The sequence below is a fragment of the Equus asinus genome, chromosome 23 (genome assembly GCF_041296235.1).
Source record: "Equus asinus isolate D_3611 breed Donkey chromosome 23, EquAss-T2T_v2, whole genome shotgun sequence".
In the NCBI taxonomy this organism is placed as follows: Eukaryota; Metazoa; Chordata; class Mammalia; order Perissodactyla; family Equidae; genus Equus; species Equus asinus.
Window position 1 is genome coordinate 31690685 of NC_091812.1, and position 144179 is coordinate 31834863.

General features: G+C 37.3%; 2 protein-coding genes across 5 annotated transcripts; one reads left to right on the forward strand and one right to left on the reverse strand.

Annotated features, from left to right (window-relative positions):
• Positions 1-20591: 20591 nt before the first annotated feature.
• On the reverse strand, positions 20592-74227 carry C23H9orf85 (chromosome 23 C9orf85 homolog). The gene is made up of 4 exons (XM_014848826.3): positions 73893-74227; positions 43546-43652; positions 24820-24933; positions 20592-24310 (listed from the first exon to the last, which is right to left on the reverse strand). The coding sequence occupies exons 1-4, from the start codon at positions 73992-73994 to the stop codon at positions 24160-24162; spliced, it is 474 nt and encodes a 157-aa protein (XP_014704312.1). The 5' UTR covers positions 73995-74227; the 3' UTR covers positions 20592-24159.
• Positions 74228-74418: 191 nt separating this feature from the next.
• Positions 74419-118866, forward strand: ABHD17B (abhydrolase domain containing 17B, depalmitoylase). Of its 4 annotated transcripts, none has more exons than XM_044756473.2 (5): positions 74928-75068; positions 76046-76123; positions 110379-110848; positions 114600-114779; positions 117332-118866. In XM_044756473.2, exons 3-5 carry the CDS (start codon positions 110382-110384, stop codon positions 117549-117551), a joined length of 867 nt encoding a protein of 288 aa, XP_044612408.1. In that variant the 5' UTR covers positions 74928-75068; positions 76046-76123; positions 110379-110381; the 3' UTR covers positions 117552-118866. The 4 variants fall into 4 exon arrangements, with proteins under 4 accessions (XP_044612409.1, XP_044612412.1, XP_044612408.1 ...); XM_044756476.2 differs by having other exon boundaries at positions 74950-75062; XM_044756474.2 differs by lacking the exon at positions 76046-76123 and having other exon boundaries at positions 74419-75068.
• The last annotated feature ends 25313 nt before the right edge of the window (positions 118867-144179 follow it).

A 144179-nucleotide genomic window follows, 5' to 3' on the forward strand; every position in this document is an offset into this window, starting at 1 on the left:
CTTCCAGGATTTGGCTCTCCTAGGGCATTGTTTCTTACCCCAAGATGGAACCATCCAATAAATCATTACATTATTTACAATATGGATTAGTAGTGAGTCTTATTGGCACATCAACTTCTAGAAAAGTCAAACAAAAAAATGGATACAACTTTCAGGGTTTGGTTCTAAAAACTGCTTCTAAGTTCTTCATGGTTAAGAGGGCAGCTATAGAACCCTTGGCTGAATCATGCCCTTGGCTTAATGAGATTTACCATAAAATTTTTTCAAAAAATGGAGATACTTTACAAAAAGAAAGTCCCAAAAGGACTTCAAAAGAAAAATATCCATCATCAGGTAGGCAGATCCTAATTTTGAGTAAATAGCATGCGATTGAGAAACCATCACTGGCTGGTTCAAATTATGACCTCTGAAACTAACTTTGTAGCCAAAAGCAAGAGAGTAGAACAAACTCCACTGAGGAAGGGGGATAGGAGGTGAGAGTAAAAATATTTAACCACAGGTAGCACATGGTCGCAGATCAGTCAGCACGGAGGCCAGCTGTCAGCCCCTGCTGCATGTACGGGGGTGTGAGCAGGAAGGAGGTGAATGTCAGACCAGCTTCCTCTATTCCCACTCTCATACCCACCGCGGAGAGTCAGGGACAAACCAAGAGGTCACCCCAAAATGACAGGAGCTCCTCTGAGGCAGATAGGGCCACTGCCACACCCCTAAACCCAATTATCACTTTCTGTCCATTCTAAGTCTACAAATCCTAGAGCTGCGACGTGGCCGATGATGATATCTGATGCTGGCCACAGCGCAGGAGAGTTCTGGGAGCAAGTGTGGCTCTCTATGCATTTTTCATGTACCACTTCTGGTCAAAACAAAACAAAAAATCACAAGCTGGTTTAGATTAGCCAGGCATAAATTCTCTGTAAGGTTAAGTGATGAGGTTGCAGGTCCAGAAGAAGTGCCAGTCTTAATCCAGGAGGTCTGAACTCAAGGACCACCTGAGAAAAACTGGACTGAAACTCACCCCCACTGATGATCAGAGAGGAGTCCAAGGGCCCCCAAGTGTGGAGGAGGCAGGGCAGGCCACTTTTGTGCTGGCAAATATCAGGCTTGGAAAGATCTCATTTTTCAAGGAACAGTCAACAGAAGACACCCCCCACAATATTCTGGAATATTCTGCCACAAAAGAGAGAGGAACATTTGTGTCGAACTGCAAAAGACTGGTTTACTTGTTGAGAAAAATTTACCTCATGATACTGAAAAATAAATAAATGAAAGGATTTTCCTGATGTACAAAAGCAATAAAATATAAGGAGACAGCCACTTTGCAGTGAGGTTCATAGTAGGAACGTCTTTGTCATCAGATCTTTGTGTATTCCTCATCCTCTAGGAAGAGGAGCTTGTCCTACTCCAACCTGAGCAAGGAGGTGGGGGGAGGGCTTTGAGAGAACAACTTGAAGAACCAGAATTCTCCCTGAATTTTGGGGGAGCCAGGGACAGGTGTGTGAATCCTGATGGGAAAATTTTGGAAGTGAGAGTCTTGCTGGAGAGGGCAAGTAGAAAGGGCTACAGTGGAGCAACCAGACTTCCACTGATGGTGGCTCACACATGGGAGCTTTTTCAGGCACCAATTGGACCCTTGGAAGAAAGTCAGTCATCTTTTTAATACACTTTCATTGATGTATAACATAGAGAAGTGCACACATCACAAGTGTATAGTCTTATGGATGATCACAAAATAAACAAGCATGCAACAACCAACAAGATCAAGAACATAAGCCTTATCCCAGAAGCAACTGCCATGCCCCTCCTCATTGCCCAAAGGTAACCACTATCTTCACTTTTGATAATATAGTAGTTTTGCCTGTTTCTGAACATTTTATAATCATTCAGTATACAAGCTTTGTGTGGCTTCTTTCACTCAACATTTTACTTTGAGATTCATCCATGTTTTTAAATAACAGTAGTGTATTAATTTCATTGCTACATAATATTCTACTATGAGTATATCACACTTCTTATTTGTTTGTTACTCTTGGTGGATATTTGGATTGCTTCCAGTTTAAGAATATTATGATTAGTGCTGATACGTACATTCTTGCACATCTCTTTTGGTGTATATCTCTGCTCAGTACATACTCAGGAGACAAATTCTGAGCCATAGATATATGATGTTCAGCTTCAGAAGACACTGTCACGCATATTTGCAAAATGGATGAAAACTGCTACCCAGCAACAGATGAGAATTCTACTTGCTCTACATCTGTACCAGCAGTCTGTATTGAAGGCTTTTTCATTTTAGTTATACTGGTGGGTTGTCATTGTGGTTTTAATGTGAATTTCCCTGAAGGCTAATGAGCATATGTTGACATATTTATTGCCATTTGACATCCTCTTTTGTGAATTGACTGTTCAAGTCTTTTTCCCATTTTTATATTGGTGGGCTATCTTTATTAATGCTTTATATGTGTTCCTTTTATATTCAGGTATAGGCATGGCAAATATGTTTTCTTATCCTGTGACTTGCCTCTTACTCTCTTAGCAGTGTCTTAAGATGAACAGAATTTTAGTTTATCAATCTTTTCCTTTATGTTTAATGACATTTTTCCTATTTAATAAATCTTTGTTTAGCCCAAATACACATCTCAATGACTTTCAGGAAAAGCAGACAAAAAAATCAATAAGAATAAAGTCTATTTGAGCAACACTGTTAAAAACTTGATCTAATTGATATCTTTAATATGAAAAGTTGTATCTATCTCAGCCAAAAAACACTATCGTGCCTCATGAGGAAATATTAGAAGCATTCCCACCATAGTCAGGAAGAGATAAGTATGCTAATTTTCACCACTTTTATTAAACATTGTGCCATTTGTATTATCCAATACATCTGGAGAAGAAAAACATATAAAAGTTAGAAGGAAAAGGCATAACATTCACAAGTTGCAAATGATCTGGTTCTATACTGGAAAATCCAAAGTAATCAAATGAAAAATACTACAAATAAAAATAGAATTCTTCAAGGTAGTATAGTATGAAATAATATACAAAATAATAAATACGTAGTTTTCACTTAACCAACAATCAGATAGATATGATGGAATAAAAATATCCAGTTATAATAGGAAAAAATCTAGAAATAAGCCTAACAAGAAATGTGTGAGTGAACAATATTCTAAAACGTAATTGAATGGGCATAAAGGAAGACTTGAGCAAGTCAAAGATATACAATGTTCATGAATAAGAACATCAAAAGGTGTTAATTTTCTCTCATGTGAATTTATAAATTTAATATGATCTCTGTAGAAACCAAGATGGCTTTTTGTTTGTCTTTTGTTTTGTTTAGAACCAGACAAACAAATCTAAATTCTGTATTTAAAAATGATAGAAAAACTTTAAAGAGGAAGAACAATAAGCAGGGACTAACCCTATGAGATATTAAAACATACCAAAAAACTCCCATAACTGGGGCTGGCCCCGTGGCCGAGTGGTTAAGTTCGCGCGCTCCGCTGCAGGCGGCCCAGTGTTTCGTTGGTTCGAATCCTGGGCGCGGACATGGCACTGCTCATCAGACCACGCTGAGGCAGCGTCCCACATGCCACAACTAGAAGAACCCACAATGAAGAATATACAACTATGTACCGGGGGGCTTTGGGGAGAAAAAGGAAATAATAAAAAAATCTTAAAAAAAAAAAAATGGTTGTACCATAGTATATATTATTAAAAAAAAAAAAAAAAACTCCCATAACTAAAACAGTATGATGGACAGACCAATGGAACAGATTAGAAAGCTCATAAATAGATCTAAATACATGCAGATTTTTACTGTAGCAAGTGATGCATCTCAAATCTGTGGAGGGAAATTATTCAGCAAATAGTGTTAGAATTTAACATCTGGGAAAAAATTAAGTTGGAACCATATCTTACGCCTTACTCCAAGAAAATTCCAAGTGGATCAAAGATTTAAATGTAAAATATGAAGGCATACAAGTTCTAAAAAGAAAACTTTTATAAGTTTGAAGTGGTAAAGACCTTACTAGCTATGTTTAATAGCCATTAAAAAATCAGCCAACTGCTAAATTCCACTATATAAAAAAGCAAAAAAAGCTTCTGCATGTGGGTGGAAAAATTAGAAGTAAACAATAAATGACACCTTGGAAAAATCTTTACAATTAATATCACATAAAAAGAGCTAATGTTCCTAATATTTAAAGAGTTTCTAGAAATCAAAAAGAGAAACACCAACAAACTAGTAGAAAAAAGGGCAAAGAATATGAACAGGCTGATGACGGGAAAGGAAGTACAAATGACTAAATTTATGAAGTGGCTTAACATTAGTCATAATGAAAGAAGAGCAAATTAAAACTCTCTTGGGATATCATTTTCCCCTCTATCAGACTGGCAAAAATGCAAAAAAGTAGCAACATTCTGCTGGCAAGGCTGTGGGAAGATGGACACTTTACATACATTGCTGAGAGGAATTTAAATGGACACAACCCCAGTGGAGAGCCACTTGTCACTCAGAATTACTAATGCAGATTCCTTTAATCCAGCAATTCCATTTCTGGGAATTTATCCTGTAACCATAAGTGCCTGCCTTTAAAATGACATATGTCTACAAGATTGTTCATTGTATTACTGTGACAACAAAAGATTGGACCCAAACATCAATAATAGGGGACTGGGTTGATAAGTTATGATACATATAACTGCATATAATGAAATACTACGCTGTTGCAAAAATGAAGGGGAATTACTCCTGAAGCAATTTGAAAATAACTCTAAGATACAGTGAGTGTGTGAAAAAAGGCATATTGCAGAACAGTGTGTATGATCTGCTACCTTAAGTATATCAAAAGGAAAAGAATAAGAATCGACTACTTACGCGAGCAAAGAAAAAAGCTCTGGAAGAATACTGTGCTGATATTCTTGACGTTCTCCTCCAGCTCCAATCTTCAACCTTTCCCTGCCACTCTTCCCCAGCAGGCTGAATGTTCTGCTTTATGGATGCCCTCTCTCTTTGAGCTGGATTTGGCACATGCGAGGTAAAGCAGGAGATCAGAGAGCAGCACTGTGATGGGTGGTATTTATTTTCCACTTTCTCCTTCCTTGGCCAGCTGCAAGTTGGCAGTGGCTGTTTCTCTACTTAGAGCCACAGCTACTGATGGGCCACACTCTCCTAAAACTCTTCCTCGTTCCATTAAGTATTCCTCCTCTTATACCTTGAGCCCTAGCAACCACACCTTTCCCCCACAACTCTGCTTTCGCTAGCCTTGGCATGCTTGATCATCCTTGGCTGGTTTTCCTTAACCATGCACAAAGCTTTGTAAATAGTCCCTCCATTAAAGTTTCCTCACTACCCCACTTGAGCTTCCTTGGCTGGTTTTCCTTAACCATGCACAAAACTTTGTAAATAGTCCCTCCATTAAAGTTTCCTCACTGCCCCACTTGAGCTTGCCCTCGATTTCATGCTGGGTCCTTAACTGATACAGATATTGAGTTGATGGATTTTAGGGATAAAATAGAGATTTTTCATTGTACACTGCTTTATACTGTTTGATTTGTGAACCATGTGAATCTATTGCAGATTTTTAAGTTTTAACGTATACTTTTTCAAACTTTTATTTTAAACCAATTATAGATTCACAGGAAGTAGCAAAAATAATACAGACAAGTCTCCTGTAGCCTTCATCCAGTCTTCCCCCATGGTTTCATCTTATGTAAGTATGTACAATATAAAAATTAGAATATTGAAATTGATATAATGTGTATGTAGAGTTCTATGCCATTTGATCACCTGTGTAGATTCATTAACCTCACCACAATCAGAATGCAACATGTGTAGCAATATCTCATTGTGGTTGTCATTTGCATTTCCTTAATGGCTAATGACTTTAAACGTCTTTTAATGTGTTTACTTGCCATCCACATATCCTCTTTAGTGAAATGTCTCTTCACGTCCTTTGCCCATTTTCTGATTGGATCGTTTGAACATACATTTGTAAAAAGTTTACAGATTTATAAATGCAAGTTTATTTTGTAAGCCTGAAGGAAATGAAACAAGGTTGTTTGATGATATTATGAATATTTAAATATAGATGCAGGAGACAGAATGATGATGATGCTAAGACAAATTTTGGGAGATAGTGTCAAGATATGAACATAAAAAGGAGGAAGAAAGAGGGAAAAGGGGGAGGGGAGTGAGGGGAAGTGGATAGAGGAAGAAAGGGAAAGAGAAGAGAAGAAATAGTGCCAGGGCAAAGAGGAGGAGATAGGGATAGATAGAACAGAAAGAATAAAGAAAGGAGAGAAGCAAGAAATATGATGGCTCCAAGGAGAAAGATGAAATATGTCAAGGCTACGTACACCCTAGGAACAAGGGCTTTCATCAGGGGCAAAAGGTATCTCCAAGACGAATGGGTACGGGAGATGGAGGCTGTCCATAAAGAGCTTTTCGGTATTTTAAAATCGAATTGAAACCTGCAAAGTGGTAAAGACTTTGACTTCCTTTAAACTACACCTAAGCTCACTGTTAAGTGGTTGAGTTGAAAGAGAATCAGAGTCAAGAGACATGATCTTTAATCCCAGTTCTACAAAAGACTAAGACCTCTGACAAACTCTTTCATCTGTAGACTGGGAAATTAAATCGTCTGCCTCTCCTATCTCTCGTGGGTGTTACATTCTATAAGACACTTAATAGAAACACTTTACACCTGTAAGATATTCTACAAATAAAAACTGTGATTGCTGATATTATGATGATTTTGTCCTCGTCACATTATAGTTAAGGCCAGATACTCTGTAAATGACACCGTAATCTCCCTAAGTACATGGAACCATAAAGAACGAGGTGGGGTGAGGGAGACGTGAGAGGGGCTACGGTAAATGGTATGGGAAGTGTGACCCAGTACCTCCCTGAGAGCCACCTCTCAACCTCTTTCTTCCTGTGGTGGCAACAACGGGAAGCCTGGGACTGTCCAGCAGGTGGCGAGACAGGAAATTCCTGAGGTAGTTTCCCATATTCCACTCTCGCTTCCCAATCCAATTAGGCACCAGTTCAAAGACACTCTCCCCTTCCCAAAGCTGCCACCCAGATCAAAATCCTTGTCACTTTATACCAGAATTTCTGCATCAGCCTCCAACTCAGCAGATAATCAGTAGTTCCCCTAAACTAGTCAATGACACATTTAACCTTTTTGGTTAATCTTTTCACTTTCCAAGCTTTGAAGTCATTCCTGAATCCTCCTACCCCTACCCAAGGCCACATTATGACTTTCATGGTCCCTAGGCACTTTTGCCCCCATGGACCCCTTCCTCCATTAAAAAAAAACAACAAAAAAAAAATATATATATATATATATATATATATATATATACACACACACATATAAAATTAAATATATATTTTTAATGGAAGAAAGGGTCCATATATAATTATATCATATATGTATATAAATTATATCTCATATATAGTACATAAATATAGTTATATCTTACAACTCCATGGTTATAAAGATGGATATAATCCAGACTGGATTAATTTTATATATTCATTATTTTTTCTTATTCTGAGATAAATTAAAATTAAGACATTTTTGTGGGCTCCTGAAAGTGTCATGGTTCCTAGGCACTGTGCCTACTGCCTAATGGGTAAGTCAGTCCTACTATTCACTAAGATCCACAATCTACGGAACAAAATCTTAACTTTCTACCCTAGAGTTCTGGCCTTCAAAACTCTGACTGCTGTTCACTCTTTTAAGTCTTTTTGACTCTGCTTTCCCGAAAGGATGCTTTTCCTCTGTCGAGCTAGCCTGCCCACTGTTTCTTGAACACAATTGTTCCTGCTGTCATTAGAGTTGCTTTTCTCCTTTCGGGTAGTTTGGGTCACACAGATAAATGGTGGTCCATGGTAAGGCTCTCAGACTCTACCAGGGCCCAGGAGCAAGCCAGAGCTGTTTTCAAATGGTAATGGTCTCTGACTGGTCATGCAGGTCATGAGTCTCTTCCTGGAGATAGCCAGAGTTTCCATAAGACATTCTGTCAGTCCCAGATATGGGGGTATCATTAGGTCTGCTGGGTTGTAAGGCTCAAGTGGCAGGGCAATTTGCACCACATTCTACAACTGCTTCAGAACCCTTTTTTGCTCTGAAAGACTGAAATCCCACTCAAAACAGTCAGCTTCACAGCTTACTAGGTGAATGGTTTGGAACAGCATGCTCAAATGTGGCGTATATTGCCTCCAAAACCCAAAGAGACCCAAGATACATTGTGCCTCTTTGCAGTGGTCAGTGCAAGGTTCAGCAACTCACCTCTGACTTTAGAGAGAGAAAGACATGCCTCCCACTGCTGCACCCCTCAGAATGCCACATGGGTGGCAGGCCCTTGAAATTTCATGGACTTTTTATCTCCCACCTTCTGGCATGAATGAACTTACTAAGGCATCTAGGGTACTTGCTACTTCCTATTCCCCAGTTCCAGTTAGCATTTTGTCATCATGGCAGTGGGTTAGACTAATGCTATGTAGACTATCAAAATGATCAAAGTCCCTTTGGACTGTTTTATAAGAGAGAGCAGAGGAATTGACATGGCCTAGAGGCAAATCAGTAAAGGTATATTTTTGCTCTCCCTTGAAAAGGCAAACTGATTCAAAATGATTCTGATTGTTATTAATGAAGGGAATGGGAAAAAAAGTATTTGCCAGATCAACAACTGTAAATGGATCCACAGGGCTGTATTGACTTGCTCCAGTAAAGATACTGCAGCCAGGCCATGGTATGATCGGCATTACCATCTGTTTAAGTTTGCAGTAATATACAATCGTCTCCACAATCCATCTGACTCTTATACTGGCCAAACAAGCAAGTCAAATGGGGATGCGGGAGTATCACACCATTGCATCTTTCAAGTGTTTGATGGTGGCACCAACTCTGCAATCCCCCTGGGGGTGGGGAATTGCTCTTGGCTTCCTATCTTGAAGGGGGGAGTAGTGTAGTTCCAGAGTTTTTGCTTGACCCTTTCTATAATGGTAACCACAGTGTCATCTACTCTATAACTACAGGAGATGCTTTCATCCCTCAAAAGCTGCCACCCAGGCTTTCTGATTATCCACTTACAGTTAGAAATTCAGTTTCATCTCTCCTTTATCCTGGGTACAGTCTCTAGGACTGTCAAAAGCAGCCAGGTGTGGCTCCATGATTTATCTCATCATTATTATCACCATAATGACTGAATGCCACAGCTACTTGATTTCCCAATGCCTTGCCCTCTTCCTGCACCTCATCTCATGCCCACCTGGTGATAATATGAACAATCAAGATGCTGCCATATACCAGGGATTATGTGTCCTATTTTCCATTGGCAAATAAGTTATCTCTATGCTCTTCAAATAGATGGGCAACCCAAACCCAGAATCCCATTCCGAGTGTCTGTTTCCTGAGGCCACTTGTGGTAGCAATCTTTATGCCAGTCAAGATCCCAGAAAGAAACAGTTGACACACTAAAACTAGAGACTTTAAAGAGAGTTTTAAAATGGGACTATTTACAAAGACATGAGTGAGTAAGGTATGGGGAATCCACAAAGCCTGGTACAGTACCTGAGGCCAGAAACAGCATGGTTGCATCACCCCTAGACCTGAAGGAGGCAGAGAATGTCCTTCCAGAACTGGGAGACAGAAAGCTCTGTATGTAGAAAAGCATCAGGTCTCCTCTACTTTTACCCAGGCTGCCCATGGTGACCCCACAGGAAGGGAGCCATGGGAATAATCTGGACTCCTCTTACAGGGATCCTTACTGAGTGAATCCAATTGGAAGCCAAAGGGAAAAGACATCCATAGATGTAACCCATAAGGTCAACCTCCCAGGTCACAGAGCAGGATGCAGCAGGATGGAGAGGGAATCTAGAGGGACAAATGGAAGATACCCTGTGGTTTTTAAAAATTAACTTTTGTGTATTTATGTTCGGTCCCCCCAAGTAGATTATAAGCCCCTGGGGGCAGAGATTGTCTTCCCCTTCCATGGGTCCTCCCACAGCACCTGGGACAGTGTGGCATGGGTGAATCAATGAATGTTCAGAGCTATGCCATAACATGCCCATAGACCAAGTTATAAAGCACAATTAAAAAAAATTATCTGAAGAAAAAATCTGCCCTATGTATTTTACCCGATTCCAAGAGAAGGACATCAAAGTAATTGGAACATAATGGGACAGAGCACAGCATTTCAAAATGACTCAATCAGGTAAAACTCTGACAGCATTTAATATAGTCCCAGCTGAGTAAAAATTTCAACTCTCCTTAACTGATTCATAGGTAGGCGTCAGCCAGTCCAGCTCCTGCTTTTGATTAGCGGGGCTTAAGATGAAATCAGATCACCCAGCGAGAAGCTTTAAAGTGATAGCTGAGTAATGGATGGTAATTTCCCATCTATTATGACAAACCTCCCTTTCCATTGGGTTTTTGTACTTTCTGCTAAGTGACTCTGGTTTTCGTTTCCCCAGCACATTTTCTTCCCTGAATGCCCTTCGAATATGCCTTGTTTTGACAGTCAATGGCTTAGTACAACCTGCAAGGATTTGTTTCTCTCTGCTACAGATTGATTCTTCTTATCTCACCTTGATTTGCTAGGATGCATTTGACCTTCTGTCACTGACAAGAGAGGTGCTAAAGTCTGTTTCTGCAGATAATAAAGAATAGGCAGCTTTATTTCTTAGATTCTGTTACAAGATTTGAAGAGTAAGGAAGAGATGGCAGTGCTTTGCTGTAAGAGAATCAAGCACCCAAGTGTATTGCTGCAAAATATGTGCCCTGGACACATACAAATATTCAAAATAAACAAGGGCTTTAAATATATAGAGATCATGCCATTGCCTTCTCAACTTGGGGCCATACAGATTGATGTATACATTTTAACTTCATATCAACATGAAATCAAAGTGCTATGTTCATCTCTGGGGACCACAGATGGCACAAATAAAATAATAGGCTACTGAGTGATGGTGTGCTGGTGTGTCAATCCCCCCATCAGGATTACATTTCTGTTTTTGTCTTTATTATTGAGGAATAACATTTAAGTGCACAAACCTTAAGAGTATAGCTCAATATGCATATGTATAGTGCATATATGTACATAACTATCACCAGATCAAGAAGTAGAACATTTCTAGCACTCTAGAAGTTTCCCTTGTTCTCACTTTCAGTCATTACCACACTACTCCCAAGGGTAACCACTATTCTGACCTCTATCAACATAGATTAATTTTGCCTGTTTTTTGATTTTCATTTAAATGGAATCATACAGTATTTCTATTTTGTGCCCACCTTTGGTTTTTTTTTTGCTCATCATTAAATTGTGAGAGTCAGCAGTGTTATTGTGTGCATCACTAGTTTATTTGTTTTTCTTGCTGGGTATCCTATTGTATGTATATACCACAGTTTGTTTATTCATTCTATCATTGAGGGACATTTAATTCCTTTGAATAAAATTGAACAAGTTGTAAATGAATATTTAACAAATTGTTCTCAGATATAAATCACAGAATAAACCTCTTATCAGATGTTAGGAAATACATCTCCTTTGTACATATCCAGTGGCAGGGTTTTGAAAATGCCTTTCCTTCTCTATTACAGGAATGTCTAGTGGCCTAGGGAGGCTGCAGGGCTGGATGCCTGCATGTACATGGGGCAACAGTGACTTTTCGTTGTATGAGACCTCAGATAGTATCTACATGTCCATCAGAACCACATAACAATGCCCGGCCCCACCAGAAATCATTTAAATCAGAATCTTTGGCGAGTAGAGCCTAGGATTGGCAGGTTAGAAAAGCTGCCTAGGTGATTTTAAGTACTTGCAGCCAAGGCTGAGAAGTACTCATCTAGACAAGTGGTTCTCAAATTTTTGCTGAACATCAGAATCTCCTGGAGGGCTTGTTCAAACACGGATTGCTGGGCCCCACCCGGGAGTGTGTTTCAGCAGGTCTGGGGTGGGGCTCAAGAATTTACACTTCTAGCAAGTTCCCAGGTGGTGCTGATGTTGCTAGTCTGGGGACCACATGATGAGAATCACTGATCTAGACCAACTCTGTTATTTTATACAAGGAGAAACTGCAGGCCAGGCAGTTGAAGTGGCAAAGTTATAATTAGAATGGAGCCTCACAATCACTTTCCCTCTCATCTGATAGAAACAAAATTGGGTATCTGTGAATGTTACATCATCTGAAGCTGTGTTAAAAGAGAGACCACTTCCCCCACCAAAAAACAAACAAAATAAGATGTTTAAGGTGTGGGTAAGGGTAACTCTTCTCCATAAACCTATTTGCAAAAACCTAAGCATCTTGAAGAAGGGAGCAGATCACATACACTAGAACCGGAACTTGAGAAGGAAGACAGGAGGGACGGGGAAGGGAGGCTACAGGGTTCCTTTCAGCAGCTTGAACTCTGACCCCTGCTCAAAAAAGAGGGCATCTGCCCTCCAGCACCCCTCTCAGTCCTCTTCTCCTTCAGATACCACCCAAAGGCTGAGCTGCCACAACCTAATTGGGCCACTTGGTCACAAGTCACCCAGTCAGGAGTCAGGAGACCTCTCGGCCAATAGTTTGTTTCTGCCACATCTCTCTCGTGGCACAACATTTAGTCTGTCTTGCTATATTTCCCTATGGCTCCGAAATCTCAGCCACATTTGCCCCTTACCATAGAATTTTCCAAATATGGCCAGCTTGTCCCTGCCAGTTATGGCCCACACTTGAGGTTTAGACAGCTCTGTGCCTAAGCACCTGTAGTGCCTGTGAGCCCATCCTCCTGACTGTGCTAAGCATAATGACGCAATGCATCGACAGCTTGGACCTTAGCCTGCTGAGCCATTTCAGCGTGCCTTAGTGGCTCCCTGCATTACCTGTATCAACATGGCAGGAAAGCTTTGCTGTGGGGCCAGAAGACCTGTACTTTAAATACACACCACAGGTGATTCTAATGTAACCCCACTCTGGGGACCACTGCTTAGTATCATACTGAGTATTTATTGAGTAATCATTAACCTCAGTTGCTGGTTTTTTTTTAAAGAGGGAAACTTTAATGGCATTATACAGTGATCTTCATAGTGTCCACACTTTTGGGCAGTGGAGAAAATATTTTGGGCAGATCAGGATTCAAGCAGGAACTGTTTCATTTTCCCAAATGGCAAGAGAAGAGAGAAGGGAGAAGGGAAAAGAAATTGCATAGACCAGAGACTGCAAGGTATTTGCATATAAGGTATTAGAAAATGTTTTCTATAGAAAACAACCAATGCAAATTCATTTTTGAATAAGGACGTAAGCAAAGATTTTAGAACTCTCTGATGTGGAGCAAAAAGCAGCCAGTCCAGTGGTGAACAAAAGCAACTTGCCAAGAAAAAGAGGATCTAGAATTCTTGCAGCTACAATGGTTATATCACTATTTTCTTAGGCAGAACCAGAGGCTGATATGAGAATGTCAAATGTGTTTTGGGTTTTATCATTTGCTGTATTTACAGTTTTCATTATTGAAGGTAGGTCCAGTTATTCTTTCGTTTCCTTCATGAAGTGCCCGGTTGAACCACCCCCTCCAATCATGTTTGTTTATTTACACACACACAGAGACACACACATAGACACATGCACTCAATTACTGGGATCCCACTTTGAATTAAGGGTAACAAAAGCCATTTCTTCATATTCTCAGGGGATGCCGCTCTCCTCCCTTCCCCTGGAGCCATAGTGGACATGTCCACAGTATACCCGCCACAGAAGAAAACAAAAATTCCTAACATAAAATTTCATACTAACTTACCTCTTGAGGCAATGTGCTGGACTACATGCTTTCTACATGTCTTCCAATTCTAATAATCTACTCAAACAAAAGTGCACACTCAACGGATGCTCTAAAATTTTCATAAATGATGCAGCATGTAGCTGGTAGGGGCAGTGCACAGTTTGTCAGGATTCAGGACTCCAAACCTCCACGGCTACCACAGGGATTCTTACGTGTCCACACTGTTAATTTCTTTATGTGAAGGATATGCTTTTTAAATTGAGATATATTTATCATAAAATATTATGTATATAAATCAAACAAGCCATGGACTGGCAGAACAATATTCCCAAGTTATATCTGATAAAGGATTTGTATATAGAATAAACAACTGTTACAACTCAATAATAAGAAAACAACCCAATTTTAAAAATAGGTGAAATATCTGAATAGACACTTCACCAAAGAAGATATACCATTGACTGATAAGCACCTGAAAGACGCTGAGTCAACATCATTAGTTAGGAGGAATATACAAACTAAAACCACAATGAGACTTCACACCCACTAGAATGGCAATAATCAAAATAGATTGACTATTAAAAGTGTCGATGAGGATGTGGAACCTCCTCAACATGGAACCCTCACACACTGATGGTAGGATTGTAAAATGATGCAGCCACTTTGGAAAAGTTTGGTAGCTTCCTAAAAATTGAACATAAATTTACCAGATGACCCACAATCTCACCCTTAAGTATACATACCCAAGAAAAATGAAAACATTTCCACATAGTCACATGCAAATATTCACAACAGCATTATTTATAATAGCCATAAAGTGGAAACAATCAAAATTTGAGTGGGTAAACAAAATGATTATGTCCATACAATGAAATACTGCTCAGAAAAGAAAAAAGAAAGAAAAGAGAATGATGAACTGTTGATACATGTTACAATATGGATGTATCTCAAAAATGTTATGAAAGAAGCCAGACTTAATGACTGCATATTTTATGATTTCATTTATATGAAAGGTTCATAAAAAACAATTTTATGGACACAGAAGGAGAGAAGTTGCCTGGGGCTGGGGGTGGGAATGGCGAGTGACTAAAACTGGGCATGACGGATCTTTTTGAGGTGATGGGAACGTACTGAAACTGGATTGTGGTCATAATTGCACAACTCCACAAATTTACAAAATCATAAAATTAGACACTTAAAGTGGGTGAATTTTATGGTATGTAAATTATACCTCAATAAGGCATTTAAAAAGTATAGAGATGGAATTATCATTACACTGTGGAAAAAGCTTTTAGAGAATTTTACCGAACTTACAGCACAATGAAGGCTGATGCCTCTCTCAGTGCTTCCCAACCTCTCCCAGGCCGAGAATCCCCTTTCAACAGCAAAAACAGTGACAGGCCTGCATATTTGAATTGAACCTTTAGCATAAATTGAGGAAATACGTAATTTCAAGAATACTGTGAACTCAGTAATAATTTTAATTGAATTTGCATTTAACTAATCACATCTACTACATATGCAAGACATAGTTATTCAGTCTGCCGACAAAGCTGAGTGCACATGTGAATTCATGGGCTTCCTGCATCCTGGTGGGGGGAGCAGTCACTGAGCTGACACTCCCTCAAAGTCTTTTCACCTCCTAATTCAGCACTGAACAAAACACCAAAATTACGACTTTAAGTTCAATTCTCTCGTGTTTTTAGTCATCTCTGCAGTCAGTTTATAGCTGGCAAGAACATGATTGACTTTTAGGCACATCCCACGTGTCGGCAAAATGTACTTGACAAGTGGATCATAGAAAAAGAGGAAGTTCTATGACTGGAAAAATACAGAAAGGACGACTGGCTGGATGTTTGTCCAAACATATAATGTCGTGGACTCCTGTTTTGTCTCCACGCTATCCCCCACGACCCATTTCTGTTGTAACCGGTTGTGTCACCAGTTCCACAGTGCAAACATTATACTAAATGGTCATGACCATACAGAGACGGCTTGCTCCCACGTGGCTTCCTTCCTCTGGGATTTTCGTTTTCTGTAGGATATCCTCTCAACTTTACAGACAGTGGCATAGCATCATTAAGTTATTTCCAGAACTACCAGTTGAGGTCTTCCCACATATAAATCAATCACTTAAAAGGATCTGAACTGTACTATTTCCACTGCCAAGAAATGGATTCCAAAATTGTTTCCAAATTATTTATAAGAAACATTTGTTTCAGTAAGTCTTGTTTTTGTCACTGTCCACTGGCAGCCACTCATGCTGCACCTGCCTTGTTCAGCTGGCAGTCACAAGTGTGGCAAAGGCAGGAAACATAGGAGAGACCTATTTTCCAAGTGTGTAACTGTTTGGTTGCACTTCCAAATAGTATGTTCAGTATGCTTTTGGGTGAAGTATGATAAATACACTATTCTTCCTCTGTTTCCAGATGTCCTGGACACTCTGTAGTGTATTAATTATATATTTTTCCAGAATAACAATTGGACCTACTGCTTTAAATTTAAAGTACTTCATTGGAAAACACATTGAGTATACTATTTGAAAGCATAAATAACATAGTTTAAAAGTCAGTTTATCTTGTGTCTCCTGATGTTATGGACATGCTACAAAGATCTTTTGCCAAGGGACGTCAGTTTTGTCCTGTAGGAAACCATCTTTCCTAACCTCAGCTGGTCCTGGCAATTTCCCCGGGTCCAATTCATTTCCTAAATCGGTCATTTAGTTTGTCGTTCCCCATGTGACCAGGACTTTCCTTCATAATGATAAAAGAAAAAACTCTTTCCAGATTAAAGAAAATATATTCTACAAATAAATTTGTGACTAGTTTAAATAATTAAGTAAAAATAAAAAGTTGACTAGATAAGGTCATACTCAATTACACAAAAAATTTTATTTGTAATTTATGCAAATTTATAATTTAAATAAAAGTTCAGTGTAACAGAATACACTTTTCTAATTAACTTGATATTTTTAATTCACTGTGTAATTTTAAAATATAAATTTTGGGGGTGGGCCAGCCCAGTGGCATAGTGGTTAAGTTCACGCACTGCGGTTCACAGGCTCAGATCCCGAGCGCAGACCTACACACCACTCATCAAGCCATGCTGTGGCAGTGACCCACATACAAAATACAGGAAGATTGGCACAGATGTTTCTCAGTGACAATCTTCCTTACCAAAAAAAAAAAAATAAATTTTTTGATCATTTATTAGTTTCTCAGAAACTTTCTGTGTGTGATATTAATTACAGTTAATAATACAGAATCAATTAGTTTTAAAAAAGAAATGAACGGCAGTTTGTAAAGTTGTCACTGTCAGAAATATTTCTTCTAAAGCTTGCTATTGCACTCAGACGCTTGTGGATGCTGTTATTGAAGGGCCTACCCCTCACAAGTACTAAAAATAGCCAGTAGCAAGTCTGCCATTTCTTGTATAAATGCTTTCACTGGAGGGCTTTGCTTCTTCTCTTTCAGTGTAATAGGAATTCTCTATCAAGGTTTCCCCCACCCAAGGGTTTCCAGTTTACCTACTTTCCACCCCAGGAAAACCATAGGATAATTTGACAGAAAATGTCTAAACCAAAACTTATGAAGCAATATATATAAACATGATGAATGGAGCACCTACTATGTGCCAGGAGCTGTATAGATGTTATATTTAATACTCACAGCTCTCTTACACTGTAGAAATCCCTGCCCCTGTTTTACAAATAGGTAAGGTCCACACAAGGTAACTTCCCAAAGGTAAGGAAATTGGCCCAGGGTCATACAACGAGTAAGAGGCAGGGTTAGGATTCAAACAGATCTTTCTGCCTCCAAGTCCCTCTCCCTTCTCCTCCTCCTGGAGTAGAGATTTATGTTGCTTTATTTCAAGGCATGGATTTGACAACAGTATACTATTAATTTTTAAAAAATTGTTACAATTTCTTTTGAATTCAGGCAAAATTTAATAAAGTGAATAAATCTTAAGTATTGAATTTTATATTTCTATACACTTATGTAACCATCACCTAGATTAAGAAACAGGCGATTCCAGCACTCCAGAAGGTTCCCTCATGCCCCTTCCTTGTCAATACCATAGCCCTAAAGGTAACCAGTATTCTGATGCTTGTCACCGTAAATTAGTTTTAATTAGCTTTGAACTTCATATAAATGGAATCTTAAAGTATATAATCTCTTGTGTTCAGATTCTTTTGCTCAGCACATCTGTGAGGTTCACCCATGGACAAGGCATAATTTTTAAAATGTATTATAATTTAATGTTAATGTTGAAGTCAAAGGCATTGGATTTGTTTTAAAAATGGAAAAAAGTTAACTTTAAATATTAAATAATGTAGATTTAAGTATTTAATATTAAAATTTAATTTATATAATTCAAATTAATGTTTCTGGAGGTTACAGAAACTTCTAAACCAAATTTTGATGAATCTTTTTGTATCAGTGAACTTCTGAACACTTAGGTACTATTTATATTTTTATATCCAAAATATATGTTAAAACCTTTCCTATTAGTACCAAGTACCAACTATACATTTTATGATGTGCAAATTATTTCCTTTGAAAGGAAACACATTTTAAAAATTACAAAAAACTTTTAATTTTTTTTTTTTTACTGAGGGAGATTCGCCCTGAGCTAACATCTGTGCCAATCTTCCTCTATTTTGTGTGTGGGCTGCCACCACAGGATGGCAGCTGACAAGTGATACAGGTCTGGACCTGGGAACTGGACCTGGGCTGCTGAAGGAGAGTGTGCCGAACTTAACCACTGGGCCACAGGGCTGGCCTCACAACATTTTTAATTTTTAAAATTACATAGAAATAAACGATGCAACCTCATGTGTAATTTTATGTAGTGATAACCTTTTGAAAGCCTGGTGCTTTTAATTCTTTTAAAAGTCTTATACATGAGATTTGGGGATGCATAATTTTTTCCCTATGTATTAATTATTGATGAAGTTGTGAGACTCATTAGCATAGAGCTACGTAAGTAATCTCAGCATACTTCCCTGATTGCATAAGGATTGCCAATAAAAATTGTGGAAAATGGTCTTGCAACATTCAGTATTACTGACAAATTTGAACGTAATGAGTGACAAATATTCCATGGCACAAGTTATATAGAGGCTATCTATAATCTTTTTTTCTTTTAAATGTGGCTTTTGAACAGGGCAATCATTGAGTAATATTGACTAATGTTACTAATGTTACAATGTTCCCTAGAAAGAGGAAGCTAAGGAAGGGATAGAGGTGTGTTCATGTTAATGCTGTTACAAATAACACAAGAAAAAAAGTGCTTAGGAACCTGGACCATTTGTAATTTTGCATAAATGTAGTTGCAATAAGATAGGCTTTGGAGCCATATAGACTTGGTTTGAATCTCAGATGTATTACTGTCTTTTCGGACTTTGGCAAGTGACTCAACCTTTGAGCCTCAGCTGACTCACCTGAAAGATGGAGAATACTGACTCAGAGCAGCGCTCTTTATGCTACCTGAGTAACAAATGTATGTTAAGCACCAAGTAACACCTTTCTTTTTCTTCTTCTAATATTATTACTGTATTAGGAGTTAATCACTACAACTTACCTTCCCAGTACAGCTCCTAGATATATCCAGAATTGCTGGCAAACACTTATATGCCGTCTATTATGCAAGTTCTCACAATAAAGTGACATCATCTAATTAGAAAGATTACGGTATTATGATTCATATGTGGAAATAAAGAGTCACAGGGTGAGTAAGAAAAAGTCATTCAATTCAGGTGCATAAGCAGTGGCTAAAAGCCTAAGCACTCTCCAGTGATGCTGGAACCCAAAAGTTCTTCAGAAAAAAAACGGAACAAGCTCTAAATTGTCTGAAATAAGGGAATATGAAAGCATGGCAGAGGGACTGACTGTGAGTATGGAATATAGTGGCGTTATCAGTCAGCGACTCACATATTATTCTTATGCATACTAACTCTAACGTGCAGAAGAGGTTCTGGGATCAGATGCTTGTATAGGTTCAAAACCTGGGCCTGACACTTTTTGGCTGTATGCCAAATTACTTCATCTCGCTTTCTCATCTGTAAACATGGATCATGATAGTTGTCACTACACAGGGCCAGAATGAACATTCAAATGTGCTTATCGCAAAAGACCTTAGTTTAGAGCTGGGCCAGGATACAGTGAGCACTCAATACATGCGCCCCTTGCCTTACAGGACACCCTTTCTTGGTTCTCCTCCTACTTCTCTGTCACTCCTTAGTCTCCTAAGCTGCACACACAGGGCACAACCCCAGGAGTCCTAGCAGAGAACAGCAGCCGAGTGGCTGGGAGCTAGTCAGACCTCAGAAGTCACACAGTGCAGGAGGATGGGCTCACCCAGAGTGGAGATACCTGGGTGAACACTCTTGGCAACAAGTTAAGACCCCAGAAAATACACATCTAGGAATAAAGACAATACTTGAAGACTAAGAGACAGGAATAGGGAATTCTAGAAATAAATGTGAAACTGAAATAGATCACCCCAACAAAGCCTAAAACTAAGATTTGACAGAATCAAGGTGACCTGCACAAATTTAGTTTTTAGAGGAAGCCTCTATAATGTGTCATCCACAATTTCTAGCATACAATAAAAATTAGATGAGCAAAGCAGGGGAAAATGACCCATAATCAGGAAATAATCAATAAAAGCAAACAAAAGTGAACAAGGACTTCAAAATAACTGTGATTAAAATGTCTAAGAAAATAGAGAAAAAGACACATAAGATAGGTAACATGGAATATTTCAACAGAACTATAATCTATTAAAAAAGAATCAAATGGACATTTTAGAACTGCAAAATTTAGTATGAGAAATTAAGAATTTATTAGATGGGTTTAAAAGCAGACTGAACACATTAATCCTATTTATTCAGAAGACAGAATTAACAAATGCCAAGAAAGGCCAATAGAAAACACACAAAATGAAGCACAGAAAGGAAAAAATGAATGGAAAAAAGACAGCAGAGCAGGAGAAAGACACGGGACACAGTCAAAAGGGTCTAACGTGTAACTGGAGAGCTGGAAGGAGAGGAGAGAATAGGAAAAGCACTATTTGAAGAAACAATGCTGAACATTTTTCCAAATCTGTTTAAGGACATGGACCAACAGATTGGAGGAACTGAGAAAATCTTAAATAGCATAAATAAGATATTCACACCTTAGAAATCATAGTCAAGTGGCTGAAAACCAAAGATAAAGTAAAAACATCTTAAAAGCAGGTTTCACATGAGCTGGCCTTCCATTACTTCCCTGATCTTCTCTCTTGGGACTCTCCAACTTAACTGCTGCTTTCCTTGCTGTTCTTGAACACACCTGGCACAATCTTGCTTCAGAGGCCTTGCTGTGCCTTTTTGCCTCTGCCTGGAACATTCTTCCCCAACATGTCCCCCTGGACACCTTATTAAAAAATCATAGCCCACTTCCTCCCCACGTGTACACGCTCATCCCCACCCCATCCATGCCCTCAGACTCCCAACTATCCTACAATGCCTTATTTTTTCCCATAGCACTTTTTACTTTCTAACACATAATTTAGTTACTGTGTTTATTGTTTATGGGCTGTCTCTACCCACTAAAAGGTAATCTCTGAAAGGATATGGATCTCTGCTTTCTTCATTGTTGTACCCCAAGTATCTTGAACAGTGCCTTGCCCACATAGGTGCTCAATGATTATTCGTTGAACAAATGAAATAAGAATGTTAGCTATTACTATATTATTTCCATTATTATTCCAAGCCTTTTTAGTCACCAATAACTTGTTCATGCCATGTCCCCCATCTAATAAAGTTTTTTCTCTATTTACCTATAGAAATGCTTTTGACATATGACAGAGTGGCAGCACTATTGTGCAGTAGTTAAAAATCAGACTCTGGAACCAGATAGCATGAGCAAGTAACAGGATTCTATATATATTCCATATATATATGGAATCCATATATAACTCTTCTTTTTCAGAATGTAGGCAAACAAATTCATGTCTTCATTACTAATTAATAATGACTAATTAATTTATATATATATAATCACATAGGAGCAATAATAATATCAGTTCTGTGGTGCTCTCATAAGTTCTAAGCATTTTACGTATTAATGCATTTAATCCTTCTATCAATCTCATGAAAACCAAAGCACAGAAAGTTAAATTGTACCAAGTCATACAGCTAGTAAGTGACAGAGCCAGGATTTAGATCCATGCTGAGCTCCAATAAAAAAGTAATTTTTAGATTAGAAAGGATAATTCATAAAGAAATATAAATGAACTAAACATAACAATTAAATTTAAGTCTTCTTAAAAAACAAAACAAAACAACTTGTCTTAGCACTAAAGGACGAAATGCAGATATTAGTATATGTCACTAGGTGATGCTCTTTGTTAAATCTCTCTTCTGGTAAGGTTATCTGAGGACTTATAACTCATTCAAATGGCAAAGAATTTATGGTAGGTCTAATAATAATTTAGTTGGCTCTTCAACTGCAAAAGTTATAGTCTAGAAAATAAACTTATATGCAAAAAAGAAAGCCACATAAATTTATGGGAGAGAAACTTTCTGTAAGCTTAGAATATTGAGACTTCCACATCACGAACACAGTATCTCTCCCCATTTATTTTTATCTTTCTCTATTTATGTCTCCACTTTGGATCTTGATAAGATTCTATATTTTTGTGTATAAAGTTCTTGAGTATTTTTTAAATTTACTCCTAGGTAACTTATTTTTGGTGCCACTAAAATGCTATCTGTGTCTTTACTTTTTTATGCTGAAATATCTTAAATTGCTATTACACTCAAATATTTCAGTATGCATTTCTTAAGTAACATTATTAAACTTCACCAAAACAATTCATTAATATCTTCTATTATCCAAAAACCACATGGTCAATAAACATTAAAAGGGGCTTAAGCCTATTAGTAATTAGGGAAATACAAATTAATAAGACAAAGATATATGTAGCATACATATAAAATTGACAGAAATTAAAAAGTCTGATATGAAGTGTTGGAAAGGATGCAGAGCACTGGAATTCTCATATATATATATTGCTGTGGGGAAGGGAGAGAACAATCTTTCTGGAAAGATAGTTGGGCATTATAGAGTAATACTGCAGATGCATATACCTGATGTCCTCTACCACTGCTGGACATACATCTAACAGAAATGTGTACCAAGAAATAAGATATGTGTACCAAGAAACAGATATACTAATGTGCATAGCACTATTGGTTGTAACAAGAAAATTTGAGATAACTCAATCGTCCCTTAACATTAGAGAGGATAAGTCAACTTATCCTCTCTAATGTATGTAATTAGTATGTAAATACAACGGAATAAAACACAGTAATGTAAAATGAACAAATTAGAGCTCTTGCAACAACATGGATCAATTTCACAAATTTCATAATAATGAAATAAAGAAGAGAGAAAATAACATGCATAGTATAGGTCTGTTCATATAAAATTCAAAACCAATGCCAGCTACTTATTTTCAAATGGTTCAGTAAATAAAATATATATCTAGACCCATCTACTGTGATATAAAGAAAACGTGGAAAAATGTTAACAATCATCAACCTAGGTGAAGAGTATACAAAGATTCATTGTACTATTTGGTACTTTTCTTTAGGTTTGAGATTAAAAGAAAAAGAGAAAAGAGTTCAAAAATAAGACAAAGCTAATTTACAGCGTTTAGGAATAGTTTCTTCATCTAGGTGATAGATGTATGACTTTTTAAATAATTATTTATTAAATATACATATATATTTTATGCATTTTTTCTGTATGTATATTTCACAAGACAAAAAAGGTAAAAAATGTCATAAGATATAAAAAAATACTTCCAATGAAAAATTGCTATACAGTTGTTAAATATTATAATAAACTTTTCGCTTTATAACAAGCAAACATAAGTAGGCAGGCTTTTCTTATGTGGGCCATTTACTCGAGATCAATTTATCAAAAGGTAGTTACTGAGGACCAGTTTTTGAGGCTAGCAATATAATAATGTCATCTGATTTTTCCATGAGATAGTTCTTACACAATCATCAATTCTGAATCTTACTTAGTTTGATATAGGTAGTATATGTAAATTCTAAATAATTTCCACGAACTGCAAAATGCTAAACCCATACTAATTTTGGCAGATATTCTAGCATACGCTACTTTAAAATTTATTATAGGAAAACTCTGGGTAAAAGCTTTATAATTATTCAAATATCATACATAATTTATATTGTCCCTGTATAAGTTTTGCCTATTTTCTACAGGTTTTTATGATTTCCTCATTAGGATTTCACAGTACTTTTTTGTAAAACCCTCAAAGTCCAAAGTTGTTTAGAATTTCATGTTTTCAAACTGACTTTAGTATAGTTATGTTAATCCGCTTGATTGCCATCTTCTGCGTCATCTAAATCAATATCGAAATCTAAATCATCATCACTTTCTTCATTTCTTCTGCAGCTTCTTTGATGGTTAGAACATAGATTATTTTCAAAATTTTCTGTTTTTTCTGTTTCTTTGTTAAACCTACAGATGGAAGAAAAAACTTCTATTTATTTCTTAGGCTTTTGTTATTTAACTGTGTAGATTGAAAAGACCTTTACACTACTTTTCTTGGTTAACAAGAGTCTAATGAAATAAGTATAGAGAAAAAGCTCCTTGAAGACTAACTTAACGCAAGATCCAACCAATTATAATACTGCTGTCAATAAATTAGGTTCAAAAGCATTAATACATGATGTCCATTAAAGAAAAGTAGTTATATAACGAGCAATTCTTTTGTAATGAGTAGTGAATGTGAACCTTATGGATAAACATTTTAATTTCCTAAAACTATAAAATTTCACTTTTATTGTAATGATAGAAAAATTTTATAAACAATTAAGACATTTTTCCTGTTAGGTAGGAAAAAAGTCTACATTAGTGTGATATACTTTAATTCTGAGATTCTCTGAGCTACTGAATGTTTCCTTAAAAGAAAATTCACATATCAATTACTAAAAGAATAAAACTCAAATGTAAAAAGAAATACTCACGGAATAACAATGTCTTCTTTCTTTCCACATTTTGCGCAAACATCAAGTTCACAGGCACATGGTCTACACATTATATGATAAGAATCCTTCACTGTCTTTTGTAAACATTTAACACTAAAAGTGGAAAAGAAAATCAAATATTAATTTCTACTAATTACCTAAGATTTACTTGATGAAATAAAGGGGTGTAGCCAAATGTATAGGTGAAAAGCCCCCAAATCAAAACTGCTAGATTTCAATTTCAATTAGATATTTATGTCATTATAGATTGATTACGGCATTTCTAGATGTTTTCACTGGAAAATAACAGTACTTGAGATCTTTCTCTCTCTTTTTTTTTAAGATTTTATTTTTCCTTTTTCTCCCCAAAGCCCCCCAGTACATAGTTGTATATTTTTAGTTGTGGGTCCTTCTAGCTGTGGCATGCAGGATGCCGCCTCAGCATGGCTTGATGAACAGTGCCACGTCTGTGCCCAGGATCTGAACTGGTGAAACAGTGGGCCACCAAAGCAGAGAGTGCAAACTCAACCACTCGGCCACAGGACCAGCCTCCTACTTTCTTAAAGCTTTTAAAAAATATTCTTTTCAAATAGTGATAGTTTTACTCTTTCTTTCCAATTTGCATACCTTTTATTTCTTTTCCTTGTCTAATTACTCTGGCTAGGACAGCCAATACTATGTTGAATACAAGTGGCAAGAGTGGGCCTCCCTGTGTTTTTCCTAATCTTAGTGGAAAAGCTTTCAGCTTTTTACCATTGAGAATGATGTTAGCTGTGGGTTTGTATATATGGCCTTTATTATGTTGAGGTACATTCCCTCTATACTTACTTTGTTGAGAGTTTTTATCAAAAATGGATGCTGAATTTGACAAGTGCTTTTCCTGCATCTATTGAAATGATCATATGATTTTTATTCTTCATTTTGTTAATGTGGTATATCACACTGATACATTGATTGATTTGTGGATGTTGAACTATCCTTGCATCCCTGGAATAAATCCCACTTAATCATGGTGTATGATCCTTTTAATGTTTTGTTGAATTAGATTTGCTAATATTTTGTTGAGCATTTTGAATGTATGTAGGGATATTGGCCTGTAATTTTATTTTCTTGTGGCGTCCTTATCTGGTTTTGGAATCAGGGTAATGCTGGCCTTGTAAAATTAATTTGGAAGCATTCCCTCCTATTCTTTTTGGAAGAGTTTGAGAAAGATTGGTATCGATTCTTTTTTGAATGTTTGGTAGAATTCACCAGTGAAGCTGTCTGGTCCTGGACGTTTTTTTTGTTGGGAGGTTTTTGATTATTAATTCAATCTTCTTATTAGTACTTAGTCTGTTCAGATTTTCTATTTCTTCATGATTCAGTCTTGGTAGGTTGTATGTTTCTAGAAATTTATTCATTTCTTCTAGGCTGTTGAATTTGTTGGCATACAATTGTTCACAGTAGTCTCTTATGATCTTTTGTATTTTTGTGGTATGAGTTGTACTGTCTCCTCTTTCCTTTCTGATTTTATTTGAGTCCTCTCTCTGTTTTCCTTGGTTAATCTAGCTATAGGTTTGTCAATTTTGTTTATCTTTTCAAATAACCAGCTCTTAGTTTCAATGATCTTTTCTATCATCTTTTTAGTCTCTAATTCACTTATTTCCACTCTGATCTTTGTAATTTCTTTCCTCTTAGTAACTTTGGGCTTCTTTTGTTCTTCTTTTTCTAGTTCCTTGAGGTGTGAAGTTAGGTTTTTTAAGATTTTTCTTGTTTCTTGATGTATGCATTTATTACTATGAACTTTTCTCTTAGAACTGCTTTTGCTGTATCCCATAACTTTTGATATGTTGTATTTCCATTTTCATTTATTTCAAGCTATTTTTTAAATTTCTCTTTTGATTTCTTCTTTGACCCACTGGCTGTTCAGTAGCACGTTATTTATTCTCCACAAATTACTGAATTTTCCAGTTTTCTTCCTGTAATTGATTTCTACTTTCATACTATTGTGATGGGACAAGATGCTTGATATGATTTCACTTTTTCTAAATTTTTAAGACTTGTTTTGTGGCCTAACATATAATCTATCCTAGCAAATGTTCCATGTGCACTCAAGAAGAATGTGTATTCTGTTGCTTTTGGATGGAATGTTCTCTATATATCTGCATAATATTGTTAAAATGCCCACACTACCCACAGCAATCTACAGATTCAATGCAATCCCTATCAAAATTCCAATGGCATTTTTGACAGAAATAGAACAAACAATCCTAAAATTTGTATGGGACCCCCAAAGACCCCAAATAGCCACAGCAATCTTGAGAAAGAACAACAAAGCTGGAGGCATTATGCTCCCTAATTTCAATCTGTATTACAAAGCTATAGTAATCAAAAGAGTATGGTATTGGTATAAAAACAGATACACAGATCAATGGAACAGAATAGAGAGCCCAGAGATAAACCCACATATATATGGTCAATTAATTTAGGACAAAGGAGTCAAGAAAATACAATAGAGAAAGAACAGTCTCTTCAATAAGTGGTGGGAAAATTGGACAGCCACATGCAAAAGAATGAGAATGGACCGCTGTCTTATACTATACATAAAAATTAACTCAAAATAGATTAAAGACTTGAATGTAAGACCTGAAACCATAAAAACTCTATAAGAAAACAGGCAATAAGCTCCTTGACATCAGTCTGGGCAATGACTTTTTTGAGTTGACAGCAAAAGAAAAAGCAACAAAATAAAAAATAAACAAGTGGGAGGGACTACATCAAACTAAAAAGCTTCTGCACAGCAAAGGAAACCATCAACAAAATGAAAAGGCAACCTGCTAAATGGAAGAAAATATCTGCAAATCATATATCTGCTAAGTGGTTAATATCTAAAATATATAAAGAACTTATACAACTCAGTAGCAAAAAAACAAACAATCTGATTTAAAAAATGGGCAGAGGATCTGAACAGACATTTTTCCAAAGAAGACATACAGATGGCCAAGAGGTATATGAAAAGATGCTCAACATCACTAGCCATCAGGGAAATGCAAATCAAAACCACAAAGAGATACCACCTCACACCCACTAGGATGACTATTACCAAAAAGGAGGGCAAAAAACAAGTTTTGTAAGGATGTAGAGAAATTGGCACCCTCATATTGCTGGTGGGGAGTAAAAATGTATGGTTACTTTTGAAAACAATTTGGCAGTTCCTCAAAAGGTTAAGGATATAGGTCAAAGGTTAAAGAGTTTCATGTAACCCAGGAATTCCACTTCTAGATAGACAGTCAAGAGACCTGAAAACATATATGCACACAAAAACTTGTACATGAATGTTCATAGCAGCATTATTCATAATAGCCAAAAAAGTGGAAATAATCCAACTGTCTATCAATTGATGGATAAATAAAATGCATAGCTATACAACGGAATGTTACTTAGTTATAAAAAAGAATTAAGTAATGATAAACATTTCAACATGCTTGAAAAAATTATGCTAAGTGGAAGAAGCCAGTCACAAATGACTAGATATTATATGATTCTGTTTATATGGAATGTCCAAAATAGGCAAATCTATAGAGACAGGAAGCAAGGGAGGGTGATGTTTGGGGGGAAATAGAGATTGACTGCTAATGGGTATGGGGTTTCTTTCTGAGACGATTAAAATGTTCAAAAGTTGATTGTTGTGTTGGTTGCTCAACTCTGTGATATACTAAAAGCCACTGAATTGTATAGCTCAAATGAATGAATTGTATAGTATGTGAGACAGATCTTAATAAAGCCATTTTTAAAGGGTCAAGTGGAAATCTCAGAGATAAGAAAAACATGGAGTGAAAGATACAAGACACAAAAAAATCCACTTTAAACATAAACATATTGATAGTCAAAAGTAGAAGACCAGAAAAAAAACCAAACAAACCATGCAAACACTAATCAAAAGAAAGCTGGAGCGGCTACATTATTATCAAAATAGCGTTCAAAGCAAAGAAAATTGCCAGGTCTAAAAAAGGATATTACAGGACAATAAAGGTATCAATTTTCTAAAAACACACAATAATCCTAAATGTTTATGCACTTAACAACAGGGTGTTAAAATAAATGAGGCAAAACTATTGAACTAAAAAGAGAAATAGACAAATCCACAATTACAATTGAGGACTTCAATACTTCTCTCTCTGTAATTGATAGAACAAGTAGACAAAAAAGTCAGTAAACATATAGAACACCTGGTTGATAGAAGATTATCAGCCAAACTGACATTTATAGAACACTCCACTCAACCAGAGCAATATGTTCTCTTCGAGTACATATGGAACATTCTCCAAGACAGACAATATCCTGAGCCATAAAACCAACCTCAACAAATTAAAAAAAAAAAACCCAATTGAAGTTTATATAAAATATGTTCTCTTATCACAATGAAATTAACTAGAAATCAACAACAGAAAAACATCTGGAAAATGCCCAAATGTGTAGAAATTAAACAAAACACCTCTAAATAACCTGTAGGTCAAAGAGTAAGTCACAAGGGAAATTAGAAAATATTTTGATTGAATAACAGTGAAAACACAGCACCAAAATTTGTGAAACGGAGCTAAAGAAGTTCTTGGGAAATTTATATAATTATGTAATCAAACGTTTATATTCTCTATGGAATTCCCTTTGTACTGTGTTGAAAACCAATTGATTATATATGTATGTTTATATTAAATAAGGAGAACTATCTAAACTTCCACCTTAAGAAAGCAGAAAAAGACAAGCGGCCTCATAGACCCCCATTACAATCAGCTTTTTTGGCTAGTATAACTTCCTGTTCCCACCCCCTTCTGCCTATAACAGTCTTTCATTTTGTACAGCTCCTCAGAGCTCCTTTCCATCTGCTAGACTGGATGTTGCCCAATTCATGAATCACTGAATAAAGTCAATAAGATCTTTAAAATTTACTCAGTTGAATTTTGTTTTTTAACACTATATACTACAAAGGGTGAATTTTACTGTATGTAAATTATACCCTCAAGAGATTTGACTGGGAAAAATAAGTTAGAATTAAAAAAAAAAAACTGATATACAACCTAAGTGAAAATAATTACTAAATATTTTTTGTTAAATTATTTGGTATGTTTGTGTTGGCTTTCCAAAAAGCTTTACTTAATTACTCTGCAATAAAAAATAGATAAAAAAATTTATACCATTAGAACACAAACAGATTGTAATAATCCAAATGGATTAAGGAAAAATTTTACAGTGTTTTTTAGGCTTCAATTTTTTAAAGTTTTAAAATAATTTTAAAGAACGTCTGTCTTGGTTAGGTTCATCTCAGGCTTCAAGGAAATTAGAAATGTTTTCATTTCTATGAATATGTTGTTTCATACTAGGGACTCCTGGGGTAAACCAATCGTTAAGTATTCAAATTGCTAATTCAGGGATAAAACTGTGTTTACAGAACTGTTCATGTTAAAATTTACATGTAAAATAGGCTTAAAAATGGGATATCCTGTTTTGGATTCTGGAGTCAAAAGATGTCAGATTCTACATTCTCTAGCCCACCTAGTACCCAAAACAGTGACTCTTAACAGGGCTTGAACACTTGCATAACTTATTAAAGTGCAGATTCCTGGGGTCCACCCATTATTTACATAATCAGAGTCTTGGGGATGGCTTCCAAGAATCTATTTGTTAAACAAACTCTTCAAGAAATTCTTATGCACACAATCACTTGAGAACTCTGGACCAGATTAAAGTAATTCTGCTTTGATATGGGGGTTTTCCAGGGTTCCTATTGCTAGTTGAGACTTCAATGGCCAATTCGGAGAAAAGAAGGAATTCTAGCAATTACGCTCTTTTCAAATTTAAATTCATTCTGAAAAACAGATTTTATTAGGCTAGTTGCTCTGTGAATATAAATACATGTATCTTATAAGGAGATTTACACACATGTACATTTTTAAAATGACGTGTTTCCTCTTTATAAATGTGAAATGTGTTTCTGAAAATGTAAATTACATACATTTTTAGACATTTACAACCTTCTAATTTCTCTGCCACAGAAGTGGGACCATTGTGTGCTTTCTCTTTTAAAACTCTTAATCCAGGCTGTATGTCCTTATGGGGAGTAGAATGAAAAAAGGTCTGAACGTAAGTGTCTCTACATTCTTTTTCACCTTAGAATTACATTTTTCTAGCCAAAGAATCTTGATCTTAAGCATGGAATGGTTTAGATATTATTTTAATGATAAAAGAGATATGCATTCCAAGTTGTTATAAAACTTACGAAGTATTTTGAAATATCTTTAAAAATAGCTGTATATCATTTAATCACTTGAGTATTTTTTTAAAAAATGCACAGTAAGAAAAAACTTTAAATATAACTGAAAGCGAATTTTACCTAATTTCCTTGAAAATGGCTACATTTTGAATATTTTGTGAGTCCACTGCAAGAGAATTTCAGAGATGTTCAAATAATGATGATTTTGCCTTCTTTTTATTTCTCCATGGGACACAGTTCCCAGAAACAATCAACCTTGACCATGCATATACCACAATTCATCATTTTAGTGGAAACTGTCGTCAAATAAAAAAACAGGTCACTCCTACAAACCATGTTTACTGACAAAGGAGAGACTAGTATACTTTCAAAAAATGTTACCATATTTACTTTATTTTACAATGAAAAACACAAAAGGAAAGAAAAAGTAATAAAAGCTAAAAAATGTTCAGGAAATATTTAATATTTAATCAGGGACAAATTTTGAAGTTTTCAATGGATCACTATAAATACTAGAAAACATTATTTTGAAAATAGCACTGATTTGGGAAACAGGAAGCCTAGATTCTAGCCCAGCTTTGACGTGCCCTTGTCATATTATCTTTGAAAGTCACTTTAACTTCTTTGATTCTCATTCTTCATAATGGATATTAAGTGCTGGCACCTTAGCATGAACAATGACAGTGGCACCAAATTGTACTAGTAATTACTGTATTCATCACCTCCACAAACTTAGTTAAAAACAAAAATTAGGGGGCAAGCCCCGTGGCTGAGTAGATAAGTTTGTGTGCTCCGCTTCTGGTGGCCTGGGGCTTCGCTGGCTCAGATCCTGGGCATGGACATGACACCACTCATCAGGCCATGCTGAGGCGGCAGCCCATACAGCACAACCAGAGGGACTTACAACCAGAATATACAACTATGTACTGGGGGCTTCGGGGAGGAGGAGGAGAAGAAAACAAAAAGGAGATTGGCAACAGATGTTAGCTCAGGTGCTAGTCTTTAAAAAAAAAAACCCAAATTAGAAACCCACAGACCTTTTTAAGGACCTCATTGTGACATTAACACTACTTTTTATATTGTATAATAAAGCATATCAACATTTGGAAGAATATTTTCCAAATGAGCAAATGTATGATGTTGCAAAATCATGTATGGGGGAAAGATCCAAAGTGCAGGACAGACCAACGGATGTTACTGTAATAGAGTATAAAGTGTTCATTGATGTGATTTCAGATTCTACACTCTAACTAACCTTTAGGAAATTTCCACTTGTTAAGATTTGGTGTAGTATCAAAGGTGAATTTCTACAATTATCTGAAAAAGGCTATTAAAATTACTTTTACTCTTTCTAAAATTTACTCTTTCCTTTTCCTTCTACTAGCCAGACACTAAAGAAATTTGTGAAAATGTAAAACAATGCCACTTGTCTAATATTTTTGTTTCAAAAGTTATTTTTCATAAAAAATTATTGACACTTAATGGGCATATGTTGTTTATATTATTTATTAAATAATTATTTTTAAAATGTCTCAGGTTTAATATCTATTACAATAAATATCAACAGATACAACACATATAAACCCATATAACAGAAGCTCTTTGGGGTCCTCAATAATTTTTAAGAGTGTAAAGGGATCCTGAGAACAAACTGTTTGAGAACCACTGATCTGGACAATAAACACCTAGGGGAAAAGAACTGATCTTATATTTCTAGTACTTGCTAGAAGTAAAAGGTTTATTTTACTCCACCACTTTTCTGGCACTGCCTTCATTTCCTGGTTATATTATAACACTTTAACCTTTATCATAATTAAGCTCCACTTGTGATACTCTCACATATGTGATGACTAGGTGCTTTCGTAAACAGTCAGCTGTGGTACTCCACCCTCCATGTACAAACAATAGAAACTCAACATCAATACAGCTCTGCAAGTCATATTTCCAGCAGTGGCTCTAAGCAATCTGCGCTAACACAGAAAGATTCTGAAGCCATACTAAGGAAGTACATCATATGCTACTTAGAAAACGCTTTTAAGGAGACAATATCCCCAAATTCCAAGAACTTTGAGTAGAAGAAGTTACAATTCACTTCCCTGTGTCCCTAAAGGATGCTTTTGAAAATAAGTGGAGACTGTACTACCTCTTCTTATTGCAGTACTAGATTTGATTAGAATAATTCTTAAAAGAATACAAAATATTCATCTCTGACCAAGAGAAGTTTAGGGAAAAAAAGAAAACGGAAATTAGCACACTTTAGGGCAGGCAGTTTTCAGTCCAAGTTTGTCGTGTCGATCAATATTAATGCCAAAAAGTAGCCTTCATGCACAGGTGAACAATTGGTGACAGTAATGAAAACTCTCCACTTTTACCTTCAAATATTTAAACCTTTAAACCAAGGTTCTGAGCAAGAATAAAGCCAGGGTTCACAGTCAGCATACACTACAAGATGACACAAGGAGTGACCTGTGACTAAAACTCCACTCCAGGTAGGACATTTTAATACTCCCGGAATGTGGTGACACAACTCTCATATCACTGGTTAACCATCAGAGCCCCAACCTATTATAAGAAATACTAGAGCTGAAGGGCATAACCAAAGACGCCTAACTATATAGTTTATTGCCACACACTGGTATACACGGAGGGACTGATAATATTGTAGTTTCTAACAGTGTTAACTTTTATTTGATAAAAGAACAAAAAGAATAATGATCAACTCATTTTTTTTAAGGTTAGAAATCCTACCACTAAACCAAAATTCTCAGTCTTGTTTTCTCTTCATTAAATGTTTATTCAGAGCAGATAGAAAATCTTCTTTTTGACAGGCAATATTGATTAATGTTCATGGATCACCAAGATTATGTAACAAGAGGAAAGAAAAACTAATAAGAGCAAATGAATGAATAAATGACAATTTATGTGGAACCCAAAGGCAAGACATATAGAGACAGCACGAGATTATCTGCATTGTCTATCAAAGGAAACAGGATTCTTGTTCATTTTTCCTCCATTTTCTGGTGCCTTCCTCACAGGATTTCCTATAAACATTCTTGACAGCATTTTTCTACCTTTAATTCATATCCTTTCTAGATCTCTTTCTCCTGTTTTCATTTTATTACTCCTCTGCAGTCTTAACTTGTGCTTCTGGGTCACTTTCTCCTTTTATTTACACCTAGCACTTCTTGTAATCTACCCAAGAGTTATTTGTGGGCCATCTCTCTCAATGGATTGTAAATCCCTTGGTGTTGGACATTCATTTTGGTATCTTCTATAACATACAGCACAGTGTCTTGTACACTGGTGATGCTATTTAAAATAATTGCAAGTTGAACCAAAGTTCTTGTCTGTTGTCCCTAGAAAACCCATCTTTTTTGTTCAGAAAAGAGCTATGTTTGGGGTAATATCCCCCATCATTACCCTGAACTCCTCCTAGAGACAATTTTGTTCCTAATAAAATAAGTAGGTTATACTAAATTATCTTTCAAATCCAAGTCCAGTCTCTTGGTTCTTGTAGGTTAAGGAAAATCTGGTTATACAAAATAAAGTTTTCCAACAGATGTATCTTCATTCTATAAGATATAGGAATGGTTCAAGTCATGTGGATGACTTTGAGTCAAACCTTAGGGATGTGACATTAAAATGAAAGCCAGGAATGAGAGATTATGAAGAGAAAAAAAACCTGCATTCTAATTTTGAATCTGCTGCTTACTAGCTGTGCCTAGGGTAAGTCACTAACTTTTCTAAGGCCACTTTCTCACTTTCCAAAGAGTTCTTATTAGAATACAATATATGTGACAGAGCTTTGAAAAAAATGTAAAGTTCAATACAAATATCTTAATGATCTACTTGCTAAGATGCTATCAGAAAATGGAAAAACTCATACTTCAGGGATTAAAGTGAAATCTAGCTATATGTGACCTCAGACAGGCCAGCTCTAAGTATTTGAGATCTTTTCCTTTCCTTTTACCATGATTCCCTATATGATATCAGCTTCCTGATAATTCTCTGAAGAATTCTAGCAATAATTCTCACAAATCCCACCAACAGAATCTAATTTCTAATTTTAAGGGACTTAGCTTTCTGGCTTCTACCTTTTACAGTTAAAAGCCAAATCAGAAAGAATGCATCATTTCAGAGCCCAAACAGTACAAGCAAAATTGCAGTTCTAAAATACCAATAAAGGAGAAGGTTAGCTATTTTTGCATTCCAGAGTACTAAAAGTACTTTACTAATCTAAGACATACTCTCTGCAATGCTACTCCTAGTCCCTATTCATGGAAGTCATGCGGTATTATGAGAAAAAAGCACTAAACTGTAGGAGTTTCTCAGCTGTTTATAGTAGACCTTTACCAGGTTTATGGGGGACAGGAGCAGGAAGGAGAGCAAAAGAGTTGAACTACAGTTACAAGTCTTCACTATCTTTTAATTCTGCTTGGATTCTGGCAGATAGCTTACATTGTTCAACTATCCTCATCCCCATCACCTCTGCCATCCAAACAAACTTACTTGATTTTTCAAATAAACTACACAAAGGTACATACACATCTAAAGAGAAGAACTGGCTGACAATGGAGGTTTAATTATTAAATATCCCTTTCTCTTGTATTTCAGAACAATATTTTCTTCCTAATTTACTACAGCCTTTGCAGCAGTAAGTAATCAGTTTTTCACTGGCCTGGTAATGTGACATTTAATAAAGTATTTATTTCTAGTCATGTATTTATGTCAATAAAATTGATTGGGATGTGGCATGGAGTTTGATGTAAAATTTAATTTACCACTTAAAAATTCCAATCCTTCTCGATTAGCCAATAAAATTTGTAAAATGTAATGGACAAAACTGGTATGAACTTCACCTGCCATTCTTACCCAGTGTAACACTCCAAGTTAATAACAAAAATGATGGTTGAAACATGGGCAGGATTGGAAGGGGCTTGATAATCTACAAACCAGATAAACAATCCAATTTGTTTATTTTAAATGGTAAAAATAAAAGAATCTATTGAAAGCCAGTCTTTATTTACCATAACAAAATATATATATATATCTACGGTGCCAGCACACACAAAAACACAAAAAAATAAAAACTGTCTTTAGGCAATAAACATGTAAACTAAACATCCAATTTTTACCAAGATTTTTTATGGTCTCTGCTGTTTCTTCCTGCCATATGTTCATTGTTAAGGAACTCAACTTTGTTCTTTACTCTTTAGCCATTTTCCTATATAAAATATCACCAAGTCAAGAGCTTTCTCTGGCTATCGTCCTATTATTATAAAATATAAAGCTTTTGCATTTCCATCTCCATTATCAGTTTCAATAAGCACCAATGCTTATTAGCATTGAGACAGTTTTCCTATTAAAAGATTCTACAATAAAGTATTTAATTTTAAGATGTCCTGACATAAATATTTTCTTCAAATATGAAGAAAAAATAAGTAAAAGTTCTTTACATAGTAATTCATTTTATAAAATACATTTAGTTTTCATTTGAATCTATTTTTCCAACATATGCAATATAGCTTTATGTCAACAATGGCTCAGAGACTTATCACGTGTATTTTATTAAAAGAAGCTGTGCTTCTAGAATGCTGACAAATGTGCTCACTTTTACAACACATCAAAATGGAGGCAAACCAAAGTGTTCAGAACATGTGGACTGTAGAATTAGCCATTAAATAATGGATTGTCACTTAGACTCTACAAATTTGGATTATATGGCGAATAAAGGCTCAACTTGGACCGATCACTGCATATAGCAAACATTATTCTTCAGGTATCTCATAGTGAGAGGTGAGTGGTATGCTCAGTTCCTAAGCACTGAAAGCAAGACAGCTTGGATAGTTATAGATGGAATCTATCAAGCTAAAATGTGATTACAACTGGTTCAAGGAGATTCACGTTATAGTGTTCGCTCACTGAAAAAATACAAGTAATGAATGCTAATTGATGGACAAATACAATAATCCAGTGCCGAGAAATGAGTGCAAGGTACTGCCGTGAATTTAACCAGGAGCTGGTGGATATATCTGGTGGTCTCTCTGCATTAATTTGCTTTCTTTGAAAAACGAGACCAGTGGTACTCTTTATTAAGCAGAATTTTAAGAGTATAGTACTTCTTCCCTTCAAACATAAAGAGATTAGGGGCCGGCCTGGTGGTGTAGTGGTTAAGTTTGCATGCTCTGCTTTGGCAGCCCAGGGTTCGTAGGTGCGATCCCAGGCGTGGATCTACACATTGCTCATCAAGCAATGCCTTGGTGGCATCCCACATACAAAATAGAGGAAGACTGCCACAGATGTTAGCTCAGCGACAATCTTCCTCAAGAAAAAAGAAGGAGATTGGCAACAGACCTTAGCTCAGGGCCAATCTTCCTCCTCCCCCAAAATAATAATAAAGTGGTTAGCAAATGTTGACAAGGATATGGAGAAATTGGAACCCTTGTGCTCTGTTGGTGTGATGGTAAAATGGTGCATTCACTATGGAAAACAGTATGGAGGTTCGTCAAAAAATTACAAATAGAACTACAATATGATCCAGGAAACCCACTCCTGGGTATAAACGCAAAAGAATTGAAAGCAGAATCTCAAAGAGATATTTTAACAACAATGTTCATAGCAGTACTCACAATAGCCAAGAGGTGGAAGCAACCTAAATGTCCATCAACAGATGAGTGCATAAACAAAATTTGGTATATATACATAATGGAATATTATTCAGCCTTAAAAAGGAAGGAATTTCTGTCACAAGCTACAACATGGATGAGCCTTAAGGACATTATGCTAAGTGAAATAAGCCAGTAAAAAAAAAAGACAAATACTGTATGATTCCATTTACATGAGGTATTTAAAATAGTCAAATTCATAGCAACAGAAAGTAGGACAGTGGTTACCAAGGCCTCAGCAGAGAGGGAAAGAGGGGTTTAATGGGTGTAGAGTTTCACACTTACAAGATAAAAAGGTTCTGGAGATCTGTTGCACAACAATTTGAATATACTTAACACTACTGAACCATACACTTAAAAATGGTTAAGACGAAAAATTTTATGTTTTTACCACCACCACAAAAATAAATATACAGATAACTCAGAGAAGAACGGGTTTGGATTATAAAAGATTATCTTGAAGGTCCTGGTTTGGCTAATTTGGTTAGAAAAAAGCTTTGTGGTAAAGAGGGCGCAAGCATATGTTTAGAGAGGCAAGCCATAGGGTGGCCTGACCAGTTTAGCAACATCTCATCCCTTTTGATCTCATTTTCACCCAAATAAGTACTACTTTTTGTTTTCTCCCACAGTTTAGAGGACCACCCCAACCCCCACATCCCGACATACCATAGTAGACATATAAAAGCAGAACTTCTCTGGGAACAAAGCTCCACAGAGTGTCCTGCTGCTGGAGACTCAACTCTTACCCACTGGAGCTATTGAAACATTTATGTGAATAAGCCATTTTTAAAACACTAGTTTATTCAAACTCTGGACCAACAGAGGTATTTGAGTAGAGGAAAGAGAGAGGAAAACATTTATTTAATGTAATGAAGTATGAAGAGATCAGGCCTGCACTGGAGAAGTCAGTGGGAATAAAAATTAAGAGGAAATAAATTTTAAAATTATCAATTAGGAAGTGCTAACTACCTGGATGAGAGGACCAGGGGCAGTGACTTTGTTTAATGGAAGCAAACAGTGTTTTAGGCATAAAGCACCCAAATGTCACAAAACTGTTAAGCCAGACATCCCTAGGGCAATGCTGGTTCCAAGGCATGTTATATGAGCTATTCCCCTCTTCACTTGAAATATATTTAGGATGAAATCTACTTTCAATCAACACTTTTCTTGCAGCGTTTAAGGGCCGGGTTCCCTTCTCCCCATTCCAGGCAGTTCTGTTTTGACCTGCCATACTCAATGGACTCCTGGGTAAGCTTTTGTTTCACTTGAGAATTCTGCAGCTGAAAAGTTTGAAAACCACTGAACTAAGATACATATGTAGTTTCAGTGGCTTGACCCTGTGAGTATCCATCAGTTTTGCACACAGCAGGGTTTCTCAACCAAGACATTATTGACATGTGGAGCTGGATATGTCTTTGTTGTGGGGGTTGTCCTGGCATTGTAGCAGCATCGCTGGCCTCGACCCACTATACGCCAGTAGCATCCCTCCCGGATCCTCTAGTTATCACAATCAAATGTCTCCAAACATTGTCAAGTGTTCCCTGGCGGCAGCGGGGGGGGGGGGGGGGGGGGTTGGGGGGGGTTGGGGTGGGCGGGTGCTAAAATCCTCCCCTCCCAGTGAAGAAGTGCTCATACAGAGGACTTACAGGTCCAGTTCTAAGCTAAGACCCCAATCTGTGTTCTGTTGCTGTTTCATAACAGGTTCTCCTTTCTCTTCTACTACTATGGCAATATTAAACATGAGCTAACACTGTATTATTGGTGATTTTTTTTTTTATGGGTAGGAAGAGAAGAGAAGCAGGCTAGAGATTCTAACACAAACATGGGTATTTGCTTACCACACTTCTAAATTAATGGGAGAAAAAGTTTGCTTTGTTACTTGAAACACACAGCATAAGAAGTTTCTAGGTACCAGCTTAGGCTTCAGACCTGAACACAAAATTTATTTGTCCAAATACACGTATTTAAAAAAAAAAAAATAAGCAGGTGACATGTGTCTTATCCCCCTCCCTCTCATAGCCATCATCCCAGCGCCTTCTAGCAAATCAACAGTTTTTCAACTCTTCTGTTTTCCAACTCAAGTTAGGACATCTATTCTTTTCTAAAAAGTCTCTGGGGATGGTCTGGGTTGTTTTCAGTATCTGGGAGAAACTGTCATAAAGAACATGCTTATAAAAATCCTGCAGCATGTCATCTCACTGAAAAAAGAAAAAGAAACTGAAATATTTTCTGCCAAGTATAAACAGTACGATTTTGGCTCCCCATGGTAAAATGGATAAGTTTGAAGAGTTTAGATGTCAAACTCTTTTTCTTGTACCTAATGTTTGGTATCACATCCCATGGACAATGGAAATTTGCTAATTGCGTGTGGGTTTTGGTGATTTACAAGCAAAACAAATGGGAGAAAAGGCTTTAATTTTCCCAATATTCAGAATATTACTTCATTCCAAAAGAAATGCCACCTATAAGCAGCCTCCTTCTCCTCCTATATTTGATGTTCTGTTGAACTTTTCCTTATGTACATCATTTGGTTATGTTGGGGATCAGAACTGGCCACCCCAACATCTGTCTCTTTGGCTTGATTATTTTTAAGGACAAAAAACTCTGAGAGAAACTTTGACCTTCCCCCACCTGCCTAAAAGAAATTTAAGATAAAAGCTCTGTCCCCAAGACAGGCCATCACCATAGAGAACTCTGGGTATCTGTAGACTGGGAGCATCTTTGCTAAGCCCTTCTTACCAAGGTTCTATCTACCAAACATTTGCTTTTCCATTTCCATGTGAATTGCCTCCCTCCCCTTTGACACCCCAAACCACTACCCGCAACATCCTCCTTTGCTTTTAGCTGAAGACGATATTTAAGGTGGCAGCTTGGGCCGTCCTGAGTCACCCAGTTTTCCTGGTTTTCTCCCATGTATACATGTTATAAAGTTTTGTTTGATTTTCTCCTGTTATTCTGTTCTCATGTCAATTTAATTCATAGACCAGCCAGAAGGACCTAGAGGGTAGAGGATTTGTCTTCCTCCCCTACAGTTACATAATTTGTGGCAAGAGATAGCTAGAGAAGTGAAACAATATTCAACGTTTTAGCCAATGGCAATATTCAGGGTGTCAAAAAATGAATCTTTACACAAAAAACACATCTAGTGTCAAAGTCAACTTCTTATACAAATCCTAACAAGGACAAATTTAATTTATAAACAATTAGCTTGAACAAAACATTTAAAATTTCAAAGCAAATTATGCTACCATGAGCATCTTTCATCAGTGAATTTATATCCCTTACAATGTTAGTCAAGTCTTAATATGCAGAGAAACCAAGGTGGATATAGGTGAGTTATACTTTCTACAACATTCTCAATCCTGGATTGGAGTTTGAAAGCTAGGCTTTCCAAAATGCCGTGTGTGCCATGTGTTCAGGGTAATCTGAAGTTCATGATGTTCTATGCCAGGCAGGTGACCTCCTAAATAACATGTTCAGACCTTGTTTTGACTAGTGTTTCTTCGTCTCTCATGAGCTATCCATTAGTTTTGCATTACTTTAGGCTTTAATGTCTTATTTGTATTTTGGTGTTTGTACAATATTAAACTTCCTTTATTTTGCATTCTTCATGAGCTATTCTGAGGCTAACCTCATCTGCCTCAGGGTAATGTGGAACAGCAGCTCTTGAGGTCACTTTAGCCCTCATCTCCTTGACCCAACTGAGGTCTCTTGAAGGATTCTGGGTCATTGTACTGCCTGGGTAGTGTCAAGATCACCATGAGCTTCCCTGACTCCGAGGACTTCAATGACTCCAAGACAGGATAGATTTGCTGACTTTTAGGTCCATGTGTCCACATCCAACCATTGTTAAAGGTCGTTGTGTTATAAGTTTTCCAGAAGTAAATATAAGATTTGCTACTAATACTGTTTCCTTTTTCTTTTGTTTTTAAAGGAGTCTTTGTTTCCTTCTGAAGAAAATATTTGTTCTTCTAGGATTTAAAGTACGCAGATTCTTCTGGAGCCACACAAATATTAAGACCATAAGTAATATGCAAAAAGAGGGAAAATCCAAGAGCTGTTTAAAATAAACAATTTCAGAAATTCTACAGCAAATCCTAGCATCTAGAAAATTTATAATAATTGGTATGATCTCTTACACAGTGGCACATTCATAATGAAGTTAAACATACAGGAGGCAGAACATATTAAAGATAGATTAAAATGCAAATAATGGATTAAGGCAGGAATGTTTTTAAATGATTTTCTTTGTTATAACACTATCTATTAAAACTCTATGGCTAAATAATAAATATTTATTCCCTATACTTCAAATTCTTTTAGGAAATAATGCTACCAAGAGAAAAATGGAGATTGGTGATAAAATCTCAAAATACCTTTATAGAAAGACTTTTTGAAAATTTTCAGAAAGCTATAAATCTTATATTAAGCCTACTAACTAAAACTGCATGACTTATAACACAACCAGCATCTAATTTCTCTGGCAGACAACACAGCTAATTCATTCGTGGAAATCTAGCATTGGATAGTACAAATAGTTGCCAAATTTCCCTTCTGGTAATTTAGGCCAGTGAGCATAAAACTCATCAGATTTGTTTAAAAGTGTTTTCTTTTGGGAGGAAATGCTAGAGAACATGAAGAAAAGACTGAAAAATAGGAGAGAAAAACAAGTTTATTTAAAAAGACTAACTATACGTATAATAAATACTAAGAATTCTGCTCTGAAAGAGTTATACAGGAAAACAATCTAAACAGCTGAAGTTAGTCTATCCTTCCTTGAGGCTTTTACCTTTCAGTATTAGAAAGAAAGATCCTAAGCAAAATAAGTCACCCAAACTAAAACATTCAAAATTGTTAAATATTCTCAAGAAGATAAATTATCCTACAGCTTGAGCTATAGATTCACAAAAAGGCTGACATAATTTTTCAAAAAAAATAAACAGCAAAGGTTATATCATATTTATTATTTAGACTGACCTTCCAAACTTTAAGTAAAATTTGCTTCCATAAAGGAAGAGGGAATCTATTTAAGGAAGCTGCCTCTACTGAATAAAAGGGAAATAAAGTAACAATGAACAAATCCATTCTAAATAGCTACTCTATAGACTACCAAATTAAAACTCGTAAGGTAAAAATACTATTGCATATATTAATGCTAATATTTATATTTAAAATTATCACCCTTCTCTTTGAGGCAGCAATTACCCTCCAATATGGTCCTTACTTAGCTAAGCCAAAGGATGCAAGAGAGCAACATCAGGATGTACATAAGGCTAATAAAACAGAATCCCAGAATCACAGAAGAAGGGTGAGGACAGACGGATGAGAAACAAAGTCCAGTATCTTTTCATGTAGACCCAAATCTTCGAAGCAGTAAAATTATAAGTTATCCATCTAGTAATTTATTTATGATCCTCAATCTAAGCCATTTCAGTAATCTTCATGGGTTGATTTAAAAGGTCAGATCCTCTTATGATCTCTTTGGTAAAGATGATCCATAGTAAACATAATCTCATCTGAATTTTGCAAAACAAACTTTCTCCTCTCTGCCCTAACTTACTTTTTAAGATTCTATAAAAATGGTCTATTATTTATTTATGGAAAAATGGGGCAGAGAATGATGAGTCTACTTTTTCCATAGATTTGCCTTCACAAGCAAGGATTCAGCATGTAAGATGAAATTCTACATAGAAAAATGGAATTTTTTCTCTATTTACTTTAATATTTATTCAGATACAATTTTGAAAATCAAGAATGAAATAATAAACTATGATACAGATATTACTGGTAAGGTAATTAAGAAACTTAACTCACCATTTTTTAGGCTTTGACAATGGTTTGTATTTGCTGTATTTCACACGCCATTCTAGAACTTCTTTGCACCGTTGACATACTCCATCATGAAGTTTTGCATTAATTTTCTTAAAGACAAACAGAAAAACAAATTGAGAATTTCACCTGTGAGCCAGCACTGCAAACCCCATGAAAAAGGTACATGAGAAATGTGTTTTAAAAAGAGTAACCTAACTTTAACCTGTGTAACATTTTATGATATACTATGTATTTTTATGTATATCACTCAATTTGGTTCTTTACAAAGGCAAAGATTCTTTACTGGGTGTAGCTCAGAATTATTTAGGAAACTGTTTAACCTCCTGGCAGCATTTTGAGAAAGCCCTTCTCATTGACGCTGACATGTATGTACCTAGGCTAAAACTCACACTGTACAGTTAAGATATGAGCATTTTACTGTATGTAAGCTATATATCAATAAAAACTAAATTCATTTACAAAACCAAATCCACATTTTAAGACTACTGTTTCAACATTCAAATCTTACCACTGAGAAATGAGAAATGAGATCGTCCTGAACTGCCATTCTGTAGGGGAGAGCAGAGACTATGAAATTTGAGAAAGGAGTGCCAGGGAGAAGCAGGTGGAAGCAAGAAGGCATTTAATTACTCAGTTTAATCCTTTGTATTCTTATGTAAAAATAAAACAATGTTTTAGAAAAGTTACCCTACTAATCTGGTTTCTTCAAAATAGAAAATAAATATGTGCATGTGAATATCTGTGGTGGAAAGGCCTTATAAAAGAAAAAAACCCCACATTTTTATTATAATTTTCTTCTCAAAATGTATTGGAGAATAAGGAGGATGGGAAATTGTTAAACATGTCATGTGTTCTCCACAATAGTTTTCTATTTTATAACATATTCATTTGATTCAGAACCTCGATGATATGTTTCCACTGGGTACTCTGGGAACTCTCTAACTCTGGCTGTGGAAGCCTGGTCTTTGCCTACTGTTGGAACAAAGGGTAGAGGACATTTTGAACTTTCTTTGCTTTCTTTGTTTCCTTTTTTAATTTCTCAAGAGGCAAAAGAAAAGCATCACGAAAGATGCAGATTCTTTGAAGGTTATTTGATATTGAGTTAAAAGCTCAATATTTAGAGATCATCTGAAAGAAAACAAAACTTTTGAAGAGTGCTTGACATTCTTTAAAGTTCTAAACAAGAAGGTAAAATAATTTGACAAAACATTTATTTAGAGAGAAAATATTTCAAGGGTATTTTCAAAAACCATAAATTAAGCTGTGAATACATTACGTTTGAATTTAACTCTGTGGTGGAAAACATATTCTGTTACTTATGAATTGTGTGTGGGTATTCCTTTCTTCCTGATCTAGATGGAGAGTCCCTGGGAAAATAAATCCTGTGTGCCACTACATTCCCGCCTTCCTGTGGCCTGCTAACTGTTGCCAGAAAAAAGGAAATCTGTGCCTGATACTCTGTGCCAAATTCCTCTTCTTATCAACCTTGGTACTTAGTTATCGCGTATAGGGCTTGTAAGAAATACCCAGAACTAAAGCTCACATTTCATCATTTGTTCTCACTGCTCTCTGTTACCTAGCATATCTTAGTAAAAGCATTACTTATATTTTCCTAACTCTAACAACGAGAACAAGCAAATGACTTTAACTATGATTATAATATGAATGTGATATAAACTTTCTAATTAGAATATTCTTAGAATGCAGAACATTTCATTATCTGCAATTTTATTATATATAACACGCTCTGCTTGTTAACGAGGAAGCATTATTTGGTTTCTTGTTTGCTTCTGTATCTAATTTCTGACCAGTTCATCTTGATTAACAAAGCTGCACATAGTTTGGAAACTGGTTTCTTTAGGGTGGATCGACAGTAGAACAAAACAGGTCTTTGTGGGAACTTGTCCTGTGAGTGATGTGTGAAGCAGTATAAATGGAGATGTTGTACAGAATTCACATGACTAACAGGCACTACTGCAAAATTCAACTTGATTTTCATGTGTTAGGAAATGAATGAGAGTAAGAAGGAGAATGAATAGTACTTTCACTTAAAAATAGTTGCAGAAAGAAAGAAAATTGTGTATCTTGTTTTACTGTATTTTGACAAACTAGCAAAGTGAATTCCAGAGATGTGAGCAATGAAAGCTAAACCCTAGTCCTAGGACTCATTCCACCTGGCGCTAAGGAGATGGCAATCTTGCCTTATTCACACCTATGTTACAACTAATTAATTAATGTTAATTAATGTTAATTAATTTTAGCATGTCCCTCATGGTAGAAGATCGTAGGTTATTAAGGTTAAGATTTAAGCACTTCCAAATATAAGATCAAAACAATTTCATAAGTACAAAAGTCTTTAAAGATCATTTAGTTTAACAAGCTACTTTCCAGATCTTTAAAGGAAAAAAAAATCTTCAAGGGAAGATTCCACTGAACTTAGGATCCTTAGCTAAAGAGGAAAACCTTTTTTATCAAGTGAATATTTTTTTTTAAATCAGAATAAATTTAAGTTGTATCAAGACACTCCTACTTTATACATAAAGTCTTAAAAACGTCTTAGACATCATTAATTCACACAACTATTTTATAGTAAATGTGGTTATCCCTGCTTTAAACATTCTGTTATCAGACAATGCATCTTTGGTAATATAATACAGCAATCCCAAAAAAGAAATTGAGTGAGGACTTCAACTCCCAAGAAGGTAGGAAGAGCAAACTGTAAATATAACATCTGTATCTACATGCTGATGCTGAAAACTATTTTATAAAAGGTAAAGTATCATTTAACAGAAGGAAGATACTACTGTGGGGGAAAAGGAATTTGAATATCATTCAAGAGCAACTAATATAATCTTTCATTAGGATTTTTTTTAATATCATAATTCTGTCAGAAATGCTACAGGTGAAATAATGGCATATTTTACTTCCCTTTATCTACTGAAAAAAAAATTAAAAAACGAAATTCTCAAGGAAAATGCCACTTCTAACCACTGCTGAAAATCCATTTCCACGTTCCATTTGCTTGTTCTTTCCTCTACATTAGCCCTCCCTCCAGTAAGGTATTTGACACTCATATAGTTACAATGTTACTCCAGAAAATAGGATTTTTATATCTTATTTAATTATATTTAAAAGTATTTATGTTTTAATTTTCTTGTAACATTCCCTTATTCTAATTTGGTTAGAGGATAAAGGATCTCTGGATTTGGGAGCAAATACTTGCAAGACTAATAATAATAATGTGAAAATCTGTTTTTTAGGTTGTGACTTTCAAATCATAAACTGTATTATTTTAAATACTTTTAATATGACTAGAACATTGTTGGCATAAGGTATCTTACAAAATAAATACAACCGAAAAATAGATGAAGGAATCAGCTTGAGGGAAAAATGCGAGTAGGCAGGAAAAATTACGCAGCAGTCAGGAGCAAGCTGGGACGTCACCTGCTAGAGCTGGGCCACAAGTGAGATCTGAGCTTTCCAGCAGCCAGCAAAACATAAGCCCTGCTCCCCTCCCTGACTCAATGTCTGTAATATGCCAAAAATCCAGTTTCTCAGAAGCAGCACAACTATTCTTGTTCTTGAAACCCACAGTTTCATCTTTCCCAGAAAGGACACTATAGATACAGTAAGCAATGCTCTCAAAATATCCTTACAACACAAAGCATTTCACAGAGCTGTTTTTGATACCGGTTCTCAAAGTAGGCCAGAGTTAAATAATGCCAAAACACAGTATGGTAAAAAGGTTTTTCTCGGGTGCAATGTAGGTACAGATGCCTGATATTCATAGGATCTATAAGAATGCACTGTATATCATAAGACCATCTTCAATAAATACTATTTCTCTCAACAAAGTTCTAAAAACATTCACCTCTATTATAAAAAATTTCAAACATGTAGAAAAAAGTTAAAACAATAATACTAACGATTAGCCATAGACATACTATCTAGAGACAACTGTTAACATTTTACCTATTTGCTTATGTGTGTGGACACTTAAAATTAAGTTGCAGACATCAAGACACTTCACCTCTAATCATCTATATCCTAGAAATACTTTCTCCTGCTCCTCCACAATATCTTTACCACACCTCAGAAAAATGAAAAATAACTCCCTAATGTCACTGAATGTTGTCAGTCTATATTGAAATTTCCTCAGCTGCTCCCAAAATGTTTTTTAGAGCTGTTCCCCCCAAATCAGGATCAAATCAGTATTCAAGTACTGTTTGTTATCTCTCTTTTCATCTAGAAGGGTCTCCGTATTTTATCCTCTATTAAACTGATGTTCTTGACAATACCAGGTAAGTTGTCTTAGAGAATATCCCACATGCTATATTTGTCTGACTGTTTTCTCATGGTGTAATTTAACCCATTGCTTTATCTCCTATATTTCCTGTAAAGTGGCATTTAGGTTTAAAGCCTTGATTAGATCCAGGTTTAATATTTTTGGATAAGAATAGTTCATATGTGCTGTTGCTGCATACTTCATATTACTCCAAGTCAGGAGGCACATAATATCCACTAGCTCATACGTCCACTAGTTAATAATGTCCCCTGGGCACATAATGTACACTAGTCCACATAATGTACACTAGTTCTCCCCTGGTTGGCAATGCAAAATTTGACTGATCACTTGGTTAAGGTGGTGACTACCCAGATCTCGTCAAATTATAATGATTAGCAATAATTTATGGGGATCATGTCAATATACTATTATACCATAACAACATTTCACTTCATGATTTTAGCATCCATTCAAGATCCTTTGTCTGAATCAATCATTTTAAATGCTAACTCTATCATTCTTTCTACATTACTCAAATTTTAATAAAAAGTTGCCAGCTAAAGACAGTTTTGAGGTATAATATACATATGGTAATATTCAACCATTTTAGGTGTATAATTCTATGAAAATGACAAGCAAAATATAAAACATTTTTATCACTACAAAAAGTTCCCTTTGCTCCTTTGTTGTCAATCTCCTCAACCATCCCTCTGTCAACATTGATTTTTTAATGTGCTGCTATAGTTTTGCCTTTTCCAGAACGTCACATAAATGGAATGACAAAGTATACAGCAATTTGAGGAGCTCATTCCTTTATTGGTGAATGGTATTCCATTGCCTGGATGTACTATAGTGTTTATTCATTCACCATTTGAAGGACATTCTGAGTTGTTTCTAGTTTCAAGTGCTAATCAATATTTGCATACAAGTTTTTGTGTGGACAGGTTTTTATTTCTCTTGATTTAGTATCTAAGAATGGTATTGTTGGGTTGTATGCTAATTTTGTGCTTAATTTAATAAGAATCTAACAGTTTTTCAAAGTGGTTGTACCATTTTGTGTTCCCACAAGCCATGTATGAAGATCCAGTTTTCCCCCAGCCCTCCTAATGCTTAAAATTGTAAATATGTTTTTATTTTAGCCATTTGAATAGGGGTGTAGTGTTATCTCATTATGGTTTTAATATGCATCTCCCTAATAACTAATAATGTTGAACATGTGTTTACTTGCCACTGTATATTTTCTTCGGTGAAGTGTCTGCTCAAATCTTTTGCTTACTTTTTTATTGGGTTGTTTGTGTTCTTATTATTGAGATGTGCGAGTTCTGTATATATTCTGGCTACCAGGTCTTTATCGACACATGCCTTACAAATATATTCTCCTAATCTGTGCTTTTATTTTCATTATCTTAACAGTGTTTTTGTAAGAGAATACCTTTTTAACTTCAATGAAGAACAATTTGTCAATTTTTTTTTTATAGATCACGCTTTTTGTATCAAATCTAAGAAGTCTTTGAAGAATCATAAAGATTTTCACTTATGTTTTCTGGAAGTTCAGTAATTTTAGGTTTTATATTTAGTCTATGATCCATTTTGAGATAATTTTTGTACATGGTACAAAATATGGGTAGAGGTTCTTTTTTTTTTTTTTGCTGAGGAAGATTCACCCTGATGTAACACCTGTTGCCAATCTTCCTATATTTTGTATGGGGGTCATTGCCACAGCATGGCCACCAACAAATGGTATAGGTCTGTGCCTGGGAATCAAACCTGGGCTGCCAAAGCAGAGTGCACCGAACTTAACCACTAGGCCACAGGGCCAGCCCCAAGGTTCTTTTTTATTATATATGGATGTTCAAGTTCCAGCACCACTGAAGTGCTTTTGTATCTTTGTTAAAAATTAAGTCTGTGATGGGGCTGGCCTCATGGCTGAGAGGTTGACATCGCATGCTCCGCTTCGGCGGCCCACAGTTTCACCAGTTCAGATCCTGGGTGTAGATATGGTACCACTTGTCAAGCCACGTTGAGGTGGCATCCCACATAGCTCAACTAGAAGAACCTACACCTAGAATATACAGCTGTGTACTTGGGGGCTTTGGGGAGAGGAAGAAGAAGAAGAAAAAAAATTTAAGTATGTGAAGGTCCATTTTCTGGACTCAATATTCTATCACATTAACCTGTGTCTACTCTTTCACCAGTCCTACCCTGTCTTGATTACTCCCGCTTTATCTAAGTCTTGAAATCAATACTGTGCATCCTCCAACTTTGTTCTTTTCAAAATTGTTTCAGCTATTTTAATTCCTTTGCTTTTCCATATACATTGTGGAATCAGCTTGTTGATTCCAACAAAAAAGCTTGCTATGATTCTGATTAGGATTACATTGAAACTATAAATCAATTTGGGGGAGAATAGACATCTTAACAATATTGAATCTTCCATTCCATGAACATTGCATTCCTGGGATAAACTTTGTTTGTGATGTATTGTCCTTTTTATTTGCTGGTGAACACATTATGCTAATATTTTGTTCAGGACTTTTGCATCTGTGTTCAATGAAAGATATTAGTCCGTAGTTGTTTGGGTTTTTTTATTATAATGTCTTTGTCTGGTTTTGGTGTCTAGCTCAGTTGCTAGAGAATTCATGTGCAAGGGACTTAAAATAGGAGTAAAGATTTTATATGTCTTAGAAGAACACTAGAGTATTAAAAATCTTATAAAGCTCAAACTGTATTTTTAAATATTTAAAAGCACATTTACTTGTTTAAAAGTGCTTTTTATCACTAATTCAGAAAAAAAACTATCCTAACTAGATGGAGCTCAGTTTCTTATAGCTAGCTTTCGGTTTGATCATACTTACAGAACACTTTTAGAATCAATTTTATAAGTAGATAAGTATGAACGGGGCAGGGGAGAGCACAGGATTCAAACTTCACATAGAAATCTCCTTTGTATTCTGTCCAGTGGTCTGTAAACTTTGTTGATCTCCCTACTGCTTAGTTTTGCAACTAGTTCTTTCCCTTTAATATTTTTTTTCACTGTGTATTAACAATGGTACACTATATTGTATGATTTTACTATGAAAAGAATTTGCTACTTTTTTTTTAAAGATTTTTTTTTCAACTTTTTGTCCCAAAGCCCCCAGGTACATAGTTGTGTATTTTTAGTTGTGGTCCTTCTAGTTGTGGCATGTGGGATGCCGCCTCAGTATGGCTTGATGAGCGGTGCCATGTCTGTGCCTGGGATTCGAACTAGCGAAACCCCGGGCCGCCGAAGTGGAGCACGCAAACTCAACCACTTGGCCACAGGGCCGGCCCCAAGAATTTGCTGCTTTTGTAGATGAAAAACTACTGATCAATTTTATAGATTTAAGACAATATGAGCATTTACGTCTAAATATTCACATTATAGAAATTTTATAAACATACAGATAAAAAGACAAGTTTCATCACTCAGAGATTATATTCGCCACCATTTCAAGGATATATATTTACAGAAATCTGCATTTTTTCTGTACCTGTTGTTTTATAACTTGTCATTAATTTTTGTCATATTAATACATATACTTTTAACGCATATTTTTATTGGCTGCATTATATTCTCTCAGAGAAATAGTATCATTTACTTAACCTATTCCCTATCATTTGACAGTTTGGTTGTTTCCAATTTCTGACTGAAAATATAGTTTTTAAATGTGTTACATTATAAACATCAGGAAACTTCCAATGAAATTTGAATTGCAAATTCTCATCACATTATATTTACACATAACAACTTCTGGTTCTATTTCAATAAGAGTAAAAATACCAGGAATTTTATCAGAGGCAAAAACTCATAGTAAAGAATAATTGTCCCTTTCTTGAATCAAGTACATCATTATTTGGATATTGAAGCAAATGTTTTTTAACACTATCTATAAAAATTTGCTTTGTTTTATTCTGGCACTTAAAACTTTAAGACACTGCCATTTTTCTTTTCAAATAAGGAATTTAAAAATATTCCTGCTATAATCAACTTAATAGCACATTTACTATCGACAGAACACTGCTAGTATATGATCCAGGATATCAACATTAAGTTCTAGTCACTTAAAACTTTCAAACCTACAAAATCTGTTTTAATGTGATAAGAAGTAATAGTCTGAATGTCTATTACTCTCAGAAATACCTTATTTGGATAAGTTACTGAGTCTTACTATTTTTATGTATTTTATTATTTCACAAAATGAGCTAGTCATATAAATAGCTCAGAAATACTTTTGAAATGAGTTCTAGTAGTAAAATTGCTTTTATTGTCATTTAAGGAAAAATATAAAATCAAAGTTACTATAGGCTTACTTCTTTTTAGGAGATTACATTTGTTCAATATAGCTAATTATAGATTAGCTGTCAACATTTATAAGAAGTTTTCACAAAAAATTCAGCCTGAGTCTCCTGTAAGCAAAATATTACCCAAGTTCTAAAATATCCATATGCATACATCAAATACAGAAATGTTACCAATATTTGATTTTTACTGTATAAAGTTTTAATTAAAAGAACCTAAGACATAAAGTGAGGTATATTTCTACTCTAGCTAAAATAATTAATTTTCTTCCCTAAAGTCTAGTCCATTTTCCTCCCATACACTCTATATTCATCACAAGTCCTTCAAACACCAATACCAAACCGAGGGAAGTGAAAATATATGATAGAGATACTCAAAATGCTACTCTTGTTCAATATACTTACATAAGCTTTTTCTAGTCAAGAAATAATATTTGATTCCCTCTCCCACTTTCTTTGCTACTACTGGAATCTTTAACAAACGACATCTGCGAAAATAAACAATTGCATTTTCATCCAGAGACTGAATATAAAATGAGTTCTGATCATCCTGAACAGAGGACTATTCTCTCAATCAGCGGGCAGAGCTATTGTCTGTGCAATTATACAGAGAGGGTCTATGTACAAACCACCCAAACTACACAGTGATTTATTTCAGCAGCCAAGCAAACTACTCAGATTTTCACTGACAAACTTAAAGCAAAAAGACACTTAAATGGAGCCACACCTGCCTACAGGCAGGAACATGCTGTTGCAGTATCTTCTTCTGGCAGTAAAGAAACCTACTAAGGAAGCAACTTTTTTCCAAAGTATACTTCACTCATTTACTGTTAAAGAAAAATTAAAATAAGGTGGTGCTGTGTATTCTGACAAGCAAATGTTTCTGAAAGATTCTAACAACCAAAACACTGCACTGATAAACCAATCGCATCTTTAAAAAGTGTAGTCAGTTGGAACAAAGAGTACTCTGGTATGAAGGTTTTTAGTACTCCCTTGTTTGTTCTAACAGGTACAATCCAGAAAATGTAGAATTCACGTTATGAATGGTAAAAAAAATATTTTTATGGAAGGACCCACAATGCAATCCTAAAAACAAATTACAAGCAGAACACAGAAGGAATAATCTCCTGCTGACAAGGGAAATTTGCCTTACAATTAAAACATGGGCACTTAGTATTTTAAGATAAGGTGCTTTCAATTATCTTTGAGCCATCTTCATTATAAACCATAGGACATTTTTAGCAAATAGTCCTAGAACAACTTCTTTAAATAGAAATAAATAGCTTTATTGTTAGAGCAGTTCTATGGAAAGTAAGCCTTTCCTTCCTCAAAATTTTGCTGTAAAAGGTCAATGTGTGATCCCCACTTTCCCTTCTGGTCAATTTTTCCACAACGTCCCCAACTTTGTCTTCTACTTTATATCCCCCCACTTCCTTACATCAGGTCCTCATTTCCAAACTGTGTTACTCAAGCAGTCTCCCAAATAAAAGATGGATTAGAGGGTAAGGACGATAGAGAAAAGGGAACCAAACTGTCAACAGCTACGTTTTAACAGGCATCTGTCCTTATCCCTCCTCTGGTCAGAAACTTCCATTCCTTAAGGCACTCCTGAGACTGGCATTCAGCACTCTCCACAGTGCGATCCCTACTTCCCCTTCTGGTCCTATCCCATTTCTCCTCCCCATGCACCTAAGCACTCCCAAGTAAACAAGTCTGGTAGGAGAGAAACCGCACTCTGCCTCCTCCTAACTCTTTGCTCTGCCTACAATGCATCTCCTTTTGCTCAACGTTTGCAAGCTGAAGTTTAATTCTTCATTCAAATTTCAGCTTTGCCTTCAATGCAATCCTCCAAAATCCCCTGTAGTATTTCCCATCTCATTCAACTCAGAAAATGTAGACAACATCCACTATTGCCAGGCATATATTAGATCCTAGGGATACAGTTTTTTAAAAAGAGAGAGTTAAGGTCCTTGCCGTTGGAGCTGCTAAGCAGGCAAATAAAGAGAAAGCTTTGGCAGTGTGGAAATTATTAGGACAGAGATAAACAAAGGGTGTTTTGGGATTATCCTCTACCTAACAAAGTCCACGTGCCAGTGCACAGGGAAGGCCACATGGAAGCATGAGAAAGCATATGGCCCTTTTGGAAAATTGCAAGCAGTTAGGAAGGACTGAACAACAGGGTGTGAGGAGAATAGGAGGAATAAGCTAAATTATTAGAGAACTTGCTTGCCAAGCTAAAGAATTTAGACTCTTAAACAGGGAAGGGACTTAACTGGATAAGACCCTAAGCAGCAATTAAAGACAAGACTAGAGGGAAGTATGGCGATCAGGAAGGAAGTTGCTGCAGTAACCTAGAAATGACATACTAAAACACTAAATTTGGCTGTGGCAGTGGAGATAGGAAGACGGGCATAGACATGAGATAGTAAAGATGAAGAAATGATCTAGATTCAGTAAATGGTTAGAGAAAAGATGACTAGTATAGAGTTGGGGCAAAGCCAAGACTCCAGGAAAGAGTGACTTTTAAGCCAATTCTCAAACTTTAGGGTACATACAACCCAGCTGGAAAACATAAAAGTCAGATTTCCAGGCCCCACTCCCTGAGACTGTTTTTTTGTAACTTAGCAGTTTCTGTTGCACAGACCACAATTTGAGAACCTGTGGTTAAGGGACAGGGAAATGCTCTAGAGCAAAAAAGAGGCCAGACAGGGTAGGCTTCTGTGATGACAACCCCTCCCCCTCCCACCTTCCCAAGATAGATCTAAATGCACAAAGCAAGAGTAAGATCCTTGGAAAGCTGGTCATGCAGACTAGTGCATCGGTCTGAGGATCAAATGCAGGGGAAGGTAATTACCAGAGAAGTGGTATGCGTGGTCCATGTTACCATGTGTGTTACTCAAACCATGGGTGGTTTGAGGACCATATATGTTAGAGCCACTTGCAAGGCTTGTTAAGCATAATGATTTCTGGATTCAACCCCAAGATCTACTGACGGAGAATTTCTGGTGCCTGGGATTCTGCATTTTATTTTATTTTTATTTAATTTATTTCAACCTGAACACAGAGTTTATAGCAGCTTTATTTATTTATTTTTTTGTGTGAGGAAGACTGGCCCTGAGCTAACATCTGTGCCAATATTCCCCATTTTATGTGGGACACCATCACAGCATGGCTTGATGAGCTGTGTGTAGGTCTATGCCCGGGATCCGAACCTGCAAACTTGTGGTCACCAAAGCAGAGTGTGTGAACTTAACCACTATGCCACTGGGACGGCACCTAGATTCTGCATTTTAAACAAGCTTTCCAGATGATTCTTAAGCATGATAAAGTTTAGGAACCACTGCCCTAGGCAGCTGAAGCAAGTTAACATTTCTGGAGAGAAGAATGTTTCCTACCTCGCCTCTGCTGCTGGCAGTATTACTATTAAGGAGGTGATATACTTTTCCTTAGAAAGAAAGTTACAATTATTATAGTTGAAACACCACTGGTTAGTCTAGATGAGAAATAACAATAATAAACGACATTTATGTAGTATCTTCTGCTTAAAAATCAATATTCACAGTGAATTATATTATTTCTGCACAACTACCTTGGGGGATAAATAGTATTATTCCTATTTTAAAGATGAAGAAACAAATCCAGACAGGTTTAATAATCTGCTTATGACTACACATCTACCAAGTAATACAACCAGGGCTCAAGACCATGCCCTCTGCCTCCAAATTCTGTATCCTGCCCCACTAGTCCATACTGTTCTCCCTCAGAAACTAAATCTCAGTCTGATTTCTAGTTTCACCATTGACAGCATCACTTCTGTGGGAAGATGCACTGTGATTACAACCAAGTGACTTAAAAGAAAACCTTGCAACATACAGTGTAACAACTCGACTGCCTGTTCCTACACTGATACATTCTTACAACGTATCAAACATCTGAAATAGTCTCCAGAATAATCTCAGACCTCACAGGAAAAGCTATGTTAGAGACATAAATCAGGAATCTGGAAGAGCTAGTATATAAGAAGCTTTTCTAAAATTTTATATCAAAACATATCACCCCAAAATATACTTATTGTAGATTCTCACTCTGCATGTCTGAAGTCCCTTAATTCAGACATGGTTCACACTCGTACAGAACTGTATACAAACCATCTGTTTTCTACTCTGATTTCCTCACGGTCAGGAAAAGTAGAATTTATATCAGTAGTTTCTGGCCTTTACTTCTATTCCTGGAATTGAAATCAAATTTAAACACGTTGAAAACTAGGAAATTACTTCCTCTTCACTCTTTCCCTGCCTTAGTTATGAGATCAAATGTCAGACTAAATCTCAATTAGCTAGGGAACCTAAAATTAGGAACATGCTAGGAAATCTGTGATTCCTAAATCAGTGACTCTCAACCTTTGTTTCTGCCTCTACTGTTCACATCCCTATAACACTCTCATCACCAAATATAAAAAATAGTATACCTTATTTAACAGGAGGAGAATAATGAGTATTTGGGGGAAAGACAGGGAAAGAGATCCCGATACATTCTCTTTCAACAGAGGCTGTCTATATCAAGATTAAAGGAGACAGAGCTAAATACATGTTTCTTCTCAAGAGATCTTCTACCATACTTATCATTTAACCCCCTGCTTAGTTGTTTACAATTCTTAGTCCATATTCTTCTGCTTACTCAAGTCCTTGGGTGATTTCACACGCCTTGGACATGTCTATACTTTGGTCAGGTGTCTAGACAAAAGCATTCTTAGGGAAGAGTTATTTATTTACATGGCTTATTATAAAACAGGTCTTTTTGGTTTTCATTATAAAAATAACAGCAAACTAAATAATTTTTACACAGAAGACTGCTATCATAAATCTATAAACCACATGCCTAATCCTTTATAAAAATTCTCCCTGCTGCTATTCTTAGAACATTCCTGTGGTTAGGGGCAGGCATAATTATCTTCATTTTGCAGATGAGAAACCTGAGGCTCAGAGAATTAAGAGATTTGTTTGAGGTCACACAATTAATCAGGAACAGCAGAGGCAGAATCCATAAAAAGATGCCTTTTAGTTTAGGGCATTCTATTAAAGTTACAAGTAGAAAGTGTTCCCCTACAGCTTTCAAGGTTTTCTAGATATTAAAAGGAAAAAAAAAAAAAGAAAAGCACATAATTTTGCAGAGTCCACAGTTCCATTTGTACTGTGTTTTGACTCAAATTCTAACACTGATATATTAGTTGTTTTGCAAATAGGGCCAAACCTGCTGGCTTGTTCCTAAGGTAACCTTGCAGGATTATACATCATTTGTTTAAAAGGACAAAATAAAATTCCAAAATTAGAAAAATTCATTTAGGAAAGAAAATATCTTTGCTAAGCAATGTTCTAAAAGAGAAGGATTTACTTTTCTGTCATTTTCTTCACCGATTTTCAATACACTGAGACCTAAACAATAAAGGCAATGAAGTGGTGAGCCCCATGGGCCAACTATGTCCAATTCAATTGGAATGCAGAAGGCCCTACTCAGGCAGCAACTGGGCAGTGTCATGAGGCAACACACAGGTTTTTATACGCACTCATTAAAAGTTAGTCACAATTTGAGATCTTGTCCAACCGGTATGGTATGCCCCAAGTTAGTGATCTTAAAAGAGACAAACTACTGACTGACCATTGTTTACCGTGTATTAAACAAAAAAGAATGATATTCATTTCCTCCTGATGGCATATTTAGGAATTTATGGATTTAACCCTTTCAAGCATAATAATTGGTAATGTCCAGAAACCAAATGAATTGATCTTTTAAAATAAATAAACGTTGTAAGTCATTTACTTGGGGGCAGGAATACCAGGACAATTACCATATTGGAGCTAGCAAACTTCTTCAAAGAGAGTGCTTGTTCTAGGCATATTAATGTCCTAAGAATGACCTACGTCTGCAGACAATTGATTCAGGAGTCAAGCCCCATCAGAAAAAATTAGGTTTGTGCCATGGTTCGTTTAGTTTAGAGCTCAGGAGCCATGTGTGACTTACCTAACGTCAGTTGAGAGCATCTTCTCATTCGCAAAAAAGAAAACAAAGCTATTTTTGATGGCAAGAATATAAAAAGCTAAGGGATAAAATTAAGGTATGTTCTGAATGAAGGATACAAATCACCTATAAGAAAACATTACTACATTTTATTTCTATAGTTTTTTTAAAATCTGAATTTGTCCTGTGATGCTTCTCATTTTATTCTCACATCATCCCTGTGTGGAAGGAAGAAAGTGGTATTGTTACCTACTGTTATTCTAATTTGTAGAGTAGATATAACTTACCCACGGTTACAGAGGGAGTGACTCAGCTACCCCAGGAGTCTGAGCAGTCTACCCCTGGTGTTGCCCTGACTCCAAACTTAGGATCCTTCCGACATGTCAAACTATAAAAAGCGTCACAGGTTAGAATTAAATACAGCTTGTATCATGACCATCTCTGCGCCTACAGGAATAATTTGAAGAAGTATAAGCTGGTATATGCTCAGTACCATGCTAGGCATCTCAAGGATTCAGAAGATTTATGATGCATGGTCCCTTCCTCACGGTGCTTAAAATCTAGTTGGAGAGACAAAAGTAATGGGCATGAAGGAAATCTGGTGAGCAAGCAATATTTGTGAGAGTTAAAATGGTGTCTAAACTAACAGATTAACTGGCTGGCTTCTGCAAACTGAGCTTTCAGAAAGATTTGGATTGAGGGGGAGTCACCTGAGATCCAGGGCTGACTGAGAGCCTTACAGATTCAAAGACTCGAGCATTTCACTCAGCCCCAAACCAATGGGACAAAGTGAGGGAGTCAGGTATCTCTACTAGTTGTGGCAAATTTGCAAAGGTGTCACAGAATGGGAAAGGCATTTTATGTTTTCAAAGACTGTTGTTAATCTTACGTAAAGTTAGTCCTCAAAAGGTTTCAGATCAAAATCTAAAGTGATACACAAACTTAATTTAAAACAACTCATCTTCCTTCATATCTTCCTTGTACCTCTTCCAGTCATGTATTAAAACTAGAAATGGGGTCATCCACAAGCAGAAACGGAAGAGATCATGGACAGATCTTCACACAGGCCATTATGTTTCAGCCTTTCCTGAAATGTATGTGACTTGATAATGGACAAAGAATATGATGATTCAGATGACTGCTTCTACAGAGAGGAGAAATTCCACATTTTTAATGCTAGATTATATGAATAATATTGTAGTTCAACTTTTTACTTTACTTGAACTAAAAAGACACTTCAAACTCATAATTCAGCTATTTTAAACCAAAAGCCTTTTCTTTATTATAAGAAGGTCTTACTAAAATTACTGATTTGCTCACTATTGCTTCTTACACACTGGTCTTCTCTCCCCAGCTAGGCTATCAACACCATGAAGGCTAGAACAAGACCGTATCCTCATCTCCATACTGCCTGGCGCAGACACCAAGCAAATAGTAGGCACTCAGACTCTAAAACGTTGATGGTGATACTGATTTTTCTCCTCTATGGCTTCTCCACCACCCCAAACAAGACAAGATCTTTAGCTTGCTTTTATTTTTAATTTCTAGGTTTGACTGAAATCTGAAACTATGGGTACAGATTTTGTCTTCCAAAAAATTTACATATAATATTTTATCATTTACATAAAACTACAGCTCTAACTTTCATTGCCATATTATCAATGATTGCTTAACGTTAATCCAAGTTTAACTAGATTCTTGGTTCACCGCTGTGTCTTCTGCCACCAATCTTCTTATATTCTGGGGTACATCCCTAAGTACATACATGTTGTTTTTACAAACTTTCAGTCTGGATTGTCCTTCTGCCCTGACATCTGAGCCATAGCTTAGCTTATAAAGAACTCTAAGTTAAAAATACTTTCCGTACAGTACTTTGTAAACCTTGCCCTATTTTTCACAAGTAGCAGATAAGAAGCCTGATGCCTACAGGATTACAGTTGCTTATAGGTAACCTCTTTTTTCCTTCTCTCTGGAAGCTGGTAGGGACTTCTTTCTATCCCTGGAGTTCAAAAATATCACCATGATATGTCTAGAACCCTTCTATCTGAAGGCCTAAGATTTTCTTCAACTTTGGGAAATTTGGGTTTTTTTTCTTTACTCTTTATCATTTCTTCCTGACCCCCCTTGCCTTCTGGATTACTTTTAGACAGATAGTGGCTTTCCTAGCTCAATCCTCCATATCTCAAATTTCATCTCATCATTTTGATCACTTTGCCTTTTAGACTAGTTTTTAGATGAATCCATTGGCTTGATCTGCCAAATTACTAATTTAGTCTTCATTCTTGTCCATACTACTCATTCAGCCATCCTATTAATATGTTTGCTTTACATTTCTGCAGCCACAGTGTAGTTTTTAAGAAATGCCATAGGCTTAAAAAAACAAGGAACCCAGCAGTCTATCCTTGCTTCATAGATTTTGAGAGCTTCTTGAATCATTAAGTATGGTACCAATTTCACCTTTTAAAAGGCCCTTATGTATCGTATATTACCTCTGTTACCTGGGTGTGGGAGGTAGGGTATTCAGTCACCCACCTCATGGGTTTGATTTTCCTAAAAAGTTTAGTGCTTCTCAGTAGTTTGCTCATCTTTATACACGAGGGCCTAGATCTGCACTATCCAATATGGTAGCCACTATCCTTATGTGGCTATTTAAATGAGTTAAAATAAATAAAATGAAAATTCAGTTCCTTACTTGAATTGGCAACATTTCAAATTCTCAATAGGTACCTGTAGCTAGTGGCTACCATACTGGATAGCACTGATATGGAATATTTCCATCATCACAGAAAGTTCTTCTGGATAGTACTGGTATAGAATAACCTGTATCTGTTATAGAATGGGTTACTAAAGCAGAATTGAGAATCGCTATTGCTCTGGAAATAAATTTAGATATTAATTATAGATTCCTTGGCTCTGGCTAATAGGATAAAAATTAACAGCTTGATAGCTTTTGCTTTATGCACAGGAAGCATGTTGCCTCCAAGTATAAGGGTTCCTTGTTAAACTCAGAGACCAAAAATGATCAGGAATGTTGCTGTGCTTTTGTCTTTCATGGCATTCGCCCACTTTAGAGAACTGTTCTTCTGACTTTATCTTCAGGGCAAACGCCAAAGAAAGCCACTTGGTGAAAAGGATTGGTACAGATCTTGTTAATTCTGATATTGGCATTATTCTAGGGTTTTACTAGAAAATCTTGACTTCCATCTGTATCGTATTACAGATTCATAAATGGTGTAGTTGCATCAGTCTAATCCTATCTATTTTATATCTTAACTTTCCTTAATGTTCTTTTCTGCTTTTTCAGTTTTCTAATATTGTAGTTTTATTTTTTCCTCTGTCATTTCACTGAAATTTGAAGAAAACAGAAAGATAAATGTATGTTTTCAGTCAGCCATTTTGAATTAGAAGACTTAGTAAAATTTGACTGATTTTTCTTACTGGGTAGCAAAAAGAAGGCCGTAATAAAGGTGTCACTAGAGAATCCCTACAATTAGGGTTAACTATCACAGTAAACCAGGGAGTTTTTTATTTCAGTACACTAGAGAACAGTTCACGATGAAATATACAAGGGTCAAACAACTGCCCACGGGTCAATAATAAAGCGCTTAAATAAAGCAACAGCATCACATACATAAAAGTAACCATAATATTTTTTTAATATAAATAATAGATGACAACTTATCCCACACAACCATTCTAGCTTTATTAACAACTAGATCTTGCATTATGTCCTGTAAGCATTTATGTTTACAGGAAACGTGATATCACATTACTATAATGTCTTGTGATAAAGGCTAACGATGATACAGGCTAATGATGATCTAGGCTAATGATGACATAGAGAACATTCACATATACAGGTATATACCATGATGTCAAATATATTACTCAAATTGATGACTTCAGTGACATGAGTAATTTCAAAACAAACAAGTCAGCCACCTGGTGAGAGAGGGCTGAGCATTTAATAATATATAACTCTTCACAGAACAACAAAGCATTTAAAATAATCCCTAGCTTAGCTTGGTAGTTCATATCCATGATGTTGTAAATGGCTTACAACACCAAATGACCTTCAAAACCAGATCTGACTAATTAAAGTTACCATAGAATTCTACTGCTGATAGACCAGCACTGAAAATTATTATACATACATAGTTCCACCACCTATAAGAAACACTTCTTTGTTAACGACATATGTCTCTGGAAAAGCAAACACAACCAAAAAAGAAAATATGTCATACAACTTAGTTCCAAAGGACAAGGTGAATAATTATATTAATTTTAGAATGCAATCCCCTATTCCAACTAGGAATGAACTTAATAATATATCCAAGAAATGTCTATCATAAAGTTCGAAAAACATCATTCAATCTCATGAATAAGCAGATGAATTGGAAGAGAATTAATATTAAGGTTGAAATAATCAGCTTCAAAGCTATGGGAAAGTTCAAATTTACTCTTGATATTTTTAGAAGCCAGAAATGCTACAGTCAAAAAAACTACCATCGAAAAATCAAATCACACCAATTTCTTTCAGCCCAAAGAAGTATTATATGAAGTTTTATTGTATATTTAAGTAGTTAAGATGATCCATCACTACATCCACCAATACTATTTATGAAAAGAGAGGCTGGTCATCCAGGTACCTGTACTTCTCTCTCCTTTGCCCCCAAAAGCCATGACCTCAAGGCTATTCTAAAATACTTTATATTCATCAAGATAATTACATTTGAGGAGGAGAGTGGTAGTGACTATGACAGGCCAGTGACGTTCTCTTGATCTGGGTATTGGTTACATGACTGTGTTCACTTGGTGAAAGTTCACTGAACTCTATGATGATTTTTGCTCTTTTTTATATGTTTGCATGTTATACTTCAACAAAAGTTTAGTAAATGAAAATGTTCCCTATTTAAGTTTTTTTCCAATTTTTAAAATAGTTACTAGTCTGAGGTTCCTGAATGAAGGATTCATATCATACTCATCTTTTGTCAGTGCTTCATACATAAGAGGGGCTTAATAAAGACAGGTTAATTAACACAGATCAGTAATCAATTGTACAGTGTCAATAAGAACTACTTGACTTCCATTCCTTCATCCCCATCATAGCACTGCTGCTACAGATGCATAAGTACCATATCACAGAACTGCATGCTACAAGTCCATGAGTAGTTCAAAAAGGCTTGAGTCCCTGTCCTCTGAGAGATGGTATTTGTGCATGGATGTGTGAGGGAAAGAGAAAGAAGCCAAGACAAATACACACACTAAAAACTAATGTGACATGAACCATATGTGTGGTGAGGGCAATAAATGCCATAGGGAAGGAGGGAGACATTCCAGTGGAATTAACCAGGAAAGGCATAACTCAGGAAGCAGCATGTGAGCATGATGAACATCTTAGTAAGATGAAGGAATGGACTAGCATTTCCAGAATGCTTAACACTGCATGCCAGATACCATGTGAGCATTTTCATAAACCTTACTTAACCCTCACGATACAGCTAAACCCACTAAGACTCTCACAGGTTAAGAAATTTGTCTCATATCACAGTCAGTAAATAGCAGAGAATTTGACCTAAATCTTTTGACTCCAAGATCAATGTCTACCACACCATGTTGCCACTGTCTTGAACAAGAGCTTGATAACTTTAGCCAAAAATCCAAAAACTCACATCTGAAATCTGACAAAAAATGACGAGGAATTTTTTTCCTACCCAATGCATACACTTCAAAATATTTTTATTCTTTAAAGTAACCTGACCAAAGCCAAAACAAAACAGATCACATCAGCTTACAAGAATGATGGCCTAAATAGACAGTACTGGAATTTTAATTCACAGCTTGTGATCAATCCATTTGATTGGAAAAACTCTTAAGCCAATCACAGTCTTCTAACCAGAGAGCCAATTACCTGTGAGAGGCTTTCATTCTTATGCTTTTGCCACCACATAATGTAATATGTTCATTTTGGCAATAAGCATAAATACCAATTTATCATCTTGTTTGGGAAAAAAACCTTCACATACTCTTAGCCTCTTCTTGCCCTTCTGTTTATTTTTTATTTTATTTATTTTTTGCTGAGGGAGATTTTCCCCAAGCTAACATCTGTTGCCAATCTTCCTCTTTTTTCTTGCTTGAGGAAGATTTGCCCTGAGCTAACATCTATGCCAATCTTCCTCTATTTTCTTAATTTATTTTCTTTTATTTTTTTTGCTCAGGAAGATTTGCCATGAGCTAACATCTGTTGCCAATCTTCTTCTTCTTTTCTTTTTGCTTGAGGAAGAGTAGCCCTGAGCTAACATCTGTGCCAATCTTCCTCTATTTTGTATGTGGGTTGCTGCCATAGCATGGCTGACAAGTGGTGTAGGTTTGCTCCTGGGATCCGAACCCACAAACTCAGGCCGCTGAAGTGGAGCATGCACAACTTAACCACTCCGCCATGGGGCCAGCCCCTCTCTGTTTTACGAGGACTTTTATTTATTCACTCAAACATTACTGAGGAACCTTCAATGTGTCAAGAACTCTTCTCTCAAAAATGAATAAAAGAGATGTCTTGTTTTCAAAAAGATTCCCCAGTGTAACAACAATTTTACTAGATCCTTTTCATTTCATTTTTTGTTTTCAGATTACTCTCCTTCAACTTCCTAACACACACCTACAAACTCATCAGCACTCATTCTTCCTTTCTGCCTGATTCCATTCTTCTATCTCATTCCATTCAACTTTTCCTTGATCCTTCAACCTCAAGCTGTACCATCTCCTTGAGGATAATACTATACCAATTATTCCCTATTTCATCCTTTATTTCTGAATTATTATGGTATGCTCCTGTATTACCCTTGTCATAACATTTAACACACTGTTATAATATTTATTTACTTCATTCAATCACCAACTACTTATTAAATATGTCCTATGTACCAACCCACGGTCTAGATATTGAGGATATAAAGAAAATCTTTGCCTTCACGGAAAGCATATTCTGTGGTGGGCTATAAATAATGCAAACAAGTAAACAAACAATATGTCAGAAAGTAATGAGAAGGTTATGAAAATTAAATTAATTTAACAGTTCACAGTTCTGCTGATAAACTGAAACAGAGAATGTGAGAAAAGTCCAAGAGTCAAGGGTGATTCTTATATTTTTGGTTTGAAGAACTGGGTAAACAGTGGAGTTGTTTATGGCCTTGGGTAACACTGGAGAAGGAAAAGGTTTGGGAGAGAAAAATTAAGAGTTCTTTGTTTGCCATGTTAAGCTTGAGATGCCTTTTCGATATTCAAGACTAGAGGTCAAGTAGGTAGTTAAATATATAACAACTCTGCAGCTCAGGAGAAAGGTTGGCCTAGAGTTCCAGATGTGGAAAGTATCAGCATAAAGATGGCATTTAAAGCTATGGCCTAAGCTGAAGGAAGAAACTTTAGGAGAGTGTTTGAAGGGTAAATGCTGCTGAGCGACTGAGTAAGATGAGCACTGAACAATATTAACTAAGGAATTGGCGACAGAGATCAACAACCTCGACAAGAGTGGTTTTAGTAGAATGGTAGGTACAAAAACTATTTGGATAGGGATAGAAGCTGTCTGGGATATAAAGAAGTGGAGAACCATAAGCTTTTCTATAAAGAGGAAGAAAGAAATAGGGTGAAGCTAGAAAAGAACATGCGTTCTATCTAAGGGGGGCTTTTTGAGAAATTGAAATAACTCATCAGAGACGGAAAGATGGATGATGAAAGAGTCCATGGACAACTGAAGCCTTCAGCCTTTAAGTCCTTAAGCAGGCAAAAGGGAATGAGCTTCAGGGTACACGTGGAGTGACTAGTCTTAGGGAGGGACAGGCACTTCATCCACTATAACAGGAAGGCAGAGTACACGGGTACAGATGCAGGTGGTTTGGTAGATGTGATGGTGGAATAATAGAAAGCTGAAAGTAAGCAGGGTTAGGATTCTGTTAGGCAAGTACCACAGAGGGAAAGTAGGATAAGGCAGCTGAGTGATATGTAAACAGGCAGTTACACTGATGGAACACAGACTCCAAGATAGATAACAAGGGAACAAAGGACATGAATTACATACAGTGAAAATTGGAATGGTTAATGTACAGGAGCACCCAATGGAGTTAAAAAAATTATCTGAGGAATAAGGAAATCAGATCAGGTTTTTCTTAAAAGTTTATAAGTGGAGCAGTTACCAGCAACGAGAAAGTTTCAGGTTTGACCACAGGAGTAGATTTCTGAGATGGGGGGTCTAAAAGCTGAGATCAGATGTTGGACTATCCGTGTGGATGCAGCAATCACTAACTAAGTATGATGACAGGAACTCTGGAGAGGCAGTAAGCCAGGGACTAATGAGGCGGTACAACTAGGAGGCAAGGACAGATCTGGAGGGGCTAACAGTCTGAGGGCATGTGTTTCAGAAGGGCTGGGGGTTTTGATCGAGGAAGAAAAGGACTGAAACAGCAAATAGGAGAAAGGGTTCTAAATAGGGGGCTGAAGATGTGGGGAGAAAAAAAACATCATTACTTAAGGACTACAGGGAAACAGAGTTCCCAGGAATAGTCAGGTAGGGCAAGAAAGTCAAAGAAATTTTATTTTCAACACGCTGCCTCTATTTGATGATAATAAACTAGCAATTCCAGGAGGCAAGTGGAAGAGTTAGGGGAGGGGGCATTGAAAGGTTGGAAGATTGCATCAGGTTAGGATATGCACAAAGCCAAATGAGGATAAAATTTCCCAGGAATAATGGCTAACCTGGGAATCTTGGATACTAAAAGAAATAATCAAAACAAATAAACACCTTTTGTAAGCTTCATGAGAGCAGTGCAGTATCTTTCCACTAAATTCCCTTTCTGCTTACAGTTAGCAATAAAGATTCCTAATGATAATAACCTTCACGTACAGGGCCCTTGCACACATCCCATGAGTTCAGAAAAGAATGTTTATTTAATTTGTTCAATACATTTAAGTGCTATTTGGCCTGGAGTGATAAGGAAAATCTCAGAAAGGAATCTTAGGCATGTTAGCTATTCCTTTATCTCCTTCTCATTTTATTTCTTCCTTTCACAAAAGTCAATGGTGAGAAAGAGAGCAACGACAATTAAGGATGAAGTGAGCGGCAGCATGGTTGTTCTGAGGACAGGCAGGATTCTCTGTACACCTGCTGTGACCTCACAATAACACTTGTGCAGGTGTGGAAAGACTCCTCCAGCTTCAAACAACAAGTGCTGAAGCAGCCTGTAACTCCCAGCCCCCAGGTTCCCTGTCCAACCGCATCCCTCTCCACTACAGGGTTTCTCTAAGCAGAAAATGACCCATTTGGGGGAGAGTTAATATAAATTATGACTTTCCTCTCTCTCAGGTGAACTAATTTACCTGGATGAAGAATTCTGAGAATATTTTTTCTAACAGTGCAGTATTTCACTTTATGGAGAAACAAGTGTTGACAATATAATTACAAAATTTCATAATCCAACAGTGAGTTTAGTACTATTCCCTAACACAGCAGATCAAATCAGGACAAATTAATTTCAGTGGTCATTGTACGTAAAATTAATTTCAGTGGTCATTGTACATAAAATTAATTTCAGTGGTCATCACATCATTGTACATAAAATATATGATTGATGTAGGAAAAAATTATATTGCAGTAGGCCTCAACATTAAGAAACATGCAAAAGCACTGTATTAAAGGCTTCAAGTGGAAGGTCCTTGGGAATGTAGGTATATGGAATATCCCTAAGCACAGCTGAAATTATTTTTGTGTGAAAGGAAGGAAAGAAAATAAAAGGTAACTAATAATAGGGAAGACAATACTTCAAAATGTTGAAAATACCACAAAGGAAGAGTAAAGAGCTTCACTAGCACTATGACTTTTATTAGGTATAACATTCTTATATATATCATAATGCCCAGCACACCACAGACTGTCCACCTTGGCAACTGAAAAAGCATGTTGAACTAAATAACAAGTCAAGTGCAGGGGAGAATATATTTAACATAAATTCATTTAATAGATAGCATTGGTAACTATATCAAAGAACATTTCCCAAATTGAAAAAAGGTCAAAGGGTGTCCCAAGTGATCGCTAGAGTGCCAGAGATGGCCACCTAGAAACTACAGAGCATTCTATATCTGCTCAACTGCAGATTTGTTCAATGGCTACCCACCTATTTAACCCTTAATTGTTGACGCCCATCGACTGAGAAATAACATTTATCCCATGAATGGCCCTTCATCTCTCACACGGAATTACTCACATCAGGGATTATCTGAACCAATCGGAGACTGTTCTCTAAAGTGTAATAACTCTGGGCTGGGGGAGATAGGACCAAGATCCCGTATCATTTGATTCCAAGCTATCTGGACAAAATGAGCCTTACCAATAGTAGGGCATCCTTTTCTAAAACAAGACTTCATTCCTCTTACAGTATAAGGCATCATGGACAACTAGATTATTATCACTCTATCCTGGAGTGAAACTAGGAAAAATAAGATCTAGGCTCAGTAATTTTATGCACAAAATCCAGTTTGTAATGATCATCTGTATTCTCCTCACAGAGAAACAAATCAACTCAAGTGTCATGACAGAAGTTTGTATGTGAAGGCTTACGAAAAGGAAGAATATTAAAAGACAATTATTAGAATTATTTTGACTTGTGATTAGCTAAGATATTCAATATGCTAAAATGTCAACTTGTTTGCTTTCTTTCTGTACAACTTAATAGTTTTCTGTTTTAAAAGGATTGATAGATGCAGTGTTTCTAAAACTTTCACAAACAAAAACAGAACTTCAAGACATCTGGGCAATTAATCAGTTGTTTTCCTGTAATATCCATTTTTAATTGAGGTAAAATTTACATTGATGTCATGCACAGATCTTAAATGCACAATTCAATGAGTTTCAATAAATGTATTCTCTTGTGATCACGTTTGCATCACTCCAGAAAGTTTTTATGAGCCGCTTCTAGTCAACCCAGCCATCACCCAATGGAACCACTGCTTTGATCTCTACAGTTGGAAGAAGCACCTGGTTTCTTTCCCTCCACGCAATGTTTCTGAGATTCATCCACATCGTTTGCATGTATCAGTAATTCAGGTTTTTTAAATAGCAGATTTGTATCCCATTGTATGACTGACACAATCTGCTTATCTATTCCTGTGTTGATGGATATTTGGGTTTTGGGGGGGATTTTCTCCCAGTTTTTGGCTATTGCAAATAAAGGTGCTTGTAAACACAGAATCCTGCTCTGCTATATAAAAGTAATTATACCACCTTAAACTTAAGACAGCTTCCTGCCTAACCAGTGCTGAGGGACCTGACTATATCAGCATCTGCTGTCACATAAGTGAGCGAGAGGAGCCCCACAGAACCCTGGTTGATTAGATGGGACCCATCCCAACTGGTCCACATCTGTGATATGTGACACTCCAGTGGGTCACATCTTGTGAGGAGAGACTCTTTTCCTGAAACATTTCAAACAGGTAGTGTCTACGGGCAATGGCAATAAAGCTCATCTCTGTTCTGACCTAATCTGGTGTCACACTGCTTCTATTACACACAAAAATACAGTATTAAACAACAACAAGAACACACATACACAAAAAACGGCTTTTGATTCACTTGTCCTTTAAGGTCTTCTAGCACAGACTTCATCTAAAATAGTTACATGCTAGTTATGTCACTTTGGGTACATCATTCACCTCTAAGTCCTAATTTTCCAACATACAGAATGGTATAATTACAGCATCTATCTTAGGGTTATTTTGAAGATCAAGTTAGATAATGTGTATCAAGTATGCATAGTGGCTAACACACTTAAGTACACAAGTATTAGCTACTATTAACAAAACTATATTTCAAAACTATTTAGAGAGAACAGCCTCAGATTTTCATTTTCCTTTGCCATTCCATGGTAAAGACCAGAGTTTCCGAAAATCACTATGTTTCCCCCTCCCCCTAAATTAGTTCAAGTTCAACAGTTATTATATAAACCAAAAGTTTCCATAGTCGAGCAAGTCTTGGTTAAATAACTTTTTTACACTGCAAAACATCTCGGTGCTTTATGCTAACGTACACTATGACCTCCTGAAAGTGAGATCTAGTATTTAGTATTTCCAAAGTAATTTGACCATGAAATTGACTCCTGCCCCATCGAGAAGATCATGTGATCCTGGAGCTCTAACACTTTGGGAAATTTCAGCAAAAACAATGCTGACTGCACATATAAAATAAATAGCACTCTTAAGAAGATGATGTATGCTCTTCCCATTTCGTTTTCTCAAATGCCATCCTTCAGATCTCAGGGAAGCCTTCTTTAGCCCTCCAAACTTAATCAAGACTTCCTGTTAGGTACTCTCAGAGCTCCCTTAGAACTTCCCTTCATAGTTCTTACTGTCGTTTGTATTAACATACTTGAAAGATTATGTGATTAACGCCTGTCACCTTGCCCACCAAACTGTAAGCTTCAATTGAAGCATGGCTGTGTATTATGCTCAACACTATACCCAGGCATCTAGCACAGCGTTTGGTACCAGATACAGATGTGGAACAAATATGTAAATACAAGAATTTCAATGCAGCTCTGTCATAGTGAAAAACTGAAAACAACTCAAATATTTATTAAGAGGAAAGTAAATAAGTTACTCCACATTTATATTATAGATATTATACAGCCATTAAAAAGAATGAGCTTAATCTCTATGTTCTGACATACCCATCTTACTGAATGAGAAAGAAAAAAAGGTATTTTATTACATATGTATTATATTGTGCATAGATGTCTAAAAACATACCATTAAATTGTTAAGAGTGATTACACCTGAAGAGGAACAGGACTGGGTACTTTCACTTTTATACTTCATACATTTCTTTATTGTTTCAATATTCTTCAACAGTATGCGTTTCTTTTCCATGTAATTTTTTTAGGTTTTGAGCAACTGCAAGACCATAGAAATTATCATATGCTTTATGCAGATCATATTTGTATCACTATTTCTTAAAAATATTTTTTTAATGATCCTCATAGCAATCTTGAGGGAAAGTAAGACAAGAGATAGCATTAACCCTGTGTTGTAGATTAAAAGCTATAGGTAAATTGCCTAACATCACAAAGCAAAATAAACGACAGAACTGCGGCTAAAATGTGGCTCTTTTTTCTTAGTCCAGTGTTCTTTTCACTACACATCACTGCCTTTCCAGTAAGAGACACAAGGCTGTCTTGACACAATCAACACTTTAGCACCAAATGATTAGAAGAGATTGAAACCTATTCCCACCTCCACCCAGCTGTGCAAATCATGGGAGGGCACTGCAGGCCTATGGCCATAGAGGCCTCTTCAATAACACCAGGGAAGGGGAGCTTACAAGATCCTAGTGCATGTTCTTCACTATTAAACAACTCCCTTATAGAGAGCTGAAACCTAACTCTGTTACTTTGACCCATTGGTCCAAGTTTGGCCATTTGGAATGCCACCAAACAAGCTTCCCTCCCCTTCCAGAATATATTCAAGTATATGAAGACAGCTATCACCTGTGTCCTTTTGGGAATGGATGCTTTCTCTAGATAAATTTCCCAATGAAACATGTCATTATTCAACTTCTAATTTCAGTGAAGTCCTGACACATTGCTTGGCAGAGGAGGAAAAGGGGAGCTATCATGTAAGATTCCCACAAAATAATGAGGTACAAGCAGTTAACTGTTACCACCATTCTTTAAGGAGAGTTACAGAGAACCACGCACTTCCTACCACTCCTCTTTGTTAGATGTCACTGAATCAAACAGTTTTCTGGTGTAAAGCATAGGAATGAAGACAGGGTCAGATGCTTCTGACAAAATCTTGGCTTTAGACAACTGCACATAGCTGGTCCAGGAATCTGCTATGAACATAGCCAATTATTAGTTCTCCATTAGACAGATGAACAATCAACCTAAAGATCTCTTCTCAATAAAATATTTCTTGCTGTTTTTGTCTAAACCTCCAAAAACAAAGTACCTGGTGGTTCTACCAATGGACAAATGAGACTTCTTCACCATTTAAAAAAGGCAAAGGAATTAATGATAAAATGATAAACAAAATGAAACTTAGTGACTGAACTAGAGATCCAAGAAAAGTTTTAAGACCATAATGACACGGTTGTTAGATAACACCAAGAATATGCACAATGAAAAGTACAAGTATGAGACGTCTAGGAAGAAGTGTTAGTATAAGAAGTACAAGTTCAAGAATTCTGGTACTTACAAGTGCAAGAAGTGCAGTAAGCTACACCGTAGCTAAATACTTATTAAAGCTGCTTTTTATCATCCAATGAAAAGCAATCAGAATCAAATGCTTGTGCAAAAACTAAGAGTAAGAATACAGGACAAGACAGACATCTATTTAGAATAGCACAGCTTTTTATTCTGGTTTACCTATTGATAAGAGGCATAAACTTGAGAAAGCATTCCCAAATGTTGCCCCAGGTCTTCTTTCTGAATCTGAGTAAGGGAAAGAGAGGTCTTCTGAGGACCCAAATGAAAACATCCCTCCTTATTCTTCTTTACTGAACCATCTTTCCCTTCCTCAGACTTTATCATAATTTGCAATTATATCTCTTTGTGCTTGCTTGTTGTCCAAGGACCCAGAAAACTATAAATTCCTTGAAAGCAGAATCAACTCTTTTTAACCCTGTATACACATGAGCATAGGGCCTTGCACACGGAAGGTGCTCATTACACATCTGTAGAGTTAGTGAAGACCGAAAAAGGAAAAGTAGACCACTGGTTACCACAAACAGTTTACTTTGCATTCTTAATCAATGTTGAGAAATTAATCACTTTTTGGACACATGATCCAGACCATTTATATACATCATTTAGTTTAGCCTCACAACACAACAATCCTGGTAGGTTTCTCACTTGAGACCAAAGTAAGGCTCAGAGAAATTAAATATTAAATAACTCAAGCCACACACCTAGTAAATTTGAACTCCAATTTATGTGAATTATCATGTTTATCTGATGTGCTGGTGGCCCCCAAAACGCCCTTGTCTTCAATTATCTCCTCTACATACAGCTTTGGAGGGAGGGAGAGATGCCTGAAGCAAATTCGTAGTTGCACACAACCCAAGACCTCTTTCTATCTCAACAGTCTTAATTTTCTTCCAGTTTACAGAAATCCTGCTAAAGAGGTAAACGACTTATAAACAGAAAAACAAGCATTTTTACTTTAAACAAATAATTTGATCCTCAGAACATCTTATGAGAGAAACAGGTACTCTCCACTATGTTGTGGCTAAGAACGCTTAATCCTTCACATTCTCCCTACAAAGCTATGGGCTTAGGGTTTTCCAAAAAGGAATAGGGGCTGCATAAACTTAGGGCAAAATTTCAAAGTGACATTCGTTCCATAAACCTCGTTTTCCTACTGCCAGTATGTGACCCAGATGGGAGTTCAACGACTCAGTTTCCCTATTTGCATTTCCGGTTTGATGAGGGTCCCGTTCACTCTCTGCGCAATGAGTTAAGCGGTAGCGGCCAAAAATATTTACGAGGAGACAACACATTGAGGTCAAAGAAAGGGTGTGGGAATATCATTTTAGAAAAGGTTGCACTGCGGCCAAAACTAACTCTAGGCTGCGGTCCACACTCTCCCTCGCCAACTCCTCTCACTTCCTCTTTCCCCTCCACTGAACTCTTCCTTCCTGGAGTCAGATTTAGTGCAACAGGCAGGTTCCTACCTTGGTCTGAACACTCTTATCAAACTTGTCATTTTTGAAGCTAAACGTATTCTGGTGCCTCTGAGGCCTGGAACGAGTCACGTTCCCTTTCTGGGAGCTCATCGCCGGAACCACAATCAGTTCGCGCTGGACAAAGGAAGATGCAGGGGAGACCAAAACGCCAGCAACTACCCCACGAAGTTGACGCTTCTGTCACTGACCCGGAAGGAACTCATCTAGCCTTTCCGTCCCCGCCCCCTCAGCCCACGTGACTCCGCGCGGAGGTGAAAGGACACCGTCCTGCCTCTCAGTTCCATCAAGGTTCTTCCACGCGGCCCAGCCTCGACCCCTCCCCCTCCGCACAGCCTCCCTCTCAAACCCGGCGTGTAAATCCCGCTTTCTCCGAAGCGAGAATTCCCCCATTGGTCCGAACGTGGCAGTCCATCAAGGCGGAGGGGCGGGGAGCTTTTGCTTCTATTGGCTCTTCTTTTCCGCAATCCCCGCCTCCTGCCGACTCAGCTCAGCCTCTCCTGGCGCCCGACTCCTCTGCGCGGCTTGTGATTGGTGGAGGTTGGACTAAGCGGGGCTGCGACCCGCCCCCGGCCCGCTCGCAGGCTGGAGCCCGGGTCAGGTTTGGCACCTTCCTCCAGTCAGTGACCAACTCCTGGCTTGGAGGGCTCTGTTCGCCCCCTCGATTCCCTTCCCCTCCCTCCCGCCTCGAGAGCGAGCGGCGCGGCGGGCAGGCTGAGGAGGAGCAGCGCAGGGAGGATTAAAGAGGAGAAAGACCTGGCTGGCTCTCGGTGGTGTCTGCGGTGCCAGAAAGGGAGGTGGCGGCGGCGGCGACCACGGCCTCGCAGGACGTGAGGCCCGAGAGCAGCCGACGGCGGCGGCGGCGGTGGCCGCTCGAGCGCCTCGCGCCGGGGCCGTTAGTCAGCAGAACGCGAGCCCGTGTGGAAGAGCAGCGCCGGCGCCAGGCGAGACTCGGGAGCGCGAGCCGGCCCCCTCGGGCGCCGCGGTGCTTGTTCGTGCCGGCGCTGGGGGCTGCAGCCCTCGGCCCCGCTCCTCGGCCGGGCCCGCCCGCAGCTCGGGAGAGGGCGGCGGCGGCGCGGATCGCGGCGTGCGGAGGACGGCGCGGCGGCCGAGGCTCTCGCCCGGCCCTCTCTGCCTGCCGCCCCAGCCGGGGCCGCTCAGGTGCAGGTGCGCGGGCCGCGGGGGCCGGGGCGCTGCGGCTGCGGCCGGGCGCGGGGAGGGGGCGCTGGGCCCGAGCCGCAGCGCGGGAGGGAGCGACGAGCCCGGGCCGCGCGGGGGAGGGGAGCGGGAGGCGGCTTTGTTGTTGGCGACCGGGATCCCTCTCGGCGCCGGGGAAACGCGGGCAAGCCGCTCCCGGGCGGGTCAGTGCTCGGGGGAGGATTCTCCGGTGGCTCCAGGCAGGGGAGAGGTGGTAGGGTCCCTGCAGTCGGAAAGGCTGCGGGAGTCAGGGGGCGGGGGAGGAACGGACGGACGGACAGACAGACTGGGAAAGGTCTTGGGTCTTCCTTGCAGAGAAGGATCTCCTGGCGCTTCTCTCTCCGTGGCCGGAGAGATGGGGTCAGTGTCCCCTTCCCCTGCCTGGCTCGCTGTGAGGTTCGCGATGGCTGCAGGCTCTCTCCGGAATGTCCTCGTGTGTGCCAGCCTCGATCTGAGAACGAACCTGCCCGGTTCGTTGATCTGTGTATTCCGCTCGGGTCCTCGGGCTTCTTCTGAGATGGTTGAACTTTAATCTTACCTGTTTTCGAACTCTAGAGTAGGCTCATCAGGACTTGTTTTTGAATTGGCAAATTAGAGGTTTTGTTTGGATTTTTTTTTTAACCCTGAAACCCAAGTTGTGTCAAGTTAGATTGTACTGTCGTGGAGGGCTTTTGTAAAGCAGGAGTTTAACCCCGGCTTCTTGTTTAAAGAAAATTTTCAGAGCTTTGATCCATGGTGAGATTGCTGCCAGTGCCAGTATTTTTTTAACGATGCTTTGATGTAAATCAGTGAGGTGAATTTGGTAAGCAAAAGGATGAATAACGGAATACAGAGAGGGTGACCTTTAAATTTTGGCTGTTTATGAAAAGGTATCCCTGTTTAATATTTTCTCTCATATATAATACTTAATCCGCAACCTGATTCATTGATTTTTTTTTTTTTTTAAGGCTCCAGTTAGTATAAAGAATTTTGGAGATTTCGTGTCAGCATTTGAAACTGCCTAATGAGTCTGAATAAAAAGTCAGGTACATGTTGTAATAACGTTCGTCTATTTATGTTAACAGGGAGACTTAGAATAAAATGAACTTTTCTCCATAAAGAGTTTGTTTCTTCATATGTTCATAGCATAAACTCATTTGGGTGACATATCTGATATATGATAGCCAGTATTTTGATAATTATCATAATTGCCAGTGTTCTAATTTGGGACTGCCCACCTCTTTGCTTGTTGGTAAATTTTTGTATTGGGAGTAGGGGTGATGGCTTACTTAACGAAGAACAGTGGAGATAGCCATGTTTCAACTTAGGAAAGAAACATAATCCCTGTTGTGCGATAGTTGCTATATTATTTGAGGTCCAGGAGGAAATGAAGAGCACCCTCACCCACATTTTGACCTCTCTTTTCTCCTACTCTAATATTAATAAGGTTAATTGGCAAGGATGGGATTAGATATTTAGCAGGCTAGGCAGTTTTAATTTTGTCCCTTGCTGTGCAGTAGTGTAGTTGATAAGTGGCTTGTTTCCTTGAGTATCTTTGCCCATTTTGAAATGTGTACAAAATGACATATGATAAAGAATTTTGTGTTTTCTGTGACAAAACAAGATTACCATAAAGCATCATGGCAAAGTAATGTTTTTGGTAGCTTAATAAACACAGAACTAGGCAATTAGTGTCTGTTCCAACTTCTGTCACTGAATTGGTCTAAAACTCCAGGCAAGCTACCCCACATCTGAGTCAGTTTCTCCATCTGTAATATAGGGCTAATAAAACATGCCACATGCTCTTTTTATAGACAGGGCAGTGAGAACCAACAGTTACTCTGGTTATGTGACATTGATTGTTTTAGTTAAATAGAATACTTTTTAATGCAATTCTCTTACTTTGTTTTGGTATTATAAATTTCAACTCCTTGGTGATCAGTTAGCTTAAAGAAACATGGTAGGGAGAATGCCCGTCTATATGCCATCATTTAGGAATTGAGAAACTCAGAATTTTTTCCATGTTAAGATTGGTGTTGTATCTTTACGTTCAGCGATGACAAGAAAATTAAGAGTGATAAGTTCCCTTGGTTGGTTTACTTACTGGTAGCTTTTACTTCCAATATATCCAGGGTTTTGCTCTTAGTTCTCAAAAATTACTCCTACCTTTCCCACCTTGTTAAAAATTTCTCACGTACATTGCCCTATATACCTCTCAAACCCAGCCTTGTGAGTTTGAGAGGAAAAGTGATGTTTTATGGCATTTTCACAGATGAAATAAATCCCAGAGAAGTTTAATTATTCAAATTGCCTGAAGCTACACAATTTGTAAGAAGCAAATTTGAACCTTTGGACTTGAACCTTTGGAGCAGTGTTTTCTAACACCTGTCTAGGCCCAACAGTTTTTGCCAATTCAGGTGAAGTGAGAAATACTATAGCAATATAAGTATTGGCAACATACAATATAATGAATATCCATGCATCTATTACTCAGTTGAAGAAATAAAACTACAAAACAAAATGAAGCTTCCTCTTTACTTTATACCCCTCTTAAATTCTACTCCCTCTTTTCCCCACTCCCAAACACTAACCTGAAATTGATATGTATCCTTCCTATCCATCCGTGTGTTTGTACTTTATTACATACCTTTATATCCATGAATATTATATAAATTTTCTTTGAATGCTTTGAGACTATTTAGATAATGATGTTTGAATCTGTAGCTTTTCTTCACTCAGTTTGACAAGATTTATCCATGTTTATTCAGGTAGCTCCAGTTTGTTTTTACTGCAATATGGTGTGTGTTTCATTATGTGACTATATCAGATTTGTTGGTCATTTTAGTTGTTTCCAATTGTTTGCTTATTTACTGGTGCTGTAGGGAATATTCTTGTATGTGTTTACTAAGCACATGTGCAAGACTTCCTCTAGGGCAGTGGTTCTTGACCCTCTATCTCATTTTTAGAGAAAGATTTTATGACTTCCTCAACACTGTCCTGAAATGAAATTCATAATAATAAGCTTACATTCATATTTTAAAGAAGATAATGCCCTTACCGAAATATAAGAAGCAATTTATAGCAAAGTAATGTATTTCACTCTGTAAATGCTAGGGCTCAGCCATGCTCTAATCTTGCTACCAAGTATAATGGTAGACCAGTAACATCAGAATTCTGGGAGCCTGTTAGAAATCAGAACCTCAGGCCCTACCTTACTGACTCAGAGCTGAAATTTTAACAAGATTCTCAGGTTGTTTGTGTGTACCTTAGAGTCTAAGAATCACTGCTGGAAGAAACATAGTAGCCAGTACTTTGTACCAGTGGGTGGTACCACCGTGAGTATGACAGGTGTGTTGAATCGCCCATTCAAATACCAGTGGTTGCACTGTTGTTGATAAATGAGCTTCTGAAATCACGAACTATTTTCAGTAAAGTTTGAACGAAAATGAAAGTTGAGTCCTCTCACTTACTCAGTGATTGCATTCTTAAAAATCTTCATCTATGTTAAAGCAATACAGATGTACTCTGTCTTCTTTATAAATATCTGACCTTATTTTTTCCCTCCCTGTTCCCTTAAATGAGTGTCCAGCAGAGTATTCAAAAGTCGTGTGATACAGGGCAGCATTTTCTGTATGTACCAAGAGTACCTGGGATCCCTGGCATCTGTTCAGTGGTCCCTCCTTCGTTATAACAACTCAAAAGCTGTTGTTGAGAAAGCGTGCCCTGTGATATAAATCTGGTAGTAGATTGCTAGAACACGGGGTGTGAGCTGCTTCTTGAACTTTATTAGGTAACTACCAGTTTTCTCTCCTAAGTGTTTGTATCAGTAATGGATATGAGAGAGTCTCCTTTCCCACCTTCCAAATACTTTAGACTTCTTAAGTTTTGGCATTCTGAGGAGGATGAAATGGTACCATATAGTTTTTCATTTGCATCTCAGCAATTAGTCCTGTAGTTGAGAATGCTTCTGTTAATTTTTTTGACCATTCACAGTTCTTTTCTATGAATTGCTTGTTTGGTTTTTCTGTGGGATTGTTTATCTTAGTGATTTGTAAATGCTTTCTCTGTATTCTGGATAACAGTACTTACTAGGTTTTACAAATGTCTTCTACTCTTAGCACATCTTTTCACTTTAAATATGGTATCTTTTGATGACTAGCTGTTCTTAATTGTAATGTCAAGTTTTTTTTCATCTTTAAAGGAGGTCTTGTCTATCCTGGGGTCATAAAAATTCTGTTACAGCTTTTTTTTAAAGTTTTACTTTTTCACATTTAAATCTTAAATTCACATGGAACTTTTTATATAGTGAAGTGTTTGTGAATCTAATTTACTTGATAGAAATGACTACCCTTTATACTGAAATTAGTCATTTTTTATGTTAATGTGTTCTGATGAAATTATAGTGATAGTAGGTTGTATTTAGTTTGCAGTGTTGCTTTGTGGCAGAATTAAAATTTGACAACTCTTTCATTTCAACCTTTTTTTTTTTTAATTTAGCTGGTTTTTGAAATCTATAAGGTTTGGGAAACATTGCTTTAGAATATTCTGATTCCTATGTTTCATCTGTGCCTCACATTCAGCCTCTAAACCATCATAGAAAGTGAGCAAGCCCTCTTAAGCACGATCTTTCATCATTAATTTGCATCCTCCACATTTCATCGTTTGTTTTACATGTTCTTTCATCACTTTTTATTCAGGCTAGAACTTTTTGTTTTTGAGGAAGATTTGCTCTGAGCTGACTGACATCTGTTGCCTCTTTTTTTTTGTTTGTTTTAATGCTTGAGGAACATTCGCCCTGAGCTAACATCTGTTGCCAGTCTTCCTCTATTTTGTTTGTGAGTTGCCATCACAGCATGGCTCCCAATGAGTGGTGTAGGTCCACACCCAGGAACTGAACCTGGACCACTGAACTTAACTACCAGGCCACAGGGCTGGCCCCAAGGCTAGAATTTTTTAAATGGTACTTATTACCATAATTTTTTTAATAGAATTTCACCAAATTTATTATTTTAGTGTTAATTTGGCTCAGATATAGGCCCTACTTTATCTTCCCGGGAATTAAGTGAGAATGGTTAAACAAGTTCTTGCATACAGTTAAAGATGAAAATGGGAAAGGAAAAATGGGCCAGTGTCTACCGTGTTATCAGTCACTATTCTGGGTTTTGGGGGTACATCTGTAAACAAAACTTCCTGGAGCTTACCACCCAGCAGAGGACCATAGGCAATATGTGCAATAAATAAAATATCTAATATGTTAGAAAGTGATAAACACTTCTAAAGAAAAAGAGATGGGTAGAAGGGAAACAAGGAGGCAGTTTGACCTGTTAAGTAGGGTGATTAGAGTAGGCCTCATTGAGAAGAGGAGAATGAGCAGAGATGTGTGGTGAGGGCATTAGCCGTGCAGATATTAGCACAATGTTGGACGAGTGGACAGAATATAGTCTTTAAGTTAAGCCTGTGTTCCTGGTTCTCCCACTTAACAAGTTGGGTGAACTTGAACAAGTTAATTGACTTAACAACCTGAAGCCTTGATTTTCTCATGTGTGAAAAGGATGATAACCTGAGAAAAGTATTATTAAGATTAAAGGAGATAACAAGTGAAAGCACCTACCTCCTGCCCTGACCCAGTTCTCATGTAGCACTCTACTTTATTTTCATAGTGTTTATCACAGTGTATAATAATCTGTGTGATTAGTTGATAAATTTTATCTCACCAATTCTGAAATATTAATGGGAAGAACCAGTCAGTGTGATACTCTATTTCACTAACACGTAGTCGTTTGTAAACTACCTTTAAATCTTTTATTTGAAAATCATTTCATGCAGATTTGTTGAGAAAGTGTTTTGTATTTATAGAGTGTCTTAATGCTAAAGCTTCAAAATGTATTATAGGCATTAGCTCATTAATCGCCACACATCATCTTTGTTACGGAAGCAGTGAATATGTATCATCTTGCACTTGTAGGAACTGAATCTGTTAGATGGCATAAAGTGACACGGAAAGTCAAGGAGAATTTGGATCGAATCTGATTACATTTGGTTATGTTTTCACTATGCTTTTCCTTTTTCTCTTTCTGTGATATTGTTGAAATTGACTCTTTTTAAAGTATACAAGCAAAAATATGTAACTTATGTAATATTGTTAGATCATGGCCTTTAGAAAATCATTAAGACATAAACAGTATTTTAATTATGACTTTATTTTCACTTTTTCCCCATGGAACTTCTCACTGTCTAACAAGGTGATACTTGGCAATAGTGCTACAGGTCTTTACCCTTAAAAATACATCCTGCTGAAGAAATTCTTTACTATGGCTGCTTTGGAGTATTTAAGATTTATTTTTAGGATGTAGTCACATTAAAAGAATAGGATTAATAAAATAACTATATGCTTAATGTAGGTCAGGATGAAGAAAAAGGGGGTTGAAACAGCCTCATTAACTTAGTGTAGACAAGTCTCCATTCCAGTCCATAACTTTTTAAAATTATACGTTAAGGACATTCTGATACAATTCCCCAGGGTAATGGCTGTCAATTTTGTGTTTGTGAGAATTCAGAAGAAAGACGATTTGCTTCATGACCTAATATGTGCATATGCACACACAAAGAAGTTTTTTCACTAAAGAAATTGTCTAAATCTGTCAACATGAGCACACTTCACAGGAGATTTTTTCCCCTCTGGAGAAAGAAGTAAAACTTAAACAAAGGCTTTTTAAAAACGGTAAAGATTGTTTCACTTATTTGTAGCAAGGAGTGGTGAGAGTGAGAGAGGAGGATTTTACCAACAGAGAAGGAACAGTGTAGAATGTTGACAGAGGCATAGAAGCAAGAAAGAATGTCTCTTATTGAGGAACAGTATGTTCAGTGGAATGAATGAATAAGGAAGTGCTCAGAAATGAGGCTATAGACCAGGAAGCAGAGAGGGTGTGGAAATCATGGCATGCTAAAGAATTTAGATTTATTCGAGAGTGCTTGTAAGGCCCATTGAAAGATTTTAAACAGGAAAGTGATATCAGTTGGCAGCAGTGTAGAGTGTGGATTAGAGGGATATGAGATATTATATTGGTGAGTGATTTTCTTACATTAAAAGAAAAGTGCTTGAGCTAAGATATGGCTGACGGAATGGAGAGAGAGAGAGAGACGTGAAAGATAGGCCTTGATTGAAGGAGGAAGGAGGGACATACAGATGGAGATATTCGGGGTCTGTACTTTAAGGGAGAGGTCTATCCCAGAAATTTAAGTCTTTTAGATTTAGGCATCGTTAGTGTATAAATGGTAGTTAAAGCCATGGTATGGTTGAGGAAAAAAAGACAGTAAGACAAAAGAAGACCAAAGTGTTAGTTAAAGCCGTGGGTTTGGGCGAGTTAAACAAAAGATAAGAGGAAGATGAAAGACTGCCAATCTGTTTAAAAAGAAAAAAATCAATCAGACCTTTGAAGAGGTCACTAGAAAAAACAAGATTGGAAGTTAGTTAGTTTCAAGAAGGAAGGAAAGGACAGTGGTGTTTGAATGCCACAAAGTGATCTTGTAAATTGAAAACTGAGAAATAGCCAATGCACTTTGAAATTATAACAGGTTATCAGTGATCCTAAGTGGATCAACAACTTGATGATAGATGTTAGATCACAATTCATTTTGAGCCTGATGGGAAATAGTGGAAAGCGAGAAGTAAAGAAGTTTGATTCTGAAGGACACTCAGATAGTAGTTAGAATCCAGATATACGTATGCCTTTTTTTTTTTTTTAAGAGGAGAGTCTTGAATATGTTTATAACAGAAGAGATGGACCAGTAGAACAGGAGAGGCTGAAGATACAGGAAACATACAGAGAAGGTAATTACTAGGCAGGGTCTCTGAAGAGGCATTGGAATCCTCCAGAATGTGTGTGGAGGGATTGGGCATGAGGAAGTGAGACATCTTAGGAGTGAAAAGGCAATCAGGATTTGATTAATTGATTTCTAGGATCCAGAAGGAGATTATCAAATACATGCCTGCCAGCCCTAAGTAAAAGAACATCATTTTCTACATCCAATAATGCTAGGGATTTAGATATTTCATTTAATGTTCCCAGCAACTATGCAAAGTTTACAGAGAAGAAAACTGAGGCTCAGAGAAGTAATTTGTCTAAAGCCACCCAGCTAGAAGGTAACTAAGCTGTGATTTTATTGCATTTATGTCTAGCCCCAAAGCCCAGTAGTTGTAAAACTTTTGATTTTGGGGAGGACTGGTCAAATTTCCAAAAAAAAGAGAAGAATAATAACAGACTCCCAATTTAAGTTTTGCCCAGTAAAGTCACTTCAAAAAAATTAAAATTTTTTAAACTTTTAAATTTTGTGCAGAAGTTTTATTTTTCACAAAAAGATTTATTTTAATGTTAGAAAAAGTAGAAAGAACATAATCTCTGAACAGAAGGCAAACTTTTAAATTAATTAAACACACTACTTTTGTCCTTAGCTTTTCTCATTTTGCCAAAGAATAGTAAAAACTTTATCATAGACTAGCATCAGTCTTCAAACCACCCTTGCCAAGAAAGATTCGTGAAATGAAAACTTTATATACAGAAATATAGTACTTTATTACCGTTTTATAACAAACTTCAGTTGTTATAGATTAACATTTTATTATGTTCAAAGAAACTGAATATTGTATTCCCCCACCTTAGAAACTTCTTTCCTATTTTGCTTTGCTGCAGATTGATTTCTAAGGGTTCCCATTACCAAACTTCTGAAAAATTAATAAAATGAACGATAAGCTGAAGCAACTCTGAGAAATATGTAGCATTAACTCATGAACTATTTCTTTTTGTTAATTTATTAGATACTTTGGGTTCTGTTTATTATGGCTTATTTTAAAAATTGCTGCAAGTCGTTGTAAATCTAAGTATTTTTAGAAATAGGAAATCAGATTGGTCTAACAGTATTTTGTACTATTGCTTACTGCCCTACCTGTCCCAGTTTGGGGATATTATCCTTCATGCATAAACTCACTTACCTGTTATAGAAATGTAAATATTGCCTAACCAACTATAACAGTACATCTTTAATCAACATATAGAAAACTCATTTTTTAGGCTTCCTACTAAAGTGAAGAACTGAACTAGGGTCCACATTCCTCTCTTTTAGTCTGAAGTTCTGCCGCTGGCTATGGTGGCACTGGAAAATAGAGTAATACAGAAACATAGCGATGTTCAGGGACTTAGAGCCACCATTATTGCCAACATTCTTCTCCTCTAAGTCCTGGAGGATATGGAGATAGTTAGCAAGGCATTTGCTAATATGCCTGATGTTGGTCCTAAAGGTGGAGAAGTAGGGAGGAACTTGGGTTCTTGCCGTCTGAGTATCCCAGTCACTCTGTGGTCTACTTTTAGGTTCAAGTGGGGATAGGCTCCACCAGCTGAGGTCTTCAGCAGCTGCAGTTGCCTAACCTGACTAGGTGGCAAGGTGAGGCACTTCTAAAAACAAAATTGCTTCTTTTGTGGTAGTGTTAGGTCATCGATTGATACCTTATCACATAGGGATGATGTTTTCTGCACCTGGGGGCAAGAGGAACAAATCACTTACTGTAAATGCCCAATCACTTAAAAATGAATGCTTCAAGGATGTAAATCATTCCCATCAGCATACATTTCACCCCAAAAGAAATTCTTAAGTCAAACATAAGAGAATGTTTAGTTTTTGCCAATACAAAACTTAAATTATCTCTTCAAGATAATTCATGAGGACTGGGCTGTCTAAAATGGCTTCCCAAGTTAGTCAGGAAGCATTTCAACTTTTTTTTGCCACTATCCAAATAACCCTTTAAAAAAAAGGATTTCCCAGCCTCATCAAAGGATGCTCATGATGTAACAATATATAAAAATATAGTACTATAGATTTATAATCAGGAAATTGATTTGCTGTGTTGCACTTAATGGACGTTATCTAGATAAAACATATCTCCAATTAGCAAGTTGTATGTATGGTAATTATCTTCAACTTAGTGGTCTGTTTATTTAACTGCCTCTCTGAGATTTTTAATTATATCAGAGATTTTTTTTAATGCATAGAGTACAATGTAAATAGAAACACAATTTGTTAATTATCATAGTTTCCAGAAAGATTCAAGTCATAAATTACATACATTAGGGTTGTGAATCCTGGTTCAAAGTAACAAAACAAAACCTATTTTGATTATATTTAGCATTATCTCAGTTTATATTCTGTCAGGTCTTTAGGTATGACTGCATCATCAATTGGGTTACTAAATGTCATATCATTGGGTTCTTATTTTCTTTACTCTTATCTTTTTCATTTAGTTAGTAGATTATTATTGATGAGGAGCTGCCTGTATACCGCTGAAGAAAACACACATGGTCACTATCTCATGGTAACGACATTAGGCGTTAATCAAATAAGCCCACAGGTGAATACATGGCAGGGATCACAACTTTCAACTATAAAGGAAAAGAACTGGGTGCTGTGAGAAAGAATAACCTAATTTAGATTTCTCTCTCTGAAAAAGTGGCATTTGAGACTTGGAATAATGAGAAGTCAGGTAGAGAGGGAGCAAAGCATGTATGCAAACCCCGGTGTGGAAACAACTTTCATGCTTTCAAGGAACTGAAAGATGGTGAGGGCGACTGCGACTATAGTGATGGAGGAGGAGAGGATCGGGCTAAGCTGGGGGCTAAGGAGGGCCAGATCCTGCAGGGCCTTGAAGGACCTGTGGAGAAGTTAGTTTTTATTATAAGTGCAGAGGGAGGCCATCACGTTCTGAAGCAGGAGATCACCTTGTAGGCTATGTAGAAAAGAAATCGTGGATTAGGAGAACATATAAATGGAAAAAATTCACACTTACTCTCAAATATTTTTCCATTTGTTTGTCTACTCACACACTTTGAGGGATTCCTTCTGTTGTCTTATTCTAGGTAACCCTGGTCAGTCCTTCCATTTGTAGAGCCTGGGAATTGCTGTAAAAGGGTAGAAAAGGTAACTTCAGGAAATCAGGAGAATTGCATGTGTGCTCTTCTACAATTAAGGATGACAAATTGAATAACTTCCCAACTGAATTCTCTTTTTGTATTTAGACTTTAAGATATTGAGGTCGATGAAAACAACCTGCTATTTGATACTGTTTTGACTTCTTTTTAGTAATGTTCCCACAGGTTTTACTTTTTTCTTTAGAAATGTATTTAGAGGCTATTTTTATATTCTTGGTATTCTTAATTTTTGCAGATTTCTCTTTCTGTAGGGGCAAGGAAAGGAAGAGAACCATATCTAGTTGTATAAAGAAAGATAATATGAACATAGGGTATGATGCCCAAAAAGTCCATACAGATTACAGAGGAGAGAGAAGATTTAGTATAATAAAATATTCTTGCTGAAAAAGCTTTAGATCTTATAGTTCAGTCTTCTCACATTAAAATTGAGGCAGGCGCATAAGAACTCATTTTAAATAGTATAACTATTTATATCAGAGATCACACTAGACGTGTAGACTGCCAAAACCTAGCTGTCAGATTAAGTCAGGTATCAAGGATTTGCCTCAACCGTTTTTTGCAACCTCTGTTTACCTTCCCTCCATCCCACTCTTCTCCAGTTGCATTGCTTGGAACACAGGGTCAGTAAAATTGTTCTCTGTCAACTTCACCTAATATACTTTTCAGACCTAGTGTAGAAATTGTCTCTAAAAGAAAAAAAAGTCTCCAATATTCACTTGTTTGCTACTTGTCTCTTTAAAAGGAGAATGTAAGACAAAATTTTCATTAACTGAAATATCTAGTAAATCAAGATTAATGTATTTTGCATCATAGAAAGTTATGTACGTTACTAATTTGGAGAAACACTTTTAAATGTAGTCAAGTGTTGATATATAACTGAAGATGTGGTTTATACATTTTGAAATATAAATGATAGCCCTTTGTTTTAATTTTCTATTTTAATAATGTGTGTTTGACATACCTCCATATAGCAGGTTGAAATGTATGCCTGTTTGAGATTTGTTTTTGAAAATCTTAAAATTTAAATACATAAAATTCTTCAGCAATATATGAGTTACCAAGTTACTGTGCTCTGTTTAAGTCATTAGTACTATCCAATTCTAATGTGAATCCAAGTCAGCACAGGCTGATATGTAGTCACCTAAATGACTGCCTCATTCTGTTTTGTGTGTAAAGAACCATAATGGTTTTCTGCACATTGTTGAACAGAGATTCGTTTTTAAATTTCTCGTTTATTTGATCCTCCCGATTCCCCAATTTTTTCCCTCCTTTCCACCTGCACCCTTTGCTTTACTTCTTTTTCACTATCATACTTTTACATGTATTATTCTCCTAACCTGGAGGGTTCTCCCACTGGTTTTGGAAATCAGGTCTAACTCTAAAGTTCTAACTCCTTCACACAGTCTTTTGATAACAACTTCTCTCTGATTTCTGAAGCTTAAAATCTACCCCACATTACATAGCACTTAATTTTTTATAAGATGAAAAGACCCTGTAGAGAACTAATTTATTAATAATAAATTATATGTTAATTATTTCATTATAATACTTATAATGAATTATAATAATTATAGTTATATTACAATAATTATAATATTCAATATATACAATATATATAAAATTTAACATTTTGACTGCCAATTTACAAAGAGCACATGAGACCTAACTTAAGGAACATTAGGCCAGTTATCTTATATTTTCAAATGAAGAAACAAATATTTTCATTTCAAATGAAGTGGGCAGTTAAATGATTTCCCAGGGTCTTAAAGAATTAAAACTGACTCCTAATCTGTTAAAAATGTTGTTCTTATTTTCTTAGGCATTTAAACATTTCTTCTTCAAACTGATTATTCTAGTTCTTGCTAATGCCTCCTGAAGAAAATCCACAAAAGGTAAAATTTCCATGTTTGAAGAAATATTGGCAAAATTTGGTTTGTTGAGGCCAGGAAAGGTATTAAGCACAAGTAACAGTGACACGTGTCTGTTACACATTTTCTTCAAGTAGTGGTATTTCTTCAAACCTTTACTTACAGAGAAGTATAGCTAAGGGGAAGCAGCTGGCAACCAGAGAAGGAAGTGGTGGAGATGACAGTTTATGTAGATAGACAAGATGGCCATATTAGTGAGGATGGACTGGCTTGATCCACAATCTGTAAAGAGAGGTAATGATTCTTGTTAAGAAATATTGTATTGAAACTGCATAAATACCATAATTCCCCCTGTAGCCCTACTAAAAAGATATTATATATATGGAGAAGGGATTGATAGATAAGAGGAATATACTTATATGCTTCTTATATGCATTTGTGTGGTTCTGTTTTCCTGATGGTTGATAAAAATATCTCTTTCAAAATAATACTTTTAGGAACAGTTGAAATTGTACTCTCATACTCTCTGAAGCCATGTGGTTTTGTGTTTTTTCTTGTGTGCTTAAACAGACTTATATCGACTCCACCTCTCTGTACTGCTTTCTTAAATAAGTGGTAGGGTAAAACTGACTTAATTTAAATAACCTCAATTTTACTCCTTCACTAAATAAACATTTTTAAGGGGCTACATCTCAGAATTGATCTAGTGAAAGGGCCTAGTATTTTGAGAATTAATGTTTAATACTTGCATGCAAATTTGGCCCACTTCCATTTTCAGTCTGTTCCAGAGGCAGGAGAATGTCATCATAACAATATAAAAGTTGAAAATTCTTTTCTTTCAAAAAAGGAATCTCTGAACAAAAGGCTAAAGTAGAAGGTAAAAGCTAAAGGAACCAAGGAAAAAGGTAACTGGCAGAGAAAAGAGAGGTTGGAGCCCGTATACATTTAATGATAGGAAAGCCCAAGAATCCAAAGAACATTTTGGAAGGAATAAATTATTACTTTGTTTTTGTTCTATTTAGACACTCACTCTATTAGTCCTTCTTAGCTACTTTATAGTTATATTCAAAATTAAGGAGCAGGTATGCTAGAATGTAATTCAAGTGCTGATAAACCCAAACCTTTGATATTAGAGATGAGGACACTGAGGTTCAGTAAGGAAAAATGACTTCCCTAATGTCTCAGAGCTAGTTAGTATCAGTGGGGACTAGAATCCAGCCTGCCTAATTCATGGACCGGGATTCTTTGTACTATAACACAGACCAGTTACTGAAATTCAAGGTGGAGAGGATGAAACCTGATACATTGTTGTATTTAAACGGTAGTCATTGTTTATACTTTTATGTTTTTCTGATTTTTTTAAAATAAATGATAGTTGACGTTTCTTCCTCGCTTCTAACAAGAGGCACATATTTTCTCCAGCCTTTGATATTGTTATAGCCTTGGTTTTGTCATTTAGGAAATAATTTCTTCTTTGCTGGAGGACTTCATATCTCATGTAGAATGAGGTTACAACAAGTTAATAATCTAGAGCCGTTGAAGCCCTCTAAGCCAGCTGCTATTAATTAATTTTTATAGCTTATTCTTGGAGCTGCTGCTTAGAGGGAGGGAGAGAGCTGTAGCTTTTCTTGGGTTAATCTTTAGGTAAGAAGGGCAGATCAATGTATTGGCATTAATCAGTACTGAAAATTTTTCTGGTTATAAATTCATATGTCTTTGAGAGACCTGAAGATTTTCTAATTGCTACCTACTTCCTCCTGGGATCCTACAAATGGGCATCCTAAGCCTTATTCTAAGAAGTTTTCCATATAATCAGCCCAAAGGCTACTAGAAGAGATATATACATTTCCTAACCTAATTTGACTTCTTCAGCTCAGAAAAAAGACCCTTTTTGCACAAACATAAAAATGTATACATAAATTTGATCAATTTTCTCTATATCCATTTCTTCTATTTTTCTTTTTAATCTTGACGTTTGCTTTTTAAAAGATAGGGAGAGGGATATTCCCAAGTCCTGATGAAGAGTTGTGTATATGTGTTTTGGGAGAAGAAAAATATGTATATCCCCTGTTTCTTCAGTTGTTGATACGATAATCTTAATACCTTTTTACAAATCTTCTACTAGAAAAAGCTAGCGGCCTTGCCCTAAAATTCTGGCATCTTGTTATATTCACAAATGAAAATTCTGACCCTTTCCCCTCCCCAATATCTGTAAGTCTACCTCCACTAGGGTCTTGAGGTATTTTTTTAGAAGTATGATGTCTTGACCAGTTTGTCTGGAACCTCCACTGGGAGGGTGACAGAGCTAGGGATATTCCTTAATGCCCAGGTGAAGGCATATCCCCAGGCCAGGAATAAGAAGTCTGCTACCAGAATTATAATCTGGATCATGTACAGTGCCAAAAGGGAAAAAAGAAATTGAAGTCAGGAATGCAAAGGAGAAATTCCTGTCTAGAGCTGAGAATATTAATCATATAGGAGTGAAGTTTGGGACAGAGTGAGCATTTACAGAATCAAGGTATAGGTGGTTAAGATCCAGGTTGATTCCTTTTGTGACACAAATGCCTCAGTGCAGGATTGGAGAGATCTATCTTAACCACAGATCAGATAGGTACAGAAGGGAAGCATTCTTTTAGCTTTCCAGATACCTCTGTAGAAATTAATATAGTACAGATGTTCTAGATTGGGTCTGTAGTAAGACTTGAGAAGCATAAAATGAATATGTAACAAAAATCTTAAGAACCTCCGGATTTTTGAGAAGAGAGTTTTCAGGTCAGTCTGTTGTTAAATGTTTTGGATCCTTTCCCTAAAAACTTTGCGTATAGTTTCAGGGGTCATAGAAACACAGATGTACTTAATAATGCTGTTGCTATCTAAGGTAGTTTTCAGATTTGACCCCAAACTGATAGCACATTTTGCATGCAGTTGGTTAAATAGTACCTAGCTCAGAACCACCCAGATAAGGGTTTGTCCAATGTCAAGTCTTTGAGAGCAACATACCACATTATGTTATCCTGATACGTTACCATTTTGGGGTAGAGTTAATAAGAAACAATTCATTAAGCATTAGAACATCGACAAGGTGGCATTATAGAGGCTGAAGGACTTGATACAGTCTTCAGATTGCCCAGACTTTGCAAAGAAAGGTAATGTAGCACCTCTCTACCTCACAGATCTAGATTGACTTACAACTTCCTTCACCCACCCCTAGATTCAGTCAAAGTTTATATAAGAGGGCAAAATGAGCAGCAGTGGGAACAGTTCCTAAATTGTCACTTGATTAAGGTTGCCAGAGAGCTGAGATTCTCCATGCTGGTATTCTACGAAAGAGAGAAAAGCCTTGAGAATAAGATGCAAAGACAGATAATTCAGCCCCAAGAGATAATATATATACCCATTTGGCCAGGACATAGGCTTTAAGCATGTAAGTACTGCTCTATCAGTCCTTGAGGGGTTATAACTTCTTGGCTTCTGGATCTAAGAACACCTCCCTGATGGCAACCACTGAAACTCACATATATGCTGTTGGCATGGTAGAGAGAGAGAGGATAGAACTCCCAGGCTGTGGGATTGATGATTTCTGTTCAGCCCCAGCACTAAAAGATAGTAAGAGAGCAGCTCAAATACATGCTGCTCCTCAAAGCCCCTCTCAGACCTTTGGGGCACATTTCCTGTGTAACATCCTTATGTACTTAGCCACCTGCTCCCCTCAGTAACGGTAGCTTGTTGGACAGTGATGAGTTTTAGTCTCACTGTGAATGGGTCCATTGGATTAGCACAGGGTCTACAAAGCTGCTCCAGTGCTCAGGAGTCTAACGTGTCCATGCCTCCTAATAATTCCAAGAGAAGCTATTTTCGGAGATGAAAAGTCGACAATGAAACATAAAAAGGAGGGATGGATTTGGACCCAGCCATCCTGGGTTATTTCCTGGTTAGAATCGAGGCATTTCAGGTGGCTGTGCTTGTTTAAATGGTCTGTCACGCTGAAGTACAAGCAGAACCGTGATCGTTTTTCCTGCCCAGTAAGCATATACATTGGCTTCAGATCTTTTTCCATTACAAGCCTCCCAGGGTCCCCCCAGTGGACCTAGTGGCTCTCAGACTGCTGACTAGTCTCCCTTCTAACAAGGTACACTAGACAGCTAGTTTGCCTGACTTTCTGTCCAGCGCCCTCTGTATCATTCTCTTTCTCCCCCTCTCTACCCAAGAAGAAGTTTGGATTTAATGTAGGGGTCCGGTGGATGATTTATGTGCTTCTGAGCATGGAGCTGAGGGTGATTTGAAAGTGAAATAAACCATGTAGCCAAAGCCCTCAAAATTGAAGGGAGAATCCAGGCGTAAGACAACTAGACAGAAAGTGGAAATTCACATAGAAGGTAACAACAAAACTCCGAAATATCAAGACTGGAGCAAGAGGGTTCAAAAAGAAGGGTAAAATGTAGAATCTTGAAATACTCCAAGATACAGCAGCGGTGGCCACGAGTACCTTCATATCCCCGGGTAGGGAAAGAGCTCTTGAAGGGCTCTAAGCTGGCTCAGATTCCAGGTTGGTTTATATACTACCAACACCACTCCCATCCTGGTGTCTGTGCTAACACATACCCCAGGGAGCCTGCCAAGCTTTCATAGAAACAAATCAAGTTCAGATTTAAAGCTTGGAGATAGAATTCTGTTACTAATGGCTGATAGGATCTCAGCTCTTACTCGTTCTTGCAACAGCGTCTCAACTTGAATTTTAGATTTGTATTAGGTCTTGCTTATTTCACTTCATTCTCAAAACAATCCTATGAGATGGGTCATATTCCCATTATACGTTATTGCAAGGACAGACGTCTTCATTTGTCCTCAAGTAGTTGACACTGAATGTTAAATCTATAAATTCCAAAAGTCTCCTGTCTATCAGGAGTTGTTCAGTTAAGACTCATTATATTAGTAGTTTCTGTGCAGTAGGCAGCACTGTTTTGTGAGGTATCATTCATTTCTCTGACCTCACTGGAACAGGTACTAGAGAAGTATTTTTAAAAGAGTTAAAATAGAGGGAAAGAATAACAAGAGACAACAGAGAACACAGAAAATCTTTAGGGAAAAAAATGTAATAGTAAATCTTATTACTGGCTATTAGCATAACTAATTTTTCTTTAGCATGGAAACACTCCCCAACTAAATTTTATGAGATTAGCATAAGCTTAATACAAAAACATGACAAGAGGAATATGAAAAAGGGCAATTAAAGGCCATTCTCAATCATATATATAAATGAAAAAATTCTGTGTAAAATATTAGCAGTGAGTCTAGCAATGTATAAAAAGTTATACATTGGGGCTGGCCAAGTGGTTCAGTGGTTAAATTCACGTGCTCTGCTTTGGCGACCTGGGGTTCACTGGTTTGGACCCCAGGCCAGACCTAGGCACCACTCAAGCCATGCTGTGGCAGGTGTCCCACATATAAAGTAGAGGAAGATGGGCACAGATGTCAGCTCAGGGCCAGTCTTCCTCAGCAAAAAGAGGAGGATTGGCAGCAAATGTTAGCTCAGGGCTAATCTTCCTCAAAAAAAAAGTTAGACGTTATCACCAGTTCCAGGAATGCCAGGTTAGTTTTGTGGAATTTATCCCATTAAAAACTCTTAGAAAACTAGGGAAAGAAGAAAAGTTCCTTAATCTCTAAAAGACATCCATAAAAATTCTGTGGGAAAAGTTATACTTAAAAAGAATACCGTCAATGTTTAACTGTTAAGATTGGGAGCTTATTCAGTAGTGTACTGGAATCCCAGCCAGTGCAGTAAAGCAAGAGAAAGTAATGAGAGAATAAGAATTTACAAAGTTCTTGTATACTAAGTCAGTACACAAAAATGTATTTTGCATTTCTATACTTCAACAAAGAATTAGAAAATGAGATTTTTAAAAAGAGATAAGTAAATAGAGATACCTTGTTCAGGAATACTAACACAAAAGATTTTATGTTCTTCCCAAATTTCTAGATTAAGTGCCGCTCATCAACATCCCAACAGAGTATCACTTACGTTCATCAAGGAATCAAAGTTAATCCAAATGAGGTAGTTGTGTAGCTGTTAACTGCAAACTGATGCCCCCTTTGAGAGCAGTTAGGGGGTCCATTTCAGGTACATTTTATGAAATAGAAATTTGACACTATTGAAGCCTATTATCCATAGACTTCCTAGAATCCTTACATATTTGAAGACCATTGACATATGTCACTTTCTTCCGTGTAACAAGTAAAATTTGCCTTTTTTAAAAAGTGACTTCAGAATCTTCAGAAAAGGACAAAGCTGTGAATTTATAGATACCAGTCCAGGTTTTACTTACCTGTTTGCCTTCTGGTGACCAAGACCGCTTCCTTCCTCTTTTTCTAGATACATAGTCTCATATTCTGAACAACTGTCTCATCTTTATTTTTCTCTATCCAATCTTAGGTTTTTGTTAAAATGTGGTTTTGTTTTGGTTTTTTGATGTATGAAATGGGAAGATCTTTTATCCTTATTTTTCTTTCTCCACTGAACTCATTATGTTCTCTCTCCATGTTTTCATCGTAGCAAAATGTTTCATTGCCACACACAAATCTAACTCAGTGATTTCAAGCATGGACTCTGGACTCAAACTGCTGGAAATGAAATTTGGCTTCACTATTTACTAGCATTATGATCCTGGGGAATTTAAACTTCTCTGTTTTCTCATCTGTAAATTGGGGAGATGGGCATAATGGTGTCTGTCTCATAGAGTTGTTATGAGAGGATTAAATAAGGTTAATATTTATTAAGTTTGACAGCAAGGTTTAGCTGTGTATTTTGATAAATAAACACTAGCCTGGTTTTCATAACCTAGCAAAATTTCAAACGTGCAAATTCAGATTCTTCAGTGTCAAGGGTTAGTGAGAACACTGATTTGTTTTGTTTTAGAAACTTAAGCTCAGCTAACATTGGCTTTTGAGTGACTTCTGTGTGGCAGCCAATGCTAGAAGTAGGTATTCTTGAATGTTAAGTATATACAATGAAGAGTGTGTGCATGATCTGGTTCAAAACAGTAAGAACAGACACATCCATGTAGTTGGTAAATAGTAATTTATAAAGTCGGTCAGCTGATTAATTGTACAGTAAAGAGGAAACATTTTTAAGCCCAAGAAGTTTAACTCTTTTTGAAACAGGACTTCCTGGGCCCTTCATATACATTTCCATGCTTTTAGAAAATACCTTTTAATAATCTATACAGAGTGGAATTTAATTTTCCAGTGATAATTCGTTGAGTACTACAGATGAAAAATATCTAAAAAATTTTAAAAATTAGAGAGTTTGTAGGGAATATGTTTAAATTTAAATTTCTTGAAAAATTGAAATATATGACGTTTTTATTTTAGAAATTTAAATATTTTGAATACTTGACTGCTCGTTTTCATGTTTAATATATTAAAATTTAAAGTATATTCAATTAGATTTTAAAATTTACTTAGAAGTATTAACTCAGTTTCATTTTATTTAAATATGCAAGTTGCTAGACAATAGCATCTCTTTATTTTGTTTCAAATTGATGGGAAGTAAGAAATTCAAGCAAAATAAATCTACATTAGAGTAAAACTAAAAATATTTTTATACTTTTCAAAACATTGTCCCCCCCCAAAAGAAATGAAAGCAGAGACTGGAACAGATGTTTGTTCACCCATGTGCATAGCAGCATTATTCACAATAGCCAAAAAGTTTTCTTCGACAGATTAATGGATAAACAAAATGTAATATATACGTACAATGGAATAATATTCAACCTTTAAAAGGAAGGAAATTCTGACACATGCTACAACATGCTGAACCTTGCAGACGTTATAGTAAGTGAAATAAGCCATTCACAAAAGGACAAATGTTGGATTATTCCACCTATTTGAGGTGCCTAGAATAATCAAACTCAAAGAGACACAAAGTACAGTGGTGGTTGCCACGGGCTGAGGGAAGGAGAGAATAGGGAGTCCATTGCTTAATGAGTGCAGAGTTCCCCTTGCGGAAGATGGAAAAGTTCTGGAGGAGACCAGTGGTGATGATTGCACAACAATGTAAATGTACTTAATGCAAAAGAACTGTAAGCTTGAAAATGCTTAAAAGGATAAATTTCATATTATGTATATTAAACCACAATTTAAAAAACAAAACATTGTTTCCCCACAGACCAGGAGGTATAGAAATCACTCATTTTGGAAAACTGAGAAATGGGAATCTTTCTTACCCCCTTACGAATACCTCCACTCCCTTCCCCCACCTCATCACTGCGCCCACTCCCCCCATTACAACTCATAAACTGTGACTTACTGAATATAAATTAATGTGCTTCTTTAGGTGCTTTGTTTTTAGTGGTGGGGGAACTTTAAAAATCTCTGAAGTTTTTCAAATTACAAATTTCTTCATTCTTTTACAAGCTGTGGAAGATTGAGTGAATCTGAAGCTTACAAGAAGGAAAAGAAGTTTAGTCATAAAGTTTTAAAATTAGAAGAAACCTTAATATCTAGCTCAAACTCTTCATTTTATAGAAAAGGAAAATTTGGTAGAAAAGGTTGACTTCCCTAAAGTCACCAACTTTTTAGTAGTGAAACCAGAACTAAAATCCAATTCTCTTAATTCTTAGCTTAGTGTTTTATGCACTGCACTGTACTCATTGGAAGAATTTACTGAGTAGAATCGCTAATTGCTTTACTGGACCAAATAGTTAAAGCTGTACCATGTTCTTGAATATTTGTTAAGTATCTTCTCTTCCCATTGAAGACGGTAAACAGAACACATTTGTTTATTCCATAGACAGAGATGGATGGATGTGTGTGAGAGAGAAAAAGAGAGAGAGATTGAGAGACTTGAGACTGACTCTCAAAGTATTCTACACCCAGAAATTTTCTTTATTTTAGTAGTTACAGGAGTTCCAAGCCTGAGGCCAGTCAGTCCTGTTCAGACTAGAAGTCTTCTAGGTCAACAGGCTTACACAAATATAAAGGGAACTCAGTTTAGTTTTTGCTCATAAATATGAACAGTCAATGAAGAAGCAGTCCAACAGCATGAAAATACAAGATGAACAAACAGAAGGAACAAACATTGTCTGAAAAACACTTATGGACAGAACAACAACAAAAACTTGTCTTAGTATTCTAAGAGAGATTTGAGAGGTTATTGTACCCATAAAATAAAGAGTTTTAATGTTAAAGTTGATTTTACACTCTAGAATGCTAACGTAGTGATCTGTAAGATAAACTAGAAAAAATTCCCTAGAACATAGAGCTGAAGGAGATGGGGGAAAGGAGAGATAAGTTTATAGGTATGTTGGATAGCCCAGGATCCCTAAATAGGAATTCCTGGTGGAATAGACAAGCTAGAGAGGAAGTAATCAAAGAAATAGTAGAAGAAAACTTCTCTGAGCTAAAGCAAGTCCTGGGTTTTAGATTAAAAGGATCTGTTAAATACCAAGGAGAATGGATGAAAAATAACACACACTTAGATATAGTATCATAAAATTTCAGAGCTAAGGATAAAGGAAAATCTCATAAACTTTTTTGTGGGAGAGAGATGAGACTCACGTAAACAGAAATCATGGGCCGGCCCGGTGGTGTAGTAAAGTTCCCACATTCTGCTTCAGTGGCCTGGGATTCAGATCTCAGGCGCAGACCTACACACCGCTTGTGAAGCCATGCTGTGGTGGCATCCCACATACAAAATAGAGGAAGATTGGCACAGATGTTAGATCAGCGACAATCTTCCTCACCAAAAACAAAACAAAAATATGATTTACTTTCCCAGGCCTTTGGGAACAAGGCACGGCAAAGTGCTTGGAGATATATTCCAGCAAAACCAAACAAAAAAGAAGCATACAAAAAGGTTAAAACGTGAGATCAAGAAACAACAGAAGTAGGTGATGAAAAGAAATCCTAGGTAGATAGGCAGCTGTGCTGTGAACTGGCCCAGAACATAATTGAATCCATGTTGTTTTTTGAAGACATTCCTAGAATCCAGTGAGTTGTTTTAATCTGATTCTAAGAATGTCTTCAAAAACAACATGGATTCTCTTGCACAAATTCTAAGAATAAGAAGTTAGAATGTGTTAAATATGATAAATGCTTATGAATTTTCTGAAAATTAAAAAAAAGGCAGAAACTCCAGGAAAATTAAAGTCTCTTCAGAAAGTCCAAATATGAAGTAAATTGAAACATGCCTTATTTTTGAGCAATTACCACAGTATAAACACCTTAACACTTGGAATTTAGTGACAAAATGACTACTCATTCTCTGGGTTTTATCCCCCTGGTTGGATGGCAGTGTATAATATTGTAAATATTTTTATCGCTGCCTAATTTTTTTTTTTTTTAAGAATTGTGTCAGCTCTCAGTCTTTTAACACTTTGAATATATTCTTTTTATGTCTGCAACTTTTTTTTTTAAGGTATGCTTTTTGGTGAGAGAGATTGGCCCTAAGCTGACATCTGTTGCCAATCTTCCTCTTTTTTTTTCTTTCCCCAAAGGCCCGGTGCATAGTTGTATATCCTAGTTGTACGTCCTTCTAGTTCTTCTTTGTGGGGTACCGCCTCAGCATGGCTTGACAGGCAGTGCTAGGTCTGCGCCCAGGATCCAAACCAGTGAACCCCAGGCCACCAAAGGGGAGTGTGCAAACTTAACCACTATGCAACCAGCCTGGCCCACTTGGCCTGTTGCCCAATTTTAAAAAATCAATCTATAGATAAAACACAGTTATAAATAGTTATAAAACAAAATAATAAAAAACTTAATGTGAAAGTAATTATATAGCCAACATTAATGGTATATGATTACATAGGGAGCCAGTAGAAACTTCCTAAAATTGGTGAAACAAGAAATGGAGATTCATGTATAATATTTAAAGTTATAAAAATAACCAGTAAAGGGCCAGCCCCGTGGCCGAGTGGTTAAGTTTGCACACTCCGCTTTGGCAGCCCAGGGCTTTGCTGGTTTGGATCCTGGACGCAGACATGGCACCACTCATCAAGCCATGTTGAGGCAGCGTCCTACATGCCACAACTAGAAGGACGCACAACTGAAATATACAACTATGTACTGGGGGGATTTGGGGAGAAAAAAAGCAGTGAAAAAAAAAAAGAAGATTGGCAACAGTTGTTAGCTCAGGTGCTGGTCTTTAAAAAAATAAATAAATAGATAACCAGCAAAAACTAAAAGTAACAAATCAGAATGAGCAGAGGAGGGAGAAAAATAGGGTAAATTCTCTGAATCTTTCCTAATGAAGATACATTATGATAATAGAGGATAAATATACAGTAGTGAAAAACAGGACTAAAAACAAATGACCCGAAGTTGTCGTTTCTGGGATTGAGTCTGATTTGAGTTGGGGTTGGAATTAGGGAAGAGACTTTTTGTTTTAAAATTTTTCTTGAATTTATACAAGCATGTGGCCAAATGATTCTATGAAGATTGTTACAAAAATTGGGAGACCCGGGTCCCCTATCTCCTTGATATATCCCTTCCCAGGGGCATTTGTTTTCTTTTGAAAGATTCTTTTGATGTTTATATCTCTAGGAAACAATGTTCTATTTCTCCTTCTTGCATGTTGACATCTCGCTTATTGAAAAGGATATAACTCTCCCTCACTGTTGCACGCATCCTTCCCATTCCCCCGACTTCCCCATGTAACCTCCCGTGTTAGTGTCTGTAGATCTTTCTTTCAGATTAGTATGATTCCTCAGAGTGTTCTTCTAATGTAAACCTCTGGTCTTCTGAGTTGGGGAGAGTATCTAGGAAACCGAATTCTTAAATTGACTTTTAACCAGTCTTATATTAGCTTGGCAGAGAGACGTTTTTATTTTGTAACCTCCTATGAGGTTTGAATTTTTTGAAACCATTTCTTGTAACACTTTTATAATTACAGTGTTATTTTTAAAAATATTAAATCTTAATTATGCAGCTTGTTTAACAATTATTTGAATGTAGTGGTAGTGTTATCACCATGTACATTTCTATCTTTTGACTCTGGCTCCAGTATATTTTACACTAATTTCAGTTGCCTGAGAACAAAGGCTGTGCTGTTTGGTAGTTTTTTGATTTATTGCAACAGCTTAATTTATTTACCACTTGGTGAGGAATGGCTGATTGGATACTTGTTCATGTACAATGTTCACCATAAATAGTTTTATAATCTTTTTTATAACTCTTAGAAGTTCAAACTGAGATACCAATAGTATGAGCCCTCTTTTTGAAAAAGATTGTGTTCATCATTGATAATCATCAATAATCCTTAAATTTTCTGAAATTTATGACTACTTTGATTAGATTATATTGTGCTATAGATGGGTAGTACATGGTGTGGAATGTGTTGAGTAAGTGTTCACCTGAAAAGTTTCCCAGAAACAAATTTTACCTCTTAGAAACATGGAAGGAATAATGTGTATTTGTGGAATGTCTCTACCAATGTACTGTGATAGCTTTTCTGTGAACTTTGAGGATGAACATGTTTTGGAAAGTCTTTCAGTAGAGGTGCCAAAAAACTGATGATTAAGTGGGGGAAAACTTGTGTCTGTTCATGTTTTAGCTTATGCTCAGCAACATGTAGAGGTGTGACTTTGAAAGCTAAGCTAATTGCACTTTCCAGTCACCAAACGTTGTATAGGAGTCTGTGATGTTAGAGTATGCAGAAATCCACAACCTGCCCTGCCTATTCCGAAACACTTGATTCCCTCATTAGGCCATTGCTTAAGTGGATCATCGGGAATGTAAGTATTTAGAATACTTTGTGGGCTGTGTTCAGAAACTAGTTGGCTAATTGTCACAAATGTTTTTATAGTTTCTTATGGTTTACTTGCAACTCGAGCTTACAGGGAACCTTTCAAGAACATGAATCCCTTTGACACATCAAAACCATGCATTAAAATGTGTAGGTAGCCTAATTGATTTTCTTGCATTGCTGATTTTTAATAAAATGGCTTTTACATTAGAATTGGGTTGGATGTAATATTTTTGTCAAGATAGATTCTTTTAAAACTGTTGTGTAGGTAATCTCACTTAGTTCTATGTAGTTTACAGTGTTCAACAGGAGGGCCTATAAAAATTGCCTGTATGTACTTTGATGGAAAGGCTAGGAAGGAAAGGAGTTCCAGCATTTCAAGCTAGGATGGATAGGAAGCATGGATGCTCTGCCTCTGGACTGCCTGAATTTGAAAGGTTCTAGTTCAGCGCTGGCTGCTAGGTCTTTCTGCAGTGATGGAAATGTTCATTCTGTACTGTGCAATTTGGTTGTCACTAGTCACGTGTAGCTAGTGTGACTGCATATTTAATTTTAATTAACTGCATATTTAATTTTAATTAATTTAAGTAGCCATTTGTAGTTAGTGGCACCTATGTTAGTGCAGTAAGTATTAAGTATTAAGAAACGAAGGGAAAGTGTATGTATAGAAATGGCTACAGTGACCTGTGTAGGACTTCTGATCCAAATTAGTTTGCTTGGCATGGCTTGTAAGCTCTTCAGCCTTGATTTCCATCTTCTACTATAATATTGTCATAGATCCCATCTCCTCACTTCTGATCTTTATGCTTAACTTTTTTTTACTAAAAAGCAAGTTCATAACTCACACTAGGATTGAGACTATTTTGATATCTTTGGGAGATGCTTACCATCTTCACCTCAACTTTTTTTCTGTGTCTAACCTCAACTCTTCTCACAAGTGGGAAAAGAGTCTTATTTTGACATTGCCCACTAAGTTTTTTGTATTTGAGACCTATTTCGTTTCACCCGTTGCTCTACTTTCATAAATGCTGCTGCAGATTACATACTAGATCTTAGGGTGGCAGTGCCTGACTAACTTGATGTCCTCCGTAGATACTGAAGGAAGTTTAATTTCCCTTGTTTTTGTTTTTATATGCTCCTAGGCTACTGAGCTGTTATATAATTGACTACTTTTGTATAGTGATATTATGGTGATTTTGTTTGGATCAGTCTATTGAGGTGTGTTGGGCCCTGACCCCCTTGTACAGAACTGACCTAAAATCTGATTTTTCCCCCCTGCTTTTTTGTAGCTGAATATCTTCTCTGCCGTCACTTCTGGCTTTAGTCCATTCTGATCTTTGCTACCTCTTACTGTTAATAATCAAACATCCACCTCATTTGTCTATTTCTGGTGTTAGTCAGGCTCTCCTATAAATCTAATTTTACTTTACTTTTCTGGTTTCTTCTGTCAGTTTATCTAAAAAACATCAGGCTTTAATTTTTGTTACCAAAGGTAAGTATCAAAAGTGGGTTTGTTTGTTTTTCTTATGGTGGCAAACAGACCACTCTTTACATTTTGTGCAGTCTTCCCTTTTTCAATTATTTTTTGTCTTTGAATGCTCTGTTTATAACTTAAAAAAATAATCTCTAGAAACATGAATCATTAGGACTTCCAGAAGCCTGATTGATAAATAGATGGGCCTACATTTAACTGGAAATAGTTGTAGATTCTCTAGGAGACATGATAAATTCTGACATTCTACAGGATAGAATATGTAGTAGTACTTCCCCAGATTTATCCATGAATGAAGCCAAATTCAAAGTAATTCATCTTGAACATTAGAAAATAGTTCTTAACAAGAAATCTGGTATATCAAAATTTAAGTGGCTTATACTACCAACACTCTAAATTGGGTAAAACTTTAAATCAGCATAGATACTATATAGAGCACAGTTGTCAAAATAGCACACAAAATGAAGAAAAGATATAAGCATTTTAAAGTGTTATCTCTAAAACCTTTAAAAGACTTGAGTACTGGTTCTGTTTCTTAGAACAAAATCTTGAACCCTAAAAGAATCAGGTGTCCTTTGTAGATGGTAGTAATATGAGTCAATCTGCATTACCAAGAAACTATTAACAAAGGAGATGGAAGGGAGAGTTTTCTCAGTAATTGTTGTTACGTTAGGAATTGACGAGACATCTCAGTAATTCTTCTGTCAGAAGAGAGGAAGGGGATACAGTAGGTCATTCTATTTAGGGACATTTTTAACACTGGTCTTCCTGTTTTGCTGAGAAACTACTCAGATGTTCATCTTTTTTCCTTTGTCATTGAGCAGGAAAAAGTTACCAAGAGAAGCAGGTTCTTAAATTATTATTTCATACAATTTTAGGAAATTCCTCCTGCTATAAGTGAAGTAACCTTAGAGTCGCCTGCCAAAAGGAAAACCTTAATTTTCACAATGGGCCATCTGTTTAACATTGAGTTGACCTTTCATTTTGTGAATTAATTTCAGGAGGGGCAAGATTTCTTCCTTCCTGGAAGACTGTCCTGTTCTGTGCTTCATAGCACACTGAATGATTTTAGTAACTAGCTGTGCTTTTCCCGCCGGCATTCTCCCCCCCAACACTTAGGTTCGTAGATTTTCGTTTGACTGCCTCGCTTTTGCCCCCATACAAGAAACATAAGTGATTGTCAAAAAAATATTTGCTTCCTTTCTTAACATATGATTTAGTAAACTTTTTTCTTTCTTTGTGTAGGGGCTTCTTAGGTACAGAGATTTGAGTTAATCTTGTTAATTTACTAACTCATTCATCCAAAAAATATTAGAAACCCTGTATGTGTCAGGTACTCTGCTTGGCATTAAGGTCCAGTGGTAAGCAAGCAGATGTGATGCTTGCCCTCTGGAATTTCTAGTCTAGTTTATAGCACATTATCATCATCAATCTATAAACATAGGCCCTGCTCTCGTTTTAATTTTTATTTTCTTCCTTTCAACGTCCTCTTCGCTCTCCCCCTCCATAAGCATCTACTCAGATATACGTGTCCTTAGATATTTGTTCTTGAAGATATAAAAAATTTATATTAATGGTATTACAGATCTCAGTTTATTCCTTACGTTTTTTACCCAGTACTGTATTTTTAAGCTCTAGTTATCAAAATCACTACTTCTGACTCTGCATAATATTCTATTATCTGCCCCCAACACATTTACTTACTCATTTCCCCAGTGATGGACTCTGTGTTGCTTCCTACACCCTGATACAAATAATACCACCGTGAGCGCTCTGGGATATCTTACCTTAAGGACCTGTGAAATTATTTCTTTGGAGTACTTACCCAAGAGTTGGATTCTGGGTCATAGGTAAACAGAATGGCTTACCAAGCAGTTCACAAAGGTTCCTGTTTTTCCCCATTCTCACCAGTACTTGCTGTTACTCAGTTTTCTAATTTTTGTTTTTCTTATAGTTTTGAAGTGATATTTCTTGGATTTCTCTTACAGTTGTTGAGAGTGACCTTTCTTCATATTGTTAGCCGTGTTTATCCTGTAAATTGCTTATTCATGTCTTTTTCCCATTTGTTCTCGTGAGTTACCTGTTTTTTTCTTGTTTTTGTAGAAGTTCCTTATATTCTAGATATTAGCCCTCAGTTTTGTCAGTTTTGGATGAAGAAATCATCTTTCCCAAAGCGTTTTTCACTGAATAGAAATCCTTAATTTGACTGAAGCTAAATCTACCAATGTTTTATGTTGTGTGGATTTTTTTCATTGTGTTAGTTTTGCGTTTTAGGCCTATAATCTCTCTGGAGTTTGTCTTGTGCATACTGAGAGGTCGGATCTACTTTTGCCCGTGTGGCAAATGTTCGTGGTGCAGTCTGCTAAGGAATCCATCCTTTCCTACTGCTTTGAGAAACCAACTGTGTCATAGGAGATTCTCTTTTATGCATAGTCTGTTTATAAGCTCAGTCTTCTGTTACTAGGTCAATTTGTTTCTGTGCCAGCACCAGTGTGTCTTTGTTTTTTAACTTTGTGTAGTCTGTCTTAATATCTGGCAGGGAAAATTCCCGGCTACCCTGCAAATACATATGTACTGTTGCTCTTGCTTTGCAGAGTTACCTTAGCTTTCCAAAGACCTTTTTTTGGTAACAGCTTTATTAAGATATAATTCACATATTATACAATCTTATTTAAAATATACAATTCAGTGGTTTTTAATATAAATTAGCAGAGTTGTCCAGCCACCGCCCAAATCAATTTAGAACATTTTCATTACCCCCAAAAGAAACCCCATACTCTTTAGCTATTGTTCCCTGACCCACCCATCTCCCACAGTCCTAGACAAACCACTAATCTATTGCTGTCTGTATAGGTTTGCCTGTTCTGGGCATTTCATGTAAATGGAATCATACAGTAAATGATCTTTTGTGACTGACTTCTTTGACTTAGCACAGTTTTTTCAGTATTCATCCACTTTGTAGCATGCATCAATACTTTGTTCCTTTTTATGACTGAAGAATATTCCATTGCATGGATATGCCACATTTTGTTTGTCTCTTCATCAGTTGATGGACATTTGGGTGGTTTCCACCTTTTAGCTATTATGAATTATGCTTCTGTAAACATTAATGTACAAGTTTTTGTGTGGACATACGTTTTCATTTCTCTTGGTTATATATGTAAGAGCAGAATTGGTTGGTCAAATGCTAACTCTGTGTCTAAGTTTTTGAGGAACTACCAAACTTTTTTCCAAATTAGTTGCCCCATTTTTTTTCCCACCAACAGTGTATGAAGGTTCTAATTTCTGCATATCCTTGTCAACTCTTGTCATTATCTGGCTTTTTGATTATAACCATCCTAGTGGGTATGAAGAGGGTATTGCTGTGGTTTTGATTTGCATTTCCCTATTGACTAATGATGTTGAGCATGTTGTATGTGCTTATTGGCCATTTGTATATCTTCTTTGGAGAAATTCTATTCAAATCCTTTGTCCATTTTTTAATTGTTTTTTGTTCTTTTATTTACTCAAGAAATTCATTCATTTCATCCACATTATTTAATTTATTGACGCTTTTTTTATTTTTAAAAACTATGTCTGTAGGTCTGTCTTTTCCAAATAGTATTTTGATTTTTGCTTATCTCTTTCTCTTGATCATTCTCGTCTGATCCACAAAATAGTGGTTATTTCCTCAATTGCAAAGTGGGTATAATGATAATTCTATATCAGAGTGTTGTTGAAAGTATTAAATGAGTTGATATATGATAAGTCTTTAGAACAGTACTCGACACTTAGTAAGTGCTCAGTTAATGCTAGTTGCTATTAGTAGTAATAGAAGCTTTTTCTAAGAATCGGCTTTTGAGTCTGTTAATTTCTTTTTTGCTTTTTGTTCTCTATTTTGTTGATATCTGCCTTTAATTTCTTTTTTCTTATTTATTTGTGCTTACACTCCTTGATTTTAACACGATAATAAATATTGAAAGCTAGACATTTGTAGTAAATAGCTAGAACTATTTCAGGTGTATCCTACAAGCTGTAATTTTTATGATGGTTGTATCTGACTTATTAAAAGTCATACTTATATTCATGTTTTTCTTCCATGCATTAAGCTTATCAATATTAATATCATTCTGAACAAGTCAAGTGACCAGTGCCCCAGCACATTTTCACTTCTTTTCTTTTTCTTTGGTGAGGAAGATTGGCCCTGAGCTAACATCTGTGCCAGTCTTCCTCTATTTTGTATGTGGGACGCCACCACAGCATGGTTTGATGAGCGGTGTATAGGTCCACACCTGGGATCCCAACCTGTGAACTCTGGGCTACCAAAGCAGAGTATGAACTTAACCACTATGCCACTGGGCCGGCCCCACATTTTTGCTTCTTAAATACTCCTAACTCTTCTTCCAATCCTCTCTTTATTAGTATTCTCCAAAGTTTTGATTCTGAAGTGTTAGAGATATACTTTGCTTTTTTTCTCTCCATTGCTTACTTATTAAAAAAATACGTTATATTAACTGCTCTCCTGTATTTGTCAGGTCTCAGATATCTCATAGAATTCTCTTGGATTTATTTTCCTCCTTGCTAGAGTTTTTCAAAGAGGGTCTTGGTTTGGTAATCCTTCTGAGTTTCTGTATGCCTGGACATATCTTTATTTTATCCTCATTTTAAAATAATATTTTATTTCTATGTAAAATTCTAGATTCAAAGCTTATTTTTCCATTACTTTAAAACTATCCCTCCAGTGTCTTCTGGTTTGTAGTGTGACTGTTGGAAATTTTCAGATTTTTGTTTCTGGCAATTTTAAAATTTACTATAACTTGTCTAGCTGACAGTTTTCTTAAATACCGTTTGTCACTCTAAGCTATTCCAATCTGAATTTTCTTTCTTTTATTCTGAGAAATTCTTAGATTGTCTTATCTTTATTTTCTGCTCTCTACTTTTTTCCCTGGGACTCTTATAGTATTGATAATGATATTTCTCTTTCTATCCTCCTTAAATTTTCCTTTTATATTTTCTATCTCTACATCCGTCTCTCCCTGAAAAATTTAACGTTTCGGAATTCTTTAACCTGATCTTCCAGCTCACTAATGTGTTCTTTGGCTATTATCAATTCTTGTACCCAAGCCATCAGTTTAATTCTTTGTGTCAGATAATCTCAATACGAGGGATTCTAGTTGAATTTTTCTTTGACACTTTTTTCTGTTTCATCTTTAAGCATTCTCTCTCTCTCTTTTTTTTTCAAGTTTATTATAGCATTTTAAATTTTTGTTTTGTCTAGATCAAAAATTCTGGTATAAATTATTCAATTTTTTCTCTGTCTTTTATGGTTTTTTGGCGCTCTCAGATGTCTATCATTTTTTCCCTATGAGTATTTGCTGCCTTGTCTCTTCAAATTCTGTTGCCAAGACAGAACTAGTAAACGTATATTTTTATTCAGGTGAGTTTTATATAAAACAAATTGAACATAAAATTATCTTAAGTTTAACAAGTTATTTCAATAATTTTTAAAATTTTTATCAAGAATAAAATGGGGCCAGCTCTGTGGCCTAGTGGTTAAGTTTGGTGCACTCTGCTTTGGCGTCCCACATCCAGTTCCCAGGCACAGACCTACAGCACTCGGCAGAGGCCGTGCTCTGGTGGCGACCCACATACAAAATAGAGGAAGGTGGGCACAGATGTGAGCACAGGGCAAATCTTCCTCTGGTCAGGGGGAGAATAAAGTGTTTTCCCTCATAACTTGCTCAGCTCTAGTCCTACTAAAACTTAGGTTCATCTGTTTTATTTATACTTTTTATTGTGAAGTCTTTCACACTTAGAGAAAAGGAGAGAGTAACTTTTTTTAAGCAAGTGTGTGTTTGCTGCCCTATACCAAGCCTGTTATTAGGAAAGCAATAATTTGCTAGTTTCTGTTATTAAATGGACACCAGTTTTCTGAGTTTGAGGTGGTGGAGGTGGGAATAATTTCCTCTGCCAACATTAAGAAGGTCACGTTGTCTTTTCATTAGACTAGACTCTGGCACTGCAGCTTTTCTCCCATCTGCTTTTTTCTTTTGGTGTTCTTCCCCAGAAGCATCTCTGCAGCATTAAATATGTTCAGTCAGCCAGATTTATTCAAAATTACTTTATTACAGTATATAGAAGTCTTCAGGTTTTCAAGAGGTAAATTATAGGACCATGGTCTAGCTATATACAGTTTACTTATTAATCAAGTTTTTAATAGGCTGTTGTGGGTCAGCATTTGATGGCATGTAAGGAGATTGGGGGCGAGAAATAAACATAGGCAGATTATTAAACAGATAGCCTTGACATATTGTACCTTCTACCTCATCTTCTTTTTCTAGGTCATCTCCTTCTCTGGAACTGACCCTTTGAACTCCCTTCCCTGCTATCTTCTTCACCAGGTCCTTTATCCTCCTGAGCAGGATAATAAATTTGTAGCCAAATTCTGTAGCATACATCTCTAATTTATCACACATTCTTTGCCTGCCAAGCCTCGGGCATGCCCTCAGCACAACACTTAATGGAGCCAGTTAGAGTTAGCACTAGAGATGACACCTGGTTGTCATCTCTGTTCTGTGTAACTCTTGTTCCAACCAGACTAAGACATTAACTTCTTCAGGCTGTATTTGTTTTGAAGGCTGGAAAAGAATAAAGATAGAATGGCAAGTAAAGGTGTTTCCCAATATCCCAGAGACACTTTTCTGCCCTTCCCGTACTCATCTGTTGAAGCCTTTTATGTCACTTCTACCCTTGTATCTCTATCTGATTAGTTTATACTGGGAAATTAACACATTTGTATTCCACAGAGTAGACTAGATTTTGATTCAGTAGTGAGGAAAAAGGCATTTCTTTCTTGCCAAATAGTCTCACCTCTTTAGTCAACCTAAAGGTGAGGTGATTTCCTCTCATTTTTGGTATCATGATGTACATTTTTTCCTATCCTTGTATTTAGATTTTTTGGAGAAAATTAGATGCCACCAAACCTCTGGAAGGTATTTGTTTTGAATGCCTTCTTCCTGGAAATAAGCAATGGTCTACGGCTAAAAAGAGAGAGGAATTTGAGAAAAAACAAGCTAGAAGGAAATGCCTGTAGGGCAGACAAGTATTACTTTATGGTTGTTCCTGAGCTAATATGAGCTGCATACTTTAACAATATCAATGAAAAAGACAGAAGAGAAAGTGGGTCAGCCCTGAATGTGCCAACTGTGTGGCCATTACTGTATTATGTGCCTTTACTATATCAATTGTAGTTATTCTTCACAACCGCTCTGGTCAGTGTAGGCATTGGCCTCATATACTTAGGAAGACAATGAGGGTCAAAAAGGTAAATAATTTGCCCAAGGGCACACAGCTAGGAAGTGGTACAGTTGGGATTCCACCTCAGCTCCTTCTCACTCCAAACCTTAGGCTCCTGCCCATCTAATCATTTGGGAAATTTTACCTTTAGCAGATTTTACCTTATTTCCATAATGGACTGTATATTATAGCTTTTTTAGTTTGTGCAGTAATTACATACTTATTTACATTTTAATGTTTTATAGGTTATTTGGGTCACTGGCACTATGGATAAAATGATAGGCTTCTGAGACCAGTAGTGTCGTGAGCCCTTGAGGCAGTGGAGGCCAGTGATGGAGGACAGTGGTTGAGCCTGGTGCCCAGTCCTGGCTCTACCACTGCCTTCCCTTGTGCAAGTTTCTTTCCTCAGACTAAGAGACAGGCTTGTTTTGAGGATTAAGCGTGGCAGTACACAGAGAACACTTAGCACCAAGCCTGACAGATAGTGGGTGCTTCATAAATGCTCTTCTTAGACATGTGCCGTGCCGTGGTAAATCCCTAGCTTCTCCATGAGACTCTGAGACTCTTCACTGAGTTACGTAGAAATTACGAACCACACTCAAGATATTGCATACTCCTATGTTGTTGTTTGTGGAGAAATAACAAATATTATGTCTACTCTTTGAATTATTTTTCATATTTTGGTTAAATATAAGATATAATCACTACTATTTAAACATGTCATATAGTATTTGAGTCTGTCCTGGTCAGGAATGTTTGTCTCACCTCAGGATTTAAAGTATTTCTAGAAAGATGCCAAAAATCTGCTTGAGGCAGGATACTTGAAATAATCGTAGACACTGACCACCAGTAGAATTTAGTGTGGTGTCTTTGTTTTAACCTTGTGTTGTATAAGAATGCAGAATCCACATTCAGTGATTAAAACATTTGCTATCTCCTTTTCTTTTTCAGAAGATGAATAATCTTTCATTTAGTGAGCTATGTTGCCTCTTCTGCTGTCCACCTTGTCCAGGGAAAATTGCTTCAAAATTAGCGTTTTTGCCACCTGATCCAACTTACACGCTAATGTGTGATGAAAGTGGAAGCCGCTGGACTTTACACCTATCAGAGCGAGCAGACTGGCAGTACTCTTCTAGAGAAAAAGATGCCATTGAGTGTTTCATGACTAGAACCAGTAAAGGCAACAGAATTGCCTGCATGTTTGTGCGTTGCTCGCCCAATGCCAAATACACTTTACTCTTCTCACATGGAAATGCTGTTGATCTTGGTCAGATGAGCAGCTTTTACATAGGACTGGGATCACGGATTAATTGTAATATATTCTCATATGATTATTCTGGATATGGTGCAAGTTCCGGGAAACCAACGGAGAAGAACCTCTATGCAGACATAGAAGCTGCTTGGCTTGCTCTTAGGACAAGGTAAATGGTGATTGGGAATTTTCCACACTAGTGATAGTTAACTAAAGTTGTCCTGTATAAGAACAGAATAAAAGCTGTCTTTACAACACTTCTTGAAGTACTAAATAGAGATTATATTTACCAATATATACCTATGAAGAGTTAAATTTTTAAATTGTAATCTTAAATTTTGTAAAATAGTATAGAAGGTTTTTTAAGACAGGTCATGTTTGTGTGTCTGTGTTAGTGCATATGTGTGTGTGTGATTTTCTTAAGTTTAAGCCAATAATAAATGTTTGGTTTTATAAACTTATTGGAGTGTGATATAAAAATGATAATTCAAAGTTGCAACATATCAAGGGAATGAGAGTAAACAATGATTTAGCTAATATTCACTTGATCTGTTATTAACAATGTAAGAGGCTAGATTGTTTTTGTTGAAATCCTAAGCCAGAGTCTGTGTTCTTTTATATTTTATATTATTATCTCTTAGAAGGTATGACTTAAAGATACCTTATTGGAACTGTTTTTTTTAAAGTATTCATTCTGTAAAAGTGAGATTCTACTCTGCATTCTGAACTCATCAAATTGGAGAATGATCTCAGATGAAAAAAATAATGTTATAAATCATTTAAGTAAATTCTCTTACTATGTCAATTATTCTCTGATTGTAACAGAGAATACATTTTTGGGAACCAGAAATTGCATTGATTTTTTTCTAGTCACCAAGATACCTATAAATTTTTCTTGAAAAGTATTGCAGTTTTGTAGACTTGAGTGTATTTTTTCATGAGACAATGTACAATAAATAGATATCTTAGTACAAATTATTCCTCATATTATACATTGATAAGCTGCATGACTTCCAGAGTATTTTAGACTAAAGCTAGAGGACGTAAAGAAAACCTACCATTCCTAATTTAATGTTTAAATATTAGTAGTTTCAGTTAGTTAGGCAGAACCTCCTCAATTTTGTTATAGGCATAACCTTTTTAAAAAATGTCTTTAGAAACATTTACTCCTCCAAGATATATAATAAAGCTATACTCTCATAGCAAAGTTCTATATAAAGGGGATTTGTAGATCACTTGAAATGATACAAAAACATCTATCTGGTGAGTAAGAAAAAATAGATGGTAGTAGTATAAGTGGTAGATAAGGAACTTGTTGGGGAGGGGAGGGTGGTAAAAATGTATAAACTTAAAAACTACATTAAATGAACAGTCAAAATCTGCTTCAGGTATACTGATGTCAGTCCCCTCAGGCCTACAGACAAAGAAACGTGAGTGCCTGCTTTTCAGAGTCAGCCAGATGAATGTAGTGCAGTAACTGTCAGGAAAGTAGGATATTTTTTTAATAACAGATTTATTGAGATATAATTCACATACCATAATTCATTCTTTTAAAGTATAACTTCAGTGGATTAGTATAGTTTTTAAGGATGCTAATAAGTTAAAGCAGATAGCTTTCATTATTAGTGCTTCTAAGTAACACAAAAGGATAACTTTATTCAAATAAAGCGTTAGTATGTAGTTCAATGTTCTATGTTTATGTAAAAAAATCCCCTCTTGCAAGTGGTCAGCTTTATTATTATTATTTTTTAATCTTGTTAGATATCAATTTGAAGGAAACTTTCTAAAATGATTTCTAGTCTTGATTAGTTAATCTTTTTAAATATTTGATGACTAGTGTAGAATTCTATCATCTAATAAAATGTGTGCAATTAGAATTCATGCCTATTATTTTCTTTACTTGGTTAAAGTGAAAAGTTAGGGCTTAAGTAACCAGGAAGGGAAAAGTAGTGAACTTTATTATTATTTGAATGATCTCCTTTTCAGGATAATTGAATATCTATAATAACCTGTTTTTTAAATTCTGATCAATCAACAGAAAATAAGAGACTAATATTCACTATGCAGCCTTCCCCTACAGTCTTTGAGTTCGTTATCTGTGTGCTATAATGGAAAAGGCACTGGACTGGGAGTCAGGATACCTGAGTTCTAATTATAGGTCTGTCACTAACTTACTCTACTTTGAACATCTGCTCAGTAAGCAGCTGAACTAGATTAGATGGTCTCTAAAGTCCTTTCTAACTTGTACTATTCTGAAACTCTGTTATTGCTTTTGAGACCTGATATTAAATTGGCAGCTGCCCCTGCTACTCTGGAGCCTTGCCATTGCTAGCTTTAGCCTAAAACCCATCGATACCACCAACAGTGCTGCTATTCAGCTAACAGAAACCATGCAGCCGGAGGAGTTAGGGTGATTCTACTAAAGTTCATTTTCAGAATTTCTTTATTCCTGTTAAGTGTGTACACCTAGGTCTATTGTAAAGAAAACAACTTTTCTAATTTAGAGTCAGCGTGGAGTAGATGGAACCGTACCTTGGGGACGTATCCAAATGCTTGTGTAGGCCTGACTGGAAGAAACTGTGGGGTGGTATGTCACTATCTGGATGGTTCAAATAGTCCTGTGCCCCTGGAAAGGGCCATAAGGAGCACATGGGGTTTGTCTTGCTCTTCCTGGTGAATGTTCAGATACTTGGAAAACTCTATTAACTTCTCAAACGACTAGAAGCTGTTGTGCAGATGGCCCTTAGCAGCCAGAAGTGACTGCTGTGAGACTTCTAAAGTGGAAAGGCGTATTTGATGTCACTCTAACCCTTAACCCCATTAGTTCCTGAGGCACCTTACTTACACTTGCAGTAGTTTATATTTGGGACAACTACACTGTAGACAAGTAACAGTGGCGGGAACATAGTATGTACCCAATATTACTGAGTGAATGAGTTCACACATTTAAATTTGAAGCATTTTTTAAGTGAGTAAAGCATGCTGTTGAGATTTTAGCATGATGTCTGTTCATAATTAACTGAACCATATGGCTTTTGGAATCTTCATTCATCTCTTTATCTTTTCAGTCATTAATCCATTTCTATGAGTAAGTAAAGGCAAATTTCAAGAAAAATAGTAATTTCTTCTTGGCTAAGATGCTGCATATATTTTATTCATTCCGTACTGTAACTATATGTAGTATTTTCATCACTATGACCAACTTCAGAAAATAAAATGAGTCACTTTTGATGTCTAGAGAAATAAAGAACTTTTGTTATATTGAATGGAAAATAAACACTAAATATCCGTTAAACATCAATCCATTGAAATATTAATGATATAATGTGTTCCAAATGTAGTAAAAAATATGCTACATTGAGGCCGGCCCCGTGGCCAAGTGGTTAAGTTCGCACGCTCCACTTCGGTGGCCCAGGGTTTCACTGGTTCACATCCTGGGTGCGGACATGGCACCATTCATCAGGCCATGCTGAGGCGGTGTCCCACATGCCACAAATAGAAGGACCCACAAGTAAAATGTACAACTATGTACTGGGGGAATTTGGGGAGAAAAACCAGGGGAAAAAAAAAAGAAGATTGGCAACAGATGTTAGCTCAGGTGCCAATCTTTTAAAAAGAAAATGCTACATTGAATTGTATAGGTGCTTTAATAAATTCATTTCTTAAGATTGAAATTTTAGAAGACCTCAGCAATTATTTTTCAAAGGATGAAATTGAAAGATAAAATAAGCTAAGAATATAGATCTTACTGTTGCTTTAGATATGATAGTGATAACTAAGAAACTTAAGCTTTAAATGTAAGTTTGTTGACATTTTGTCATGTTGTCATTCTGTGATAAGATTAAATCCTTGGAAATGATTGAATATTTCATAGCTTCCAACTGTCCAACTCTTTCTTTTTAAACTTCTGAACTTTGTAGATACGGCATTCGCCCTGAAAATGTGATTATATATGGCCAAAGCATAGGGACCGTACCGTCTGTGGATCTTGCCGCGCGGTATGAGAGTGCTGCTGTTATCCTTCATTCTCCTTTGACCTCGGGAATGCGAGTTGCTTTTCCTGATACCAAGAAGACCTACTGTTTTGATGCATTCCCAAAGTAAGTATTAATATTCAAAATAGTTTAATTCAAAGAAACATTTGAGGGAATTTTTTTTCCATCACTTAAGGTATTCATGATACAGTTAACTCAGCTATGAGCTTCTCTTACATGTTATAGAAATTATGAAAAGTTAATTTTGAAGAGGGTGGTGGCAGGCCACCTGTCAGGAGGCTGAAATGTTTGAGCAATAGTAATCCAGGTGAAAAGTGCTGAAGGGGGCCTTATACCCCAGGCATTGACACTAGTAATGGAGAAAAGAGAATGAATTTGAGAAATAAAATTTAGAGAACTGAGTGTCAAACTGGATATAGGATGCTAAACAAAAGATTTGAATACAGGTTTCTGACTTGAGCTGCTAATGGATGATGGTACCATTCAGCAAGACACATAACCCTGGAGGAGAGGAGCAAGTTGAGGGAAAACGAGACACATGCATAAAAATGAGTGAAGGATGTCTAATTGATGCTATCTGATTCACAAAAGGAGTGAATTACAAAGAAGTTGTCTTAAATGAAATAGAATAAGTATTGCCACCCCAAAGTTTATAAACATACAGTGTTAGACAGATTTGAAAGAAAAGCTACTTCTCATACTTCTCAAGACAGGAGGGTAGTTCCTACCAGCTCCTCTTCATAGTTGGAAAAATTTGATGGCCTGTTTTTCTCAAAGAAAGAGAGAAGGCAAGAAGTGAGAAGCTGGCAAATTTCGGTCTCCTTTCTTTCCCTAATTGGCAGCAATACAAAGGATTTTTTGTGAATGATAGATAGGCCAAAAGCCAAGTCATCACTTGGTTCTTTATAACAACTGCAAGAGTCATTTCAAAAACAATGTTTTTCATCATTAGCTAGTACGGGATCATTTTTGTAGGGAAGCTTATGGGAGTGTAACCAGAGCAGGCTGTGGGAGGTTTTGGTTTTTACATTTATTTGGGGGTTTTGTTTTAGATAATGGTAGACTGGAAGGTATATGCGTTAATTATACTGCTTCTGTCTAGCTGAATGGTGGGAATGATAAGGAGGTATTTGTGGTAATGCTACTGCCAACTTGTATCTCTTCTAGCTCTCTCTCTCATTTCTGCTGCACCAAGAGGAGGGCAGCACTAACAGTAACCTGTTTTAAAAAGATCATACATTCCTTTTCTTTGTTGTTGTTACAAAAATTTTATTAATTCCTCTACTACTGAACATTTGACAACAAATAGTATACCCAAGCGTTTTTTCCTTACCAGATGCAGGCTTGAATTCTCTCATTGATGATTTTCCTCCTTTTCAAGATTCTATCCTCATTTTATGGTTATAATACCTTATCTCTTTATTTCTAAGAATTTTTTTAAAGAATTGTTTGTTTACTTGTAAGGTTTCTTCTCTGGGTAGTTACTGTCTCCTCTGAATTGTCTTTTTGAATTCTGATTGTTTTGCTCTATCTCTGTCTTATATTTAAAGTGTTCTCTGACTTCTGATAATTCTTGGTTGTTTGCTCATATATGCATACAAGTGACAGACTAAAGAGCTGATGTGAAGCAGCTGTTTAAGGCTTGTTAACTGTGAGCTTTATCATAGAGTGATCTAGTCAAGCCAATTAGTTGGGAATCCCCACCTCACCATGTCAGCATTTATATATCTTTCCTCTTATAGTGGATACAGTCTCCAAAGAATACTCTTTATAAAACTCCCGCTTGGAGGATGAAGGCCTGGCCGCCAGCATTCTGAGAGCCCAATAGGGAAAATGGGTTCATAGCAGCCAGTATGTTTATGTTTACTTAGTCTCTATGACACCTCTGCCTTAAACTGTGTCTGGCAATCCCATAGTCCACAAAGCTGCCAGTTTTGAGTGGAGCGCAGTTGTCTAGCTGCATAAAGAAGGAGAAAGATCCTGTGGGAAGGGGGTCTAAACTATTTCTTAAGCAGACTTTGAACAAATTCTGTGGATTCCAGTCACATGCCTTCATTCCCATGTCAGTTCCTCGCCTTCTGAGGTAAATAAATTGGGTTGGTTCTTTTCTTTACATCCTGTCCTCTTAAAATTGTGTTTTCTCCTATACTTTTAGTCTGTTATCTTACACATTCTTCTGCTTTCCAGCTCCAAAATTTTGGTACGTTTTATTACATTACCCCTATTTTTGTGAGTTAATACTCTAAAACAAACAAAAGTTTTGCGGTCATTTTAGTAGAAGATTAGGAGGGGGAGAAAAATACAATGAGTGCAGAGAGGTGTGAAGTTAGCACATACTTGAAATGGTCCTTAGTTTCCTCCTCTCCTTGCAACCTGAGTTTCTCTGGGCTAAACATCAGCATTGCAGTAGGGTGACAGTAACCATTGAGTGATTCCCTCAAAGCAGAAGGTAACTTCCTCAAATCGTCTTAAGGTAGAGAGTATATGAAGGTCACTTTTGAATCTTATTTGAAGTCCAAGAGGCATCTGTTCATTCTGGATTGATTCAAGGCAGACAGTTCTGATGTTTGAATTCTCTGATGAAGCACAAGAAAATTTGTTTTGCATTCCTTTTCATAGTTAATTTATTGACTTTCCCCCTTCTTTTTTCCCTACAGCATTGACAAAATCTCTAAGATAACCTCTCCAGTATTAATAATTCATGGGACTGAAGATGAAGTCATTGACTTTTCACATGGCCTCGCATTGTTTGAGCGTTGCCAAAGACCTGTGGAGCCTCTGTGGGTTGAAGGGGCAGGTCACAATGATGTGGAACTTTATGGACAGTACCTTGAAAGGTTGAAACAGTTTGTGTCACAGGAACTGGTCAATTTGTAAAATATTCTGTAAATTTGCATACTGGGTTTTCTTTTCTTGCTGAACTGCACTCTTTGGTAAATAACATAAAACCTGAAGGTTTTGTTTGCAAATCATGTCAGTTGCCTTCATAAATGTACAGGTAATGATTTGTTAACAGACTTAATGAAGGTTTTAATTACCAGAACTAGAAACTGGAAATAACAGTATCATGCAGTCAGGCTGTGTAATTTATATTTTTTCTGTGAATTTTTTTTTTAAACATCAAAATGAGTACTGTATGAAATTTTAATTCTATAAAATCAAATGCTGTAAAAGTATTGCTAAATGCTTTTGCATATCAGAAACAAATTTATAAATATTTTTAAAACATCTCAATGTACTAAATCTTATCCTGGTATACAAATGTAATATTCTTTCAATAAAAAGCTGTATATCAAAAACAATTCAAGTACTCAGAATAAATTGTAAGAAAATACGCAAGTTCATAGAGATGACCTAAACCCTGTTGTACAGGGATAGAGGTTTAAATGGTTATTTTATTGTAAAATACATTGAATTTTCTGTATTCCCTCATTACCATACACTTTCTCCTTTAAAATAATTAAGTCTTTAATTTCTACACCATCTGTTAATTTACCAACTAGTTACCTTGTAAATGAGAAGTCATGATAGCACTGAATTTTAACTAGTTTTGATTTATAAGTTTGGTACTGTGAGGCAACTACTTAAAATGTTCATTTTAGTTACTTAAAAGGCATTTAGAGCTTCGAGAATGATTTCATATGCAATGTTGTTTTAAATTTTGACTAATCTCATAGAATTGAAGTACTCTTCATAATAAGAAAATCTGAAAGTCCATTAGATGTTCTTCAAGACCACAAACAGACTGGCTATTTGGTCCCTTTTCACTTTGGCTGTTTTTAAGAATAGGACCTATTGTTTTGGATTACTATCTGAGAATTTCTTAGATTCACTCCTGGATGCAGGAGATAAGAAAACATTTAATTCATAACTTTTATATTAACCAATGTAGTAAAAAATAAAGCTCACACAAAAACTAAGTTGCCTTTCCTTGAATGAATCCTGCCTGAATAAAACAATGAAAGAAAAATAAAAATAAAATTAACGGTATGTAGTCTAATTTGTAAATGAATGAATATTGAAATAATACACACTGTGGATATATTTTAAGGCCTTATGTAGTTTTAATTGTTCTGCTTGTTCTGTGGTTATGTCTAAGACTATAGTATATGATTCTCTTCAAAGTATATCAAGTATTGTGAATGCTTTGGTTCAGATGTGTCAAATTAACAGTAAAACAACAAATATACCACTCAGCTGTGCTTGTTTGCCTTCTTCCATTCTCCCCACCCTCTCCTATAAAGACTGAAAAAAAATTACCATTCATCTTTATAGAACAGAGTTGTATGGTTTTCTAAATTTTATCATCACTTTCGTCTTTTGGAGAAGCTTTTCCTCTTCAATATTATCTTTGAGCCTATGCACTTTCTTCTTTGGCCAACTTGCACCCTAGAATTTAGCTAAGTGTTTTCTTTGTTTACCCGAGAAAATCAATATATTGATCATACTAATTCCGTATTCACTTGACAAATATTTATTGAAGGTCTAAATCATGCAAAACCCTATGCTAGATAAAGATAGACGTTGACCATTTCTTCAGAGACTTCACAGTGTAGCTGAGGAGACAGACACCTCATTGCACAAATATTGCTATTTAGATAAGGGCTGAAGAGGATTTGTAGGATGTTATAAAAGGTAAAAAGGTACTTTTGGGAGGGGACCGTGGGGAGAAGGGCAAGGGAGAGTTCCAGGATAAAGTGATATTTAAACTGAGTTTTAAGGATGACAAATTACTAGACCTGGGTGGCCCAGGAGAAACATCCTGGCTGAGTGGAACATTATGTGGAAGCCTCGAGGAAAGATGATACATTTGAAATGTAAGAAGACTGGCCAGAGGTCAAGTGGAAAGGACAGCATAAGAGTGAGATCGGCGAGCCGGCCCTGATGGCCTAGTGGTTAAAGTTCGGCACGCTCCACTTTGGTGGCCCAGGTTGGGTTCCTGGGCACAGAACCACACCACTTGTCTGTCAGCAGCCATGCTGTAGTGGCAGCTCACATAAAGGAACTAAAAGTACTTAGAACGAAAATATACAACTAGGTACTGGGGCTTTGGGGAGGGGGAAAAAAAAGAATGAGGTTGGCAAGCTAGTCAGGGGCACAATCATGCATGGAATCATGGACCCTGATCATTATCCTAAAAACAATAGAAAGTGAGTCATAGAAATATGAAACTGCATTTGTCAAGAATTTATGGATGAGAAAAATCTGGAGATTTCATAGCTTGCTAGAAGTAACACGTGAGCCAACTGTTTAGCAATTGATGTAATCTTAAGATGCTGAAAAAGTCATCATGGGGAAATAATGTCATAGACAAAGTGCTGGCCAAACCACATCTGCAATATTAATTTGATTTCAGGATGCAGTGAAAGGATATTCACAAATTAGAGCAAATCCTGAGAAGTTTTACCAACTTGGAAAGAATCCCATAAACTGAAACCCAAAGACTGATGGAAGGATTTTGTGACTATGGAATGATAGCTGTCTTCAAATATTGGAGAGGCATATACAGTTTATTCTCTTTGATTCTCAGAACTAGGTGAAAGTTGCAAAATGGCAGATTAGAGCTTGGTGTAAGAAGGAACTTTATGGTTATTGGTCCATCAAGGAAAGGTCTTGCCTCCTAAGGATTAGTGAGTATCTTACCCCTGGAGCTGCAGAAAGCTGAAAGACATCTGTCACAGCACTACAGAAGAAATTCCATATTTAATGAGAAGTTGAACTAGATAGACCTTGTGTAAGGTCCCTCTAAAATTTTATATTCCATTTAGATTTCTCCTTGCTCAGAACATTGCATCTAGAAGACAGAATAGTGTAAAAGAATTGAATTGGCAGTCAGATCTGGGCTCTCCTCAACTGGCACTAATTAGATCTGTGACCTATGCAGGTCACTTTTCAGGACCAGTTTCCTCACTAGAAATGAAGAGATGGAACTGATTGATTGTCCCTTACACTTCTAATGTAATGTAAAAATCTCTCAGCTGCACTCTCATGTAATGACCCATATAGATTTTTAAGCTCGGCAAGAGTAGCCCCAGGTAACTTATTTGAATACTTGGTGCATGCCAACATGATGCAGTTTGGATAGTAACACTAGGCCTGGGAAAATGGTGAGCAGTGTACGTGACTCCTGCTGTATCTTAAAAGTACGAAAAGCATGATGAGAACTTTAGATTGGTTTATCATCTTCACATTTTTCCAAACTTCTAACTTACTCAGATTTTACCAGTCCTACATCCTACCTAAGAATATATCTCACAGTAGTTTTTTCCTTGATGATTTCCATAAATATATGGGTGTTCCTAACTTTAAGAAAGGAAAGCCAGATAAACTCATAAATCTTAAAAACTTTAGAAAAGCTGTAGTGTAATCCCTTCATTTTACAGATTAGGAAACAGACCCAAAGAAGAGAAGGTGACTTTCCCAAGGTCTACAATCTAATCGTCAACAGTTGTACTCTCATCTTCTCTTCACCAAATTTATCTAGACTAATGTACCAGTGATCCTTTGGAACTATAATACAACATAAACTTATTTGCTCTCCAATGTTAATCATGATTTTATTTTTTAAATGGCTCCTAGATTCCTCCTTATCAGCTGGTTATTCATTGAATGGCAAATTGATGTCTTTCACATTTCTCAAATTAGTGATTTGTATATTTAAAGTAAGTATTTAACACTAATCCATTTTACTAGGCTCAGTAACAGCTATTTAGTCATGTTAAAACCTAGTGAAGATGGTAACTATAGTCACATGAATAAACAATCAAGTGCTTATTTCAGCAGCATATTTACTACAAATTACGACATGCTGACAATAAGCAATTACATTGAAAACAGTATCAAAGCAGTTATTACTAATTGGTGATGGATGCCTTTTAGTTTGTTGCTTTGGTTTAAAACTGGCAATATATTCATGTACCGTGACAGCATGTTGCAATCTTATAATGTACACCCCCAAATGTCCAGTAACCAAAAAGGCACTATGCATATGATTGTGTCCTGAGTTATAATTTGCAGAATGGAGACATTTGTCTGCCACTACATCTCCAAATGAATTATGCCTCTGACTGAATAGTTGAATGAGCAAATACTAAGGAAGGAACCAAATGCCTTTAGCCTGGAAATAACCCACTTGACATTAGAATTTTAAAAAAAAACAGGAAATAAAGCTCAGAGTTTTCATAAATATTGAAATAGGAGCTAAAAGCTGTTAAACTGATTCTTTGATTAGAAGCCAGAAGGACTTGAAATTATTTTACTCCCTCTCCTTATTTCCTCTTGTAGGTCATGTACTGAACTTGCATAATACTATTATAACATTTCCAGAAAAAAGTTTTAATAGTATGCTTTAAGAAATGAAATCCTGGGGCTAGCCCAGTGGTGCAGCAGTTAAGTTTGCACATTCCACTTTGGAGGCCCAGGGTTTGCCAGTTTGGATCCTGTGTGCAGACCTGCATACCGCTTGGCAAGACATGCTGTGGCAGGGCTTCCACCTATAAAGTAGAGAAAGATGGGCACCGATGTTAGCTCAGGGCCAGTCTTCCTCAGCAAAGAAGAGGATTGGCAGCAGATGTTAGCTCAGGGCTAATCTTCCTCAAAAAAATTAATTAAAAGAAGAAAAAAAAGAAATGAAATCCTTATATTGAAAAAAAGGAAATGCTGTTTTTAAATAATTTGCGATATTTTGTGTCTGCTCATAAAATGTAAATTTCAGCTATTATGCTACTTGATTAATTCAGAGTTGAATTTTTTCCCCAAAATTACTGCTTAAGGCAGTACACTAAATTGGGGAGGTAAGGAGGGTAGTGGGTAAGTTTATGGATATACGGATGTCAAAAATTTAAAATGTACTGCTCTTTTCCAAATTACCTGCAAAGTGTGGTATATTCATAGACTGTAAATCCAAACTTTTAATTAACATTTTACATTATAAATCTTAGGTGAAACTTGTGTTTGTATTTTAACACTTGCTTTCAAATTGTGTAAATAAATTCAGGTTTAAAACTTTGGTAAAGTCAGATTCCATGTATATTACTTCACCAAAGTTTGAGATTTCACCTTTTTTTTTTTTCCTAGCTCTTTTGAATCTGGAAGTCTGGGTTCCAAGCCTTCCAAGTCCACCACTAGAAAATAGAATGGGGAGGTGGGAGAGAGAGACAAGAAAATAGCTTGTATATCCCTGAATACACGGGATGCCATCAAGAGTGATATTTAAACTTGCTAAATTAGAAGGGAATAAACACGATAAAAAATGATTGTGTTGAGGTAATAGGATTATGGGCAAGTTTTTTCTTTTGGAATAGTATCTTTTATGTTGCTATGTTATTTTTTATGATTGAGAAAGAAGGAAAAAAATCTAGTTTTTATTTTCAGTGTCAGAAACTAGCTCTTTTTAACTCGGCTTCTGAAATCATAGGATCCCAGTACAGACCAAGGAGAAGCAGCTCCAATACGTTTTGAGCCTGGCTGTCAGAGCAGCAAATAAAAGTAGCCAGAAGATTAGGATTCCTTATATTTATTATATTTGGGTGATATTTTTGGGGGAGGGGGAAGTTTGGGCAATGAGTGTAACAAATTGCATAATATTATCTGAAACTTGCTCTCATTGAGTACCATGTCTAAAGCATTTTCTAGGCAGTGCCTACATATTACATCTGTTAATGTTACAAATGTAACAATGCATTGTTATAAATATTACTCTATTGTCTGTAGTCATTTCTCTAGTGCATCACAGCATTGCTTACATTCACCTCTTTTGTGCTGCTGTTGGCGAATATATTACACATATGTTACATTTCTATATGTCATAGGCTCAACAATACATTACATACATATTTTATGAAATTGCTTTTTATCAGTCAAGAAAGAAAAATATGCATTTATAGTTACATAATTACCTTTACCAGTGTTCTTTGTTTATGTGGATTCATATTACTGTCCAGGATAACTTTCTTTCAACCTGAAGAACTTAGTATTTGTTTGTGAGATGAGTTGGCTAGCAACAAATTCTCTCAGTTTCTGTTTATCTGGGAAAGTATTTTGCCTTCTTGTTTTAAAGATAGCTGTGCTGGATATAGGATTCTTGGTTGACAGTATTTTTCTTGGAGCGTTTTGAATGTTTTTCCACTGCCTTCTGGCTTTCATTGTTCCTGATGAGAAGTCAACTGTTAATCATATTGAGCTCCATTGTAAATGACATTTTTCTCTCGCTTTTTTCAAGATTTTCTCCTTGCCTTTGACTTTCAGCATTCTGTTCTTCAAATATTTTTTTCTTCTTTCTCTTCTCTCCTTCTGGTAGTCTCAGCTCAAGGGCTGCAAGGATTACAGAAGTAGTCATCTGCTTTTCTGCTAATGCGCCCAGGCTACTTTGCTTTTTAGGTTCTTATGTTAGCTTTCTAGTCTCCACTGTTGTCCTTTCCCACTTTTTAACTGTCACTACTTGCTACTGTGAGCTTGTTTCTTCTGTTCTAACTTGCTGCTTCTGTGTTTCTACTCAGATGATCTAGGAAACTAGATAACTGAACTCGTTAAATTATGTCTAAATTTATAGCAAAATGGCTCTGCTTAAGCCCTGAAAGGCTACAGTATGAGCTACAGCCAGAAAGCCAAGACCAACACTACCCCTACCCTGAGGTAAGAATTAGTTACTGGCTGCCCAGAACATCTGGATCTCCAAGGCTGGCTGCAGGGGGCCTACTTCTCCAGTGAATGTTACTACTGTCATCTTCTGTGTTTCTTTGTTTTTCAAAATCATGAATTTTCAAGAAACAGCAGCATACCATTTGCAACTTTTGGCACTGTTGAAAGGGTGGCTTCTAAATAACTTATCACCAATCTGAGAAACTGAGAGGGAACACCTGAAGTGATAGTGGACATCAGTCAGCCTTGAGCTTAGCACTATTTTAATAGCCATCATTGACCAATGATGGATTTGAAAATGTTCTCTTTAGAATCATGAAGACAAAAAGCTGAGCAGTCACAAACATCAGGGAATATGGAATACATTTTAGGGTGGCCTTGAAACTGAAAGAACAAATTTATCAATGCCAGGAAAAAGCAGAATAGGGGGAAACAATGCAATATGCCTTAGGACTAATAAGTCCAAACAAACATAATCAGGAGAAAGTCAGGGTAGGTATAAATACTGCCCAAACACTGTATCAATTAAGGAATGTTTTGCAATTCATGAGATACCTGGAGCACAATATTAAAAAAAAAAAAAACCTGGGTTAATAGTTAATTTGAATATGAGTAAATAGTGTGGAATTGTTTTTGAAATGCTGGAAACAGGCTGTAATGGTGGGAGTATGACTAGGAATTAGTCTTGCCTTCTTCAGCACTCATTAAGCCCTTATATTGGTCACATTTGGTTTCTGCATTTTTGTGCTTCAGAGCCTAAGAGAAACAAGCAAAAAGTAATAATTAAAAGAATATAAAAGGACACATAAGGAAAACCTAACAATAACTGTTCTGGTTGCACCAGTCTTTGGGATCCTTTCCAATGTTTCCCAGAAGTCATCTACTGCAAGAAAATTTGGAATGAGACACAAGAGATATTGGACTATGTACTATCCCTTTTAATCCTACTGGTTCTAAGTCATTCGAGTGCATTCTAGTCACACAGCACATAACGACATCTTAGTCAATGACGGATTGCATATATGACAGTGGTCCCATTAAGATCAGTACCATGTAGCCTAGGGTGTGTAGTAGGCTATACCGTCTAGATTTGCATAAGTACACTCTATGATGTTCACACAACAACAAAATCATCTAATGATTTCTCAGAACGTATCCCTGTCATTATGCAACACAACTATAGTGCTCTAAACAGAGTGTCATGCAGAGTATTGTAGAGAAAGAAGATCACCAGAGACACAGGCCCTCCATGTTACCTTCTTGCCCTCCAAGAAGCTATCTGCTACTTTCTCGTCTGTTAGATTGAAAGTCTCTGATGGGCAGAGAATGTGTCTTTCCCTCTTTATATGTCTTTACCTTTTCCTTGGTAACTGAAAGCTTCCTGATATTTGGGTTAATATAAGGGAAGAAAATGTTCCAAAGAGGTAAGACTTCATTTGAAAGTGTACAATTCAAAGCTATGACTTTATATTTTCCTTTTGTATCTTTATTATATTAGAGAAGAAAAAATAGCAAAATTAGCAGTACAAGGTGGGAATGGAGTGTAGATAGCTTTTGAAATCTTGGACGTATTAATTAATCTCTTGGAACCACAGTTTCATCGCCTAAAGGAGGATATTGATAATATCCACTGTTGACCTTGGAGGTTTACTATCAAGATTAAATGATAATCCTAAATGGGAATACTTCCAGTGCTCTAGAGGAATATAAAAATATAAGGGATTGTTTATGGTCTAAAAGTGGATCTGTGTCTAGAAATGAAGAGGGTCAGGCCAAGAATTACTTTTAGATAATTTTTAGGGAGTTTCTATTCTTGATAAATATGCCAGTTTACTAGTGAATTTGCAGGGAACATTCTGAGTGTGCAACTCTGTGATAAAAACTGGCCTATTTCTTACTTTGGTCATACTGATATGACCAGCAGAATCTAAAGCAACCAAAAATTACTGTCTGTCATGCCTTAAAATGATGGTCCTGCTGGGAAGGCGGCAAGAGCTGGATGAGCCATAGCAAATGAGAGCAAATGCGCCTTTTGTCCTGTCCCATCCTGGCCTGCTCTCATGACACTTTGGCTCCAAAGTGTCCTATTGTCTCCATACATGCTGCCTTTGTTCTTAGTTTTGAGAGTTAGACTAGAAAGACTGGAGGCAAGACAGATAACACTGGAACAACTGAAATAAAAATCCCACAGTTTTGGAAAACATTTAATCTCTAGTGGCAAATCCTTAGTGCTCACTTTTCCAAAAAAATTTTTTTTCAAATGCTGAATACATTTTTTCCATCACAGTGCTTCTCCACTGATACAAGAATTCATTATTCAATTTAATTTCCTAGTGGTTTGATGTTTAACTTTTTAAATTTAATAAATGACTAGCATGTTAATAAACAATAAGATTTCATCTCTTTGTGGAGGATTTGAAAATGTAAGCCCTTTAATTTCTAAGCATATTATTATATTTCTCTTTATAATGAACAAAAACATGACCTCTGACAAGCTACACCCTGACCAAGGTCTTGTCATGATCTGTGTCCTTTGTTTTCTCATTATAAGTGTTGACAGCAGGGTCACTCCTTTCCATTATCCAAGAATCAGTGGGTTTAGATGGAAGAATTTTTTACAACAGCAGAAGGGACAATCCCATTAAAAGGGTTATCCAGGCAGCGTTACCATTTATTTAGCTACCCTGAAACACAAGCTAATAAATGCAAAATGCCATACTTCTTACTGTCCTGGCATTCTCCCAATACTTCTCAGTGGTGACTTCATTGCAGTAAGCTCATCTCACTAGAGCTTGGAGGACCGGGAAGGAGGAACAACCCTTCAGTGCACACAGGCCCTATTGTCAACTGCCAGCATTTGTGTTTCTGTCCTTGAGGGGTTTCTCTTGCTACCTGAGCCAGCTTTGCCGTCCAACCGGCTAGAAGTACTCCAGAAAAACCCTCAGTGGGAGCAGCTCTCCACCAAAGGCTGACTGGAGCTCAGGCACACTCCAGCTCCCTTGCCTCCAGGTGGGATGACTTGGCCATGCGTCCTATACAGGCTCCCGGAGTCTCCCCAGAGGGATTAAAGGGTTAAGCTCCCGTCACCACAGTCCTTGCTGGCTTGATTTCATAGACTTGATGGCTGCCTCCCCCTCCTCCCGCCCCCCCTCCCCGCCCCCTGTCTCACTTCCCCATTCCCCTCCTGGGCCTCTTTCACCTCCCAACATAAACTACTTGCACTCCAATTTTTTGTCTCAGGGTCCACTTCTGGGGGATTCCTAAATGATACTGCCATTGCTTAAAACATACTTGTGACTTCTAGAGTCACTGACTCATGGAAGTCACCTACATGGAGGGAACCTTAGAAAAGCAGCACAATGGAAAGAAGGGGGACTTTGGAGCAAAAGATATCCGGATTCAAATGATCTCACTGCCTCTGTGACTTTATGCAATCCTCTCCAAATCTCAATATCTTCTTCTGTAAATGGTGGCAAAATAGCATGTGTCCAGCCTTCTTTACTGGGTCTTCTCAAAGATCTGATAAGATAATACATGTGAAAGGATAGATAGATGATAGACAGATAGATAGATAAATACATAGAAATTCGTACAGAGATGATGATTATTGGAATTACTGATTCAGGAAAGCTTCAAGACACCAGGTGAAAGTGGGATAAATGTAAAAAGAAGGCAATCCAGGTCTGAGACAGGTGGTTGGTTATGGGGGTAATGCTAATAGACCAGCTGGATTTCAAACAAAGGACTTGTTTGCAGAATGGGGAAAAATATAGTATTTACAGATTATGCAATTTCTTTCCAGCCCAGTCTGAAGAGTGGGGTTCTATTTGTAGACCATGGAAGCCATTATATGCTGTAGAAGAGGTACACAGAGAGAGAACAGAGATACTAACAAGATTATACTAAAAATTGCCTAGACAGGGCCCAGAGAGGCAGGGGAACCCTGGAGAGCAGTATCATTTCCTGGCTTCTCTTCTCTCTTTTTAGCACTGTTTCACATCTCCATACATGTTTGTGCATCAACAGCAGTTAAGCACGAAGGCCTTGCAGTCACAGTCAATCTTTATGGACTCCAGAAGAGCTGGACAAGACTGATCCAATGCCCTCATTGCACAATCTGTGGAATTTTCAGTGCCCTCCTCAAGGTTTCTGTGAATTCCTGGGAGATTATGCTCTCTAGAGACCACCCTGGCTCTGAACTCCTGTTTCTACAGAATTAATTCACTTATGGATTGTCTTTCTTTTCTGTGCACAACATCCCTGTTTTGTATCTTGTTGACCCAGAGATAGAACTCGAACTTTTTCCTTGATTTACATACACACGCACTCCCATGAGGAGTTTGTACATATGTCAGATTTTATTGAAGGTTTGGAGTGACAAAGAGGATTTATATCAGGACATGAAAAACTTAACTCTGAATGTTAGCCAGCTCTGTTTGTAAAAGTCCCATAGCCATTTCCTGCCGTATTGTTCCGCTGCCTTCTCCTTTATTCTTGAACCATAACCTCAAATTTTCTGATCCTATCAAGGTGAAAATTTTATCTCTCTTTTACTTCCTTTTCTCTGATGAGCTCATGCCTCAAGGTCTCACTCTCTACTCCAAATCAGCACCTCCTGGTATTTTTATAAAAAGATAATTTTCTGAAACATGCAGGCATGGAGGTGCACCCCTCTGAGCTCCCTTCAGGGGAAGCTGCTGCAGGAGCAGAGTTAACTAAGAGCCTCCAGCTGCCAGACCTTTGTCTCGACTGTGGCAGTCCCATGAGGCTGAGCTTCCGTCAAGCTGCTCCCGGCCAGGGACTGCATGCAGTGAGGCTACCAGAGTGGGCCATTCTTGCCTGACTTGGGACTTCTCTACAGGAGTCCCGTGGAGCTTCGCTCAGGGACTCCCCATTGACCCATGCTGCAGTCTGAAGCTCATCCTGCAAATCTTCCTTCTGGTCTCCTTTCACTGGCATCAGATCTTCATCACAGTCTGAAGGCTCTCCTTGCCTACCCTGCGCCTCTCCTCTTTATCTTTCACGTCTTTCTCCCCAGTCAATCTATTGCACATATAATTCCACCTACTTCTTAAAAGACCTGAGCTGAAATACTCCCTAAGAAGAATTATGATGCCAGCATTTAAGATCATTTTTCCCTACTCTGCCACACAGGTATAATCATGGAATCTCTTTGCTGATATTTGAATATTATGACATATCTATTTGTATGCAACAGATATACATTTGTCCATGACAACCAGATTAAACCTGGTCTAAGGCTCAAGCACCAAAGTCAAATAACAGCCAATCTTCAGAACTTACTCCTCTTTCCTAAGCTAAATAAGGAGGTCCTGGTTCTCAGTCTGTAGTTGCTTCGGAAATCATTTCTCGGTTCATTCAAAGGCTAGCAGTTGTTATAAAGGCTCTGCTCTATTGGTGCCCCAATATTGGAAAGTGTCCTGGAGCCCTAAGCCCAAGGCTCTTAGTGCCTCATGCAGGTATCCCAGCAGTCCTTCCCATGAACATCCCATAAACTGAGTCTTGTGAACCTTTCAAACCTGCAGTCCTTCCCCAGTTTTTAGCAATATATCCATCTTCTAAAATGGGATTCTTCTCCTCTTCTACCTTTGAAGTACTCTTCCTTCATTTTTTCACACTTTTAATCTCCTTAATGAATCCCTTGAAAACAAAGATCTACACAGTTGTCCTCAGGGATAAGCCCACCAATAGCACAAAGTCTCGGTCCTCCTGCTGGGACCAGAGGGTGCTGGTGGATAACTCTCAATCAAAGGCTGAGAAAACAAGCCAGCTAACTTTACAGCTAAAAAATTACAACAAATTCACCTGGCACACACATTTCCTCTCTTCCATCTCCTTGATGATGGACATTTGAGCAAAGAAAATCTGGTAGTATCATAGCTTTAAGGCCCAGGAAGCCCCCAGTGGTACAAACCCCATTTTCTAGCATCCACCTTGTAGGAGCTCATTCTTAGCATTGCTGCCATAGATGAGCAGAGATCCAATTAGCGGACAACAGAGACCATTACATCCAAAAGAGGCTTTGGATGTTAAGTAGCTCAGTGCTCCCAACTTTGCAGATGAACAAATGATGACCCAGAGTGGTCAGGTATTGGTCCAAGATCATGCAGTCAGTTAGTGTTACGGCAATAAGTCTGTTTAAGTCTCCTCGATCAGAGGTATAGGAACACAAGTAGAAAGGACACAGAGTTACACAGAATTGGTTTTTTCCTTGTTCTCTGTGGAAATTTGGACATATTACTTGGGTAATCTGAGTCTTTTGTCCATCTTTAAACTTTGCATCCTAATAAATACCTTACAGAGTTGTTTGGAAGATAAAATAAAATGAAAAAAAAATGTGATTGCAGTGATGTGCTGGTAAATGCTTAACAATCAGCTTGGAGTTGATGGAGGAGCCAGGATTTGTAGCATCTGATGATTTCCATGGTATAAATATTCTTCCTGTTGTCAATTTCGAGCTTCCAACAGTTTCAAAAATGGCTGGCAAGATTCCTGAAAATTTAACAATTGCCTCTCACAAGCCCATATGAGCTGGCCCCAGTACACCACTGAATGGAAATACTCGACATATAGTAAATACTCAGTAAATATTGGTTGCCCTCTCATCCTCACAAGGCACAGGTTCTTTCTACCACGCCATGTAACTCTTGTTTGATGAATACTATCTCTTAGAACTCCCCAAGAGGTGAGAATCATTGTTATAATAATCTATGTAAATAAAATGAGCTCTCTTATGTGAAGATGCCTGCATCGCGCATTGGAGGGTATTTTTGAAGTGCTCTTTCTACAGCACAGGATGTGTGAAATACCTGGAATTCACCTTGCAGGATCCTTGTGACTTCCCAAAGAGATAGGTTGACATTGTCTAGAGTAGATGAAGCTGAGGTAAATTTAAAGCCTGTGGAGACCAGAAAGCAGAAAAGAAACAGTTATTTCAAATCAGAACTTTGAATGGCAGGCAGATGATTTGAATTATAATCAAGCTCTTTCTCACATGAGCAACTCTATGGAGCATTCTCCAGTATGCAGAGAAGTGACACATTTAACTGCTATTTCTTTCTTTTTTTCTTTCTTTATTTTTTTGAGGAAGATTAGCCCTGAGCTAACTACTGCCAATCCTCCTCTTTTTGCTGAGGAAGACTGGCCCTGAGCTAACATCCATTCCCATCAATGTGCCCATCTTTCTCTACTTTATATGTGGGATGACTACCACAGCATGGCTTGCCAAGCAGTGCCATGTCCGCCCCCAAGATCCGAACCGGTGAACCCTGGGCAGCCGAGAAGCAGAACGTGCGCACTTAACCGCTGTGCCATGCGGCCGGCCCCTAACTGCTGTTTCTTAACGATTCCCCTGAACAATTCCAGATAGGGCAGTTGTCCTATTTGTTTGCTTGCATTAAAGATGCACTATGGACTTCCATTTCCAAGAAGGAGTAACTGGTACAGAATTGCCTGCCCACTGTAAACAACTAGAAAACTGGACAACATATATGAAACAGACGGTTTCAGACACTGGGACCACAGTATATTCAAGATCATGATTCCCAAGAGAAGAAAAACCATTGAAGTGAGCCCCACAATTTTCCTGGCTTTTTGCATGGAACTAGGGTTGCCAGATAAAATAGCGAATGTCTAGTTAAATTTGAATTTCAGATACATAATGAGTAAGTTTTTAGTATCAGTATGCATAAAAATGCGACACTGGATTTTCATTTGTTAAATCCTGCAACCCTACCTGGTGGGAATTTTTAAATCACAACAAAGGAAGAGGAAATTCAAATGGTGCATGCTAATTTCACTAGCATGAGGAGCCAGAAATTCTAGTTTGGTGGGGCTGAAGTGGCTGGAATTTCCAGGCAGAAAATTGTAGGGGAGCAAGCTACACAGGGATAGAGCTCCAGAAATTTTCACAAGGATCCCCCTGGGTCCCTGGCTGAATGTTCCGCTATGTGTGCATAGGATCAATTCCACAAGACCAGGCAAAGCACAAAGACTAAAGAGTTCGCGCAGGACTTGGGGACATTTGAATTCCATCCACCCAGGGCAGAGAGACTGTTTTGAACATTTGGGGCCATCAAAGGAGATCTGAGAAGTAATAGGGCTGCATTGGCCATAGAATAAGGGCAATAGAATATAGACCCACTGTAATGAAGCTTCAAGCCAAGGCTCCAAAGAGCCAAGATGATGTGCAAGCAAATTAATTGCCCACCAAAACAAATTTCAACACTTTTCAAAAGAGGACAACAAAATCTCAATCCTCAACGAGATAATATTTATAAAGTCCAGCCTCCAATTGAAAGTTACTAGATTTGCAAAAAAGTAGCAAATTCTGGCCCACAACCAGAAGAAAAATCATAGACTAACCAAAAACGACTGAAATGACGGAGTTAGTTAACAAGGGATGTAAAATAGTTACTGTAAATTTGTTCAAAGATTTAAAGGATTACTCAAGGGTTCGGATAAAATGAGACGAAAATCAAAACTATTAAAGATATAAATTGGGCAAACGATTTACCTTCCTAATGCCACTTCACTTGATGCTGATATTATTTACCATGAGCACACCCCATCTAACAGCTCATGAAGGCAGGAAAAAACCGTCTGATTCATCATGTTACCGAACCAGGTTTGTTTTTGCCCGCCGCCCAGAAAGCCAAACACTGAGACGACGAGATTGCAGCAGAGAGAGGGTTTACTCACAAGGCAGCCACGTGAGGAAGCAAGGGCACAAGCCTCAAATTTGCTTCCGCGAAAATAGGGACTCAGGGATATTTATGGGATAGGGAGCAAGGCGGTCTGAAATGTGGAGAGAGGTGATTGGAGGTGAGGAGAGGTGAGGTAATTGATGATCTGCGCAAGCGTAGTCAGATTTCATGGCTCTTCATAGGACCCATGTTCATAAAATGGCGGCGTTAGCCTGATCTGAGGGTGGAGTTTTTAGCCACTTGATGTCAAAATGTTGCCTATTGGACATCTGCATGGACCCAGTTAATGAGTTGGTGGTCTCAACCCGCCTGAAGTGGACAAGGAGTTCTAATTCCTGAAAAACAGCTCACACACCCGTTACCATGGTGACCCAGGCTCCAGGGAGATGTTATCTATAGGAGCCTAGTGGAGTCAGATAGCGTATTGCCTGAACAGCACAGGTAACAATGGGTGGGTTAAACAGCTAAAAGCTATAATCAGTAATTGCAGAAAGGAAAAAAACTTTAGTACCTAGATGCTTGATCCTCAATGGCTATTTGCCGGTTTCAATCATTTCCTAGAGGACATGCAAGAAAAGGTGGGAAAGATCGAATTTCTCCTAAAGAGTTCATTCTCAGAGTTCACAAGAAAATAGTCAACTCTCTGCCGTAAATCACGCAAGAAAAAGCAGATCTGAAAAATAAGCTTGTGCTCAAAATCGCTCCCTCTGTTTTAGAGATGGAGGTAGGCGGCTGCAGAACCTGGTTTACAGCAGGCTTGCAGAGGAGGGAGGAAGGCATGGGGCTTCGACAAACGAGGTTGCACATAGGTTCTTAAATGTTTTCTCCTCTACGTTATGGTGCAGGTGTGTTGATTTCTTTTGTATTTGGCCTATTCAGCTATTTCAAGTGCATATTAAGAAGGATTCATCTGTGCTTAATCAGAATAAAAAAGAAACATATTTTTGCTGCTAAAGACACAGTTGGTATCAAGGAAGTTTTGGCTTGCTCCTATCTTATTCACTGTAGCTGTTTTTTGCCACATTCCCCTTAAGACACATGAAAATCATGTGCTTCATCTTTAACCTCTCCGTTTTACCCCTTGTCTTCCCTTTCTTCTTTCTCTTCCCTCTCTTTCTCTTGGTTTGAATCCCATTCAAAATTTTCTCTCCTAAGTCAATAATAGATAACTTTACCAAGGTGTTACATCATTCTAACTTGGAAAATAAAAATAAACAGTAACCACCAAATAATCTATGCTTATTATCTTAATGGTATAGTGAAATCTCTTGTATCAGGAAATAACTGATTGATCTGTTGATTCAGCATGAGGTTAAACAAGGTCCAACCTGCTCTGACACAGCTGTGGTGGTGGGGTGGGGCCAGCCAGGTGCTGTTTATGTAAATTAACTGACTGAAATGTGGGCACCCCAAAAGATATGTTCTAAGAAACATGTGGTAGACACAGTGCCAAGAGAATACATTTTCTTGTGTTGCCAAACTTTAGCTCGGTTGGTGAATGAAGTAAGATGGCATGCAAGGGCATTTCCTTCTCACTTTTGTGTCCAGTATAACATCGGATTACATCATATTTTTAATTGAAACACAATTAGCCATGCCCAGGCCTTAGCATTTTTAAACACCACTTCAGAGATTGAAGAGATTCTGAAGAAGATGCCAAAAAGCAAAATCAAATTCAAGTCAAACTGTCTGCCACAGACCTCAGCAGATGCAGGTCACACTGTCTTGGAAGGGAGTAAAGTTTCTCCCAGATTAACCTCTTCTGAACAAGATGAGAAACCAACTGAATCCTCATGAAGGTCTTTTGCAAGCACCCTGTGGCTTTCAGCCTGTTCTTGCATTTCCTGTGATCAAATGGGGCAAGGATGGGGAGAGGAAAACATGTGGGAAACACTAAATGGCAAAACTCATTTGGGAGAAGAGTGAGGGAAGAAGAGCCAAAAAGAAGGAGAGAGAGAAAGAGAAGGAGGAGGGGAGGGAGAGGAGGAAGGCAGAAGGGGGAGGAGGAGGAGGAGGAGGGGAGACGATGGAAGAGGAGGGGAGGAAGAGGAAGAGAAGAAATAGACACGTAGTAGAGAGTTAATTTTGTTTTGTTTTTGCTTTTTGTTTGCTGGGGAAGATTCACCCTGAGCTAACGTCTGTTGCCAGTCTTCCTCTGTTTTGTATGTGGGTCACAGCCACAACATGGCTGATGAGTGGTGTAGGCCCACACCTGGGATCCGAACCCATGAACCCGGGCCACCAAAATGGAGCATGCCGAACTTAACCACAACTCCACAGGGCCGGCCCCAAGGGGTTAGTTTTGATACTTGGGGGAGGGAAGGATTGATACGTTCTTTTTCTTTTTTAGGAAGATTAGCCCTGAGCTAACTACTGCCAATCCTCCTCTTTTTGCTGAGGAAGACCGTCCCTGAGCTAACATCCATGCCCATCTTCCTCTACTTTATATGTGGGACACCTACCAAAGCATGGCTTTTGCCAAGCGATGCCATGTCCGCACCCAGGATCTGAACCGGCGAACCCCAGGCCACTGAGAAGCAGAATGTGAGAACTTAACCGCTGCACCACCGGGCCCGCCCCAGGATTGATATGTTCTTTCTCAGAAAATTTCTGGTTGGGCCGTTATGACTGGCTGGGGAAGGGAGGGGTGAGGTTCTACAACATATGTACAAAGATTTACTTGGATTTCGGAACTGTTCACCAGGCTTCTGGTTGAAAGTGTTTAGGAGAATGCTGAACACTAAACACAGGCTCACATGAGGAGTTGATTTCTAATGGTTTGGGAAGAAAAATGAAAGAACGTTACTCAAAGAATCAGAAACATGAAGTCAAAGCTCTGATTACTGAGAATATTAGACTAAAAGTGATAATAGACTCAGTATGACCAGAAATATAACAAACGGTGTGTCTATGTTCTCACCAAACTTTCAGCCTCTTCGAGGGCAAGGACTGTTTATGCACCATTGATGCAACAAACACAAATGTTTGTTAAAAGAGGGAAAATCGTCAAGAAGTGCAATCTTTAAAGCTATTAAACAGTGAATAAAACACAGCTTTTGGATCAGAATGCATGTTCGGGAACACTAAATATTCTCATTTATAGTCAATGTCGTTCAGCAAAAGACTTGAGTTTGATTCAAATAAAATCCGGTGATATTTTCCCCATTTTGAGCTAGGAATTCAAAATAAGATGGAGCTTGTAGCTGTATGAGACACCAAAGTGGTGGAGTGGAAGAGATGTCAGATCTGTGTCAGTTGCACGACTGCTCCAGCTGGGAGGGATCCAGCGCAAAGCTTCATCCTTCTGCATCTCTTTGTTCTTCTCTATAAGGAGAAGGTTACTGTCTTCCTGTTATGCTCTGAGGACTAGAGGAAATAATGTTTAAATAAAGATTCTTATAAACCAACAAGAACCTTTCATACGTATTTTTATGAGAAAATTAGCTATTCTCTTTGCAATACACATTCAAAAGTAAATATTCAATAAACATTGAAAAATAAATAAACAAGTTGTTTAACTTGTCAGAGAGATCTTCTCTTTTTGGGTCATTTGATTCTAGAAGCTCGCAAAGGGGCTGGTCTTACTTCCAGATGGAATTAACGATATATGTGGTTATTGTATTTAGTCGAAAAAAAACTCTGAATGGTATTTTCACTAGAATGTTAAATTTAAACAATTTTAAATACTAAATACATTAAATAAATAGCAATGAATTTATTTTTAAATGCTTGTGTCCTAATTTTGCTCTCAACCTACTTAAGACGATAGAAAATAAATAAATGTGAAAGTTGTGAAAAGAGTCATACTGGTGGCTTATGAAAACCACTCTCTCCTCAAAAATCATCCCCCAAACCGCTTTAGTGGGTAACTGATTGAATGAATTATGTTACTGTGTATTTGCTTAGCGGTTGTAAACGTCTCCGCAACTAAGCCATCAGTCCTCAAGTTTTTTTAACCTGCTATGCCTGATGCTATGACACTGATGCCGTAAGCACTGTTCTCAAGCTTTCTTTTTTTTAATATGACTGTGTTTTAGGGCCCCGTTCAAAGACAACGCTTTCTTGTTGAGGGTTCTCTCAGTTTCTTAAATCTGCATGTTCGTCTTTTGCCAAATTTAGGGATTTTTTTTTTTTTTGAGGAAGATTAGCCCGGAGCTAACATCTGCCACCAATCCTCCTCTTTTTGCTGAGGAAAACTGGCCCTGAGCTAATATCCGTGCCCATCTTCCTCTACTTTATATGTGGGATGACTACCACAGCATGGCGTGCCAAGCGGTGCCACGTCTGCACATGGGATCCAAACCAGCGAACCCGGTGCCGCCGAAACAGAACGTTCGAACTGAGCCACTGTGCCACCGGGCCAGCCCCACACTGAGATTCTTTTTATTTTATTTTTTCCAGTCTATTTTCTTTCCGTTGCTCAAATTGAGTAATTTCTATTGTTTCTCTTCAAGTTCATTGATCCTTTCCGCTGGTCTCTCCATTCTACTATCAATCCCATTGACTGAGTTTTTATTTTGCTTCTTGCATTGTTCAGTTCTAAAATTTCCGTTTGGTTCTTCTTTATAGCTTTTATTTCTTTGCTGAGGTTTTTCATTTGTTTCAAGTCTGTTTGTAATTGCTTGTTGCAGCACTTTTTCTGATGGCTGCTTTAAAATCCTTGTCAGATAATTCCAGCATCTACGTAATCTTGGTGTTGGTGTCTATTGATGACCTCTTCTTGTTTATTGAGATTTTCCAGGTTTCTGATATGAGTGATTTGCAGTTGTATCTTGGACATTTTTGCTATTGTGTTATAACATCAGGATCATATTTAAATGTTCTGTTTTAGCAGGGCTTCTATGACACCAGTGGAGGAAGGGTGGTGATGTCTGTTGTATTGCTGCCAGGTGGTGTGAGAGCCCAGGTTCCCCACTTGGCCTCCATGGAACCATGGGAAGCAGAGGGCATCTCATTACTGCTGGCAGAGATGGGAGTTCAGGCTCCCTGCCAGGCTGCTGCTGACACGGCAGGGGCTGGGAAGCCTAGTTACTACTGGAATGTGGTAAAAATCTCAGCCTTCCACTCAGCCCTCTCTGATTCCGCCTCGGCAGGGAGGGGTGCTTCATTACCACTGGCCGAGAGTGGAAGTCCTGGCTACCCACATGGTCTTTACTGACAACCTCGGGCAGAGGTTGGGGGTGGTCTCATTACTGCCAGAGGGAGATAAAAGTCCCGACTCCCCACTCGGCCTTCTTAACACCACAGATGGGGAGAGGAAGAGGAGTTCCTTGGTGTAGCTGGGCATAAGTCTGGGCTCTCTACTCACATTTTTTCTGTGGTATTTGGATGGAGTAGAACAACTATCATCTAAAAGTTATCCATTCTTCTGGTCTGCTCCTTTCCTTGTCCTGTAGCTAGAGAGAGCTGACTTCTTGGGACTTTTTCGTCTGCACCTGTTGGCTTTTCCAGGCTGCCTGCTTCTTCAGAACCTAGTCTGGGCTGTATGAGGCAGGAAGAAAACCCATGTCCCCGTGTCAATCCTTAGGTCCTGAGATCCTGAGCAGGTCTGTCTTCTCTCTATCTTTTAGAATCTCTTTATATTTGTTTTATATATAGTTTCCAGGTCCTTCAGCTGTACTTAGCAGAGGAATAGGGAGATGTGTGTCTACTCCATTTTGTCCTGGAACTGGAAACTCAATATCCAGTTCCTGTGGTTCTGCTCTCGCTGCCATGGCACCGTAAGGCAATGGTTCCAGGAAGGGAAAGGGACATTCAAGCCCGTATACTTTTTACTGCCAACACTCACCAGTTCTAAGTTCCAATCCAATGAGGAGGCTGCAAAGAGTTTTAGCTCCACACCCAACACAATGCGGTCTTCCCCTTCCAGTGTCAGTGTAGCAGGTGGTGAATGAAACAATTCTGGTGCCAGAAATCTCAATGTCCCAGGTGTTTGCTTGTTTGCTTCTGGCTTGGAAAGTGTGGCCCCAGCAGCTGTGCTTCTTCAGGGAACATACGTGCCAAGAGAAGATCTCTATTCTCTACCATGAAGGCTCCACCTGCTTTCGTGGCCTTACAGAGCTTAATTGACACTTTATCTCTTGTGGATAAATTCTGTGTTGGGTAAAAGAAAGAACCATCACTTTCATATATTTCAAACGTACTCTCTAACAACCAATACAAGTACTTAGAGCCTTGAACTCCTTTCTGCTGACACACATTTCAAATAAGCAATTGGGGCTGCCACTTCAGGAAGTGCAGTCTGTGCATTGCACAAAGGCACCCAGCCAATGGGACAAAAAGGAGCTAAGATCCAGCCCAGGCTCTGCTTGCCAAATCATGTCCCCACCGGGCTGCCTCACCCAGAGGGGGTGCCTTTTTCAAATTTGCACAAAGGCTCCCTATAAGCAATCAGCTGGGCTCTGAACCTAACAATAGCAGTATTGCAGCAGCTCAAAAGAAATACCCTCTTGTATTCCATAAACTCATTATATTTGAATATTCAATTGATACTCATACATAATTTATATCATCACTTCAAAATCATTTATTTTCAGATTTTCAGGCCTATTAAAATGAGCTCTGAATCATCTGAGGTAGGATGCTTTGCAAATTTTGGCCAGAGTCAAACAGGCTTTTTAAAGGGATTTTCCGCTATCTCCCTGGTCTGCACCATCCCATTAGTGAGGGTTGTTAACCATCAGGTGCTGAGCAGATAAAGTAAGTTTCAGAATATAGACAATCCCCTGTCCCTTAACTGTGAACAAAGCCCTCCTCCACAACTGATCTGTGATACATTAGTATGTGCTTCCAAGACAATTGAAAATCCCCGCCATCTTGGAATGGCTGCATCATGGATTAGGTCTGGATACTGAAGGTCGAAACAGGTAACTAAAGAGTTGTGAGAAGAGGCCCATTACTTGTCTATTTAACCAGCTAGTGGCCACTTAGTGGCTATATCTCTTCTTAGAATAAGAGTTTTAAATTCCTTGGACCAAATGAACCTTAGAAAGTATACCATTGATCCTAATCTTATTATAAGCTAAGTAGTGATTTAGATGTTAATAGTTGGCTCACATCAAGATAAACAACAAGAAATCACCAAAGTATACCCTGGTTTCTTTTTTTTTTTTTTTTTGGTGAGGACGATTAGCCCTGAGCTAACATCCATTGCCAGTCTTCTTCTTTTTGCTTGAGGGAGATTGTTGCTGAGCTAACATCTGTGTTGATCTTACTCTATCTTGTATGTGGGATGCCGCCACAGTATGGGTTAATGAGCGGTGTGTAGGTCTACACCCGGAATCTGAACGTCAGAACCCTGTGGCACTGAAGCAGGGGGTGTGAACTTAACCCCTACGCCTCTGGGCCAGCCCCATACCCTGGTTTCTTAATCCATAACACTGACCCTTTATTTCTTGGCTTCACTAAAATATTAATTCATATTTTAGAAAATATTAATATTTTCAAAAATGAAAATGATGAGCTGATCACGAGCCTTTTTGCCAATGCCATTCACTCAGTTCAGCATGTCTCTCATCACCACTGCACTCCGGGGTCTACGTCTACCAGAGGAGGGCTTCCAGCCAGCTCTAAAACACTCTAAGTTTTATACATCCCAAACAAGTATAGTTTGAGTGAATAATGTCTTTTGAGTTGCATTTTTTTTCTTTTAAATGTTCACTATAATTTTCCTAGTACATTTAAAACTTTTTCCTCCTTCATGTGGAAATTGATTTCCCATCTACTAAACTCTCGTTTTTCAAATGTACTCATTCCTAACAGCAAAGACTAGAATTCTATAATTAGCCACATTCCTTCTGAAGAACACTATTACGCCACAAGGAAGACTCTATTTTGAAAATCCACTGTAAAGAAAAATAAAATCCATTTTCAAGACTTGCTATACGTTTTCTTTTAGTAGTTAAGGGTGAGCAGAACAAATTCCTTATTATCTCCCCATATAATGTGTCCCATTGTATAAGTGGAATGTGTAACCTTGTACAAGAAATGGTATTTTGAAAGGTAGATTAAATCACAAAACTTGGCTAATATGGCTCTCTAAAATGCTTGCCATACGTCTACATCTTGCCACGCGAATGGACTTCTACTATTAAAGTGTTTAGTTTTGAATTGTTTGGTTTGGAAATATTCACCCAATATGAAGGATTAAAACAAAACAAAACTCATTAAAAGCCCAAGATTCTGGTTCTCATCCTGTCATATGCTGTGAGGTCTTAGCTGGGACACTTACCTTCCCGGGACCTTTGTTTCCACGCCTGAAAAGGAAAGAAGCTGAATTAGATGCTCTATTAATGGCTTATGTCCTATAACTCTATGTCAAACAGTTCTCGGACTATTCTTTGGCAGTCTCAGATCACTAGAAGAACTGATAATTCATAGTTTACAGATGAAGAAACTGGGATTCAAATAAGCTAAGTAACTTGCCCAAAGTCACAAAGCTAAACCGTGGACTCGTTGACCCCTTACCGCGGTCCATCTGATTCCAGAACTCATGATTTTAGCTCTACGTTCAATGCAGTACTCCCCTTTCCGGAGGCCCAGAGAAGAAACTCTGGTTTCCATAACTTTAGCATAAAATTTATCCCCCCTAGAAGAGCCCCCTTGGCGAAAGTACTGGATGGCTTAAGGGTTGACTTCTATACCTTGTCCTTCAATTAGCTGAGACAGGGGTTCTCAAACTGTGGTCCCTGAACTAGGAGCATCAATAACACCTAAAAACTTACCAGAAATGCAAATTCTCAGGCCCCACCCCATACATACTGATTTGGGAACTCTGGGAATGGGGCCCAGTAATCTGTGTTTTAACCCGCCCTCCAGATGATGCTATTCCGTATACAGTTTGAGAACCGCTGCACTAGGATGTGTGACCTTGGAAAATGCACGCAGGAGCTCTGAGCTCCGCTGCTGGCTCTGAAATCCCATGGTCCTTCAGATTCATAGTCCCAATTTTGAGAACTGATACCCAATAAAGGGAAGAAGGAGAAGGCAGATGAGGACAAAGAGGACAGCTTTTCATATAGCCCCCAATTAATCAGAGCAGTAATATTGTGTGTGATGATTTATGGCAGTGATGCCTGTGACATCCCAAATTAGAACTTCTTTGGGGCAGTCGCTCTGAACGCAATCAACAATTTGGGAATTTAAAAATTTATTAGATGACTTGGAGCTCAGCTCAAAGAAAGACAGAATCAATTAAAACTATGCATTCTGTTTCCCTAGCCCTGCTTTTAGTCATTCAGGAGACAGTTTCTGGGAATAGAGTCTAATAGATCTTTTTTTGCAAACTGGAACAAAGTAATATCTCACTTCCCAGGAGTTAAAACCTCCCTATCCTTCCCCACCCCCCTGGGAGATGACACTGATTTCGGGATCCATTTCAACCAGAGATGACATAACCAGCTTCCAGGTAGCTTCAGGAACTCATGTTTCCCCAGCTTAGCAATGACTCAGTGGATGGCAGGGAATGTGAATGGCCTTGAGTACCACACTGGCGCCAAGGGTCATATTTTCATTATTTATTAAACATTTTACTTGCCCACAGCCTGAGAGCCCCTGTAACTCCATTCTTAGATAGTGCACGGCTTGGGTCAGAAATCTCTTCATTCAGCCTAGACTTGAGGTTAGAAAAGATGCCATTTCTCACCTGGGAGGTTGAAGTGACTGATCTATCCTCAAAATGTCTGGTGCATAGTGACCATTCAATGAATGCCTGTAGAATGAAATAGGGATTGACTAAGGTAGTGCCCAGGCTTAAATTTGGTTTGTCAATAAAGTGATGGTTGTACACTATTTTTTTAATGCTTTTTTTGTGTGTGTGTGAGGAAAATTGGCCCTGAGTTAACATCTGTTGTCAATCTTCCTCTTTTTTTTTCTCCCCAAAGCCTCAGTACGTAGTTGTATATCCTAGCTGTAAGTCCTTCTAGTTCTTCTATGTGGGATGCCACCACAGCATGGCTTGATGAGCGGTGTGTAGGTCCATGCCCAGGATCCAAACCTGTGAACCCTGGGCCACCAAAGTGGAACATGAGAGCTTAATCACTACGTCACTGGGCCGGCCCCCGTGTACACCATTTTGAACACACACACTTGCCTATTTCTTTCAGGATAGGGCAGGAAATGGAACATGTTCTGAGCACTGACTGAGCCCTGAGGACTTGGGGCATGCTGTCTCATTTAATCCTCACAGCAACCCTGTGAGATTGGAGATGTTAGTCCCATTTTGTAGGCAAGAAAACTGAGGCTGAGATTCCTAAAACCCCACAGCTGATAAATGGTGGAGCCAGGACTAGAACACAGCTCTTACCCTCTGACTTTCCCCGCTGTCTAATATAGGATTTAGTGTGTGGGCAAAATGGCTCCTCAGAATTGGGGCTTAGACTGTGGCCTTGAAACAGGTTGATGTTCAAGAATCATAGGCCCTACTTTGAAATAACAAACAGACACAATTGATTATGGCAGATAAAGGCAGAAATGAGTAAACTGATAGTTTCTATTTGTTTCATCAAATATTTTATATATATAAAATCATTTATGAATGTCATTTATATATAAAAAATGTATAAAATATAGATGTTATAAAAATATATCAACACTCATGTGCTCGTCACTCAGCTATGTGTATTATTTCTTCACTGTATCTCTTAACCCAGAAATAATCATTATCCTGAATTTTTTGTTTAGCCTTCTCTTGCTTTTCTTTATGGTTTTATTACGTATGTTTGTCTTTGTATGTATAAAATATATTATTAACTTTGTTTTTAAACTTTATATGTAAGGTATCATACTGCAAATATGCTTTTTTTACTGAATATTTTGTTTCTGAGATTTATCCATTTTGTTACATAAAGCTGTGGTTCGTTCATTTTCACTCTTGTGTAGTATTCCATTGTGTAAACAAACCATAATCTGTTGTCCACTCTGTCAATGGACATTTGGATTGTTTCAAGTTTTTGACCAGAGATAAATCCTCTTATCTTTATTGTCTCGACCTTCTTATATCCACAGTGTGGATAAGGAGTTGCAGATACATGAGTAGTAGAAAGGCAAATGAAGAGAAATAGGGCAGAATGTGTTTTCCAAGAAGAGGAGACATCGTGTCTGAAAACCCAGAAAGCAATGAGAATGTGACGTGTTTGAGAAA

Coding starts and splice junctions, on each gene's coding strand:
- C23H9orf85 (XM_014848826.3), bottom strand. CDS start 73,994: ATGAGCTCCCAGAAAGGGAACGTGACTCGTTCCAGGCCTCAGAGGCAC. Junction 43,653..73,892: donor ATAAGAGTGTTCAGACCAAG/GTAGGAACCTGC, acceptor TTTGTCTTTAAG/AAAATTAATGCAAAACTTCA. Junction 24,311..24,819: donor AAAGAAGACATTGTTATTCC/GTGAGTATTTCT, acceptor TTCCATCTGTAG/GTTTAACAAAGAAACAGAAA.
- ABHD17B (XM_044756474.2), top strand. CDS start 110,382: ATGAATAATCTTTCATTTAGTGAGCTATGTTGCCTCTTCTGCTGTCCA. Junction 110,849..114,599: donor TGGCTTGCTCTTAGGACAAG/GTAAATGGTGAT, acceptor TGAACTTTGTAG/ATACGGCATTCGCCCTGAAA. Junction 114,780..117,331: donor TGTTTTGATGCATTCCCAAA/GTAAGTATTAAT, acceptor TTTTCCCTACAG/CATTGACAAAATCTCTAAGA.